General features: G+C 44.5%; 8 protein-coding genes and 1 long non-coding RNA gene across 31 annotated transcripts; 3 read left to right on the top strand and 6 right to left on the bottom strand.

Moving 5' to 3' along the window:
- The first annotated feature begins 29761 nt into the window (after positions 1-29761).
- Positions 29762-36046, top strand: B4GALT3 (beta-1,4-galactosyltransferase 3). 4 transcript variants are annotated; one of them, XM_072643983.1, is made up of 8 exons: positions 29762-29989; positions 31129-31203; positions 31537-31810; positions 32361-32596; positions 33402-33592; positions 33736-33858; positions 35131-35235; positions 35335-36046. In XM_072643983.1, exons 3-8 carry the CDS (start codon positions 31549-31551, stop codon positions 35597-35599), a joined length of 1182 nt encoding a protein of 393 aa, XP_072500084.1. In that variant the 5' UTR covers positions 29762-29989; positions 31129-31203; positions 31537-31548; the 3' UTR covers positions 35600-36046. The 4 variants fall into 4 exon arrangements, with proteins under 4 accessions (XP_072500084.1, XP_072500086.1, XP_072500085.1 ...); XM_072643985.1 differs by having other exon boundaries at positions 29899-29989; positions 31085-31203; XM_072643984.1 differs by having other exon boundaries at positions 29913-30039.
- A 115-nt stretch (positions 36047-36161) lies between these two features.
- On the bottom strand, positions 36162-40136 carry PPOX (protoporphyrinogen oxidase). Its single transcript, XM_072643977.1, has 13 exons — positions 39799-40136; positions 39533-39627; positions 39221-39355; positions 39007-39122; positions 38609-38741; positions 38201-38345; positions 37910-38097; positions 37488-37548; positions 37186-37304; positions 36987-37097; positions 36576-36725; positions 36456-36498; positions 36162-36374 (listed from the first exon to the last, which is right to left on the bottom strand). The coding sequence occupies exons 2-13, from the start codon at positions 39617-39619 to the stop codon at positions 36232-36234; spliced, it is 1431 nt and encodes a 476-aa protein (XP_072500078.1). The 5' UTR covers positions 39620-39627; positions 39799-40136; the 3' UTR covers positions 36162-36231.
- Positions 40137-40459: 323 nt separating this feature from the next.
- On the bottom strand, positions 40460-46889 carry USP21 (ubiquitin specific peptidase 21). Of its 4 annotated transcripts, XM_072643973.1 has the most exons (14): positions 46801-46889; positions 45620-46234; positions 44717-44776; positions 44458-44581; positions 43820-43931; positions 43446-43601; positions 43037-43066; positions 42839-42903; positions 42521-42624; positions 42116-42202; positions 41823-41901; positions 41441-41548; positions 41221-41335; positions 40460-40994 (listed from the first exon to the last, which is right to left on the bottom strand). In XM_072643973.1, exons 2-14 carry the CDS (start codon positions 46211-46213, stop codon positions 40904-40906), a joined length of 1725 nt encoding a protein of 574 aa, XP_072500074.1. In that variant the 5' UTR covers positions 46214-46234; positions 46801-46889; the 3' UTR covers positions 40460-40903. The 4 variants fall into 4 exon arrangements, with proteins under 4 accessions (XP_072500074.1, XP_072500075.1, XP_072500076.1 ...); XM_072643974.1 differs by lacking the exon at positions 43037-43066; XM_072643975.1 differs by lacking the exon at positions 46801-46889 and having other exon boundaries at positions 45620-46461.
- A 2147-nt stretch (positions 46890-49036) lies between these two features.
- UFC1 (ubiquitin-fold modifier conjugating enzyme 1) lies at positions 49037-54693 on the bottom strand. The gene is made up of 6 exons (XM_072644002.1): positions 54076-54693; positions 50645-50712; positions 50291-50354; positions 50003-50079; positions 49668-49758; positions 49037-49455 (listed from the first exon to the last, which is right to left on the bottom strand). The coding sequence occupies exons 1-6, from the start codon at positions 54196-54198 to the stop codon at positions 49384-49386; spliced, it is 495 nt and encodes a 164-aa protein (XP_072500103.1). The 5' UTR covers positions 54199-54693; the 3' UTR covers positions 49037-49383.
- A 743-nt stretch (positions 54694-55436) lies between these two features.
- DEDD (death effector domain containing) lies at positions 55437-92000 on the top strand. 13 transcript variants are annotated; one of them, XM_072643988.1, is made up of 6 exons: positions 83847-83957; positions 84952-85163; positions 89093-89481; positions 89700-89807; positions 90169-90315; positions 90868-92000. In XM_072643988.1, exons 3-6 carry the CDS (start codon positions 89157-89159, stop codon positions 91242-91244), a joined length of 957 nt encoding a protein of 318 aa, XP_072500089.1. In that variant the 5' UTR covers positions 83847-83957; positions 84952-85163; positions 89093-89156; the 3' UTR covers positions 91245-92000. The 13 variants fall into 13 exon arrangements, with proteins under 13 accessions (XP_072500095.1, XP_072500088.1, XP_072500097.1 ...); XM_072643989.1 differs by lacking the exon at positions 83847-83957 and adding an exon at positions 84207-84286; XM_072643994.1 differs by lacking the exons at positions 83847-83957; positions 84952-85163 and adding an exon at positions 55437-55455.
- On the bottom strand, positions 81306-83773 carry LOC140527223 (uncharacterized). The gene is made up of 2 exons (XR_011974723.1): positions 83667-83773; positions 81306-83210 (listed from the first exon to the last, which is right to left on the bottom strand). It is a non-coding gene; the product is annotated as an uncharacterized lncRNA (long non-coding RNA).
- A 264-nt stretch (positions 92001-92264) lies between the features above and the next one.
- Positions 92265-95126, bottom strand: NIT1 (nitrilase 1). Of its 5 annotated transcripts, XM_072643982.1 has the most exons (8): positions 94964-95038; positions 94770-94809; positions 94476-94586; positions 93908-94159; positions 93706-93809; positions 93251-93384; positions 92986-93111; positions 92265-92791 (listed from the first exon to the last, which is right to left on the bottom strand). In XM_072643982.1, exons 4-8 carry the CDS (start codon positions 94147-94149, stop codon positions 92525-92527), a joined length of 873 nt encoding a protein of 290 aa, XP_072500083.1. In that variant the 5' UTR covers positions 94150-94159; positions 94476-94586; positions 94770-94809; positions 94964-95038; the 3' UTR covers positions 92265-92524. The 5 variants fall into 5 exon arrangements, with proteins under 5 accessions (XP_072500083.1, XP_072500079.1, XP_072500080.1 ...); XM_072643978.1 differs by lacking the exon at positions 94770-94809 and having other exon boundaries at positions 92265-92833; positions 94964-95126; XM_072643979.1 differs by lacking the exon at positions 94770-94809 and having other exon boundaries at positions 94964-95126.
- Positions 95084-98845, top strand: PFDN2 (prefoldin subunit 2). Its single transcript, XM_072644003.1, has 4 exons — positions 95084-95313; positions 97919-98007; positions 98104-98227; positions 98553-98845. The coding sequence occupies exons 1-4, from the start codon at positions 95221-95223 to the stop codon at positions 98727-98729; spliced, it is 483 nt and encodes a 160-aa protein (XP_072500104.1). The 5' UTR covers positions 95084-95220; the 3' UTR covers positions 98730-98845.
- A 204-nt stretch (positions 98846-99049) lies between these two features.
- Positions 99050-100720, bottom strand: KLHDC9 (kelch domain containing 9). Its single transcript, XM_072644001.1, has 4 exons — positions 100165-100720; positions 99927-100086; positions 99509-99707; positions 99050-99309 (listed from the first exon to the last, which is right to left on the bottom strand). The coding sequence occupies exons 1-4, from the start codon at positions 100671-100673 to the stop codon at positions 99143-99145; spliced, it is 1035 nt and encodes a 344-aa protein (XP_072500102.1). The 5' UTR covers positions 100674-100720; the 3' UTR covers positions 99050-99142.
- Between the last annotated feature and the right edge of the window lie 2271 nt (positions 100721-102991).

The raw sequence follows: 102991 nt of genomic DNA, 5'->3' as shown, positions 1-102991 counted from the left end.
GCATTAGCCATAACAGCTACCACTCCCTCTGGATGACTGGAAGTAGCTCTGGCCAGCCCATTTCAACTGGTCAGTCAGTTCTACCTGGGTCCCTTCTCTCTGAACAACACCCCACCTTCCCCTGCTATCTGATACAAGTGGAGACAGAAACACAGACAGAAACAGAACAACAGAAGTATATGTAGTTTGAGACCCCTTGATGGTAGTAATACAGACTGGTTGAACATTACTGTGCAAGTGCTATAGCTGGAGTGGTAAAGAGAGAGAGAAAAGGAGAGGGAGAGGAAAAACAAAGAAATTAGGAGACAGTTACTTTGTCCTAAGCAGGGGTGGGGAACCTTAGGCCTTAGGCCCCATGTGGCCTTCTAGGACCTTGGGTATGGTCTTTTCCAGAACAAATCCTTTTATTAAGGGATTTGTTCTGTGAAGTTTGGCATCAGTCAAAGGGCCACACTTGAGGACCTGTGGAGAGGTGATAAAATAATGCATGTATACAAAAAGAAAGACTAATATTGTGATAATCACAACTTACAGTATGAAGTTTGCTTTTCTTCTGATCACACCACAAACCAATGCTGTGGGTAGTAGGGTCGTGTCCTCTTTTCCTTTATCTTTTCATCCTCTTCTACTTCCTCCCTTCCACGCACTCTAGAATCCAGACATGTCTCGGTGACTTTCCACAGCTCTTCCACATGCCTGGAATGCTCGGTCCCACCCCCTCCTCCATCCCCCCCTCCAACTCTTAGTTTGCTGGGCTTCACTCCTCAGCCCAAAGTCCGCCTGCTACAGGAGCTCTTTTCCATTGTCCCTAGCTGTTAACACCTTCCCTCTTCAAATTACCTTTCATCTACTCTCCGTAGATAGTGTGTTTACATATCTATTTACATGTAGTCTCTCCCATGAGAATGTACACTCTCCAAAGGTAGGGACTATTTTTTTTTTTGTCTTTCTTTGTATCCCTGGCACTTAGCCTGATGTCTGGTACGTAGTAAGCACCCAAAAACTTTACCATGGTCCAAATGACTCACTGCTACATGACGGATGATCCTCTTTTCATAGCACTTTGCATGTCTCTCAATCACTTATCACATGATATGTTACATTATATTTGTGCACATGTTTTGTCTGCTCTCCCACATCTATAAATTCCATGAAGGCAGAGACCATATTGTATAACTCTCATGCCTGCCACAGCATCCAGCACGGTCCCTTGCACATAGTAGATCCTCAATAAATGTGAATTAAATAAATATTAGAATTCAGAAAGCAGGGGGAGATCGTTATAAGCTGCTACAGTCAGGAAAAGCTTCTTGGAAGAAATAAATCTTGAACTTGCCTTGAAGATTGGAAGAATTTAAGGAGGAAAAAAAGAGGGTATCCAGGACAGGAGATGAAGGCTGATCCTGGAGAGAACTATGAGGAGAAGGAGTTTCTTTGGATAGAATTCCAGAAGCAGCCAAGTGAAACAAGAGGACAAGGAAAGGATGTCAAGCCATGATACTGGTACCCGATCAAGCAGTAGAAGTTCCCCAAGGAAAGCAGGTCTCTCCTCTGGAAGTATCTTCAGTTTTGTTTCCCATTCCTCTTCCTGGGCCAGAGACAATGTAAAACTTGCCTGTAGCTGGAAGTCTAGTCAGGGCCTCTCTGCCCACAGCTAGGTCTAATCAGGATGACCCTAAGCTGAAACTCAGTGCTACTCACCTCTCAGACTCAGAGGTGATGAACTCTCCTCCTCCCTGATTGACTCTAGTCTCACCTCAAACCCTAGTAGGGTCCCAGGCTTGTGAAGAAGCCTGAGAGAGGCAGCCAAAACACCAACAGCAAGGAGATGGGAGGACTAGGTGGTTCTAGTAATATCATAACCATAGATTCCCAGCTGAGAGGTGGAAAGACAGAAAGGATGGAGATTATTGGGAGTAACTGAAGTGGAACTCCAGAGGAATTTTGTCATCCAATTCGGGGGGCTGGAGGAGAGAAGTGGATAGATGGGAGGGAGTAACTTTATAGGGGATCATCAGAGAAGTTGTTCTAAAGGAGCGCATCCATTTCCACACCATCTCTAGATCCACTCTCATCCCCCTTGGTTTAGATACAAATACAATCTTTTTTTTCTTCCCCCCTATAATACCAGTGTTGTCCATCAATGACATATAGGCTTCCCACTGGTGTGGAGAAAATCTCTAGGATGATATTTGACCGGCTTGGAAATGCTTCCAAACAGATGATTGCAACGTCCTTCTTAGATGTGGTTGGAGAAAGGCCAAGACCTGAGGCAGGACAGGACAATGAGGAATAACCAGCTGAGAGGGCTTAGGGAAACGACTGTTACTAAAACAGAAAAAAAAAAAAAAGATGAACAAACAGTACTGAACAACTTCCCCAGAGAAGACCTTATATGGGGACCGGGGCAGAGAATTTAAGGGAGCTTAGAGAAGGAAGTAAGGATTAAGGAGGGCCTCTTGGCTCTATCGAAAACCAGTAACAGACCACACACCCACCGTGCAATACACACAACACTATGGACACGAATACCACCTCCTCACACATAGAGATACAACATGACATAGTGATGAAAACACTGGATTTGGGGATCAGAAGACCTGTATTACTGGACAAGTCCCAAGTATTCTCTTCTATAAAATTAAAGGGTTGGTTTAGATGAGGGGTTCTTAATTTGTGTGTGTGTCATGAACCCCACTAGTGATCTAGTGAAACTTGTGGGCCCCTTCTCAGAATATTTTTTTTTAAGAAAATTCATAATGAAAGGAAACACTATTTCAGTCAGAAGTTACAGAAAATATACAATTGTTTTCCCCATACAAATTCATAGACCTTCTGAAATCTATCCATGGATCCCTTGGGAAATTTGTGGACCCAGGTTAAGAACACCTAGATGATATGATCGATAAAGCACCTTCCTAAGGCAGGTAGGTAGCGCAATGGATAGAGTGCCAGGCCTGGAGTTAGGAAGACCTGACTTCAAATTTGGCTTCAGACATTTACTAGCTGTGTGACCCTGAGCAAGTCACTTGACTCTGTTTGCCTCGGTTTCCTCATCTGTAAAGTGAGCTGGATAAGGAAATGGCAAAGCACTCTGGTATCTCTACCCAGAAAACCCTAAATGGCGTCACAAGGAGTCAGACATGACTGAAAATGACTGAATAACAATGTTCCTTCCAGATCCAAAACCTATGAGTCCTACATATTGGACACACACAATGAATCTGATGTTATTTAGATATGTAACCGATGTTTAAACAGGGCGCCCAAACCAGACTCCCCAATATTCTCCGGATTGCCAGAGTCTGAGGAATGATGGCAGCTGGGAAACTGAGAGGACAGTGGGAAATTTCTGAATTGTCATTTTGTATATTATGACCTGAAATGTAGAACTACCCCCTAGTCCCTTCTCAGAGGTTGGGAGGAATGTGCGCTTTTAAGAAGCAGGAGGCTGTGTGAGAGGACAAAGCAGTGATAAAGAAGTACATAGCATGCTTGTGGGCATGCCTGACCCTTCCTCCCATTTGCTCTGAAGATGCCAGCTCTTCTTTCCTGAGTCATACATAGTATGGTAGCACTTGGCTACTACTGGGTGAAATCAGGGTAGCTGACTGCCAGCGGGATTGCAGCAACTGACTTTGGGAATTGAAACTGCTAGCTTGAGTGGCCAATGCCACTCAACCGCTGACCCACACACTTCATAAGAAGCTATTTGGGAGAAGAAGATGAGAAACTTTCAGGAGCTGAGATAGGGAAGGTCTCATCCATCAGGCAACTTGGGGTTCCCAGCATCCCTACACCTCAACAATACAACTTCTGGGACCTGCCTTCTTAGAATGGCAGCAAGAGAGATAGATTCAACTGGGAGAACAGTCATTCAGATGACAAAACAATCATTTGGGGGACTGGTGTAAGGGGCACTGAGTCTGGACTGCGTGGAGAACCAGAACAAATTTCAAAAATCTCAGATGCTAGTGATTAAAATGTTCCAGCACAACTCCCTGTCCTTCTTAAGCTCCAACTGTTCCCCTTTTCTCTTGTTTTTTATTGTTCCATTTCAGGACCCAGTGAGGAGCTCTGGGCCCCAGCATTGACCTCCTTATTCCCTTTTCCATGACTTAGAGCAGAGAAGGAAATTCAAGAAGTATGCTAACACAGGCACCTTGAAACTCTTCTGTTTTTGATATGTTAAATAAATTCAATAGTCACTAAATATTTTTTGCCTGAGTCTTATAAACGGAGTTGCTGATCAATAAAGAGCAAGACATTTTCCAGAGACATGGTAGAGGGAAAGAGCCATTGATTCTATATTAATATCCAAAGGTGACATTTTATTTTTCAGATTCTAGTGGAAATTCAGAACCTGATCAGCACAAGTTTATCTTTACCTAGCTCTTTGAAGGGACAGGTTGGCTAGATTGGATATGCCCCTTGTCATGGAGATACAATGGGGGTCTGACACATGACTAGACTACATAAGGTCATTCTCTTCCTATGAAGGACAATCGGGAGATGCTTCTGGGAGAATTGGATGGTGCAGAAGGGAAGTGCCTAGGGAAGACTGGAAGCTGTTTAGATATTCTGTAACTAGTTCCAGTTGGCTAAGCAAGTATTGAAAAGCTTTTTAATTGACTGTGGAGGCATTCAAAAAAACCTATAAATTTTCCTTATGGTCTCTTCGCCTTCTTCATTTCTTCAAGATCTAGCTGATTCCTTCACTTATGGAATCCGATGAATGGAACGAATTTAGGAACTTTAAAATAGCAGAACAAGCCTCAAGAAACTGGGGTCCAAGTTAAGGCTGAGTTTCTCAGCCAGTGTAGCATTGATGCCCCAGGAACACGGAGCCATTATCAGGAACTAATTTCAGGATTCAAATCCAATGGAAGGACTTATCCAGGAGTCATGCTGCATCTGGACAAGAACTTGTTGGGACCAAATCAACAAGTCCACAAACATTTATTAAGAGCTTACTTTGTGCCAAGCACTGTGCTAAGTCCTGGAAATACAAATACAAGCTGAGAGAAAGATAGTCCCGGTCCCCAAGAAGTTTGTTCCAATGGGGGTAGAAAACGTATCAAAGGAAATTGAAAAGGCGGGGAAGGACCAATGCTTTGTAGTTTTGTGAACTAAGTTTTGAGCCCACTCCCACAGAGGTTGTTTGTATATTCATTCTTTCTACATCCTCGAAGTAAATATTCCTTTGTAAAAGCGACCTGATGGTAAATGGAACTGAGAGTGCTGGTCACTGACCCTTTAGCAATGAGGGAGAGAAGAGCGAGTGTGGGTTCAAGATAATGGCAATAAAGAAAAGCTTCTCTCAAACCCCTCAGTGGACCCTAGAACTCTAAGTGCTCCAGGAGAGAGAAAGAACACGCTTGCTACAGCAAGAATCTTCAGCATAGAGCCATCAAATACATAGCTTATATGCCGCATGCAGCCTGTAGCGATCCCAAGTGGGGCAGAAACAGATTAAAATGTAATTGGGAAATATTTAGGAAAACAAATAAAAATAAAGAATAATAATACATAATACAGTATAATATGATATAAATGTATAATTAAAATATACAAAAATGTAATAAAAACATAGCTGATATGACATTTTAAAACTAAGTCAAAATGAGGCTTACAGGGATCCTTATGTCCAGTTTAGCTGTCCTATTAACTTGAACTCTATTTGAGTTTGACATCAAGGCTTTAGCACATGTGTCAAAGGGACCTTGAGGGAACAAGTGGGCTGGTGGATGGAGTACAGCACCACCTAATGAGCAAATTATAAACTGCACCCTCTTGCAGGCTCACTATTGTAGTGTCTGAAGTGTCATCCAGGACACTATTTTATACACGCCCAGCCTGCATCTGCGTCACCAAGATAAATATTAAGGGCTGCTGATCCTCATCGAAGATTAGCCTAGAAATAGACTAATAGGACCTGAATTCAAATCCAAACCCAAATACTTATGTGACCCTGAGCAAGTCACTTAACCCGGATTGTCTCCCCTCTTTCACCCTCCCCCACAAAGAAAAAAACAAATGGAGAACAAATGAATAAAGAAAATTTTAGGCAAAAAGATATAACATGGTAGAGCAGAAGGAAAATCTGAGCTCCTTGAAGAGACTTCTCTTTTTGTCTTTATATGTCTAGACTCGAGCAATGTCTTGTACTGTGCCTAATAAATGACTGTCAAATTGACTTGAATTATTGAATTAAAAGAGCACTGAATTTAGTGCCAGAAAACCTGGGTTTAAGTAATGATTTTTCTGATTTTCTAATCTAATTAAGAAGGCTTTCAAATGAAAATGCAGGTAGAGAGAATAAGGTGCCTACATATAATTGTTAATTGAAGGGATTAGATGTGTTCTGCTTGGTTCCAGAAGAGAAACTAGGAGATGTAAACTAGGAGAAGCAAAAAAATTTGGGGGGGGGGGGGGGGGTGTCACAAAGTGTAGTTTAATTTGACTTATGTTGGCTTTCATGTCAATTTTACTGGTTCATTCCTGGTCCCAGGTGTGCGGAGCTCATGACTCCTGATCCTTAGAAGTGGTGTCTAGGACTTAAGATCCCTCAGAAGTAAGGCCAGAGGCCCTCTGCAATCAATTTCTTCATTCAAAATGGAGATTTTGGTGGTAGTGCTCCTTAACTCATAGAAGTGCCCTTTGTAAGTTGTAAAATGTTATTTCACTGTGAAATATCCAAAGAAAGAAGGTTAGGACATATATAGAATCAGCATTTTTTGTTGTAGCAAAGAACTGGAATGTAAGATGAGGTAAGAAAAAAATTGGGGAGTGGGTGAATAAAACATGGTACAGGAATGTAATGGAATATTATTAATATGGTTTAGGATTGCCAGGAACCCTGAAATGTCAGGGTATATGGCAGCATCTGCCTAGAATGAATTGGAGCATTGAAATGAAACCTTCCAGTCAAATGACAAGGTTTACGGTAACACCAGTGGGTTATAACACCAGCTAATGATTACAAAAAGCACAGTGAAAGATTCTGGATGGAATTAAGCAGTAGTAAGTAGTCTGGGGTAGGCCAGGTGCAACTGAGAAAGCACTATCAAGCCGGCTAATTAGGTGATCTAGATGGAATTAAGGACTGAAGGCATTATGCCAGTAGTCTAGGGTAGGCCAAGAATGACAGTGAAAGGAATGTCAAATAAACTAATTAGTCGATCTAGGTGGGCTGGGGTGGGTCAGTTGCCTCAGGCCTAGGCACCTTTGATCTGTGCTGCTGAAATGCATGGGTTGCTTTCAAAGACATGGTCTTTTCCTTTTAGGGATCCAGGTTCCATCACCCCATCATTATGGAGCTGTAAGAGATTGTTCAGAGCAGACTTGTATGATCTGATAAAGAGTGAACTGAGTAGAATCATGAGAACAATTTGTGTAGTAACCACATTATAAAGAAAAGCAACTCTAAAATACCGAAGAATTCTTATCACTGGAACGACCGGTTATGACTCCAGAGGACTGAAGATGAAGCACTATTCTCACCTTCTGACAGAGAGAAAATGGACTAGAAGTAGAGAATGCTGTATACATTTTCAGATATGGACACTTGTGTAGATTTGTTTTACTTTATAGTAATCTTTGTCATAAGAATTTTAAAAACCAGGTGTGTGAGAATTGAGGAAAGAAGGGCTAATGATTCATTTATTCATCTATTAATCAAGAGTGATTAAAAAAAGAAAGAAAGGAGCAGAAAAGAAAGGAAGTTCAGGGGAGATATAGGCAAGGGTTAACATGTTGGATTTATTAAATACTTGTTTTTAAATCAAGGTCTATGTAGTCGTGATTTGAGATTTCACATACAATCCTCTTTCTCTGTCCCTTGTACGTGGAAACATTCATGTTTGTTGGTGTTTATCAAGCTCAGAATAACAAAAATGAAAATCTAAAAACAAATCTGAATTACCACATATTCATGACCTTGCTTTCATAAGGAATATTAGCGACCTCTAGTGTTGATTTTGTAAATAGACAATGGTGTTGTAAACAAATCAGAAGACCCTGAAATCCTTAAATTGAGAGTTTGGAGGTTAGCTAGTCTAATCCCTGGGTTCCATGAATAAATCCACACTAATCCATTCCTCTGCACAAACATTTCCAGTGATCCAGAACTCTTCAGTTCTTCATGAGGCAAGCCCATTCCTTTGGGGGATGCCTCTAGTTGTCAGAAGTTCTTAAATCTACCTCTCTGTAACTTCTACCTTTGCTCCTAATTTTCCCTTCTGGGACTAAACAGAACAAGTCAATTGAACAGTTTTATCTGGGCAGTTTAATCTCTCACTGCATTTTCAGTTGAAAACCTACTTAATCACATCAGTCAATCAATCAACAAGAATTTATTAAGCATTATTAATTAAGCATAATTTATTAATATTAAGAATATTATTATATATGTGTGTGAGAGGCAGGGGAAATACCAAGGCAAAAATGAACCTGTCCCTGCTCTCAAGGAACTTATATTGTATAGAAGTAGATAAAAAAGTCTATACAAAAGATATACCAAAAGGGTATTTAAAAGTATAGACAATATACATACAAAAAACCTAAGGTAATTTTTAAGGGGGAAGCACTAATAGCTTGGGAGAGCCAGGAAAGGCCTCATGAGAAGGTGACATCTAAATTGAGTTTTGAAGGAGGAGAAGTTTCTAAGAGGAGGAGAGTACATTCCAGGTGTAGGGGATCAATAAAGTGGCATGTGTGAGGAACCTCAATTAAGTTAAGTTGACTAGACTATATATATATAGAGTATGTGAAGTATGTGAGTGTGTATCTGGCTAGGCATGACTCAGACTAGTGGTTCAGGCTCCAGATTAGAACGAAATGAGATAGTCATAAATCATATAACATTTAACAAAAGAATTTCATTTAATAACAGTATGGATTCAGCAAAGGCACAGCATTGATTGAGTCGGGCACAGCCTGCGCTCGTCTCTTCATTTACCACAGTGGCATGTTGTCAAACAGACGTGTGAAGTCTGAAGAGTTCTAGACTCTTAGCTGGCACTGGTCTTTTTCTCTTAAGGGACCAGAATTTCAAGTCCATGGTTCAAGATTTTGTTGCCTAGATCAATTAACTATTGAGGACAGTTTGCCCTTTAGGGGAAAACTAGCCAAGGCTACATGGAGTAAATGTTGCTCACGTATGCTGGAATGGTAGGTCAGAGCTAGGTTGTGAAGTTCTTTCAATGCCAAAAGAAGACAAATGAGACATTTGTGGTTCATGTGGCTGCCTAAACAGAGGCAGACCACTCATTATATACATACTCCAGCAAAAACAAACAAATAAAAAACCCTAAAATTCACTCTAGACCAAGTAATGATAAAAAAACAAAAGTTCGATGAGATAAGTAAGTGATTTCTTCTGCTCCCAGAACTGCACAAAAGAAGTCAGCCAAAAGCCCACAGGCAATAGCAAACGGGATCTACAACAAAACCAGGGCCAGCTGTTGGCTGGCAAATAGCTAGTAGCTGCCCAGCTCAACCAAAGACGAGCCAGAAACAAATGTGGCCTACAAAGGTATGTGTTTGGAGGCATCAGGAAAGAGTCTTCCCACAAGAAAGTCCTAGGGAAATTGAAAACCAACTACTGTAAAGAATTACTATAGATCTAAGGAGGCTTAAAAAAAAATCCAACCTAGGAAAGAATATCAGCTTCAAGCAGAGATTCAAAGCAAAAAAAAAAATGTATTTTTCCACGGGGTCTATTTGAATACCTAGAAGAAATAAAGTAAGAGATAACAAATGAAATCAAGGATCTAGAGAAAATAATTAAAAGAAGTCAAAAGTTGGAATTCTCATGTCAAATAAAAACAAAAAGCATCCAGAAAAGAGTTCAAAAAACCAGGAAGTCACAATCAGGCCCACACAAGACCTGGCAGCTTCCACTATGAATGTGAGGCGAGCTTGGAGTACAACATTCCAAAATGCAAAAGAAGCAGGTATATGACTGAGTATAATTCACCCTGTAAAACTGAATATAGATGAAATGAAAAATAGATAATGCTTTTCCATTTTCCAGGATTTTTCTGAATTTCTGATGAAAAGATTGAAGCTGAGTAGGCATTCTTTGAAATGCAAACAAGAATCAGGAGAAAACTAGAAAGGTAAATGTATTTGAGCTGATAGGGTTGTGTAATAATATAATATTAATATTCTAATAGAGAAAGAAAATTCCAAATCTTGGTATTTTCCAAGTATATTGAGGAAGCTAAAAAAGAAAAACAGATGACCTGGGAATTGATTAGTTCTGTTTTGAGGGTTTTAAGAGGGGAAAGACAAGGAAAGGTAAAAATCAATACACTGGTTTGGAAAGAAGGAAGAAGAGGATGGAATTTGCTATATCTCATAACTGGGTATTTGTGAAAAGAACCAGCTAAGTGTTGAAGTGGATAGAGTACCAGTCCTAAAGTCAGAAAGACTCTTCTTCCTGAGTTCAAATCTGGTCTTGGACACTTACTAGCTGTGTGACCCTGAGCAAGTCACTTAACCCTGTTTGCCTCAGTTTCTTCATCTGTAAAATGATCTGGAGAAGAAAATGGCAAACTACCACCCCCAAATAGGGTTATAAAGAGTTGGACACAAATGAAAAAATGACTGAATAACAAGAGAAGACAATAAAGTACACCAAAAGGGAGGAAGAGATGAGTGAAAGAAGTATCAGATGAACCTCACTCTTATCTGAAACAGACAAAAGATGGTTGAACACATAAAAACACACACATACACACATAGTCAATAGGGAAAGAAGTGAGGTGGGGGGAAAATGGGGTGGAGGAAAAAGGGAATATAAAATTGAAGAGGAAATAGTTAAAAACAACCTTCCCAATCCTAAAGAGGGGATAAAAAGGAAAAAAAGACAAGATAACAAAAAATTAGGACTCAACTGGGATATATGGTATATAAATGTAATGGAATATTGTTGTGCCATAAGAAGTTATGAAAGAGACAATTTCAGAGAATCCTAGGAAGTAGAAACTGATACAGAGTGAAGTGAGCAGAACCAGAAGAACAATTTATATATTAACAACCACTTTGTAAAAAAAAACAATTCTGAAAGACTCAAAAACTCTGATCAAAGAAACAGCCAATCAGGTTGGTCCAGAGGACCTATTACGTGAAGAACATTACCCACAAGAACTGTGGAGGCCACATACACAAAGAATCCTACATCTGAGATAGGAACACTTGGTGTTTTTGTTTTGCTTGACTATACGTTTTTGTTAAAAGGGGCTGTTTTTCTTTGGTTTTTAATTGGAGAGATTTGAGAGGAACAGAAATAATGATGCCTCTCCCTAAAAAGAGAGTTATGGAAATGGGCTAAATGAATAGAAGACAGAAGAAAGTTCTAAAGAAAGCACAGACAAACGGAACAGTTTTGAAAGTAATATTTGGAAATAGATATACACACACACATATGTGTGACTATGTGATATAAAATGGAGACTTAGTTTCATATTCTATCCTCCTTTGGTCTGCTGTGTATATACAGAAATGCACTCTCTTTTTGCTTTAGAATTAAAAAGTTTAGGATTAAATTTAAATTTAAAAAGAGTTATGTCTGAGAATTTTTTTCTTTTTTTTTCTATTTTCAGTTTAAAGCCTTCTTGGATCAGACACATCACGGAATCTTCAAGCAAATATATTTTTTCTAAAATTATTACATGTATTCTGTCCCTGGCAAAGAGACCATCATTCCAATGTCTTAGCCATGGTCCAAAAAAAAATCTAATCACTTCTTCAACACTCTTAGTCAGCTATTCACTTCCCGTATCTTCCTTTCTCTTGAAAAATCCCAACCTTTAATTGGAAGAAATGACAAAACCACAACTGTGCCCCTAAACCCTTGAACTTAATTCCCAGGACTTCTTGGTCCCTAAGGTCCATTTTCAGTTTTCTGATAGCAATATTTTTGTCCCCACATTAATCACCAGAAGTGAGTCATCTAAGGATGACGTAATACTTCTGACCTCCTATACTCTAGTCAAGCACATAATGAGCAAATTAATTCCTCAGGAAATCAGGCTAATGCTTGATGATTCTCAGAATTCTTTTTTCTCTAGAATTGTTCCCACCTCCAACATTGAAAGTGAACCTAGGCCACAGAACTAGTAAGTATTCTTTCATGAATTCATCATCTCTCACCACCTCTAACCAGGTCTCCTCTAATTCCCCATTTCTGTCAGTGGTACTCCAGATTCAGTTCTTTGGAGGTATTTCATTTCTCCCTCCTTGTTATTCCTTATAACTGCCACTAAATCCTGCCAATTTTCCCTTACATATATTATATTCATCTTATCCCAAGCCCTCATCCTTCCATGCTTCTATTACGGCAATTACCTAATTGGGCTTCCTCTCTTAAGGCTTTTTTGGAACTGACAAAATACAACCAGATTAATTGTTCTCATACATCTCTTTTATCCATCTTGGTCAGGAATTTACATTCCAATAGGTCGCCATTGGTTACAGAAACCCTTCATAGTATCATTTATCTATGAATTGCTGTACAAGGATGAGGTCAGAGAACGTAGACCTGAAGCTCTCCTGGAGACACCTGGGGACTCCTTGGACCTGGTAACTCAGCGATTTAAGGATGACAGACTTCCTAGGTTGCTTCCATCTATGTGGTAGCCCAACACTCAAGGACTTTTGATATGATGAAGAAGACTCAGAGGCAGTGGGGCAATGCACTGCATCAATTAAAAGGTGAGAAAACTTCCAACTTCTTTATTCAATCCTCCAACTGACACCATTTAACTCTGGGTCTTCTAGTGTGAAGTGGGGAACAGGAAAACCCTTTCCAATCCCAGCCTCATGGTGATGGTTCTCATGGGGCTTATGCTCATGGCCCTGCCCACATTTTCCACTTTGTTTCCCTTGAGTAGGTGACTGAGCCCTACTTGAGTGGGGCTTGAGGTAGGATAAATCCAGGCTTAGAGGTGGTTTTGTGCATCTGAGAGGTCTGGAGCTCCTGTGTCTTTGGTCTTCATTTGAGAAGATGATCTCCAAGAAGATAAGACTAAGACCGTGGGCTAGGTTTGTCTGAAGATTGTATTTGTCCTTCATTTTTGAAGAGGATCATGATGTCAGGGAAATGATGACATGACTTGCAGTTGATTGGGAGGTCCTCCTGGTTTAGAGTGAATGTCAATGGTAACTGTTTCTCTTTGGAACAGCAATCCTGAGGGTCTGCCCCTCCTGGCTTGATTTTTTTTTTCTTTTTTTCTAATTAAAGGAGCCATTTTTTGACTCACTCCTTAAGGAAATCTATTCACTGAATGGGAGTTACTTCATTTTTCTGTTCCAGAACTAGCTCTGAAAACAGCAACACAAAAAGCATGAAGCTTAGCACAGTGCCAAGTTTAAAATTAAAAAATAGGCTGGAAAAAAGAGCAAACAGCAACAACAAAAAAAACCTGACCATCAAAAGCTACTATAGTAGCAGGGAAGACCAAGACACAAACTCAGAAGAAGACAACAATGTGAAAACAGCTACAAAAAAAGCTTCAAAGAAAAATGCTAATTGGACCCAAATCCAAAAGGAATGGAATTAAAGAGATAATATTGGTAGAGGAAAAATTGGGAAAATAAATGACAGTGGTGCAAGAAAATTATGAAAAGAGAATTAACAGCTTGGTAAAAAAGGCACAAAAAAAGACTAAAGAAAATAAACACACACAAAAATAAACCTCACCAGAAATGATCTAATGGTAAAAAAGGCACAAAAATCCACTAAGAAAAGAACTCCTTAAAAAACAGAGTAGACCAAATGGAAAAGGAGGTACAAAAATTCACAGAAGAAAGGAACTTAATAAACAGAATTGGCCATATGGAAAAAATGGTTCAAAATCCTCTCTCTCATAGACACTAGCCTTGTAGCCCTGGGCAAGTCACTTAATCTCTCTATACCAATTTCCTCAACTGTAAAATAAGGACTTAATGACCATTAAAGTCCTTCCATCTCTAACTATATGATCCTATTGTAGCATTAAGGAATTGCTGTTGGGCTCATAGGAATTGGAATACCACACCAAGTCTCTCTCCTTAAGTGGCTTATCTGTTCCCAACTCAGGCATATGGTCCAAGCTAGGTGGCCTATAATGACAGGGATGCTAGGTTTCCTTTTCTCAAATTCTTTGGCTCATTAGTTCTCTAACCCAAAACATCTCTAACCCAAAACATATTTAAAGCTTAGGTATTGATTCCTGTATAGGACCTCCCGAAAGTGTGGAATAGAAATGTATCATGTGAATCAGGTATAGGACAGGTATTTTATTCTTATGTACAAAAGAAATACTAAACATAAGAGACACAGCATGCACTGACAAAAGAACAAAAAGAGACTCAATAACTCATAATTATGATTACCATCTATTGGAAAGCTAACATTTAAACCTCATTAGACCATAAATCACTTTGCAGGACTGTTGATTAAGCATTTTACATTTCACTTTAGCTCTGTACTGTTTGCCTCAAAGAGGGAGAGAAAAGAGAAAGAGAGAGAGAGAGAAAGAGAGAAAGAAAGAAACAAACAAACAAACAAAAGAAAGAAAGAAAAAGGAAGGAAGGAAAGAAAGAAATAAGAAAAGAAAGAAGAGAAGAAAAGAAATCTAGCTAGTAAATCCCAAGTTAACTGGGCAGCTTCTGGCCCTCAAAATTCACCTTCCTTTGGAGAGGAGAAAGAGAGGGAGAGGCAGAAAAGGAGCAGAGTTACCCAGCTATCTGAGGACCATTCAGGCAGCTCAGTCTACTCACAGGTTGGGTTCATCCTTCATTTTCCAAGAGGACCATGCTATCAGGGAAATGATGACATGACTTGCAGTTGACTTTGCTTTGAGTGAGGGAGGGCAGTGCAAGGTCACCAGCCTCACTTTCTCCTCCAGAGCCGTCTGGATCCAGTGACCAGATAGATATTCATCAGGATGACTGGAGATGGCCCAGGATATACTGGGAGACCCTGGCCCTTTTAGGCTAAGGCCTTTCCAGTCCCTGCACCCACAAGCAGTAGTGCTTCTCTTTGCCTTGGAACTTTGACCAGGGCCTGTGCTCTCTTGTGACTGACCCCCATCACTCCTCTGTGACTTAGAACTGTGACCCAGAATTGTGTTTGGACAAGAGTTGCTGATCAGTATCAACTGTACCCAGTGCCAGCAAAGGATCCCCTATAATCTCTTTCTGACCAGCTGTATGACGCCCTTACTGTCTCTTGACTGAGAACTCACAAAGCTGCTGCTGTAGCCACTATTGCTGCCACTGTGTGTGTGTAGAGGGGACTGAGGGGGGGCTGTCCTCCAGACAAGTCTCCACAAACTTCTCCTGTTGACCTCCTAAGTTTTCCTAGGCTGGAAAAAATGCCTCAACCTGACCTTTTATTAGCCCTGTCACTCCAAAATTTGATTTCAGGCACTATTTCAAAGTTAATTGGAGGGGAATGTTGAGAGAATTCATCTGGGTTGCCTCTAGTTCACCATCTTGGATACCCCTTTGAGTATCTTATTGCCCTTATCAGAGGGTTAATCTCCCCTGCTAGGCTAGATTTTGGGGGCTATGTCGATCTATAATAATTCTGTAGAATGGTTGGTATCCTTGAGTGACTCAAGACTCCAGATTTTTTCATGAACTAGGGCTGTGTGCCAGGGCTAGGCTCCAACCCCTGCTAAGCTTTTGACTAGGGTGGTTGGCCCTGTTTGGTCTTAATTTGATTTACCTGGGTTCTTGCACTGATCTCTACCTCCTGGGGTTACACCCTCCTGACTTTTTGGAGTTCAGAACCTTGGATCTTCAGGACACTCTTTGATGTCTCTGTACACAATGCAAGGCATGTAGTCTAAGTACAGCCATACCATACTGCTACAGAGGATTTCTGAGGTCCCTACTGTGGATTCTAACCATTCAGAGATTTCTTAGAGAGATTTCTACTTTTGTTGCTTATGGATACAGAGCTCTACAGGTTACATGAGTCTCTGGCCTGTCCCTGATCACACTGGGAGACTGCTGGAGTGTTTGCCAATCCTATGACTGATTTTACTTGTGGGTCCAAGTTCCTATTACCACTGGGCTTTTGCCTGACTCTTTTGTGCAGTTTAAGGGTGGAAAAAATCACTTACTACATTTAATTTCTTGATTATTGTTTAGGCTGGTGTGACTTTTAGGTTTTTGCTGCCATAGGTGTGGGGAGCTCATTTATCTGTTTCACTTCAGGCAGATATTAGTTAGCCAGAAGTTCAGATATTACTGTTAAATCACACATTAGATAAAGCAACTGATAATAGAGATGCCTGATAATGTAAACAACCCTCATGGCTTCATCTGTCTACATACTTGTAAAATAAAGTTCCTTTCCTATGTGGCCTTTTACTGAAAGGACACCCCAAAAAAAAAAGCCATTTGTGTGTGAAAAACACTTCAAAAAGCAGCTTGAGGAGAAATGCAGTGATGCAAAGACCCAAGAGAAAAGGAATCTCTAGATAAAAGTTCTTAGAGGGAGACAGAAAATCTAAGAGGATTTGAGTAAAAGTAATGTATAGACTCATGGTTAAGATGATTATGCCACCTTCTCTCCTTGGATACTGCCATCATCTTGACATAGGCCCTCATTATCTCATGACTAGACTATTGCAATAGCCTACTAGTTGATCCCCTGCCACAGATCTTTCCCTATTCCAACCCATCCTCTGTTCATCTATCAAAGAGATCTTCCTAAAGAACAAGTCTGACCACATCATTCCCCCTACTCAATACTCAACTGCCCCTTTAAATTTCCAGTCATCTCATACCTTACTCCCTGCCCCTCCCCAAATCCCATTCCCTTCAAATTAGTGACCCTGGCCTTCTGGTTATTCCCTAGATGGGACACTTCATCTACCAACTCCAGGCATGCCATCTCCCAATTGACTGTCCCCCATACCTGGAATGCTCTCCTTCTTCATGCCTCCTAGCTTCCTTCAAGTACCAGCTAAAATCCTACATGCAATATTGATTACCCTAGCCCCACAATGACTAAAGACCAGGTGGATTACTTTTCACCTCTTTTAGGGTTCTCCAGTACAATTAAGGGAATTTGAGGATGGCTAGGCTTTCTGAAACTGACTCCATCCTCCACTTATGGTGCTCCCCTCCAATGTCAGGTGGGTCTTCTGCAGCCCAGTTCCATTTAGACACTAATAGTCAAACTGGCTTTTACAAGGAATATTTACTTCAAAGGACAAAATCACAAATGTACAAAGTCTCCTATCACGGTGGGAGGTATAAATCTCTACACTCCTCCCCTTCCCTCCAGCCTTGCTTTGTGGCTTAGTTAAGTTCCTATAGTGCACAATCCCAACTTCCAAACCCAAACTCCATCTCTGGCTCAGGCCCCAAATATGTAGGCTTCTCTACAATTCCCTGCCAAGTTAGCCGGTTGCAACACTGCTCCTTTGATCCTAGCTCTAAGGTTGCCATGACTCAAACAACCCAGTCTGGTGAGGATCACTAATCAAGAAGAGAACAGAAGCAAACCCCGCTCCCAGACTCAAAGAGACAGTGAGCAGGAAAAGTCCTTCTCTTCTCATGGACTCAGTTGTGCCCAGGCTGTGGAGAACTGTGATCTTTACCCTCTGTGAGCAATAGCAGAGAGAACGAAAGAAAAGAGACTGTCTCAGTCCCATCTGACTAGCTTAAGAGTGCTGACATGGTTTGGAATCCCCAAACCATGGGTACAGGGTAGCATTGCCTGGAATGAATTCACAAACTCTAATCGTCTTCCTGTCGAGTGGCAAAGTTTATTGTGACACTGAAAGAATTGGGGGGAAGTTCCTTAGGGAACTTGCAACTTAATGGGGGTGAATCAAAGGTTATATAGAAAAAGTGCAGTGAATGGTGTGCCAAGTGTGTTAATTAAATAATTCAGGGAGTGGGATTAAGGAATGGTCAACATATGTAAGTATTCTGAGTGCTGGGTTGCTGGGATGTATGGAAAAACTCAGGGAGTCAAGAGAGATAGTTTTGTTGAAGGGACAAAATAGAAGGGTCACCAGAGATGGTCCTTGGGCAGGTACCCCCTGTACCTACACTCATAGCTTTTATCTGAGGAATTACAGGGTCAACTCTGTGTGTGTGTGTGTGTGTGTGTGTGTGTATGTGTGTGTGTATGTGTGTGTGCACACATGTGTGTGCACAACAGCGAGAGATTTTCTCACAGGAGTGGGGTGGAGCCTTGCTGAGATTCTGGGTTGCTTTCAGACACATGGTCTTTGCCTTTTGGGGTCCAGGTCCTAACACCCCCCCACATCCACATAGTAGGGGAAAAAGAGTGGGCATGATCCAAAGGCCCCTTAGGGCCTCCATGTTAAGAGATCTGGGCATACCCAGATAAGCCTAGTTATATACAGGAAGCCTTTCCTATCCTTCCTATATCTAGTGCCTTTCTTCTGTTAATTACTTCTAACTTATTCTGTAAATAGTTTGTCTGTTCATAAGTTTGCACACCTTATCTCCCCCATTAGAATGTGAGGTCCTTTAGAGCAGGGACTGTCTTTTACTTTTTTATCTCTAGCTCTTAGCACATTGCCTGGAACACAGTAGATACTTAACAAATGTTTATTAACTGACTAATGCATTGTTTCCTAGCATGTAATTACATATGACATGTATTAGTACTTTAAAGTTTAATCCCAGGAAATTCAGACTCCAAGAACAGTTTAGGAACTATGTCACAGTTGTATATCGACTACTTGTGTCAGATCTGACAGAGAAGTGGAACTGGGGTTTCTTAACTTAAATTAAAGGTCCTGACTGAAGGTAGGAGAGATGGAGGACTGTGGAATTAGAAGGTAGTCAGCAGTGTTAGAAGCTGTATACAGAAACCAGAAGACAGAAGCAGACAGAGCTGAGAAGTCAACACAAGCAGACAACAGAGGAGAGACAGGCAAAGTTAGCAGTGACAACAGCCACGTTGGGCTGAGGATACCCTACTAGAGACCCACAGGCCCTGCAATTCATTAGGGTGATTGGATTGTTTGAAAAGACCACTATAGAAAGGCTGCCTTGCTCTTTAGTGCTATCTTGTATTTACTTAATGCTGTGTATTTTTATATTTGTGCTTGCTGTCTCCTCCATTATAACATAAGCTCTTTGTAAGCTGGGTTTGTTTGATTTAAAAAATTTAAAAACTTACTAAAAAATTAGTTCCAAATATTCTCCCTTTCTCCACCTTCCCCCTTTCATCAAGAAGGCAAGAAATACCTTTCCATCATACATATGAAGTCATGCAAAATACATTTCCGCATTAGCCATGTTGCAAACAAACAAAAAAATGAGGTGAAAAAAATACGCTTCATTCTATATTCAGAGTTCATCAGTTTTCTCTCTGGAGGTCAAGAAGCATTTTTCATCATGATTCCTTTGGAATTGTCATGAGTCAGAGTAGCTAATTCTTTCACAGATGATTATCATTAGAATATTGATGTTACCATGTACAATGTAGCTGTGCTCACTTCACTTTGCATCAGTTCATATAAGTCTCAGGTTTTTCTGAAACCATCCCCTTCATTTCTTATAGCATAATACTATCCATCACAATCGTATACCACAGTTGTTTCAATCATTCCCCAACTGTTGGGCATTTCCTTAGTTTCCAATTCTTTGCCACCACAAAAAGAGCTATGTTTTTGTGCTATTGGGTCCTTTTCTTTTTTCTTTGATATCTTTGGGGTATAGACCTAGTAGTGGTATTGCTGGATCAAAGGGTATGAACAGTTTCATAGCCCTTTAGGCATAGTTCCAAATTGTTCTCAAGAACAGTCAAACCAGCCTCCTATTCCACCAACAGTGCATTAGCATACCTATTGTTCCCCCCTCCATCATTTTCCTTTTCTATCGTATTAGCCAATCTGATAGGTATGAGGTGGTACCTCAGAGTTGTTTTCATTTGCATTTCTCTAATCAATAGTGATTTAGAGCATGTTTTCATTTGATTATTGATAGCTTTAACTTCTTCTGAAAACCACCTGTTCATATCCTTTTATCATTATTTCAATAGGGGGATGGCTCTATTTTTAGAAATTAGGCTCACTTACCTATATATTTGAGAAATGATACCTTTATCAGAGAAACTTCCTATAAAAAAAAATCCCTCCCTCCCCAGTTTCCTATTTTTCTTCTAATTTTGGCTTCCCTGGTTTTTGTTTGTGTAAAATTTTTCTAATTTAATGTAAAAAATATTACCCATTTTACCTCCCATGATCCTCTCTAGCTTTTGGTAGGTCATGAACTCTTCCCTTATCCATAGATCTGACAGGTAATTTTTTTCCAGGTTTCTCTAATTTATGATATTACCCTTTATGTCTAAATTATGCACCCATTTTGAGCTCACCTTGGTATACTAAGTGAGATGTTGGTCTTTGCCTGATTTCTGCCATACTGCTTTTCAGTTCTCCCAGCAGTTTTTGTCAAATGGTAAGTTCTTGTCCCAAGACCTTGGATCTTTGGTTTTATCAAACACTAATGGGCAAGTCACTTAGCCCTGTTTGCCTCAGTTTCCTCCTTTCCCCGCCCCCAACATGTCACATTCATCATAGGAGATTGAAATGCCCGAAGAAGGAAGTCAAAAGATAATTGGAATAACAGGCAAGTTTGCCCTTGGAGTACAAAATGAAGCAGTGCAGAGACTAATAGAGTTTTGTCAAGATAACTTGCTGGTCATACAAGCACTCTTTTTCAACAACCCAAAAGTGACTCTACACATGGACATCACCAGATGGTCAATATAGGAATCAGATTGATTATGTACTTTGCAGACAGAGGTGGAGATGTTCTCTACAGTCAGTTAAGACAAGATCTAGAGAACTTCTTATTGCAAAATTCAGACTTAAATTGAGGAAAGTAGGGAAAACCACCAAACCATATAGGTATGACCTACATGGCATCTCCTGTGAATATGAAGTCGTGACAATGAATAGATTTAAGGGATTAGATCTGGTAGACAGAGTGCCTGAAGGACTATGGATAGAGGTTCACAATATTGTATAGGAGATGGCAACAAAAAACATTCGATAAAAAAAGAAGAGCAAGAAAGCAAAGTCTGAAGAGGCTTTACAAATAGCTGAGGAAACAAGGAAAATAAGTGGTAAAAGAGAAAAGGAAATATAAACCCAACTGAATGCAGAATTCCAGAGAATAGCAAGGGAAGGTTTTCTTAAATGAGCAATGGAAATAAATAAAAGAAAACAATTAGAATTTTCTTCAAGAAAATTAGAGATATCAAGGGAAAATTTCAGGCAAAAATGGGCATAAAAAAGTAAAAAATGGTAGGGATGTAACAGAATAGATTAAGAAGAGGTGGCAAGAATACTGAAAAGAACTACATAAGAAAGATCTGAACACCATCAATAACCACAGTGGTGTGGTTATTGATCTAGAGCCAGACATCCTGGAGAATGAAGTCAAGTGGACCTTAGGAGGCATTGCTCACATTAAAGCTAGTGGAGGTCATGGAATTCCAGCTGGACTATTTAAAACCCTAAAAGATCTGTTAGAGAGCTGCACTCAACATGCCAACAAATTTGTGAGACTCATCAGTGGCCAATGGATTGAAAAAGACACTTTATTCCCCAATCCTAAAGAAGAACAATACCAAAGAATGTTCAAATTACAAAACAATTGCCCTCTTTTCACATGCCAGCAATATTATGCTTATAATTCTTCAAGCTAGGCTTTGGCAATGTGTGAATTGAGAATTCCCAGAAAAGTAGGTTGTTTTTAAAAGAGACAGAGGGATTAGAGGCCAAATTGCCAACCTTTGCTAGATTATGGAGAAAACAAGGGAATTCCAGAAAAACATCTAATTCTGCTTCATTGACTGCACTAAAGCCCTTGACTATATGGATCATAAGAAAATATGGCAAATCCTCAAAGAGATGGGAGTACCAGATCATTTTACTAGTCACCTGAGGAAACTGTATGCAGGTCAAGGAGCAACAGTTAGAACTGGACAAAGAACTAATCAGTTTAAGATTAGAAAAGGAGTACAACAAGGCTGTATATTGTCACTTTATTTATTTAACTGATATGCAGAGTACATCATGAGAAATGCCAGGCTGGATGAATAAAAGCTGGGATTAAGGTTGCCCAGGAGAAATATCAACAATCTCAGATATACCACTCTGATACCAGAAACTTAGAAGGAAATAAGAAGCCTCTTGATGAGGGTTAAAGGGAGACAATAAAAGCTAGCTGGAAGCTTAACATTAAAAAAAAAAAAAAAAGCTCTTGGCAACTGGTCCCATCATTTCCTGGCAAACACAGGGAGAAGAAATGGAAGCAGTGTCAGATTTTGTATTCTTGGGCTCAAAGATCATTGCAGATGACAACTGCAGCTATGAAATTAAAAGATGATTGCTCCTTGGAAGAAAAGCTATGGCAAATCTGGTCAGCATACTAAAAAGCAGAGAAGTCACCTTGCCAACAAAAGTTTGTATAGACAAAGCTAGGGTTTTTGCAATAGCAACATATGGCTGTGTGGTTGTGGTTTGTCCTTTGTTCTCGAAGAGGACCATGACGTCAGGGAGATGATGAAATGACTTGCAATTGACTTGGTTTTGAGGGAGGGAAGGCTATGTAAAATCACTAACCTCACTTTCCTCTCAAAGTCATCTAGGGCCAGTGGCCAGATATCAATCAGAATGACTGGAGATGGCCCAGGATGCAGTAAGAGACCTTGGCCCTTTTAAGATAAGGTCTTTCCAGGTTCTTACTTTGAGGGAGGTTATACCCATTCAGTAAATAGGCCTCTTTAAGAAGTGAGTCAAGGGACGGCCCTTTTTATTAAAAAAAAAAAAAATCAAGCAGAAGGGGAAGACCCTCAGGATTTCTGGTCAAAAGAGAAACGATTGCTATGTACATTCACTAGGAGCCAGGAGGGCCCAAAAATAACCATTAAGTGGTGCTTGGGCAAGGACCTGTTGTTCAATCCCTGATATCCAGAGTGGATTGGGTTTAAGGCTTGGTCTTTGACAAAGAAATCTAGCCAATAAATCCAAAATGAACTAGAAAGCTTTTGGTCATCAAAAGGTCATTTTACCCTCCTTTGGGCAGAACACCCTCAAGTAGGGACGGAGGAGAGGAGAGGAGGGGGAGGGGAGGGGCGATGTTGAATTGCCCAAATGCAACTGGTCAGCTGGGTCACCATTCAGGAAGCTCAGACTACTCACAGGTTGTGGTTTGTCCACATTCTTAAAGAGGATCATGACATCAGGAAGACTATGACATCCCCTCTTCTCCCCTCCCTTCTCCTTCTTTTCCTTCCTTTCCACTCCTCTTCCCTCCCCTCTCCTTCCCTCCCTCTCCCAGTTCGATTTTTTTTTTAAAGGAACTATCCCTTGACTCACTTTTAAAAAATTTTTTATTTGTTTATAATGTTCTACAATCACTTCAATATATCTTAGATTTTTCCCCCTCCCTCCCTTCCCCCCTACCTCCTCACTCTCTCCCTGAGATAGCATACAGTTTTATATAGATTCTACACATGCATTCCTATTAAATACATTTTCACCTTAGTCATGTTGCATAGAAGAATTAAAATGAATGGGAGAAATCATAAAGCAAACCAAAACATAATACAAAAAAAAATGATCTGCTTCATTCTGAAATTGAATTCCATAGTTCTTTCTCTGGATGTGGAAGGCATTTTGCCTTAAGAGACCATTGGGAATTTTTTAAGTCCTTGTACTGCAATGGAGTACTAAGTCTACCAGAAAAATTCCTCGCACACTGTGGTAGTTGCTGTGTACAAAGTTCTCCTGGTTCTGCTCCTTTCACTCAGCATCAGTTCATATAAGTCTTTCCAGGTCTCTCTGAAGTTTTCCTGTTCATCATTTCATATAGCACAATAGTATTCCATTACATTCATATGCCACAATTTATTCATCCTTTCCCCAATTGATGAACATGTCCTTGATTTCCAGTTTTTGGCCACCACATAGAGAGGTGTTATAAATATTCTTGTATTTGTGGGACCCTTCCCCATTTTTATGATCTCTTGGGGATACAGTCCTAGAAGCAGTATTGATGGGTCAAAGGGTATGCATATTTTTGTAGCCCTTTGGGCATAGCTCCAAATTATTCTCCAGAATGGCTGGATCAGCTCACAGTTCCACCAACAATGAATTAGTGTTCCAACTCTCCCACATCTTTTCCAACATTTATCATCTTCCTGTTTTGTCATGTTAGCTAATCTGATAGGTGTGATGTGGTATCTCAGAGTTGTTTTGATTTGCATCTTTCTAATCAACAGTGATTTAGAGCATTTTTTCATATGACTATAGATAACTTTAATTTCTTCTTCTGAAAACTGCCTGTTCATATTCTTTGACCATTTATCAACTGGGGAATGACCCTTGACTCACTTCTTAAAGAGGCCTATTTACTGAATGGGTATAACCTCCCTCCAAGTAAGAACCTGGAAAGACCTTATCTTAAAAGGGCCAAGGTCTCTTACTGCATCCTGGGCCATCTCCAGTCATCCTGATCGATATCTGGTCACTGGACCTAGCTGGCTCTGGAGGGGAAAGTGAAGCTCGTGATTCTGCATGGCCCTCCCTCCTTCAAATCAAAGTCAGTTGCAAGGCATGTCATCATTTCCCTGATGTCATGGTCCTCTTTGAACACGAAGGACAAGCCACAATCACACAATCACAACCTGTATGGATGTGAGAGTTGGATTATAAGGAAAGCTGAGTGCCTCAGAATCAATACTTTTGAACTGTGGTGCTGGAGAAGATTTTTGAGAGTCCCTTGGAAAGCAAAGAGATCAAATCGGTCAATACTCAAAGAAATAATTCAGGCTATTCACTGAAAGGTCAGACACTGAAAATGAAGCTTAAATACTTTGGCCACATGAGAAGACATGACTTATTGGAAAAGACCCTGATGTTGGGAAAGATTGAAGGCAAAAGGAGAAGGGAACAGGTGAGGATGAGATGGATAGATAGTATCATGGAAACAACGAACATGTACTTGGACAGACTTAAAGAGATAATGGAGGACAGGAAGGTCTGATGCAGGGGGTAGGGAACCTGTGGCCTTCTATGTCCTCAGGTGCAGCCTTTTAACTGAATCCAAGTTTTACAACAAATCCTTTCCTTAAGGGGATTTGTTCTGTGAAGTTTGGATTCAGTCCAAGGGTCCCACTTGAGAAGCTAGAGGACCATATGTGGCCTTAAGGCCACAAGTTTCCCATGCCTGGCCTGGTGTGTTATAGTCCATGTGGTCATGTTGTCACAACTGAATAACTAAACAATAACAAAATGAGCTGGAGAAGGAAATGGCAAACAATTTCAGTATCTTTGCCAAGAAGACCCCAAATGGAGTCATGAAGGGTCAGGCATGACTGAAAAACAACTGAATCATAAAATTTCTTATAGCATAATAATATTTCATCATATGCATATGGCATGATTTCTTCATCCATTCCCCAGTTAATAAGTACTAGCTTAGTTTCCAGTTGTTTGCCACCACAAAAAGAGCTGCCATAAATATTTTTTGTACATATGGGTCTTTTCCTCTTTTCTTTGATCTCTTTGGAGTATAGGCCTAGAAACAGTGAGTCTGGTCAAAGTCTATTATCTTTTTAGACACAGTTCTAAACTGTTTACCATAATGGCTAGACCAATGCATAGCTTCATCCTCAGTGCAATAACGTGTATATTTTCCCTCAAATATTTGTCTTTTTTATTTTTTATCACCTTTGTCAATCTGTTAGGTAAGAGGTAGAACCTTAAAGTTGTTTTAATTCACTATTTTCTAATTATTAGTTATTTGGAGAATTTTTTATATGGCTTTTGAGAGCTTGGATTTCATCTTTTAAAAACTGCCTGTTGGGGGAGGGGAGATGGACATTCAATGAAATAGGGGATTTTCAAATTTTTCTGATGAAAAAATCAAAGCTGAACAGAAAATTTGATCTTCAAATACAAGACAAGAGAAGCATAAAAAATCAACAGGAAAGAAAAAAACATAAACATGCTAATCAATAAGGTTAAACTGCTTCTATCCCTGTAAGGACAAGCAAAGTAGGATCTTTTGCTGTTTTCACTTTAGTATAATCAAGTGCCTCTGATTGAGTCTTGCCTTTATTAACCAAGAGTCTTTAATAGGAGTAAATTACAGAAACGAGAACTTTCTTGAATTAGAAACAGTATATGCATTTGTATTGTTAATGTGATTAAAGATCTTCCCCACCCATTAATGGGCCTGCCCATTAAAGGGAGTTTGATTAGAAAAAATTTGTAGAAAGACCCATACCTTTTGTTAATGAGGTACTGGTTGTCAAGGGTTGGAATGCCCTCTGCCTCTGAAAAGGGTATAAATACTCTGAAGGTGAGGTTTTATTTTGGGGCTTAGTTTTTGTCCACCTGATGAGGACTCTGGGAAGCCACTAAGGAGTCCCCTATCCGGCTTTGAAAACCCAGATGCTGGTGCCTCACTCTCTGGCAACTATGGTCAGACAGTTGGACTTGTCTCTTTATTTGTGATATATGTATTGCTTATGTCAGACAGTTTGGAAGCGCTGTCTGTTGATTTCCTGAACTAAGTGAATGATATATGTGCTTGATTAAAGGAGATTCTTAACCCCTCAAAAGTAACCTTTCCTTTTAGAAAAGTAGATCAAAGAACCTGTGATAGCAGGCCCCACCCCCATGTATATTGGGGTGCTTATTGATACAATCTCTACATGGAAAGATGATATTGTAACTTATTTATTTAGGAGGGGGGAAAGCAAGACAATTGGGATGAAAGGAGAAAGAGAAAAATATAAACAAAGGGAAAATAGAATGGAGGGAAATACACAGTAAGCATAACTATGAATGTGAATGGGATGAACTCTTCCATAAAATGGAATTTGACAACAGAGTGGATTAAAAAACAAAATCTCACTTTACAAGAAAAACATTTGAAGCACAGACACAGAGTAAAGGTAAAAGGTTGGAGCAAAATATATTATGCTTCATCTGACGTTAAAAAAAGCAGGAGTGACAATCATGATCTCAAAGTAAATGCAAAAACAGATATAATCAAAAGAGACAAGGAAGGAAATTACATCTTGCTAGAAGGTACCATAGATAATGAAGTAATATCAATACTAAATGTATGTGCACTAAAATGCACCAAGTTTCTAAAAGAGAAGTTAAATGAGGTATAGGAGGAAATAGATAGTAAAACTAGACTAGTGGGGGATCTCAACCTCCTCTTCCTCTCAGAATTAGGTATATGTAATCACAAAATAAACAAGAAAGAAGTTAAGAAAGTGAATAGAATTTTTAGAAAGTTAGATATGATAGATTTCTGTAAAAAAGTGAAAAGGGATAGAAAGGAATATACCTTTTACTCAGCACTATATGGCATCTACACAAATATTGGCCACGTATTAGGGCATAAAAACCTCATAATCCAAAACTGCCTGTTCATGTCGTTTGACCATTTATCAACTGGGAAGTGGTTCTTATTCCCATAAATTTTAACAAGTTCTTTATATATCTTGCTAATGAGACCTTTGTCAGAGAAATTACTTGCAAAGATTATTTCCAGTTAGCTGTTTCCTAACACCAAAATCTAGACTGGATTTCAAAACTGCCTTGGCTAGGATACCCTCGAAAAAAAAAAAGCCTTACTTTTCTCCTCCCTTAGCCTCAGATAATCTAATTTCTCTTTTAATAGTGAACTCAACCAAAAAAACCATGAGTCCAAGATATGAGTGGAGAGATGATATTCACCAAAGCAGAAATCAGAGACAGGTGGGACACAAAGAGTTTCATGGGGGTACCTAGTTCTACATATGAAGACTCTGGACAGTCTGAATCACTTGCTCTCATTATATTCCACTGCTGCCACCAATTACCGTTAACCAAATATATATATACATGTACATACACACACAAATATACATATATGTATGTGTGTGTATTATCTATCTATATACATATATGTCAATGACACATGCCTTGCAACTGGATTTATTACAAGAGAAATGATCATGCATGTGGAATGCCTGTACCAAATACAAAGGAGTTCACAATCCAGGCAGAAGCTTGAATATTTATAAGCTACCAAAAGTCTCATGGAATAGTAGAGGGCAATTTTCCCCCAAAAAGGAAGTGGTATGAAAGGAGGAAGGGAGCAGAAAAGGAGGAGGAACTGGAGTAAATAAAATGGTGAAAATATTTTTTTTTCCCTTGGGAACTGCTAGACTATGAAGATATAATGATCTCTTATCTACAAAGGTCTCAAGTGCACAGTTTATCAGTGTGATGTACATTAACTGGTACCTGTTTCCTCACTGGTTTGATCCTCAAGGATCAAACACTTATTGTGCAAATAACAAATTATGTCAGCTCAGGGGAAGTGGGGTGCTTAATCTTTAACTTGTTTGGGGTCTCCTGAGTACTCTGGGTCCAGTGTTTCTGGAAAATATGGCAATTCAAGTAGACAGATTAAGTTGGCTTCAGGGCAACACCTTTCTAACTTTAGTTGCTTTGGTTATGTTTGCGCAAATACTTTAAAAAAATTTATATAATCTAAATTATTTGATCGATCTTCTGTGAACCCCTTTATCTGTTGTTTGGTCATGAACTCTTGCCCTATCCCTAGATCTGAAAGCTAATTTCTTCTTTAATCCTTTAATTATTTTTATGATGTCTTATTATTTTTGTCTAAGTCAGTAGTTCTCAGAGTTGGATCTGGGGAACCCTGGGGACCCTTTCGGAGATCTGAGAGGTCCAAACTATTCATAATAATACTAATGTTATAATTTCTAATATGTAAATATCAATAGATATAACACATATGAACAAAAGCTCTTTAGGGTCCTCGATGATCAAGAGTGTAAAGGCATCCTGAGACCAAGAAGTGTGACAACTGCTAGTCTCAAACAGGTGGGTGGCGCAGTGTTGGCTAGAGCCAGGAAGACCCAGGTTAGAATCTCGCTTCACTTACTAGCTGTGCACCACTTAACTTCTGCTCACTTCAGTTTCCTCACCCGTTAATAACAATGAGGTTAATAATAACGAGGTTAATAACCTCGCAATGCTGTGCCAAGAAACGCTTATTCCCAACTTCCTTTCAAAGACAGAGCTTTCTCAATCTACAATTCTGCCAGTCGTCCACAGACAGAGAATTTGCCCTTCCTGAGAGAGGACCTTTTTGAGTTTTCTCGTGGAATGATGCCCCTCCAAAGCAGTTCTTATTCTTGGATTCCCCTTTCTGGGAACTTGTAAAGGAGGGGACCACTCTGTTTTAACCTAGCAAGGCTCAGTCCCCGTCTCCCGGCCCCGCCCTTTCTCTCTCTGGCTTCTGACCACCTCCCAGGCTCCGCCTCTTCGAGGCCCAGGGCCCGCCCCTCCCGAGGCCCTGCTCTCCCTGGCCCCGCCCCTCCCGAGCCCCTGCTCTCCCTGGCCTCTGTCCATCTCCCAGGCCCCGCCTCTCCCAGGCCCCTCCCGAGGCCCTGCTCTCCCCGGCCAAGCCCCTCTCCCAGGCTCCGCCTCTTCAAAGCCCCGGGCCCACCCCTCCCGAGGCCCTGCTTCCCCAGGCCCCGCCCCTCCCGAGCCCCTGCTCTCCCTGGCCTCTGTCCATCTCCCAGGCCCCGCCTCTCCCAGGCCCCTCCCGAGGCCCTGCTCTCCCCGGCCAAGCCCCTCTCCCAGGCTCCGCCTCTTCAAAGCCCCGGGCCCACCCCTCCCGAGGCCCTGCTTCCCCAGGCCCCGCCCCTCCCGAGCCCCTGCTCTCCCTGGCCTCTGTCCATCTCCCAGGCCCCGCCTCTCCCAGGCCCCTCCCGAGGCCCTGCTCTCCCCGGCCGAGCCCCTCTCCCAGGCTCCGCCCCACCCTGCCTCAGGTCCCCGGAAGGGGAGCTTCCTCCCCTCCACCCCCAGCCCTTTTCCAAGATGGCGGTGGCTGCTCTTTCCTGGCTCTTGGGGCGGTGGTGAAAGGGGATATGAAAGAAGGCCAGGTATCGGGGATTGGTGGTGCCGAGGAAGGGGACCTGGGCCCAGGTTCGAGGTGGGGAGAGGAGGGCAAGGAAGCCCCCGAAGTCGAACGGGCGCGGGGGCGGGGTAGCGTGGGGCTGGGAGATGGAGGGGACGGAGGCGGGGGCGTCCTGAGCTGCTCCCAGTCTGACGGGGGCCCGCAGGGGTCATGGACGGGCGCGTGGGGGAGGGCGGCCGAGGAGAGGGGGCGGGGAGGCTCGCGGTCTCCCCCGGGCGCCGGGTCCGCCCCCTCCAGGTGAGCTGGCGCTTGCTCGCGGATGCTGGGGCGCTGCTCCCCCGTCTTTCTCCCCCGCCTCCTCGGTCCGTGGGGGTCGGGGTGAGAGTCGGCCTCGCTGCTCCGACCTCGAGGGCTCCCGGGGCTGCCGATCGCTCCGGCTCCCGGGTGGCACCTGCCTAGCCGGGGAGGGGGGGGAGGGGAAGCTGCTGCTGCTTCTGCTCGGCTCCTTCGGGCCCTTCCCTGCCAGGCTCTGGCTTTGCCACGTCCCCAACCCCCTTCTTGCAGCTGGGTGCTTTCCCAAGCCCTGGGGCGGTCTGTCCTGTTGGGGATGGGGGTGAGAAGGGATTTGGGAGCTCTTCTCTGGGCCGAGATGTGGCTTCCAGGGCAAGGAGACATTCCTCCCCTACTGGAATTCCCCAGGGCATCCAGAGTGGTCCTGGCCCTCCCCCCCCAGCCTACCTTTCACCACATTCATCTCCTGGAAAACAGACTTGTCTGACGGCAGGCTCTTTCCCCCCACGACTGGGAATCTCATTTCCTTAATCCTAAAGGAAGCCAAGACTTGTGTTTCTCTTCTCCCAGGCAGAATCCAGGTGTCCCTTGGGATCGTAATGTTAATAATAGTTCTCCTTTGTATAGTACTTTCAGGCTTCTGCACAACAACTCTGAAATAGGGAGGGTCACTATTATTATCCCCATATTACAGGTCAGGAAACTGAGGCTCTAGGTAAAGTGACTTACTCAGGGTCATACAGGTAGTAAACATCTGAGCCAGGATTTGAAGTCAGGTCTGAGTCCTAGACCCTTGTTCATTTTAGGACACCAAACTATCTCTCTACAGATGGAGAGAACTTTCCTTTTTCTTTCCAACATTCCCAACTTTAGATGATGCCTCACAGACCTACCCCTCCAGAGCCCCCTGGACCCCCTGGTTCCCTTCAAGCTACAGCCTGAGTCCAGGTGAGTCCTTTGCTCCCCATCAAAGAGTCAGAGATGCTTCTCTCCTAAGCTATCTGGAATTGATTCTGACATACTTATTAGGGATGGAGGTCTGGTTCTGTCCTTACCTGAGTTTTCCCTCACTGTAGCTCCCATCCCTGTTTTTCTGACCACTTCTTTCTGCATGCTGTGTCCTCTTACTTTCCACCCATTTGTTTCTCTGCTTCTTGTCCCCCCAGACACTGACTTTGTCTCTGCTACTTTCACCTTGACCCACCTGGTTTCCCACAGCTTCCCCTGCCTTTACCCTGCTTTACCTCTTCTCAGACTCCATCTCTTTCTGCCCATTTCTAGTCACACTCCAGGATGTTTCGTCGGATTCTAGATCGGCCTTGCACACTGGCCTTGCTTGTGGGCTCCCAGCTGGCTGTCATGATGTACCTGTCCCTTGGTGGTTTCCGTAGCCTTGGTGCCCTGTTTGGTCGAGACCCAGGCCCCACCTTCGATTATTCACGACCCCATGATGTCTATACCAACCTCAGCCGCCTGCCTGGTGCCCCTCCTGCCCCAGGGGCTCCTGTGGCTCCAGAGGCTTTGCCCTACTGCCCTGAGCGCTCTCCCCTCCTAGGTGAGCTGAGAGGGAGGAAGGCACAGGATAGGACAAAGGGCACTGTGGGGTGGGGAGGAAGTGTGTTTGACGAACATGGAGAAATGGGTCTGGGGGCATGACTTAGAAAGATGAGGTCCAGTAGGAGAACTGAAGGTGGTATGGGAAGAAGAAATGGGAAACTGAATTTAGTTCCGGTTGAACTCATTGTGTTCCATTTCCTTCTTCCTTTTCACCTCTTGGGTATACCATGTCTCCAACCCTAGAAAGTTGTTCCCTCACAAGTAATCCTGAGTTTGTCAGTCTCAGTATTCTTGCAATAACATAGTGCTTTCATACTTGATCTCACAATCAGTTGTACCCTTGGTCAAAGAGGAGAGTCTTGTAAGTTGAGAAAATCAGAAATTAGAAGAAACTTCTAGATTTAAAAGCCAAACTCTCAGCTTGATGAATGTCTGTCCTGTTTTTAAGATTCTCCAGGTACCAGAGATTCCAGAACCTTTCTGGAATTTTAGGCCCAAAGCCAGATGGGGTGGCAGCTTCCCTGACCTTACTCTTCCTCTCCTAACAGTGGGTCCTGTGTCAGTGTCCTTTAGCCCTGTGCCATCGATGGCACAGATTTTGGAGAGGAACCCTCGAGTGGAGCTGGGGGGCCGCTACCATCCTGGGGACTGTGAGCCTCGCTCTCGAACTGCCATCATTGTGCCACATCGGGCCCGGGAGCCCCATCTCCGTCTGCTGCTGTACCACCTGCATCCTTTTCTGCAACGTCAGCAGCTGGCCTATGGCATCTATGTCATACATCAGGTACCCTCCATCATCCTTGTTAGAGGCAATATTTAATGCAACATTACAACTTTGTTTCTGTTTTGCATTTACTTTTATCTGTATGTTTGAGAGGTAGTGTCATGTAGTGGATAGAAACCATGCTTTGTTCTTCTGATACATCAATGTCTGGGTGACCCTATGCACATCCCTTAACCTCTCAGGACCCCCAAGAAACTTCTGAAACTCTACACTGACAAATAGTTGTTTTATCTTTATTGGTAGTGCGAGTTGCCTATACTGTCAAATGGTATTGGCCATCCAGGGGCAGCTAGGTGGCACAGTGAATAGAGTGCCAGGCTGAAGACAGGTTTCATCTTGAGTTCAAATCTGACCTCAGACATTTTCTAGATGTGTGACCCAGGGCAAGTCATTTAACCCCTGTTTGCCTCAGTTTCCTCATCTGTAAAATAAACTGCAGAAGAAATGGCAAACCACTCCAGTATCTTTGCCAAGAAAACCCCAAATGAGAGTCAGATATGACTGAAAAGTGACTGACCAATAACAATGTGGTGGGGTATGCCAGTACTTCTTTTCTTTTACCAGATTGTAGTCAGTGAGTATACAGTACCCCTAGTTCTGCTTTGTATTTCATATTAGGACAGTGACATTTAATCAGATAAAACTCCCAGAGGGGAGGATTAAACAGTGCTTCTCAATATCTACTACTGGCCCATTTCATTTCTCCCTCTTCCCAGGGTGATGCTTTCCTTTCATTGGCCCTCCTTTCTTCTGTTTTCACTCCCTCTGAAACCACTCCCAATGAGGCCCTTCTGTTTTTTCTCAGGCTGGAAATGGAACATTCAACAGGGCAAAGCTGCTGAATGTGGGAGTTCGGGAGGCCCTTCGTGATGAAGAGTGGGACTGCCTGTTTCTGCATGATGTGGACTTGCTGCCTGAGAATGATCACAATCTTTATGTCTGTGACCCGGGGGGTCCCAGGCATGTTGCTGTTGCCATGAACAAGTTTGGATATAGGTGTGTGTTTTTAATGATGACTGAGAATTTGGAGGGGAGAGGGTCTTAAAGCAGCAGAGATATCAGAAATCAGTCCCAGATTTGGCTGGACAAAGTTGGGCAAGTTCTCTTAGTGCTGTCTGAGTGTCTCTGTTTTCTTCTAGCCTCCCATACCCCCAGTACTTTGGGGGGGTCTCAGCTCTTACTCCAGATCAGTACCTGAAGATGAATGGCTTCCCCAATGAGTATTGGGGTTGGGGCGGAGAAGATGACGATATTGCCACCAGGTCAGATGGGCTTTGACCCCTGGACATTCCTAAGACCACCATTCCCATCTCCCACCCCCGTTGGCTTGCTTCTAGGCCATCTAGACTCTACCCCACTTGCCTTTCCCCAAGTCATTCCCTGTGACTTCCTCTGGGTCTGGCGTCTCACCAACCATGCATCTTAACCAGCTCTTTCTGCCTCATGTGTTCCCAGTTCTGGCTGGTTTGTGACTGTGATAGAATGAAAACACTCAGAAGCTAGAGAGTGACCTTCAACGTCATTTAGTCTCCTTGCCTTTTGCCAAAATAAGCCCTGTTTTGAAAATTCCAAAGATGGACATTCTAAAGGGGTTTTTCATTCAAAGACACCATAGTGCCTATATTTTAAAATCACATTGCTGTGCTAACCCCTAGCCTTTGCTGGCATCTATGCCCTTCTTGAACATAGTGTTAGTATTAGTGGATTATGTGTTCCCTGCCCTGGATTCATTTCTCCTTCTCCCTCCCACCTGTCAGACCAACAACAAAGATCAGAGTTCAGAATTCTGTCACTGTTTTGCACCCTTCCTGTACCTTGAACTTCCTAAAAATTCCCTTATCTGGGTCACTAATCAGGATATGTTTCACAGCTCCAACCTGTGCTAAAATTTAGGCCCTGTGAATAGTTCTTTAATTCCTGGGCTTTTGCTTTTCTTTTCCTAACACAGGATTCCCAGCTGCCATTTTTCAGGCGTGAAGGGCAACTTCTGGTTTCTGAGAGCTTTTTAGAAATGAGGGCAAGAGGTTGAACAGTAATACCTGCAGGTCCCTAAGGGTGCCTTAGCATCTGTGGAGCTTCAATCATTTTCTTCCCTCTTATTTATTCAGAACACATTCCTTTTTCTAGTTTTCTGGTCATGATCGTAGGCTTATCTTTTTTATTAGGATAAATAAAAACCTTGTAATACTCAATAATTTTATAGTTACCTGTTATAAGCATTCCTTCTTCTTGGCCTGCTCTCCCATTCCCAGACCTATGTAAACTGGCAAGGCAGCTAAGTGGTGCCATGGATAGTATCTTGCCTGGAGTCAGGAAAACCTTAGTTCAAACCCAGCCTCAGACACTTATTAGCTGTGTGACTCTGCGCACGTCTTTTTACCTTGTTTGCCTCTGTTTCCTCATTTGTAAAATGAGATGAAGGAAATGGCAGACCACTTCAGTATCTGCCAAGAAAACCCCAAATGGGGTCATAGAGTAAGACAGGACTGAAAAAAAGAAGCCCTACATCCTCCTAATACCATGTTTTCCACCAGGGTTCGTCTGGCTGGGATGAAGATCTCTCGACCACCCATCTCTGTGGGACACTACAAGATGGTGAAACACCGAGGAGATAAGGGAAATGAAGAAAACCCCCACAGGTAAGGGCTGAGGGTTAGAGAGGTTTGGAGAAGTTCCAGCTTTCTACTTTATTTCCCACTATCCTTCAGGAGTCTTAGGTCTTTACTTCTCACCCCCAGGTTTGACCTCTTGATCCGGACACAACGTTCATGGACACAGGATGGAATGAACTCACTGACTTACCGACTGCTGGCTCGAGAATTGGGCCCACTTTATACCAATATTACAGCAGACATTGGGGTTGATCCCCGTGGCCCCCGGCCTCCCTCAGGTCCCAAATTCCCACCTGGTTCCTCTCAGGCCTTTCGTCATGAAATGCTACAGCGCCGGCCCCCAGCACGGCCTGGTCCTCTGCCTCCTGCCAACCACACTGGTTCCCACTGACAACCCCTCTTTCCATTTGAGATTAGAGGGATGTGTCCTCTCCTGGTCCCCTTTCACTGTTGCCTAAGGGGGTTACCTCTGCTACGCTGTGCTGGAGCTGGGCTCCTGCAGCCCTGGAGGGCCCTACTTCTGAATCCCCCCAAGATAGGGCACAGGACTGATTCACGGATATGTCACACATAATGTTGACTCTCCACCTCTGTGGAGGACCCTGCCACTAGGGTGAGAGTAGGTTAGGACCCTCAGGTTCTCCTGCTCCCTCCTCACTTCCCACCCCCAAGAGGGCTCAGGTCTGACCCTCCTCTCTGGGCCCCTGTGAATATTTATTTTATTTATGGCCCCTGGGGAGGGCGTGATCCCTCCCATCTGGAATTCTCTTCTGGGGTGTCGTCTGGGAACCCTGGGGTTTTTATATATTTTCTAATAAAGGACTCTGTTGTGTCTCTCCTTTGCTCCTATCTTCTCTAACTCATTTACCTGGTCTTGGACTGTCTTTTCCCAAGGCCTGGCCTCTCTTTGGCAGGGACAGGAAGCTTATCACGGGAAAAACAAGCAGCTACTGTCTAATTAGAAGAATTTTATTAGTCCTGACTGGAGCCCCTGGCCTGCAGGGATAAGAAAAAGGCTGTAGGTCAAAGGTCAGAATCATTGCTCAAAACATGAGCTGCAGCCCGGCGCCCACTCTCAATGCAGTCGTTGACAGAAACACCTTCATAAGATGCTCCAGCTAAAGTCAGAGGCAGTTGATGGTTGGCCAGAAACTGGGCAGCTGCCTCTGGAAAAGATACAGAAAACATCAGCTGAATTTTTACTTCCTGACCCTTTATTACTATGTGTCCCACTTCCCACAACTTACCCAGTCTCTGCCAGTGCCCTAAAGTGTATTGGGGGATGCAGCTCTGAAAAGAGAGAAGATCAAGAGGTTAGGGGCGACTTCCTCTCCCCTTTACCCTTTTACCCTTCTCCCCAAACTTACCTTGTGTAGGCCGACCAGGATTTGAGTTGGTTGCTTTTTTATCCCCAACTGTGTGGCAACTGCTTCCTCGGCTTGTTGTTGGAATAGCTCCTGAGGTAACTTATGCCCCCCATCCTCCAGGGCTTGCAGCCAAGCGCCTCCCAGCATCACCTGGCATCAGAAGTAACAGTGAGTAGCCTTTCTCCCCCGTATTCCAACATAAGAAGATGTCTTTAATCACAGAAGGGATGGTAACATCATCTGGGTTAGGCTCATGACCAGGTAAGTGTTTTTAAAAAATCATTCCCTCTGAACTGAATTACCCACAGCAAATAAGCAGCAGAGGTGGAGACTAGTTCAGGTCTTCCATTTCAGGTAACGTTTCAGACACCTTTTGCTGCCTGATAGCCCCCAGTAAGGATACTTTCTCACCGTTACTCTAAGGCTGGAAGGGCTCCCATCCTGTTCGGGGAAGGCAACAGAATCATATACAATTCCCAAGACTCCAGGATCTTCAGAAGATGGCACCAGGTGTCCAAAACCCTGGGGAAGGGGCAAGTATGTCAGTGAGAAGGGGCTCAGACATGCCTGTGTTTTCTTATTCCAAAGTCCCTCCCCTGTTCCCTTTTACCTGGACAGGCAGATGGACCCCTTGATACTGCAGATTCACCACAGCCACAGATACTGCACGAATAGGGGCCAGGGCTTGGGCCAGAGGTGCTGCCTCAGAGGGAAGCAATTCACTTAGTACTGAAGGGAGAGAGACATGGTCATTTGGCACCTTCCTCTAGGGAAGGGCTCCTGGCAACAAGTCCCTGCAGTGGAAGATAAGAGGTAACAAAAGGCTTACTCCTCAATCCCACCCCCAGAGATGGGGAGAACGCTGCTGCCCCACCACCACCCAGGGGGAGTACCCTGTCACCACCCCACTACCTGCAGCAGGGACAGCACTAATGATGTGATCAGCCTCCAGGCTGCTATCTCCCAGAGACACCTGAGAGAGACAGAGACGGGGAAACAGATGGAAGTGGATCAGAGGTATAACTCAGATTCTGGGGGGTGGAGAAAGGCCCATACACTATGGCAGGGTCCTTCCTACACATTCACCTTCTTGCACAAACCTCATGTTTTCATGTTCACAGGCATATCCCTGCACATTGCAAAGAGGATGGATGCTCCTTACTGAAATTCCTGGTGGAGGCATTCATAGTTTAGATCAGGGGTCAGAATCAGGGGAAGAGACGCCTAAGTTGAGGTCAGTAGGGACATACAGTATTCTTTGTACTATACTTAGTCCATTAAGCAAAAAAGCCAGACAGCTCCGAGGGACAGGTTATCTCCAGAACCATTTTTACCTGCCATCGCCCTGACTGGAAGTTGAGTCCACGAACTGCCTGACCCTTTAGAATAGTGACTCCTTGATGAATCAGGTGGGTGCCCAAGGCCTGAGGCAGTGTCTCCAGTCCTCCCCGAAGAGACCACTGGCTCCAACGTTCAGCTCTGGCCTGACTAATGAGAGGTGAATCTAGATGGGGGCTCTGCCCTACAGGAATTAGGGAACACAAGTCAACAGTTTTTCCCAGTCTTCCCTTTAGATCTTAGCTTCCACATCCACTAATCATCCCCTCAGGGCTGTACCTCCTCACCTGCACCCATCAACAACCCCAGCAGAATAGATCGATGAGTCTGCTCAGCCTGAAAGAGACTGGGAAAACAGGAGCGGATACTGAGAACTCTACTGTCTCCTGCAAATACTCCTCGACAAAGACTGTCCATAGCAATGGAAGCCACCTTCATAAAAACACAGGAATGGAGGTGTCAGGCCTTTGGTTCTCCCAGAATTTGCATCCTACCCCTCCCTCAAATGACAGCTTTCTTCCCAAACAGGAGGGCTGAGAAAGTTTTAGGCTTTGGTTCTCCATGGGAAAATGTGCAAGTGAAGGTGAGCAGTGGGGGATATGTTCCCAAAGGAGGACTTGGGTGCTAGACGGTGGGGATGGTGTCCTGGTAGCAGTTTTTGAAGAGAATTTAAGGGAGCTCTATAGTGGAGTCACCTCTGGTCCCAGGCGCCTCTCTGCAAAACTGTGCACAGTCTCATCAGGTTGCATGCCCCGAGGAGTAGTCAGTTCACGAAGCCCAGCCCAGAACAGAGGTTTGGTGAAAGGAGGGGCTGGAAGGAAGAGTCCCCTGTTTTCCAAGGGAAGAAAGAGTCCAGGATGGAGAAGGGTCGGCTGGAAAGGCTCCTCGACCCCAGAGTATTACTTCTACATCTACATGGGATTTTCTATAACCAGGATAAGGGATATGAGAAAAATAAAGGCATCTGAGGTTAAAGAAGCATCCTTGAAACAGGAAATGAGTTTGGGCAGGTGCAGAGGGTGCTAGGGAGAGCAAAAAATAGTTTCTTAATAGAAGAGCCGAGTTAAGGTATTTAAGCTAAGGTAAAACCTACCTGAGGCCAGTAGGCAGAGGGTGCAAGGTTCCCCCGACATACAGGAATCGCTTCTGAGCAGCAGGATGGTTCCCGGGAACCGGCAAAATCGCAGAGTCCAAGCCAAGTTCGGAGACCTGCCCGCCCCCCACCCAAGAATGGAAAATGAGAGACTGCCCCGAGAGAACAGCGTCTGAAAGGGGATCTTCCCTTCACCCTCCCCCTGGCCCCTCACCATCAGCAAAGTCCTAGCTCCCAACTCTCCGGCAGGGCGAATTCCTCGGGGTCCAAGTTCAAAGACGGCTCCATCCTCCCCTCGGACCGACCGTATCCAGCCCCCGAGGCGCTGGCTGGCTTCGATCAGGATTATCTGGGGGAGAGGGGCGAGGGAGGCCCACGGCCACGACACTGCCCTCCCACTCATGGGCAGCACCCCCCAGGGCGCGAGACCCACTCAGGCCAAAGTTGGGGACCCCAAGCTTGCACTTTTCGGGATGAGAGATCGAGGCGGGGAGGTGGGAAAGATGGAGAGGGGCGGGGTACTCACCTTGGGAGGCCAAGCGGCCCGGCTCAAGTGGTAACAGGCGGCCAAGCCGCTGATGCCGCCGCCCAGCACGGCCACGGTCCGGGGCATCAGGGAGCCTGAGGGATCAAGGGGAGGCGGCCGCTGCAGAGAGGGCACGTGGGCAGCGGGCGGCACTCGGGGCCCTCCGGCCGGCGGCGGACACCCGACCCTCTACCCCCGGGCCTCCTGCTGCCTGGCCCGGCCGGGCCCACCCCGGACCCCTGAGGAGCTCGAAGCCCAAGACTCACCGAGAGAAGCCGGGAGACAGAAGGAACAAGGGCTGGGGGAGGCGGGGAACGGAGGGGTCGCAAGGTTCCGGCGGCCCCGCCCCCAGGAGCTGGTCCGGGGAGCAGATAAGGGCCGCGCCCCGCGCTATCTGACCCTACAGGATCCAGGGAGGCCCGAGCGGAGGCTCCGGCCCCAGCAGGGCGCGCCCCGGCCTCCTCTCATGGCCCAGAGGCCCGGGTCACTGGCCCGGCCTCCCTTTTCCGCAGGACCCGGGAGTCCCTTCTGCCTCGCCGTCCACGTACTCTCGGGAGGCTCGCTCCGGACCGAGGTACTTTCGTGGGTTCGGATTGGCGGGGTCAGAAACCCCTCGGTAGGCTGTACCAATAAAAACGCCGAGTCACCGGGCTTCTTCCGCACGGGGCGGGGCCAACTGCCGGCGAGTTTTTTAACCCGTCAGTGCCCAGCCGCCTTAGGAGTGCGGGTCCGGGATGCAGCCCGAGAGAACTAGGGGCCCCTAGGCACAGCCCCCGGGGACAGGGCGTGTGGCAGGGGAGCTGGGGCCGCCGGAGGCCGGGACCGTGGGGAGAGGGCTCCATCAACAGCAGGCTGATGTTAGCAACAGGCCGGGCCTGCGGGAGCCGAGGGCGCCCGGCAACGCAGCCCGTGTTTGTCAACAGGGAGGGGGCAGGCTGGGCCTCGGGCTCGGCCCCCGGCTCTCCTCCCCCAGCCCTCCACGACCCCGCGAGTCTCCGAGGGTCACTGGGGCAGGCCCCAGGCTCCCGCAGGGGCTGCAGGGATCCAGGAGAGGGGCCTTTCCCCCAGGTCTTGACCGTAAACAGACACTTGGCTTCTTTTTTCCTATTAAATTTATTCACAAAAAGTGAGACTGAGGCGGGAATGGGGGCTGTACATGGGCAAGAGGTCGGGCAGCTCTGTACACGGGGCTGGGAGGCTGGGGAAGCCTCCAGGTGTTAAGGGGTAGTTTTTGTTTTAATAAAAAAAATACAGGGGAGACAGCCCCTCCCAGATTAAAAAGACACAAAAATAGACGTCTCTGAGGTAAATGGGAGGTCTGGGATTTATGGGCTTCAAGAGGGCTTCACAGGTCCCGGGCCTTGGAGGGCATCACAGGCACCGCGCTGGCTCCTGCACCAACTGGTAGAACAGCACGTAGCCCTCGCTGGAGGCCACCTGGTTTTCACTGACAGGGGAGACACTGGAGAATGGGGGGGACAGGCCCAGGGAGGTGGTTGGTGATTCAGTCACCTCCCTGTCCAGTTCCCCAGAACCCGGAGGTTAGGAGAATCACAACCACCCCAAAACTGATACCCTCCTCCCCTTTCCCTCCCTTCCCCATACTGACACTCCCATTCTGGACCTGAGCATCAGACAGGTGTTGAGGAAATTCTGGGATAACAATGAGAGAAGGGAGCTGTCCTCACCGAGAGTCATTGTAGACATGCCAACCAGTCTGGCCCCGACACAGGGCTGTGTAGTGACCATAGTGGACACTGCCGGAGTGGTTGCAAAGGGCATACAGCTGGTACACCGGACTCCCTGTAGAGTTGAAGCTATTTAAGTCCTTCCCTGGGCACTAGAGTCCCCTGGTAGTCCATCTCCTTTCCCTCTCCACCTCCCAGGGAGCCACTCAACCAGACTTACCAGCTTTATCACTGGCAAAGTCCCCTAGGCTCAGTCGCTGCAGGGGGAAGTCAACTCCAACAGAACTTTTTTTAATAGAGCCTCGAGATGCAGAAAACCGATTCAGGTCTAAGCCCCAGTTAAGGAACATGGAGTGAGGGGAAACAAGGTGGGAGGTTTGTGAACTAAAGCTATTGACTCTGTGTAGAGCACCTGGTGGGAAGTCATGCACTGCCCCCACCCCAAGGAAGACCAGATCCCCTTCACACCCTACTTCTCTTAGGGCAATCTCTGCAACCTCAGAGTATTGGAAGAAGCTAAGGAGAGTGCTACAGGAGCACTAACAGATGAGCAATGAGTGAGGGGGAAGGGAGGAGTGGAGAGGCCATCAAGAGCAGGATACGGAGCACAAGAATCCGGGGGAACCTTTGCACAGTCAGCTTTTTGGTGCTCCGGGTTCTCTGCCGACATCTGTCACACACCTGCATGGCAAAGTCCCACATCCTTATCGTGTTCAAGCTGTCTATTGTCTATGCCCTCCATTCATTTAGTATCCTGCAATCCGTCCCTTATGCCCACCTGACAGAGGGACATTAATGATTACACCGCCCCCATGAATAGACTTGTGAAGCATCTCCTAATTCTCCCCTCACTAAGTGACTATGGCTCTGCCTCCCTTCCCCGACTGCTACATACCGGGGCATTCTCTGACTCTAATTCTTCCTCCTTGGTGAAGAGGCTGAAACAATCCCGAAGAGACACCTTCCCCCCAGCAAACCCTTTCTGGAGAAAAAGGGAAAGAGTATCCATATATCCATTTGACTACCTCCAACCCAGGACTCACCCAACATGTTTATCACATCACCTTCAGGTACCCTCCCCCTAGGGGGTCAACTCCCTCACTCCTGAACCTAGAGGAATAAGTCTAGTTAGGGTCCAAGTATATATAGCTAAAAAAGCATAGTGTTACAAGTGCAAAGACAGATACATGTTTACTCATCACTAACACAGATGACAGAAAAACAAACAATGAAAATCCAAGATGGCAGGCTGGGAATAGGCTCCATTAAGGTCACAGACCCAATCCCCCTAAACCCTCACCTTAGGGATAGGCAGGGACAGGTCACAAAAAACCTCAAAGGTTGTGGAGCGATACCCACAGGCCTGGCACTTGAGGCAACTTTTCAACTGACCAACAAACAGGTCTAGAAAACAAAAGGTATCAGGGAGATGAGTTTTAGCCCTGAAGTCCCACCTGTCCAAAATGCCCATCCCCATTTCTATTGCTAATATTAGCCCCCAGCTTTTTATACTGCCCATATTTCCTCACCTCTATAGTGTATTTCAGGCTTCCCAGCCCCCCTCCCCATTTCTTCACCTCATCCCTGTTATGTTCTCCCATTCACCCTGCCTTCATACCCACGATTTTGCTGTCCTCTCGATCCAAGTATCTTTTCCACATTAGATTGGCTCGCTCGTCATCACTGTCACAGAGCATGGAAAACAGTCCTGAGGCCCCAGGAAGACAGGGCACCAGCCTCAGGCTGCTCTCTCTCTCACTAGAACAGACCCCACTCTTAAGTGCCCCCAAGTGAGCCTCCTTGCTTCTTCACTAACCTTGTAGGAGGTAAGGGCATTACGGAACGTCTCATAGGTCAAGGAAGATGAAACAAAGATAAAGACATGAACACACAAAGAGAGAGAGAGAAGGCTTTTCTTCTGTTTCTCATTTCTTCTACCCCATTTCTCATGTGTGGGAGTCCCTAGCTCTCCTCTAACCCTTTCTGCTCCCTCTTCCTAAAGGCTTCTGCCAGGCCAACTCCCTATTTTCCCCTCAATCCCTTTCTGTAGCATTCACCTTCTCCCAACTTCATTCCATCCCTGCCTTTGCCCCACCTTGAGAAAGGGTCAATTCTAACCCTTCATTCCTAAGCCTAATGAGCTTATATACAGAAAATATGAATAAACTAATAGATTTGCAAGTAAGGAAGGGGGATCAGGATAAGAAGGAAGGCTCTCCTCTTACCTCAGCTCAGGCTCTTCAAGGAGGGCCCCCCCTCGACGGGGTAGAGAGGGGGCTGGGGTATCAGCCAGGATGGGTGGGGCACGGCGGCCCCTCCGGTTGATCTCTAGATGTAGCCGCTCCATGAGGAGCTTCAGGAACTCCTGGGCATCCTGCTGGCTATAGCCAAACAGTGACTGGTGGACACTGACTCTATCCAACCCATCCCCCTTCCCCAGAGAGCATCCCACACCTGGATAAGGATTATCTACAGATTCATGAGTGACATTTTAAGAATCCTCCTATCTTACCTCTGCTTAGGGCTGCCCTGCCCTGTCCCACCCCTACCCCTCACAGACCTGGCCAGAGGGAAGTTCTTCCTCCTACCAGACCCCCACCTGTATCCGGAGAAGGAAGGGACATATTTCTGGAAGACAGTGCGGAAACGTGTAGGGTTCACAGCTTCACAGGAGTCAGGGTGCCACAGAGCTCCCAGCACATCTGCAAAGGCTGTTATGGGATGATGGACAAAGGTGAACCAACGAAGAGGGAGGTGGAAAGGGGGTACTGAAGGAGAAAAGTTGCCTTTTTAGGATTAGTGGACATTATGGTGAGGGCAGATACATGTATTTGTTGATGGAGGTGGCAGTGGTATCAAGGGTAGTTTTCAAAGATTGGAGAATTTGGGGTGGAATGAGCAAAGGGATCACTGGACTAGGAATGATAAAACCTATATTCTAATGCTGGTTCAGCCACTTACTAGCTGGGTAATCTTGGGAAAGTCATTTAATCTCTTTGAGCCTCAGTTTCCTCATCTGCAAAATGGGGATAATACCTGCTCTACCTACCTCACAGGAATATTGTCAGAATCAAATGAGATAATAGATGTGAATGCAATCTGAAAAACTTAGGCATCACACAAATACAAAATGCTAATTATATTAATCACATATAAAATAATAAATGTAAAGTATGTTACTACTACATAAGGAAAATAACGAGGTTATGGGGAATGAATCAGAATATGTTCCCTTACCTTCAGTAAGTTCTTGATGGGCCCGGCCCCCACCAGGCACCTCTTGCCGAAAGTCTCTCCTAAGACAAAAGTCCCGAAGTGGCCTTGTGCTGCTCAGACACTGTAACACGGCATTCAGGAAGCACTGTGGAACACATCAGGTCCTCTATTCAGGCCCACCTCCAGAAAGAGCAAGCACACTGCTCTTCCTCATCTCAAGTTATCAGTTTTGTCACTTCCCTCCCCCTTGTCTTGTTGCCAGGGATTGGGGGGTACTCACCGTATTACCCAGGTTCCGAAGACCAACATGTCCAGACCCCAAGAGCAGTGTGTGATGAGCCTAGGAAAAGGGCACAAAGCTGAGCTGAAGGCTCCCAGACACCACAACAAAACGCCCAACCTGTCTTCCCCCTCCAAGAGAGCTGACACGTAGTGCCCTTTTCCTGTCCTCTGCCTTACACCCAGCCCCTCCAGAGGTCCCTTTTGTCCCCCTACCTCATTGGCCAGGAGGAGTATCCCCAGCACAGCTGTGTGCATCACTGACTGTGCCATTGCTGTCCCACCTCCTAGCCCACTCCGGTTCTGCCCAGCCAGTCGGCGCTGAAGCTCCCTGGGCAGTTCCCCTAGCACTGGCATGACTCCCCATGTGCCCCCGGCCTCCACCTTCCTACCCCTATGACCCCCTCCTGCCCCCGTGGCAGACTCCCTTGCTGGCCCCAACTATGCTTAGTTCAGCTAGCACAGCAATAGCTTACTCAGCTATCTGAGACGCCTTCAGATATTCCTAGCCCCACCTTAGCCCCAGAGATTAATTAGCCACAAGCCAAGAGATGGAGGGGGGTGGGGGTGGAGAGGGGAGGTCATTGGGGAATGAAGGGCAGAGAGACTTAAAGAAGAATCCCCAATAGCTAAACTGAATCCCCAGGGACTGATGCAGGACCATATGGTAGGAGATTCTGAGGGGCCTCAGGTGTCCCAGAAAAGGGTCTCGAGAGCCCAGGAAGGGGAGGGAGAAGAGAAGGGGGCTATACCAGCCAGCACTGCCTACATATGACATGAAGCCTGATGAAGAAGTGGGGAAGGGCCTGAGAATGAGGCAAAGTCAGGGAACCCAATGGAGTCAGAAGCCCAGGGGTGTGGGGTTTGGGAGGTATGGCGACTTGATCTGCGTAAGAGTCCTCACCATCTTGTCATCAGGGTGGACAGATTCCAGGGGCCGGGCAGATGTGAGAAAGGGGCCGTGGGTGGGAGCGGGTTCTGACTGAATGGTTATTAGGGTAGGGGGGCCGGCGAAGCCGCCAAGGCGACGGAGAGAGGTGCTTCGTCTCAGCACTGGAGGCTCGGGCCGGAGAGTCAGGCGGCTCAGGGCAGCCCCCAGCTCCCCGCAGCCTCGGTGTCCACCTAAAGCCCCTACGGGCCGCAAGTCCCCACTGCTCACGGACTTGGACCGAGCCAGGTTAGTGCGGGACGGCAAAGGCAGCGCCACAGTGGGAGGTGGTGAGCCGGGCAGGGGTACGCCATGATCAGCCCGGAGAGGGCCCCTGGGGCGCGGGGCTGAGTTCCTCCCCCGCCCCAGCTCCAGCTTCTTGAACCTTTCCTCTGGGGGTCCGGGCCGAGGGGGCAGTGGCCTTAGCATGGGGTTCGGCGCAGGCGCTGGGCTCCGGCGCTCCTTGCTCCTGGCCCGGGAGCCGATGGGTAGCTTGGCTCCCACCCGGGGCTGGACACTGATGGGCTGTTCACGGGCCCGGCCCAGTCGGTGCTCCGAGGCCTGGGGCATAGTGGAGACCCGGGGCAGACCCTGGGAGGAGAGGAAAGGATCAGACCGTGGACCTCTCCCGGGGGCGGTGCCCATGCCCATCTGGGCTGCCCTCCGGGAGGCTGGGTGGATGGCTCTAGCTCCTCTCCCCATTCATTGCCCCGGCACACTCGGCTGAGCGCTAGGGGCTACACAGCCACGAGCCCCAGGCTGTGCCCGGCGATGGGGTCCTAGCCCTGCCGGAGGACACGCCCCTGGGGATCCGGGCCCAGGCAAAGGGAGGCCCGGGGAGCCCACCACCCCATTCTCAGACCTCCGGCCCCCTCCCCCCAGGTGCCTCTGCCCAGGGCCAGGGATGTAGTCGCCGCTGATTGGCTGCGGGTGTTGGAGGCTCCCGGGCCGCCGCGGACAGGCCGCCGGCCATCCTCCCACTTCAGCGGCGGCGTCCCGCCCCCAGCCCAGCCGCTGCGAACGCGGCCCTCCCCCGACGCCGCCGCCGCCGCCGGCACACGGGCCCGTGCCCCCAACCCCCGACGGCGCCCCAGCGGCGGGAGGGCAGCATCGGGCCACCCCCTACCCCCCACCCCCCGTGGCGCTTCAGCCTGTACCTGTCCCCAGCGAGGCGGCAGGGGGCCAGGCGGGCCCGGGCCCCAGTTCAGCGCCACCCCCTCCTGCCCCAGAGAACCCCCCCCGCGGGCCCGGCTGCTGGCCCTGCCGCCGCCGAGGCCGCTCCCGCCGCAGGCGCCACCGCCATCTTTGTTCCTCCCGCCCGGCGCCCGGGCCCGAGCTTCACCCGCAACGAGAGCGCCTGCGCAGCGCAGCATTTGCTCGGACTGCCTCCTTCGCGGCAAGGCGTCGCCCCGCCCCTTGCGTCCCGCGGTGGGTGCCATGGAAACGCAGTCAACTGTAGTAGCTGAGCCTAGAGCCGGACGTCTCCAGGGCCTTGGGCCGGAGTTTTCGCCCGCATCGCTCTGCCGGGCCACTGGGCCTAGGTTCTCTGTCAGACAGGAAAGCTCTGGCTGCCAGGCCCTGCTAGGGGAAGCTGTCAGTCACTAGGAGGGGCGGGTCTTGGCCTTCTCTAAGGCCGATGACAGCTCGGCCTTGCAGGCCAGGAGGGGGCTTTCCTGAGAGGTGCAGCAGGAGCCAGTCCTCCAGTCTAAGCGCAGTCTTCCAATTACGCGGTTCCCACCAGTGTGCAAAACGGTGCTCTCCACCAGGATGCAGTGATGGACAAGGACCAAGAAGCCAACGTCCTGTCAGTGGTGGGAAACCCAAGGACCAAGTGACTGGGAAATGCAGAGCAGGGCTGGGCAAGGGCAGAAGAGATTCGGAGCGCTAGGAGCCAGCGGTTTTTACGGAAGCTTTTTCCTACCCCCTTGAACCCAGACCTCTAGCACCCTCCCATGTAACAGAAGTCTGTGTAGGTACCAGGCACTGTAAGTACACTCCTGCCTCACCCGGCACCCATCACCTCCGAGAAGGGGATCAGGAATGGTGACTACATGGGCAGAGATCTGTGCTTGTCTAGAAGGCTGTTCTCTGGCTTCTGGACAATTTGCATTACTTCATACCCCGTCTTCCCAAGTTTCATTCTCTTCAGCCTTTTCCTGATAGGCATCTGCTTTGTCTCCAGTTTCTCAGAGCCACTACAAATGGTTTTTGTCCATATAGGATCTTTCCCTTAGTCTTTGATCTCCTTAGGATACATATGCCTAGTAGTTGAGATGGCTGGGTCAAAGGGTATTTACACGCTATTGATTTTTCTAGTATAGTTTCAAATTGTTTTCTAGAACTGTTATATTGGATAAGATAATGGAGTGCCTGTATCACCACAAAAATAACTACGTTTCCCATTTGCACTACTTGTCATCTTTGCCAATATGATGGATGTGAGGGGAAGCCTTAGTTTAACTGGAATTTGTCTTAAGTTAGTGATTTGGAACACCATCAAATGTTTGTTGATGGGTTGCATTTCTACTGCCTGTCCATTCTGAATAACTGAAAAAATCAATGAAGGTTCTAGAGAGGAACATAAAACATGCCACCCTCTCACCAGAGAAAAGGAGGGGGCTACTGGGACATTTCTCCTCCTCTCTCCACATTAAGGAAAAATACCCTTGTAACTATAATTAATCAAGCAAAACAAATTCTCACATTAGCAACATCCCAAAAAAATTTCAATCTGTAACCTAAATCTATGACCTCTCTGTCAGGAGGTGAATAGCATTCCTCATCACTGATGAGCCCTCTGGTTATTGATCAGAGTTCTTAAGAAGTCTTTCAAAGTTGTATTTACAATGTTGTTGTCAATGTTCTGTTCACTCTCCATGGGTTCATTCATGTCTTGGGTTCATCTGAAACCATCCCCTTTATATGTTTTACACACACACACACACACACACACCCCATAATATGTCAAGCCAATTGACTTTTACTTTCCAGTTGTTTTTCACCACAAGAAAAGCTATATTTTTTGCTTTGGGGTTCTTTTTCTCTGTCAGATATTGAGTCTCATAAGTTTCTCTACAAAAGGATTTTATCAGAGAAAGGAATGCATTTTAGGCATGGGGAAAGGCTTAGACACACATGGAGGCAAAAAGCAGAGCCTAAACAACTAACAGTCTATTGTGCCTGGAATATAGAATATGAGAAAAGCAGCAGTATTAAGTAAGACTGAAGAGTGAAGGATCATAAACACTAGGCTGAAAAATTTGTATTTTATCTTCTGTATCAGAAACAGCCACTGCAACTTGCCCACTTCATGCCCACTGCCAACTGTTAACTGCTGACACCTCTTCCCTCTGCCCCCAATTCTTCCTCAAGCAAAAATGAATGAGACAGGAACCAGGAGAAGCAGCTTTTATTCAAGGAGAACGCAGCTACTGCCTTCAGCAGAGGAGGTGACACAAATTTTCTTGTAGCTTCTCTCTCTCCAGGATCCTCACACCTTTCCAAATAGTGGGGAAGTGGTAGAATCATGGTCCCAATGTCTGCCAGGTGCTCTCAGCCCTGTCCCAAGTGATGCCAGACTATGAGTAGGGGCAAAGCTTATTTAGAACAATGCGACCCAGAGGTCCAGTCACTGCAACTTCAAGGCTAAAGGCAGAGAAGGCCCACTGGATCAGCTGGGTAGATGAAGGTAGTGAAGGAGGAGGCAGGAGCCAAGTACATCAGAAGTTCAGGCAGAGACATTATTTATCTTTGTGGTGGATCACCCCCTTCTGGATCAGATCTGGGATCTCTACTGCCAGCCAAGGGCCCAACTGCAGAATAAAGAAGCCATAGAAATTTCACTGCATACTTTGCCCCAACAGAAATTCCAATCTTGAGAGATTCTTTGGGGGAATCTAGCAACATTTCCGACCCTTTATGACTCTCAGCTGCCTTTCTTACGCCACCTCTGGCCATTACACCTGACGCTTATTTTTATATATGGTATCTATAGATGTAGATCACCATGTACCACCACACTTACCCCTAAAGCCATGAGATGAGCCAGTCCAAACTTTGGTACATTCCTAGCCCACAAAGGTTTGAAGTGTTCAGTCAGGCATATTTTGCCACCCCTGAAGGAGAGAAGGAAAGTGAGAAGACCTGAGGCTCTCAAACTACAGGGTATAACAGCAACGGGAAAGCAAATGGAGAGAAATGTCCCTCCCCTGTCTTGCAAGTTAAGCCAAGATAAGGGCCAATTAACTTTTCCCCATCCCATCCTTTGCAAAGCGTAGGTTAAAAACCCCTCTGACATGAAAGACATTAGATTGAGCTCCCCTGCTCCCAACATTTTCCCATGTCCAATTCAGTCCCAACCTATACATCTTTGCCGTCTTTCCGTCCAGTTCAGGGACAGCAATCTCTGGTGCAGTAGAGGGATATGTAATCGGGATCTAGAAGAATAAAAGAATTACAAACTTCCCCATGCAGGGTTCTATAACCCTGGCTGTTGGTTAGCAATGCTTGCCCCAAAGTACCCATATCTCCTCAAATCCCGGTTTCATCCCTTTATTCAATAGTTTTCCTTAGTCCAAAAGGCTAATTTGCATGTTGAGAGCTCCCCTATTTCCCCCACCACCATATTTTCTATCCCACCACACTCACATCAAACTCGAGGTCAAACTCATACTTAAGTAGGTCATGGATGTACCAGCATTTTCCAAACCATCTGTAATAAATTCCAAGATTTCAGACCCACTTCTCTTCCCCTCTTTTCTACCCATACCACACAGACTCTTTAGCTTGGGTTAGAGGCCTGGAAAGACCACTGTGGGGTAGGAATTAGAAAAAAATGGAAACCTGGGAGTTGTGCTTGAAGCATTACCCAAGCAACTAGGTTGATTAGGAAAGAGAAGGAATACGGGAAAGCAACCCTCCATATGAGATAAGGGGTGCCAGACCCCTAATCCTACCCCCTCTAGCACCTTTACCCCACCCCTCCCCAGAAGCCATGCCTACCGGGTCCCTTCCTTGTTGGACTCCAGCCGAAACCAGTCATTGTCAGCATTCTTATTATTCTCCACGTACTAGAGGTACAGAGGGATTATAGGATCAGACACTTAAAAGCTGGAAAACACTTCAAAGGTCATCTAGTCCAACCCATCCCTGTTGGGATATTTACAAAATTACCAACAAGTAGTCATAAAGCCTTCACTTGAAAATCTCCAGTGATGGGAAACTTGAAAACACCTCTGAAGCAGCTTAGAGGGAAGAAACTTCTCCTTTCACCATGGAGAAATGTGACCATATGGCTGTCTCAGAATAGCCTAACAATCCCTGGGGTCTTGACGTGGGTCACCTTTGACCATGCCAAAGGCTGAGGTCCCAGACTGACATCAGATAGAGCAGATCTCTGGGAATCTGTAACTCAGCCTTGGTATGAGTCCTAGTTCTTCTATTCACTATGTGACCCTGTCATACAATCTTCTGATTCCCAGACTCCATACTTGTACGCTGGGGATAATAATATTTAGACCACTTCATTTTGAAGAACAAATGAGAAAATGTTCAAAAAGCAGTAAAAATTGAGTTATTCTCTCCCTTGCTCTGGCTAGGTACTATCAAAGAGGTACTTCTTGTAGGGCAGAGCAGATGCCCCTTTGAAGAAACCAAGAGGCCTTTCTTCAAAACACCCAGACAAGTATCAGCAGGAAGATTTTGGCTTTGCAAATGACAGATATTTAGTACACTATAATCTTTTTTGCAAAGCACTTTTCTGGCAACCATGTGAGGTAAGTACTCCAAATTGTATGATCTGTTTTTCACAAAATGAGAATACTGAAGATTGGAGAAATTAAGTGATGTGCCTGAGGTAACTATTAAGTAGTAATGCTAGGATTTAAACTTAGGTCTGGTAGGCCAGTTTGGGACCTCCCCAGCCAGTCATAGGCCCAACTACAACACAAGGGATCCACAGAATTTCTACTCCACACTTTTACTGTAACAGAAAATTTCATTGGGGGAGTTGGAGGGGAAAGTGGGGAAAGAATTTAGAGATATCTCTATCTCCTAAAACTCTGAGATTCCTCATAGCAAAAGGCTCTTTTCATGAAACCTATTCTAGGGACCAATTAACATTATGGGCCTACTGTGTGTCAGGCACTATGCTAAGTAAGTATTAGAGAAACAAAAGTAAGAGAGAGTCTCTGCTCTTAAGAAGCCCACAGATGGGAAATGACAGACAAATAACTAAGTTAAAACAAATCATAAAAACATATACGGGATAAGTTGAACATAATCAACAGAGGGAAGGCACTAGAATTAAGAATGATGAGAAAGGTTTCCCTGTAGGAGGAATTTTTGCTGGAGCTTGAAGGAAGCCAAGGAAGTGAGAGGTGGAAGATAAAAAAGGAGAGCATTCCATGCAAGGGAAACAGACAGTTTGGAAATGCCGAGTCAGAAAATGGAGTGTTTTATTTGAAAAACCACAAAGAGGCCACTCCTTAACTAAGGAGTATGTGAAGGGCTGTAAGGTAGAAGACTGGAAAGGGGAAGAGAAGGTTATAAAAGGCTTTAATGCCAAAAAGAGGATTTTATATCTGATCCTAGAGATAAGACAACCACTGAAGTTGATTTCATGGGGGTGGGGTTCAAGAAGTGACATGATCAGATCCGAATTTTAGGAGGATCACTTTGACAGCTGAGTGTAGGGATGATTGGAGTGGGGAGAGATTTGTGGCAGGCAGACCCCCCAGTAAGCTAATGCAAAATTAAGGCCCTGAAAGGTGAAATCACACAGCTGTATACGAACACAGCAAAAACCAAGTTTTCTGATTTCCAGTTTAGTGAGCTACACACAACACCAGTTACCTTCCTGTTTGACTAGTGAAGAACCCAGCTTCAATTTAATTCAACAGATACTTAATATGATTTATGTGTAAGGTACTGAGTTGCTGAGAATAAAAAAGACAAATATGAAACAGTTCCTGCCTTCAAGGAACTTCTAGTTTACTGGGAATATCTTTAAAATATTTATACAGATGAATACGAGATATTTTGGGGAGGAAAACAACCTAATCAGAGACCTTGAATAAGAAGAGGCACTTAAGTTAAGTCTTTTAAGGAAGCTAGGGATTCTAAGTGGGAGTAGTATAGTAGCTTCTAGAAATGGGGAAAGCCTGTGCAAAGCTAGAGAGATAAAGGCTATATAGTAAGTCAAACAATTTAGCTAAAACTTTTAGTTTGAGGTGGCCCAAGGGAAAGAAGGACTAGACCTAGAGTCAAGAAAACATTCGTGACCCTGGATATGTCAACACAACATCGGCTACCTTCCTGTTTTATTAGAGAAGGGCCTAGCTTCAATTTAATTCAATGGACACTTTCCCTCAGTTTCCTAAATTGTAAAATTGAGATAAAAGGACCCATCTCCTAGAGTTACTGGGAGAATTAAAAGAATAGTATTTCTAAAGTGCTTACTTAGTACAGTGCCTGGTACAGAGTGGTTGCTCTGTGAAAATATCATATATTTAAATATGTAAAATAATTTAATGCAAATATTATTACTTAAACACTATCAACATTACAATTGTTAATTATTATAGTGTATAGGGAATAACGTGAAGTTGTAGAGACTTTAAAAGCCAGTCTTAAGAACTCTCTATTTTATTTTTGAGCATTAGTAAATCACCAAAGATTTTGAGGAGGGAAATGATTTGGCTGGATGTATATTTTAGGAATATTAACTGGCTAGCTGGGTGGAGTTACACTGAACTTGGGAGGATGTTACAGTAGTCCAGGCAAGACTCAGTAAGGATCTGAACCGCAGGGGCCGTACTGTGACTGGAGAGGGGAAGAAGGGTCGAGGAGCCCCCCGGCCTGCGCTGTGAGCCTGGGGGGGCAGCGCCCTCAAATACAAACAGGAGAATCTGGAGACGGACTGAGTTTAATGGGGGGCCGAGCTCGGCTTCGGACACGTCCGCTGCCTTTGAGGGGAGCTGGGGGCTGTCAGAACAGCATCTCTCCGGCCAAAGCTCCACGCTCTCCCTTCTCTCCGGGAGCTCCCTGCCCGAGGTGGCCGCATTCCCCGGGGCAGGAAGTCGGAACGGAGCCGAGGGCGCAGGGTCCCACGTAAGGACCCCGGTGCTGGCCTTCCCGAGGCTTCCTCCGGGGCACACTCCTGGGCAGGAGGGACACGTCACGTTCCTGCAAGCACCCCACCAACGCTCTGAGCCTAAGGGGGCGCCGATCAAGGTCCCCGAGGCCCGTGTCTCGGAAGGTGGAAACTTTCTCTCCCACTCTTCCTTCAGAAAGCTGCATCTTGGGGGTCTGGGGGAGAGGGCCCCCCCACAAAAAAAACCGGAAGCAGCTTCCGCCCGGAGCCTATTCCCGAAGAACCCATTTCTCCACATTCCCTCTCCCCCAATCCAGACGACCGAAGAATCATTACCAACCCGGATGAGAGCCTGATATTCTTCTTTGAGTCGCTGCACCCACAGCTCCCGATCCCGAGGCCCGGCGTTCGTTTTCAGCACCGGGATCTCGGACACAACACGCCGGGTGGCCTCGTCCGCCATCTTAGATCAGGGCACACGGCAACCCGGAAGTGTTCTTTCTATGGGTCTACTCAGCCTCCATCGTCCTTACTAAGGAAAGCTAGAACGCCATTGGGCAGGGTGATAGTCATTCGAACACTGTCCTTTGCCGATGCGTACGTGTGTTTGCCCCTTTGCCCGTGAGTGAAACGAGAGACGAAGAAGGTATTTTCACGGCAGCTAGTCATTGAGGTCACCAAAAATGACGCACCATTTCCGCTCATGCTCAGTGAGCTCTTTCTAGAAAACACCCAACACCAAGAGTAAACGTGGCAGCTTCCCGGCTATTCCGTCACCTTAGTTCATCTTCCTATCTCGTGTGAGTGCCAGAGGTTCTCTTGAACCCAAGATCCGCAGGACTCATCACAGAGAAAGGTTACCAAGTAACTTCCCCACCCCCTACAGCGTAAAACGTACATACGCGGCTCCTTGTCCAAACTGAGCATGCCCGACCCGACAACCGCCTCTCTCCTACCGAGCGAGGGCGGGGCGGAGCCAGAGCCCATCAGCCAATCACAGTTAATTGAGCGCTTGCCCTGATTGAGCCCGAGCCGGGCCTGTGAGGTCATAGAATCCCAGAGCCCAAACAAGTACACGTGGTTCCTTTCATGGATGTGTCAAGTCTGCATGCGTTTATTAAAAGCCCACGAAGGGCCAAGTGCTTTGGGCACACGGAAAGGCAAACCCAGCCCCTGCCCTCCGCGATTCACAATTTAGTGGGGGAGGAGACCCGCGGATCCCTCCGTACCCCCAGGACGGGGAATGGGAGGCCCTTGTAGTGCCCAGCACGAAGAGGACCCGGGAAGGGTTTCTCGCAGACGGTCTAGACGTAGGTGCCCCCGCTTTGGTTCAGCTCACCGCCCAGCCGCCCCTTTTCTTCCCGTGGGGGCTTCACGCCCTTGATCTCTGACTTTGGCTCGCCGGAGCTAACCCTCCCACCGTCGTGGCTCGCGGCGCGGTCTCTCTCTTCTGGTCTGCTAATGCACCTCTTTACCCTTTTATTACGTCCCCACTCCTCTGGGGCGTTGCTGCGTGCAGCCCGCGTGCCCACTGCCCTCCCTGCTGTCGCTTGGGTGACTCCAGAGTTTGAGTCCTTCACAGCCATATGTCATCAGGAAAAGATGCAGACAGCATAATGCTTATTGCTCATGGACCAGATACTGAGAAAGAGGCAGCAGGACACAACAAAATGGTAGCGTTAAGATTCTGCAAGATTCCTGGAAAGAGGCAAGAACAGAGGTAACTTCCTTCAGTGGCTCTCAGATATCAGCTCAGTATAAGATAGCTGGAGAAGGGAAGAGGAGGCACAAGCATCACTAAGCACCTACAGTGTGCCAAGCACTGTGCTAGGTGCTTCACAAATATTCCCATTTGATCCTCACAACCAGGTAATGTGTTATGATTATCCTCATTTTACAGCTGAGGAAATTGAGGCACTCAAGGGTCAAGGGATTTGCCTAGAGTCTGAGTAAGTAAAGCTGGATTTCAACTCAGGTCTTCCTGCCTCCAGACCTAGAACCCTCTCCACTCTCTCGCTTCTCACTGGAGAACCAGTGTCATTAGATTTGGCTGGTCACACAGAGAGAGCCTGCGCTTTCATGGGTTGGTATCAGGAAGGCTCCCAGAAATTTGGCACGATCAGTTGTGCGCGTGTGCGTGTGTTTTCGGCCTTCGTTGCTGAAGAAGACCATGCCATCAGGGAAATGATGAAAAATGGACAACCGTCCTACTGGAGGAGGAGGAATATATGGATTGCTATCTTTATCTTTGACGGATGAAATGCTGATGCATTCCCTTCTAGCACCTAGCATATGATGACCCAATCCAATCCAATCAACATTTATTGAACACCTACTGTGTGCCAGGTATTGTGCTGAGTGCTGGGGATACTGTTAATAAAGACAGTGCCTGTCCTTAAGGAGGCAGAAAGGGGCAGGGTAGGTGAAAGGAGCAAGAATCTTGCTCTGTGGAGTTGAAACTAGGCAGAGCAGCAAATACAAAGTAGAGTGACTTGAAAATACAATTTCTGCCCTCTATAAAGGAAGGTAAAGTCCTCCAATCAGAGGGGAGAGGGAGATGGTGTCATCAAGGCTAGAGTTAGTAGCATGATGATGAGATTAGAAGTAATGAGCTTATCCTGGGAAGAATTAAATGGGTGAATTTTGATTTATTGACCCATGAGGTCACAGACTCACTGGAGTATTGGAATATAAAGATTTGGTTGAGATAAAGGCATATAGGTAGTTATTGATATCCTCTTGATCATTTTATGGTGGTAATAATGTCTGATTTTTGCAGTTGTTTGACATCTCTTTTTTCAAATTGTTTAAGAAGGTCTCCCTCAGTTCTCTCATAATTACTGCCTCCAGCATAGCTCTCCCCTGGATAGATTGGATTTTTATCATGCTGTTCTTGTCTATGTTTGCTTGAGGACCATTTTTACTTCTTCATGCAGCACATAGGGGACAGTGATGTTCCCTATTCACTGACATTTATGGAGAAAATAGTGTGTTACAGAAATCTCGACACATCTTCCATTTTTGTCCATTTGATATTCTCTTTTTTGTAGTTTTACCATCAAATGGAAAAGTTTTCAGGATAATATGACTTAATTGGGTCTCTCACCAAGCTATCTGTAAACTGATTTTTTTCCCTTTATGACTTTCCAATGTTTCATGAGGGAATACTGCTCCTAATTTTCTATTATCCTCCCCAAAAGATTTTGCAAAGGAGTTTACATTCTAAATCACTGTTGCTCACTGCTACTTTATCTCTCTGTTTGGCAAGGTTTGCTAGTGGAGGCAAATTTCTAAATATTTCTGGCCCCTTTGTTGTAGTAATTGCTTTATATGGATTAAAAGTCCTTCACAAATAATAAAGACCAAGATTTGCCGCAAAGAAGAGACATGAAAAGGCATTTTCCTACCATTTTTGCAAAGATAGGAGCATTTGGGTATTGAATATTATATCTATATCAGACTTTTTCAATGTGTTGGTTAGCTTTGCTAACTGGTTTTTCTTTTTTAAAAACTGTTTTAAGGAATGCCCTCTGGGAGGTAGCGCTGTCTTAGGAAATGGAAATTATATAAAAATGACACATTAATAAATATCTGTTTTTTAAAGCTTTTCACAAAGTCCTTCGCTGATGCCACATCATGATGTGGTGGTGATCCTGTATTCTGAAAGACTATATAGAAGTTATGATTCTTTCATACTGGAAAGTCTTTCAGTATAGTCTGCCTTCTGAGAATGACCTAAGTTTAGAGAAACTAATGACTGGAAGTCTGGCCAGGTGATAATGAATTCTTTGGCCGTGTCAATCCACAAATAAAAGAAAAATATAAAATGACCTCTTGTGAAACCCCTTTCCACTTCTGGAATATAGTGGCAGAAAAGGATACTGAAGGTACTGAAAATCAGTTTCTAGACTACCATGAAAAATTGTAGCATCTCCCTCTTTCCACTGAAAAGGTGGGGGAATATGGGTGTGTATGTACTGTCAGATGCAGTCAGTGTGTTGGTTGATTTTGCTGAAATGCTTTTGCTTTTCTTTCCTTTCCTTTTATTTATTTTATTTTTTTTTAAACAGGGGATGCTGTGCTTGGTGCGGGAGGTAAGTGGGTTATATTTTGAAATTGACATCTACAAAATATATCATTAAAATATTTTGACATATCTAAAGGAATATAATAGTAGCTAATGCATTAACAAGGGGCAGCTGTGTGGCATAGTGGATAGAGTACTAAGCCTGGAGTCAGGAAGACGCATTTTCCTGAGTTCAAATCTGGTCTCAGACACTTACTAGCTGTGTGACACCCTGGGCAAGTCAGTGAACTCTTTGCCTCAGTTCCTTATCTGTAAAATGACCTGGAGGAGGATATTTTCCAGTTTCCAAGAAAATCTCAGATGGGGTCAGGAAGAGTTGAGTATGATTGAAAGGACTTAACAACAACAATATGTGCATTAGCATCTCTTGCAGAGGATGAAGAGATAAAGATGCTCTGTGAAGAACTAGGCAATATCTTCCAAATTAATTATTATGTACTTTGATGAATACTGGATTGTGACCTTGGGTAATCTCTAAGTGCTCTCTAGACAACATCCTAAGACATTTAGGATGCAGAGCTACAGAGGTATTGACCTGCATGGCTAGATGAAGTTTCCTTATCTCGGTGTTCCCTAAATCAATACAAGCACAATCAACAAGCATTTATTAAGGCTTACTATGTACCAGGAGGCTAGGCACACTGGGGAGACACAGAGAGGCAAAAACATAGACCCCCACCCTCAAGGAGTTCAACACATCAAGGAGATACATGTAAAAAACTTTGTATATACAAAAGTAAATGGAAAGTAATTTTAGCAGCCGGAGGGATTGTGAACCTCCTCTAGCACAAGATAGGATTTGAGTTGTCTTGAAGGTAGCCAGGAAAACTAAAAGGAGAGGAGGCAGAGCATTCCAGGCATGGGGAACAGACAGTGAGGGGAGATAGTGTGTTGTGAGCTTGAGGCCAGTGTATCTGAATCATAAGAGCTCCTGGAAGGAAGAGATGTATAGGAAGACTGGTAGGAAGAGACCCCATTATGAATAGTTTCATTTATTTTTTAATTAAGTTATTATATTTGTTTTCAGTGTTCTACAATCACTTCCATATATCTTAGATTTTTTTCCCTTCCCTCCCCCTCGGTTCCCCCTCCCTCTCCACTTCCTCCCTGAGACAGCATACAATTTTATATAGATTCTACACATAACATTCCTATTAAATACATTTTCACCTTAGTCATGTTGCATAGAAGAATTAAAACGAATGGGAGAAATCATAAAACAAAACAATACAAAACAAAATGGTCTGCTTCATTCTGCTGCTGAATTCCATAGTTCTTTCTCTGGTTATGGAAGACATTTTGCCTCAAGTATATTGGGACTTTTTTAAGTCCTTGCATTGCAATGAAGTTCTAAGTCTACCAAAAAAATTCCTCGAACACTGTGGTTGTTGCTGTGTGCAAAGTTCTCCTGGTTCTGTTTCCTTCATTCAGCATCAGTTCATATAGGTCTTTCCAGGCCTCTCTGAAGTCTTTTTTTTTTTTTATTTTGTAATGTTTAACAATCACTGCCATACAATTGCGATTTTATCCCTCCCCACCTACTCCCCACTACCCCCCTCCCTCCCCACGACTGCATACAATTCTGTATAGATTCTACATATACTTTCCTATTGAGTATATTTTCACTATAGTCATGCTATGTAGTCAGACTAAGATAAATGAAAGAAATCGTATAACAAATCAGAACATGATACACAAACACATACACATACACAAACATGATCTGCTACAATATGTGAGTGACTTCCATATTTCTCTCTCTGAGTGTGGCAGGCATTTTGCCTTGAGATCCTCCATTGGGAATTTTTTTTTTTTTTTTTTTTTTGGTAAGAAGTTCTTGTGTTATTACAAAAATCTAAGTCTACCAGAAAAAACTCTCACACACTGTGGTTGTTGCTGTGCATAAAGTTCTCCTGGTTCTGCTCCTTTCACTCAGCATCAGGTCATATAAGTCCTTCCAAGCCTCTCTGAAGTCTTCTTGTTCATCATTTCTTATGGCACAATAGTACTCCATTACATTCATATACCATAATTTATTCAGCCATTCCCCAATTGATGGACATCCCCTTGACTTCCAGTTTTTGGCAACTACATAGAGTGCTGCTATAAATATTTTTGTACATGTGGGACCCTTTCCCATCTTTATGATCTCTTGGGGATATAGTCCTAGTAGCGATATTGCTGGGTCAAAGGGTATGCACATTTTTGTAGCCCTTTGGGCATAGTTCCAAATTGCTCTCCAGAATGGTTGGATGCGCTCGCAGCTCCACCAACAATGAATTAGTGTTCCAACTTTCCCACATCCTCTCCAGCATTTATCATTTTCTTGTTCTGTCATGTTTGCCAATCTTATAGGTGTGATGTGGTACCTCAGAGTTGTTTTGATTTGCATCTCTCTAACCAATAGTGATTTAGAGCATTTTTTCATATGATTATAGATAGCTTTAATTTCTTCCTCTGAAAATTGCCTGTTCATATCCTTTGACCATTTATCAATTGGGGAATGACTTGTATGATTATACATTTGGATCAGTTCTCTATATATTCTAGAAATGAGGCCTTTATCCCCGAGCTTAGCTGTAAAAATTCTTTCCCAATTTACTACATCCCTCCGGATTTTGGTTGCATTGGGTTTGGTTGTGCTCTCTGAAGTCTTAAGAATAGTTTTAAATTCCAGAGGACTTTATCTTTGATCTTGGAGGTAAGAGAGATCAGATGACCAGATCTACATTTTGGAAAATCACCTTGGTATCTGGGTCAAAGATGGATTAGCATGGGAAGAGACCTAAGAGAGATCCTGTTAGAAAACTCTTGCAGTAAGGTAGGTGAAAAATGATGAGTACCTGAACTAGAGTGATTGATGTATAAATTGAAAAAAGGGAATGTATATGAGAGATGTTGTGGAGGAAGTATTAATAAAATTTAGCTGTGGACTGAACATGTGATGTGAGTGAGAATAAGTTCAGGATGACTCAGACTTGGTTGACTGGGAAGAGGGTGGTGCTCTCATCATTGACAGGAAAGTTGAGAATAAAGAAGGTTTGGGGGGAAGAGACAATGAATTGTGTTTTGGACATATTGAGTTTGAGATATCCAAATGGCAGTTGGTGATGAAGTTCAAGATGGAAGCTGAATATAGAGATCCAGTCACTATACTTGTCCTATATACTTTGATATTTCATTATTTTAATGCAAAGGTGGGAACATCTGAGGATGATAAAAAGTATGTTAGAAAATAGAGCTAAGGATTAAGGAATGAGAGAAGCCAAAGACTAATAGACTACACGGAAGTCTTGTGTCTAAACATTATGAATACTTTGAGAGAAATATGATATGACATATGATATGATGTAATAAATAAATCATTTATTAAGTGTCTCCTATGAGTCAAGCATTGGGTTGTTACAAGAATTTTCCAGTTCCTTACTAGCCACTGCATGAATAAGCGTGCACAGGTTATAGAGAAAAGTACACTGCAGCTCATCTATCCCCTCAAGAGTATGATACATGCCATCGGTAGGTGATGGAAATGGGTATCTGGAAATTCCACAGATGACAGATATGTGTATATATACGTGTACATACACACATATATGTATACATATGCATATATATACACACATACATACATACATACATACATATCTATCTATATATATATAGTCCCTCCTCCTAAGCTACATGACCCAGAGTTTGGATAAAAACAGGTAGGTCACGTAGGCAGACTTACAGAGCAGTCTGGGGTAAGATTGGGTAGGGCAAGTAGACAGGAAAAGGCACATTTTTATCAAATGAAAAAAGGTTGCTTAAATTGTTACCAAAGGAAAAAAAATGTATCCTTTAGCAGAGCTATTACACTGAACCAATGATATAGGATAGCATGATATAATAATTGTAAGTTAATCAACTTTTATTAAGCCCCTTCTACCTGCTTTATTATAGAAGATAACAGGGAAGGAGATGAGTTCCTAGAACTCTTCCAAGTCCTGTGAGTTTTCTTTTGTAATTGTAAAGTGATTGAAGGAATGTAGGTACTGAAGGAGATGTTCAGTACATTTATATAACAACAAATACAGCACAAAATCAAATCAGTTATGTTCTCCTAAAAATCCATTTTCAGTAATTCTAAGTGCTGAAGATGCAATTAAAAGCAAGATAATCTCTACCCTTAAGAAGCTTAAATTCTAATGGGGAAAGGCAATACATTAAAGAGGGGAGCTGGATGAGTAGGGGAGGAGGCATGTTGTACATGTGGGCTCACCTGTCAAACAGGGGTGTAGGGTGTGTTCAGGGAATTGAAGAATGACTAAACAAGCTATAGTATATTATTGTGATGGAATATTATTGTTCTGTAAGAAATAACAAGCCAGATGATATCAGAAAAACTTGGAAAGATTTACATGAAATGATGCAAAGTGAAGTGAGCAGATCTAGGAGAATATTGTACACAGTAAAAGCAATATTATACAATGAAGAACTGTGAATGATTTAGCTATTCTCAGTAATACAATGATCCAAGGCAATCCTAAAGAACTTGTGATGCTCCAGAGAAACAACTGATAATGTCTGAACGCAGATAGAAGCATGCTATTTTTTACTTTCTTTTTTTTTAAATTGAGTCTTCTCATACAAAATTACTAATATGGAAATGTTTTACATGATTGTACAGGTATAAAGTATATCAGATTATTTACTATTTCAGGGAAGGGGGAGAGGAGGGCGGGATAGAATTTGAAACTCAAAACTTAAAAAAAAAAAACCTGATGTTAAAAAATTGTTTTAACATGCAATTGGGGAAAAATAAAATAAATAATAAATAACATAATAATAATTAAAGTTTTTTTAATTAATTAATTTACTTAACTTTTAACATTCATTTTCATAAAATTTTGGGTTTCAAATTTTCTCCCCGTTTGTCCTCTCCCCCCACCCCAAAACACCGAGCATTCTAATTACCCTTATCACCAATCTGCCCTCTTTTCTATCATCCCTCCCTTCCTTTGTCCCCTTCCTCTCTTTCGTCCTGTAGGGCCAGATAACTTTCTATACCTTTACCTGTATTTCTTATTTCCTAGTTGTATACAAGAACAATACTCAACAGTTGTTCCTAAAACTTTGAGTTCCAACTTCTCTTCATCCCTCCCTCCCCACCCATTCCCTTTGAAAGGCAGGCAATTCAATATAGGCCATATCTGTGTAGTTTTGCATATGACTTCCATAATAGTCGTATTGGGTAAGACTAACTATATTTCCCTCCATCCTATCCTGCCCCCCATTGCTTTCATTCTCTTTTGATCCTGTCCCTCCCCAAGAATGTTGACTTCAGATTGCTCCCTCCTCCCATTGTCCTCCCTTCCCTCATCCCCCCCACCCTGTTTATCCCCTTCTTCCCCACTTTCCTGTATTGTAAGATAGGTTTTCATACCAAAATGAGTGTGCATTTTATTCCTTCCTTTAGTGGACTGTGATGAGAGTAAACTTCATGTTTTTCTCTCACCTCCCCTCTTTTTCCCTCCACTAAAAAGTCTTATGCTTGCCTCTTTAATGAGATAATTTGCCCCATTCCATTTCTCCCTTTCTCCTCCCAACATATTTCTCTCTTACTGCTTAATTTCATTTTTTTAAGATATGATTCCATCCTATTCGATTCACTCTGTGCTCTCTGTCTCTGTGTGTGCGCGTGCATGCGTGTGTGTGTGTGTGTGTGTGTGTGTGTGTATGTGTGTATGTATGTAATCCCACCATCTACCCAGATACTGAAAAGTTTCAAGAGTTACAAATATTGTCTTTCCGTGTGGGAATACAAACAGTTCAACTTTAGTAAGTCCCTTATGACTTCTCTTTACTGTTTACCTTTTCATGCTTCTCTTCATTCTTGTGTTTGAAAGTCAAATTTTCTTTTCAGCTCTGGTCTTTTCATCAAGAATGCTTGAAAGTCCTTGATTTCATTGAAAGACCATTTTTTTCCCCTGAAGTATTATACTCAGTTTTTCTGGGTAGGTGATTCTTGGTTTTAGTCCTAGTTCCTTTGACTTTTGGAGTATCATATTCCAAGTCCTTTGATCCTTTAATGTAGAAGCTGCTAGATCTTGTGTTATCCTGATTGTATTCCCACAATACTTGAATTGTTCCTTTCTAGCTGCTTGCAATATTTTCTCCTTGACCTGGGAACTCTGGAATTTGGCCACAATGTTCCTAGGAGTTTTTCTTTTTGGATCTCTTTCAGGAGGTGATCGGTAGATTCCTTGAATACTTATTTTGCCCTCTGGTTCTAGAATCTCAGGGCAGTTTTCCTTGATAATTTCATGAAAGATGATGTCTAGGCTCTTTTTTTGATCATGGCTTTCAGGTAGTCCCATAATTTTTAAATTGTCTCTCCTGGATCTATTTTCCAGGTCAGTTGTTTTTCCAATGAGATATTTCACATTATCTTCCATTTTTTCATTCTTTTGGTTTTGTTTTGTGATTTCTTGGTTTCTCATAAAGTCATTGGCCTCCATCTGTTCCATTCTAATTTTGAAAAAACTATTTTCTTCAGGGAGCTTTTGAACCTCCTTTTCCATTTGGCTAATTCTGCTTTTGAAAGCATTCTTCTCCTCATTGACTTTTTGAACCTCTTTTGCCAGTTGAGTTAGCCTATTTTTCAAGGTGTTATTTTCTTCAGCATTTTTTTGGGTCTCCTTTAGTAGGGTGTTGACCTGCTTTTCATGCTTTTCTTGCATCTGTCTCATTTCTCTTCCCAGTTTTTCCTCCACCTCTCTAACTTGATTTTCAAAATCCTTTTTGAGCTCTTCCATGGCCTGAGCCCATTGAATATTTATTTTGCCTGTTTGGGATATAGAAGCCTTGATTTCTATGTCTTTCCCTAATGGTAAGCATTGTTCTTCCTCATCAGAAAGGAAGGGAGGAGATATCTGTTCACCAAGAAAGTAACCTTCTATGGTCTTATTTTTTTTTCCCCTTTTCTGGGCATTTTTCCAGCCAGTGACTTGACTTTTGAGCTTCCTCTTCACACCCACCTCACCTCCAGATCTGCCCAGCCAGCCAGCGCTTGGGGTCTGAGATTCAAATGCTGCTTCCCAGCCTTAGGGCTTTTGGTGGGGGCAGGGCTGCTATTCAGTGTGAGATTAAGTTCAGGTGCTCGGGTGGGGGCAGGGCCACCACTGGGGCTCAGTTCCCTGAGGGGGTTTATGCTGAGACCTTCAACAATGGATCCGAGCTTCTGCCTGCCCTGGGAGCCCTTGTTCACTGCTTCCTCTGCTGCTGCCTCCCGAGGGGGCCTGAAAATGGGGACACCCCACTCCCCTTTCGGCCACCCAAAAAGACTCTCTCGCTGACCTTTGTCACCTGTGGGTGGAGGGACCTGCTCGGTCACTGGAGAGTCCGTCCCTGAAGCCTGCTCAGATCTTCTCCTCTCGGTGCTGCTTGGCCAAGGCAGGGCTGGGCTCTGCTCCTGGTGTGGTGCATGACGGACCTTTCGGGTCAGTTTTTCAGGTCTCTCTGGAACAGTAATCTCCTCCACTCCGTTGTTCTGTGGCTTCTGCTGCTCCAGAATTTGTTCAATAATTAAAGTTTTTAAAAGCCTGTTTCACTCAATCCTGACCTGCTTACCACAGCAGGCAGGGATCCCACCCTGTGGTCGATACACAAAAAAAGTACAAAAACTTTTGCAAAGATGATTCCACTCACCATCCATACATGGAATGTGCACACAACCCATGGACAACACAAAATCCAGTAGACTTGAAAGACAAACTGCTCTTATGAGAGAACTCAGCAGGTAACACATCCAAATAGAAGCCCTGAGTGAAACAAGGGTGGCAAATAAAGTTTAGCTTAACAAAGATGGAGCTGGATACCCATTTTTCTGGAGTAGCTTCAGTGAAACAGAGCACTAAAGAAGCTGGCATAGGTTGTTCAATCAGAACTCTTCAACAAGCTTGTGTGTGTACCAAGAGTGAATGATAAGACTCATGACAATGTGATTGACATTTGTAGGAAAGTACCATGCCATCAATAGTGAGTGTCTGTGCTCCCACTATGACTAACCCTGCTGAGGTCAAAGAAAAATTTTATAAAGACCTGGAGACCCTCATTATCAGTGTACCAAACCTTATAATTCTGGGGTCTTTAATATAAGAGTAGGCACAGACTACCAGACATGGCAGGGAGTCCTTGGGAGGAATGGAGTCAGAAACAGCAATGGCAGTGGTCACTTACTACTGAAACTTGTGCATCTTATGACCTTCTCATCCCCAACACCGTCTACTGTTTACCTAAATGCAATAAAACTTTGTAGATGCACCTTCACAGCAAACATTGCCATTTAATGGACTATATCATTGTAAGGAGAAAAGACAGAGGATGAGAGAATGCTGGTGATGTGAGATGCAGAGTGCTGGACTGATCATAGATTTATTCACTCTAAGTTAAATACTTTCATTCAACAAAAGCGATAGTCCCAAGCCAAGACAACTACCAGAAGACTTCATTTTTTGTTTGCATATGATTGTCAACACATTAGAGCCCTTCTCCAAGTGGGAACAGTTCTTGTTCTTGTCAGGAAAGCTGAGCCAACATAAGGTTGGCAAAAGTGGAGCAGAAAAGTAGTTTTTCAGAGATTTGGTTTACAGCACATTTATTCATCTTGGCCAGAGTACCCAATAACATCAAGCTTGGTTGGACAAAAATGATGAGGAAGGTCAGAAACTGCCAAATGAAAAATGAGAACTCCACAGGCTTTACCAGCAGGATAGCTAATCTGTCTCTCAGAAGGCAGTATTTAATTCCATCCAAAGTGCAAACAAAGCTTAGAGAGATGCAGGATTCTTAGCTGTCAAATGACAGCATTCTTGCACAGGTTCTGGATAATGGATGAAACTCTTGAGCTTTCCTAGTCACCAATGGAGTGAAGCAAGGCTGTGTGCTTGCTCCCATGCTTTTTAGCATGATATTTTCAGCAATGTTGTCAGGAGCCTTCAATGAAGCTGAAAACAGCATCAAGGTTAGCTACCATGTTGATGATAAATTATTTAACTTGAAAAGTCTATAAGTTAAAATTAAAGTGGAGGGAGAGTTGGTACATGAGTTTTTGTTTGCAGATGATTGTGAACTCAATGCAGCCTCTGAGGCTGAGATGCAACAAAGTATGCACTGAGTCTCTACTGCCTGTGCTAATTTTGGCCTAAAATTAATACCAAGAAAACATAGGTTCTCCACCACCCAGTACCACACAATCCATATGTGCAACTATCACAGCAAATGGAAAAATCTTGAATGCTGTGGATAAGTTCACTTACCTTGGTAGTATCCTTTCCAGGGATGTACACATAGATGATGAGGTTGACACACGAATTGGCACAGCTAGTTTAGTGTTTGAGAGGCTTCGAAGGAAAATGTGAGAAGAGGTATTATACTGAAGATCTACAGAGCCATTGTGCTGACCTCATTGCTGTATGCTTGTGAAACCTAGACTGTATAGCAGCACCATGCCTGGAAACTGAATTACTTCCATTTGAATCATCTTAGAAAGATTATGAAGATCACCTGGCCAGAAAAGGTAGCAGACACTGAGGTCCTTTCTTGAACCAAACTGCCAAGCATTCAAACTCTACTTCAGAAAATGCAACTCTGAAGAGCTGGCCACATTTTTCAAATGCCAAACATATGTTGAATCCACATATGCACCAAGTATTATAATTTTTAAATGTTTTTTTTTACACCGTCATCGTTTTCCACAGTATCCTGCGATGTGCAACACTTGTGGGCCTCCCTCTTCCACAAAGGGATGAGATAGTATCTTCTCCTACCTCTTCTTTTGAGCCTGTTTTTATAATTTGTAACTTTCACTTTTGATTTTTGTTTTGTTCTTCCCATTTTATCTTCTTGTAGTCGTTGTGTATTTTGTTTTCTTGGCTCTACTTACTACAGTCTGCATCAGATCAGATCTTTCTACGCTTCTTTTATTCATCACATGCATCATTTTTTATAATATTCCATCATATTCATGTACCATATTTTATTTAGCCATTATTCAACAATGGGCATCTACCGTGTTTCCAATTCTTAAGTATCACAAAAAGTGCTGCTATTGATATTCTGGTATATATCAGGATTTTCTTATCAATGATTCTATGAGGTATAAACATAGTTATAGAATCTCTGGGTCAAAGGGCATGAACATTTTAGTCACTTTATATAATTTTAAACTAATTTTCAAAATACTCCTGATTCACAGCTGTACCAATAATGCCCCAGTGCGCCTATCTTCCTACAACCCTTCTAACATTGACTATTCCCATATTTTGTCATTTTTGCCAAGTTGCAGAAAATGAGGCAAAACCAGGATTGTTTTAATGTACATTTCTTTTATCGTTAGCCATTTGGAAAAATTCTTTCATATGGCTGTTAATAATTTGCAGGGGTGTCTGGGATATTGAAGGAGGACTAGCATATCTTACTAAGTCCTTTTCAGGGCTGCTTATCCACCACTGGTGTCTACCTGGAACTGAACTCTCACCTGTGACTCCAAGAAGCTGTAGCATAGGCAGATAGGAAGAAAAGAAGAATAGCCTTACAGACCTAGATAAATCATCTCAGGAGAAGGGCTAAACCACTGAGGATAACCTCAAATGAGTCATGAAGACATTCCCCAACAGAACAGGCAGATGGGAAAAATTTGTTCCAACAGCCATGAAGGTGGCTAAAGCAGGTCCTTTGGAGCGCTTACAGCCTGATTAGAGATCAAAGATGCCAGTTATTCACTGCATCCCAGGCCATTGCTGGTCATCTTGACTTTTATCTTGCCATTGGATTTTGATAACTTTGGAACAGAAAGTGAGGCTCACAGCTTTGTGCAACTTTGCCCCATTTATGTCCAGTTGATCCATGAGTAAAGACCAACAACAATAGTTTGCAATCCTTCATTTAAGAACTGCTTATTAATATCCTTTGACCATTATCTATTGGGGATTAGTTTTTAGTCTTAGGTTGATCTATTGTTTATGTATCTTGAATACCAAATCCTTGTCAGAGAAGTTTTTCCCAATTTGTCTTCTATCAGTCACCTGCTTTATCTTTTGTAATTATTTCTAATCTTTGGTTACTCCTACTCATAGCTATCTGCTTCTCTAATTTTTTTAATAGCAGGTTCTTTAGGGACACTCATCTATTTAGAATATGTTGTGAAATGTGTTGTAAAGTGCTGATCTAGGCCTAATTTTTCAGTTTCCTCAATAGTTTTTTTTAATTGAATAGGGAGTTCTTTCCTAAGTAATTTCTGTTTTCAGGTTTATCAAATGCTAGGTTACCAAGTTCTATTACTTCTGATTCTCCCTTGGCTATTCTGTTCCAATGTTTTATCTTTTTAAATTAATACCAGATATTTTAATTATTGCTGCTTTATAATACTTTTAAGGTCTGTAAGGCTATTCTTCTTTTCTTCCTATCTCTTTTCATAATTTCCCATGATATTCTAGATCTTTTGTTTTTTAAAAGAACTTTGTTGTTATTTTGTCAAGTTCTATAAAGCATCCCTTTGACAATTCTATTGGTATAGCATTAAAAGTTTAAATTAATTTTGTTTGAACACTGAATATTCTGCTAGCTATTTAAATTTTTTACTTTTTTAAGTAGCAATTTATAATTGAATCTATTAAGTCTTCTGTGTTTTGGTAGATCAAACCCCAGAACTTATAGGTGTGTAGAATTGGAATCTTCATTCTATTATCGATTTTTGGATTTTGTTATATAGACATGTATTTGGCCTTTCAGGGTTTTTTATAATCTGCAACTTTGCTGAAGCTATTGTATCTTTGATGATTCCTTAGGATTTTCCAACCAAATCATTATATCTTCTGTAAACAGAGTTAGTTTTACTTCCTTTTTTTTTTTTAACCATTCTTTGTCTTTATTTTATTTCTCTTGTTTTATTGTTATTGCTAGCATTTGTAGAACTATACTAGTGGGGAAAGTGGGCATTCTTGCTTTACTCCTAAATTATTGGAAAAAGTTCTAGGGTATCCCCATTGTATACGATGCTTGCTTTTGGTTTTAAACACTTTATGACATTTTAAAATAGGTCACTCTCTGCCTATACTTTGTAGGGTTTTTAGCAAAACTGAGTGTTGTATTTTGTCAAAGGCTTTTTCTGAATATATTGAGATAATCATGTGATTTGGGATGATTTTATTTTTAATATTATTGACAAAATTGATTATTTTCTTAATGTTGAACCATTCTTGGTATAAATCCAAGTTGACCATAATGAATGATTTCTTATATAAATTACTGCATTCTGTTTGCCAGAATTTTAATTAAAAAATTTGAACAGATATTCATTAATTTTATAGCATTATCATTTTTATCTTTAATTCCAATAAAACATTGTGTTACTGAATATAATCATTAAGAACATATTATTTAATGTACTGATCTGTTTTGATCTTTTTCTTCTTTTTAAAAAACTATTTGTTACAAGGGAGAACCACTCTTGGATGGGCAGGGAAGGCAAACAGAGGAAATGTAGGTGATATAAAAACAAAATATATCAATAACAATAAATTAAAAGATCAACTTTCTTTAGACTAAATATCTCACATGAATATTACTGTTTTCAAATGTGATGACTAAAATAACAGTTACTAGGTGAATTAGACTGGGAATTAGGAAGAACTGAGTTTGAATCCTGACTCAGACACTTATTAGTTGTGTGACTGAGCAAGTAACCTGATTTCTCTCAGCCTCATTTTCCTCATTTTTAAAATGAGGATAATGATGGAATCAAGTAAGATAATATATGTAAAACATTTTTGCAAACATTAACCTATATCAGAACTAGTATAATGGGGTTTTTCATTCATTAATTTATTGAATTTTAAGTATTGTTACTATATTACTGAATCTTGTAAAAATAATTTCACCATATCAGATTGCACACCATCTTGTGGGGCAGGGGAGAGAAGAGGAGAATATTTAAAATTCAAAAGCTTGTGGAACTAAGTGTTGAAAAATAAAAATAAATAATTTTTAAAATGTCAAAAAAAATCTCAAAAGGAACTGACTTGGATGAGAAAGACATGCTGGGAAAATAATTGTACAATTATAGCCTAAAACAAAGAAAAAAATTTTTTTTTGCAGTCTCTCTAAGATCCTAGAGTATTCACACACTCAAAAATGTGGAGAATCTTTCCCCTGGTCCCTCAAAATGGAAGGGGATCACTTTTATATCAGACAAGGTCCTATATGTAGCAATTATGTTCTGGTTCACTATTCCAAAATCAAGCTGGCTCCATCTTCTCATCACATTTTTTTGGGTAACATTGAAGGACTTGGTGGGGAGGAGAAATGCTTGTACTTTTGTTCTTTCTATATCTTCAATGTAAATATCCCTTTCTAAAAGGGAGTTGATGATAAATACTTAAATGGAACTGAGGGGACACTACTGGTGGCGGCTTGAGCTGATAACATTAGATGAGACATCCCAATCCCTCAGCATAACCCTAAACCAACAAAGGGACGATGATGTATGCATCATTAAATTCTGGTGCCTAGTTGAAAAATGTTCATATTTTCTTTTTTGCATTTGAGCTGACCTAGATTGATTGCCTTATTATGAGATGCATATGCCTTGCCAGTGGATAAGGTTAGATTTGCCTTTGTATCTAAAAACCCCAAGTAATCAACCCTTAGAGATTAATTCCTTTTCTTACAAGCCTCACTTGTCTTTGGGGTTTATTTGACCTTGTGTGCTATTTTCTTTAAATGAGTCTACTTGTCCTGTTATTGAATGAGTATAGAATTCCAGCACAATTACCTTTATAGTGGCAAAGATTCACTGGTAGAAATTTGGGGTTGCTTTTGGAATAGGGACCCGGAGCAAATCTGTCAGAACCACCAAGGATGACCTTATGCATTGAGGGAATGGTGGAGGATTCCCAGGAGGATGTCCTGGGAATTCTACAGAGGGTATCCCAACCAGGAGAGTTGGTTTCTCCTGAGAGTAAGGGGCTAACTTCCAGTTGATCTCACCCTTTGGGGAGAACCCCATATGGTTTGGGAAGTTCTGTGTAGGGATCAGCTTTACTTTGGAGACCTGAAACCAATTTTCTTTTCTTTATTTCCTTTTTCTTGGGGAATGACATTGAGTACCAAGCCAGGTACTTGTTGAATATTAAGAAAGTAGTAACAACCATTGGTAAACTTGTGAAATATTCTTTTTTGAATCTGCATAAATCTGTTTGGGGACAATTGTGATTTTTAACCAGTACTTTTGAACTGTATAAAATAGTACCACACTCATTGTTTTGAAATTCCTTCCTGGGGCTGGAGAAGCAGGTGAAAGGGCAATGATAATGTCTCACTGGGACCTCAGAGTGATCTTCTGGGTTGGGGATATGAATAATGTACTCAAACCCATGCCTGCCAATTTTCCAAATAAGGGAATTTTTTGAAAAAAGTAATGGCAAATTTTTCAAACCTATTGGGCACATTAGCATGTGTGACTAACACATTATTTCCCACATGCAAATGGGGTAACAATGCTCTGCAGAGAGAAGCTTCTCTATCTAAGGGCAAAGATTAATCTGGAGGTCCTGACTTAAGGAGAGCATGACATTAAGAATCCGGGAATCTGAGAGTTGGCAACCATGCCAGGTTTTGCAGCCAGCTCAGCATCAAAGCCCCAAAGAACAAAGAATGACCTTCAGGACTCAGTCCAGTGGCAGCCAAGACAAGGATTCAACTGGCACCTTTGAGTGGAAACTTGATGGGACTAATGCTATGTAGGAGCTAAACTAAGAGTGAGACCACTCTCCTTGGACCAATGTAGCATAGGGAAGAGTACACCCTTAGGGTGTTAGGGAGAAATGATTGTATATTTGTTCTTGCTACGTCTTCAAAATAAATATCCTTACCTGAAAGCTAACTGATTTTAAATGAAACTGGAATACTAGTCACTGGAAGCTAGCAGTGAGGGAAACAAACCATCAGGGACAAACCAGTAGTATTACAGAAACAACACTCCAAACCTGGTGTAGCCCTAGAACTGAGAGAAGGAGATGTAGCAGGCCTTGACCTGGAAGACTGAGTTCAAAACATACTTATTATGATAGCTACTATTATGTGTGTGTTCGTCCTTTGTTCCCAAAGAAGACCGTGCCATCAGAGACATGATGACATGACTTGCACTTGACTTTGTTTTGAGTGAAGGAGGGCTGTGCAGGTCACCAGCCTCACTTCTCCTCCAGAGCCATCTGAATCCAGTGACCAGATACTCATCAGGATGACTGGAGATGACCCAGGATGAGGCAATTGGGGTTAAGTGACTTGCCCAAGGTCACATAGCTAGTGAGTGTCAAGAGTCTGAGGTGAGATCTGAACTCAGGTCCTCCTGACTCCTGCACTGGTGCTCTATCCACTGCACCACCTAGATGCCCCTGTCAAGTAGGTATGCAAGGAAAGAGATGAGCTTAGGGCCCTATGACAGGCTAAAAAATTGCTGCCCTACTTCTTCCCCTCAAGATCTTAACTCAGATTACAACTAGGAGGGAACTCTCTAGTCAGATTTGCACATAGCAAGCTGAAAAAATTGCTGGAATTTGGAGCCTTGTCAGAAAAGCCAGGATTCTAGTGCAGCCCAGGGAGCAGAAACAAGACCTCCTGAGGTCAAATTCTCAAAATTCTTCAATTCTCCATCCCCCCCAGTGTAGTGATCTATGATTCTGTTACTACAATGTTCAATAGTCTGGTCATCAGTGGGGCACTTCTTGGCAATAATTTTTTTTAACCTTATCTTTATTCCAAACTTAAACTCACCAAAAAGAATATTTCTACATACACAGCAGAACACAAAAAAGAGGTGTGTATATGAAACTGTGAGTTTTCATTTCATACCACTTGCTTTAAAAAAAAAATACATAATTCCATGTTACTTTCAAAACCATCCTGCTAGTCTGTGCTTCCTTCTGTTCCCTTCTATGCATTTTGAAAAATGTTTCAATAGTACTCTTTTTAAGGGGATTGCTGTTGTCCTCTCCTGATCTTCTCTCTTTCAACTAAAATTTGAGTGGGGTAAAAATACAGTTCTGGTAACAAATAAGTACTAGTCAAGCAAAGCAAATCCATATAATGGCCATATTCAAAAATGTATGTTTCTTTTTGCATCTTGGGTCTATCACCTCTCTGTTAGGAGCTGGATAACAAGCTTCATCCTACGCACTCCGCAGACGATTGGCTGCTCCATTAATCTCAGTCTTTCAAAGTTGTTTTTCTTTATAATGTTGTATGTCAGTGGTAGATCAGTGGACTAGATTAGGTGTACAACACACAGCAGTAAATGACCATAGTGTTTGATAAGCCCAAAGATCCAAGTTTGGGGGGCAAAAACACAACGAATGACAAAAATTGAAAACTTGTAAAGCAGTCTGGCAGAACTAGGTATAGGCTAATATCTGATGCAACATACAGTCAAAATGGATAAATTATTTAGACATAAAAGGTGAGACCCTAAGTAAATTATGGGGGCATGGAAAAATTTACTTGTCACATCTATGGATAAAGGAAAAGTTTATAACCAAACAAGAGATAGAGAGGCTCATGGGAGGTAAAACAAATAATTTTGATTATATAAAATTAAAAAGATTTTAAACAAAACCAGTGTAGTCAAAATTAAAAGGAGAAAAGGAAACTGAGAAAAATCACAGGTTTCTCTGATAAAAGTCCTCATTTCTTCAATATATAGGGAACTGAGACAAGTTTATAAATAATACAAGCTAATCCTCAATTGATAAATGGTCAAAAGATATGAACAGGTAGTTTTGAGAAGAAGAAATAAAAACAACTCTGAGATATTACCTTATACCTATCAGGTTGGCTAACATTACAAAAAATGAAAATGACAAATGTTGGAAGGGATATGGAAAAATTGGGACACTAACGTATTAGTGGTAGAGTTGTGAACTGATCTAACCATATTGGAGAACAATTTGGAACTATGTCCAAAGGGCTAAGAAAACTGTGCATATTGTTTGATCTACCAATACCACTACTAGGTCTGTAACCCAAAGAGATCAAAGAAAAGGGAAAAAGACACCTTTCTACAAAAACCTTTATAGCAGCTATTTTTATGGTGGCAAAGACTCAGAAATTAAGAGGATAGGAATGGTTGAACAAATTGTGGCATATGATTGTGATGGAATACTGTGCAGGATAGTTTAAAAAAAACCTGGGAAGACTTATATGAACTGATGTAAAGTGAAATGAACAAAACCAGGAGAACATTGTACATATTTTAATGTACAAAAAGCAACATTTTAATGATGATCAACTGAAAGACTAAGCTACTCTGATAAAGACAATGATCCGAGATAATTTCATAGGACCCATGATGAAAAATGTTATCCACCTTTAGAGAGAGAACTGATGAATTAGAATGTAAATTAAAGCACTTTTTCACCTTTAAAATTTTTCTTGGTGTTTTGTATGTATATATGTATGTATGTATGTGTATGTGTGTGTTTTCTTTTACACCATGGCTAATATGGAAATGCTTTGCATAACCTCACATGTATAATAGCAATCAAATTGCTTGTCTTCTAAAGATTTAGTATTTTAATACTACATAGTAATTGTTTCTCTTTTACCCAGGAACCCTGACCGTCTTCTCCTCCCAGTTTGATTTTTTTTTTTTTTATTAAAGGGGTCATCCCTTGAGCAACTACTTAAAGAAGCCTATTCATCAAATGGGTGTATTTCACTCAAAATGAGAATGCTACAAGACCTTAGCCTGAAATCATCAGGGTCTCACTTTGCATCCTGGGCCATCTCCAGCTGTCCTGATGAATATCAGGTCAGTGGACCCAGAGGGCTCAGAAGAAAGTGAGGTTGGTGACCTTGCACAGCCCTCCGTCACTCAAATCAAAGTCAACTGCAAGTCATGTCATCATCATGATGTCATGGTCCTCTTCCAGAAGGAAGGACAAACACAACCACCTTCTCAAGAGGGAGAGAATTTGGAACTAAATTTTTGTTTTAATTAATGTTTAAAAAAAAATTTAAATGTAATTGGAAAATATTTTATGAAATTAAAAAAAAATCAAAGTTTAAAAAAATTCTATATCCCTGTATAAATTGTTCTCATTCTGTTTATGCTCCACTCAGTTCATACTGTGTAATGATCTCTTCCATCATTTCTTATGACATAATTAGGGGCAGCTAGGTGGTGCAGTGGATAGAGCACCAGTGCAGGAGTCAGGAGGATCTGAGTTCAAATCTCACCTCAGACACTTGACACTCACTAGCTATGAGACCTTGGGCAAGTCACTTAACCCCAATTGCCTCATCCTGGGTCATCTCCAGTCATCCTGATGAATATCTGGTCACTGGATTCAGATGGCTCTGGAGGAGAAGTGAGGCTGGTGACCTGCACAGCCCTCACTCACTCAAAACTAAGTCAAGTGCAAGTCATGTCATTATTTCTCTGATGGCATGGTCTTCTTTGGCAACGAAGGACGAACACATTTGACATGATATTCCATTACATTCATATACCAGCTTGCCATTTCCCAACAGATGAGAACCCCCTTACATGTTAGTTCTTTTTTTCTTTTTCTTCCTTTTAATATGATAATTCTTATTACTCAAATCTTGTAGCAGGTATTAAAAGAAAAATTCTTTGTTCTGGCTTTCACCCTGATTTAATGAGGCAAAATTAAGGAAAGAGAGAATTAAAAGTTTATTTAAGAAAATACATCAAGGTAGCAACATAAAGAAATGAGATTATAGATCAGGGGAATGAGCTTCTAAACTTCCGTTAGCAAATAGTGGACAACCTGCTATGTGCTTGATAGCAGGTAAAACAAAAGCTGCAAACTGGGTAACACCCACCCCAACAGAGCCTCCCTCAACACTGACAAGCAGGACTAGAAACAATGGGGTCACTGAGTCAGCATAACTTTTTTTTCTCCAATTACATGTGTAGAACCCTGCTTGAGCCCCTTTGGAATACTGAGTGAACCCACAGATTAAGCTGACTGGGAGCGTTCTCTTTATGACTCATAAGGACCAGGCACCTTGAACTGGACACTATCTTGATTAATGGCACTTCTCTTATCTTGTTGTTTTATGGACACTATCCTGTTACGATATTATTTTCTTATGACATTTCCTTGTTTATGGCTGACAGAAACCAGACACCCCAGGGGCACTCTCTTATTCCATGGAAACTATCATTTTGATTGACACAGGCATCCTGAGTCACGGGGAAACTTCCTTACTCTATGGGTATATAATCTGTGCTGCCTGACCCCAAAGTGAGCTCATTTTAATTAAGCTCCTTCGCATGCACATCTGCCCACTTTGAGAGAAATAAACAAGCACATATAGCCTAATTTTGTCTTTCTTAGAATAAACTCTGGCAAGTTGACATGTTAAAACAATTTTAAAAGATTTTTTAAAAAAGTTTTGAGTTCCAAATTCTATCCCTCCCTCCCTCCTCTCCCCTTTCCCTGGGATAGTAAGCAATCTGATAGAGTTTAAACATATGCAATCATGTAAAACATTTCCATATTAGTCATTTTGTACAAGAAGACTATTAAAGAAAGAAAATGAAAAATAGCATGCTTCAATCTGTATTCAGATAATTTCAGTTTTTTCTCTGGAGGCAGACAGTATGCTTCATTATTAGTTTTTTGGGATTAACTCGGATCATTGTGCTGCTGAGAACAGCTAAACCATTCACAATTCTTCATTCTACAATATTGCTGTTACTGGTTCTGCTCACTTCACTTTGCATCAGTTCATGGAAGTATCTCTCAGTTTTTCTGAAATCCTCCTGCTTGTCATTTTTTATAGCACAATGATATTCCATCACAATCATATACCATAGCTTGTTTAGTCATTCCCCAACTGATGGGCATCTTGATTTCCAATTCTTAGCTACCACAAAAAGAACTGCTATAAATATTTTTGTACTGGTGGAGCCTTCCCCGCTTCCCCTTCCCCTTTTATTAATGCCTTTGGGAAATAGACCTAGCAGTGTTATTGCTGAATCAAGGGGTATGCATAGTTTAATAGCCCTTTGGGTATAGTTCCAAATTGTTCTCCAGAATGGTTAAATTTAGTCACAACTCCATCAACAATGCATTAGTGTTCCAGTATACCCACATCCACTCCAACACTTACCATTTTCCTTTTTTGTCATATTAGCCACTTTGATGCGTTCAGAATGGTACCTCGGAATTGTTTTAATTTGTATTTCTCTAATCAACTGTGATATAGAGTATTTCTTCATAAGACTATAGATAGGATTGATTTGTCTGAAAACTGCAGCATAACTTTCAATATAAGTTTTGAGGAGTAAGAGAGGTGGAAATTATCAGATGTGCAGTGGGAATTGAGACTGAACTTGCAAGGTGTCAACCAACTCCAGTGCACAGGAGAAAATGAATTTTCTTCCTATGTCTTGGAGATAAGATCTATATATTGAGGGGAGACTGTTGAGGTTTGTTGTTGCTCAGGTTTTAGTCATATCCAACTCATGATTCCCTTTGGGGTTTTCTTAGCAAAGATACTGGAGCAGTTTGCCATTTCCTTTTGCAGCTCATTTTAAAGGTGAGTTAACTAACACAAACAGGGTGGACTGACTCCGAGTCACATGCTAGTGTCAGAGGCCACATATGACTCGAGGCCCAGTGCCCTATCCACTGCATCACTTAGCTGCCCCACTGTTGTGGTTATACACAGACAAGGTATATTTACATAGCTACTTGTCAAAGTCAACTCAGCTCATGTGATTGATGAGGTTTAGGGGTGCCAGCGACCCCAAAATACCAACATGCCAAGTCCTGCTCGAATGAATTCGACTCAAGCCTTCTTAAAGCCAAAGAAAACAAAGTTTATTAAAGATTTGCCTTATTGGGTTGACTCTTAAGGAGCCTAAGCATTTGTAATGCTTGAGCAGGCCAGATAGAATCTAAGCTAAACAGAGTCTGAGCTGGATTGAATCTGAGTACCTTCATGGAGGGAAGATGGATCTTAAATACAGAAAAGACTGTAGGTGGGATCTGGTAGTCTAGGGTGATGGGAGGAGGGGTTTAAGGAGGATCTTGAGGAGAAGTCCAAGGAGGGGGAGACTGGTCAAGTGTTGGAAACAGCTGGAGGCAATCAGATATCAGACAATGGAGGGCTTGGGCCAGAAGCAAGTGTCATCAGGTAGTCTGTGGTCCCAGGGATGGTCTCCATAGGTCAAACCCAGGGAGGATCCTGATGGGAGTGGCTGGTAATAGGATCAAAGGGAGGAATATCAAAAGAATGCTAAATAGAATATAGGAAATATCTGGCTTGGGAGAAATAGAAAGGGAATCCAAGGAGCCCCCCATAGGCCAGACTTTCCAGGGGTCCTTCAGACTAATGGGACAAAAGCCCTCCTGATCCAAAGAGAAAAGATTTTGGCTTGGGCTTGTACCCCATCATGATGACAGCCTCTACAACTCAAGATAGGGCCAAGCTTTTTCTTTGGTCATTGATATCACCACCATACTTTTACTTTACTGAGGCTGGATGTTGGGTGTGTGTGTTCATCCTTCACTGACGAAGAAGACCATGCCATCAGAGAAATGATGACATGACTTGTGCACTTGACTTTGTTTTGAGGGAGGGAGGGCTGTGCAGGTCGCCAGCCTCACTTCTCTTCCAGAGCCATCTGAATCCAGTGACCAGATATTCATCAGGATGACTGGAGCTGACCCAGGATGAGGCAATTGGGGTTAAGTGACTTGCCCAATGTCACACAGCTAGTGAGTATCAAGTGTCTGAGGTGAGATTTGAACTTAGGTCCTCCTGACTCCTGCACTGATGCTCTATCCACTGCACCACCTAGCTGCCCTGGGTTTCCAGGGTAATGAGATAATGGTACCTAACACCTAGCCACACAGCATTTTTTGTTCTACAAGTGAATATCTATGTTCTCAATCTTTTGGGATTCTTCCTATGGGCTAATGTTAGTGTTACATCACTTAGAACTAAGGGTACCAATTAGGGTCTGCTCCCCTCCTAACCTGCCAAACTAGGCCTGATAAAAATTGATCATCAGACTTGTAAAGGGGATGCAAGAGGCTAGGGAAAAGATTACCATCTTTCATCTCTCAGGTTCCCCCTTTCTGTCCTAAAGTCAGGCACCAGCCTTTGAAAAAACATCATCTCTGCTGAATGAAGACTTGTGATTTTCTACTCCCAGGCCCCCAGAGGGAGTGCTGCCACTACCCAAGGTCCAATGTAGGCAGCCTCTAAAGAAATGCAGCCTCAGTCCTGGCAGCTGGAATCCCAGTCAGCTGTTAACTACTTGGTCTAGACTCAAAAGCCTCACATTAACTTTTCAGCCTTAAATCACAGCAATGCTCATTATCTGGATGCTATTGATCACATGGAAGACGGGACAGAAACTCATCAAATACAATGTCACTTAGTTCCTCTACCTCACAAAAGTTATAGGATTTCAGAGCTGAAAGAACTTTGGAAAATCCAGTCGAATTCTCTAATTGTTCTGGATTAGGAAATCATGAGTAGAGGGATAAAAGGGCTGACCCAAACTCACATAGTAGAGAGGAATAACCAGAATTAGTTAACTCTTTTCTATCAGCAGTTCCAGGAAATATCCTGTCTCCCCCAGGACAAGCTGATGAGCACCTGAAATCTCATTACCAGGCAGGTTTTTTGGGGGGTGCGGGGGCAGTACTCAACACCTCAGTTCCCTCAGTCTCTCTCCCCTCTGATTGGAGGGCTGGAGGATGGAGCAATAAACTCTCAAACCTTTCCTTTAGGGAGGGCTCAAAACTTTCAGAACTTTTCAGGTAACTCTGCTTTTCATCAGCAGCTACTTTGGGGAATATCATGCCCCTAAGCCACCCTTGGTGGTGGCCCCTCCCTTTCAGCTTCTTTTTGTGTGTAGTCTTCTCTCATTAGATTATAAGTTCCTTGATGACAGGAACCTTCTTTTTTAAAATTGTATTCCTAATGCTTAGTACAGTGCCCAGCACAAACTAGGCACTTAAATGTCTATTGAATTAAATTGGTCTTCTGCTTGTCACAGGTTCTCCTTTTAAAATAAATGCTATGTTATAGTTACTTTCTTTTTATATGTCTGTCATTTCTCAATGAACCCCTCCCTCCTTCCCACCTCCCCTAATGCCAAAATGAACCCTCCTAGGTAACAAAGAAGTATAATTAACCAATCAACAGTCTCAGCAGCTGCCAGACCTATAATGATAGAGGGAGTTTCCTTAAACCAATTAAATTGCTAGGGAAAGGAATACAAGCTGCATATATAACGCCAAAATAGGGAAATAATCTTTCTACTCAAAAAGATCACAGCTAGGTCCCAATTAGTTCAAATAACAAATTCCTATGAGGTGGTCCCATTTTTTCAAATTTACGCTATGTGAAGTTATAATTATGTTTAAAATATGGTGATTGATTACAACTCTGTGGAATCATGCAATGAAAAAATTTTATACAAGTTTTTTAAAAAAATCTGTTAATATACAGCAAAAAATAAGATAAATGTATTTCTTTTTCAGTTTATGTGTTTTTTAAGAGCAAAGAAGAAAAATGCATTTCTGATTTATTATAAAGTAATAAATTAGAGCAAGCAAAACCTAAAAAAATCACTGAATACTGTATCTAAAGATAAACCTATGTTGTTGTGACAAAGATATTGTAAATGTTAGCATTATAAATTGAACTGTTTTCTCTTTCTTTACATCTTCATACATATCTACATCTCAGTGAATTTACATGCTTGAATTCACACACAATGAACCAAGTGTAGTTGGATAACCTAGGTTAGTATCTAAAATCAGTAATGCTTTCAACATGCTATTGTTGTTCTTGCAATAATTTTCAACAGCTGGGCTAAAATAACTTGAAAACTAGTCTTTGAAAACAGCTTTAGTCATCTATGAGTTCTTATCTGACCAACAAACAATGGGAAATGGTCAATGACTATACGCTTTCAGAGAGAAAGGCTTTCAAGACTGATCAACACGTTTGTTCTTTAGTCATTTCAGCCACATCCAACTCTTTGTAACCCCATTTGGGGTTTTCTTGGCAAAGATTCCTTCTTCAGCTCATTATACAAATGAGGAAACTGAGGCAAACAGGGTCACACAACTAGTAAGTATCTGAGGCCAGATTTGAACTTAGGAAGATGAGACTTCTGATGCAAAGCCCAGTGCTCTATTCACGGGGCCACTTCACTGCCCTGATAAACAAGAATGAGTTTTAATTTAAAATTCCTTTTTGCATTACTTCCCAATAAAAGTACTAGACAACTCTCTGTCACAATAAGTCCGCATTGAGTTTTTTTCTTTCTTAGGAATGTAAGTTCTGGAAGACATTCTTCTCCAGAATAAGACTTTCATACATGTTAAAAATTTCTTCATCAGTGAATCCACATTCTTTGATCATTTTCTCTGAAATATCAGGACATTCGCCTGCCCCATCTTCATTAGCACTGGCTGCTTCTCCAGGTAATTCAACATTAGCTAAGTGAACTTTATTTTTAAAAATGTAGTTTCTTCACCATCAACATCGGTTCCCTTCTCTTCCACGGGAAGTTTTCGACTGCCAGTTCCTCTGCTAAGAGGAAATAGGCGATTGTGAGTGTCAGTTCACGTAACTGAATGACACTGTTTCAATCATTGTCACCATCTATTCCCTAGCTGTTGGCAAACCAGGGAAACTGATGCAACTTTGTTTCTTTTCTTTCATCTGTGTTTCATAATAGTCCGTATCTAAGCCTTCCAACATCGCACATCCTAAGCTGAGTTTTCTGCAACTATGTTCATGTGCGTGTGTGCCAGTGATCAAGGAGAACTAGCCTTTCTTAGGGCTGCTCAAGCGCTTGTACCCTACCCCATGGATGCTTCCAAGAAGCTGCAGCATTCTCAGCTCCACCCCCCCCCCCACCCCCCCAGTAAAACCATCTGGGCCAAGAAGGCTAACCCAGGTTGAGGGCAGCTGAGGGCTTTCAAACCCTTTGGTGAGTTGGGGGGATGGGGTGTCTACCCCAATCATGTGAGGACTTCCCTGGAGAAATGGGCAGATGAGGACAATTTGTTCCAAGGGCCACCAGCTGGGGTACTTAGAGCTTGGTCGGACATGGTGTCCACTTTGGTCTTGCCACTAGACTTCTACAACTGATGACTTTGTGCGGCTCTGCCTCATTTATATCCACTTCTCCTGAGACTGAAGACATCGTTACTCTTTGAAAAATAAAAAGGGAAGGACCAACAGCATTTGAAGAAACCGAGGAAAACAGAGCTTAAGCGACTTGTCCAAGGTCACATAGCTGAATGTCTGAGGTTGGAGAAAGAATCAGTCTTTCTGATTCCAGGCTTAGCGAGTGAGAGAGAGACAGAGAGGGAGACAAGAAACGGACAGAGAATTTTAAACTTTGAACAGTTGTATTTTAAACAGTAGGGGGAGACATGAGTTTCTGCTCTTCATCAAACCACGTGTCCAGATTTGGGGTCCTAAACACAACTCACTTACGAGGAAACTCGTGCCCTGTTCTTGCCAGTTTTCGAACTAATCTTTTCCCTCTATCCCGGGCCTTGCAGCCTCTCGCGCTAGTTCCGCCCTTACTCGCAATGGCTGCCTTTCCCCGTTCTCTCCAAGAAGGGTGAAGCCAGCACGAGCCGGGCACAGAAGATACCCATTTTTCCTCACTCAACATGGCTGCCCTTCCCCATTCCCTTCTATGGTCTTGAAGCCAAAGCCACCAGGAACGCCTAATATTCCCCACCTGCCCCTACCAAAAATGGCCACCGGCCTCTAGTCTTTTTACTTACTCTGAGGCCAGGGCCTCACGGGCGCCCGTCACTGCCAGGCCGCCCTCACTCAACATGGCTGCGTATCTCAATTCTTCTAAATGGGGCCGAAGTCGCCGCACCCGCCCAGGTTACAGGCCGCGGTTTCCCGGATGAAGCCACCCCCGCCCGTCTCCGTGCCCTCCCCCTTCCTCACGCCCGCGGCGGCGGCGGCGGCGGCAGCGGCGAGGGCCCGGATGCTGCTCATCGAGACTGGGCCCGGGAGAGCGGAGCTGATGGACCCAACATGGCGGTGGCGAGTCTGAGCCGAGAGTGAGGCCCGGGAGGGGGAACGGAGAGGGGCGGGGCTGGGAGGTGGTGGGCCCTGGGGGTGGGGAAAGGGAGGTGGCGACTACGGGCCCAACCCGGGGGAGCCGAGGGGAGGGGAGGGGAGGGGCGGAGACGGGTCGGGACGCCGTGAGGTGAGGTGAGGCGAGGGAAGGGGAGGGGAGGGGGGCCACCGTGGGTCCGGGGCGGGGCGGAGGCCGGGAAGAGGTAGGGGAGAAGGCGAAGGGGAAGGGGAGGAGCTGAGCCGAAATAAACGCGAGGGGAGGCCGAGGGGGCTTGTAGGGCAGAGGCTGAGGAGGAGTGAGAGCAGCCAGGTTGGGGAGGGCCCGGGGCGGGGGGGGGGGGGGGGGGGGCGAGTGTAGAGTCGGCCGTAGGGGAGGGAGCAGTCTTCGGCCAGCGTCGGAGGGGGAAAGGGCGAGGCTGGAGGAAAAGTGTGAGCTGGAGAGGGGGAGGGGGAGAGGCCCGGGGCGGGGTGGGGGGTGCGGGGGAACGGGCTCCATGTGGGGAGATCCTGGGCAGCTCGAGCCCCGGCAGTCGCTGAGGAGGGCGGGGAAGAGTTGGGCAGCGTCGGCCGCCCCCGGCCTGGGTGGGGTGGGCGGCTCGGCCCTCCCCCCCCAGACGCGCCCGTGCCTGTTGGGGGATTGCTGAGCGGTGCGGGAGGCGGCGAACAACTCTTGGACTTTGTCAGGAGCTCCCCACTTCAACGTTCTGGGGCTTGTTTTTCCTCGTGGGGGGGGGCGGGGGGGGAGGAATAGGGAGGTGCGGGGGAAGAAGAATACTTTGGTATTTTTTAAGTCAAAAAACAAAAACAAAAACAAAAAGGAGCCGAGCAAGGAAACTGTCATTGCCGGGTTGGAGTTCTGGGTGGAAAGGGAGAGCTGGCGGGGGTGGGGGGGTGGGGACCCAAAAAACAAAACTGGACAGTCATTGTCCAGGACCACGGGGCCCATTAAATGAGTCTCTCCATCTCCCCTTTTAGTGATGATGCTGTGTCAGGGAGGGGATGGGAATAGCCATCTAGCAAATGCGGATTCCCGAGAGCCGAGTGACATTTTGGCATCTGAGTATTGCAGCCCTGATAGAACACTTGTGCGTGTCATGTAAGGGGCAGAAGTTCTAACGAGAGATATCGTGTCCTATATCTCCAACAAGGGAGGTTGGAAACGGCTGGATCTTCAGCTTTGGTTATGTGTATGTAGCCACTTAATCCACCATATTCTTGAGAAGGTGGGGTAGTAGGAAACTGTCAACATTGGTCTTTCCTCGTTTCACATCATACACAGGAACTGAAAGTATGGAAATGGGGGGGGGGGGTAGATTCACTATGTTCAGTTTTCCCAGGAGCCGTTGAACTTGTAACCTCTGTCATGTGTCTGTCAAGGAAGAGACGGACTGAACCCTTGGGGTTTGGTTTTGTTGAGGGGAAATCAGAGTTGGGATGCCTGAGGGCATTTGGCAGGTCAGGTTAACCTTGTCCTTCTTTTGTCTTTAATCTTAGGGTTAGGTTATTTCAGTGAAAAAATTCTTAGGTTGTTTCTGTGGTCTCTGGGATTACATGTGTGGTTGTGACTGTCTGAGTTTCTATGTTAGAAATCGAAAATTGCCTCATGTTCTGTGTTTTGCTGTTGTATTTGAACATAATTGCTAGGGAGAGTGGGAAAGAAAAGTTTCTTGCATAGGTGGTCTAACGCTGTCACTGATTTTTGCTCCCATTCAGGGAAAGGGAACAAGGGAAGGAATAGTAGCTTTTTGGTCTTAATGAGAAATTCATTTGGGATGAACCCCATGCTTCAGATGTTGGGGTAAATGGTACTTTACTTCCTGATTGGTGTATCAGATCTAGGTAAATGAAGATATATTTGAACCAATCCTAAATCATTCTCAGTCCAGAAAACTTTTAAGGTTATTGTCAATTTGTTACATAGGAGACACAGGGAATGTTCACTCTGGGCCAACTCAAAGTATCTGTCATCAGTCTCCATCATCCAGGTATCATGCACAGAGATCCTTATTGGCACCAGCCCAGCCTTTGGATAGGCTACTGGATTATTCACTTTATGCCATTTGATAGTTTGTCATATATCAAGACCCAGAGACTTTCTCTTTGGAATGGAGTATTCTTTCCTTTTTACGTAACAAGAATCTGAGTCTCATTCATTGTTTCTTTCGCTTCGTTGATACAGGCGTCTGAGTGGCACAGAGATTGAGGGGATAAGTTCTGCTAGTGATAAAATTGGGCAAACTCCTGGATCCATATTGTGAGGAAAGTGGTGGAGTATTTCAAGTGTGATTTTAGTCAGGCTGTCTCTGGTCACCCACCATGAAGCAGTGGGCATATCTTTGGGAACCTTGTAAATGCCCTGCCCCAGTTAGGCTCCCTGGAATAAACGAATAATGAAATCACATTATCCCAGTCTGCAGTGAAGATTGAAATGAATGTGAAGAGGCTTGATCTGTGATCCCAGAACAAGGTTCACACTAAGCCTCTTCAGACTTGTCTGGCTAGCTTATAGTATGGTTGAATGGCCATATGATCCTTATCACAAGGCCTCAGTTTCCTCCTCTGTAAAGTGACCTCTAAGGTCTCTTCTAGGTCTAAATCTGTGTGATCTTTTGACCAAGGGCTTAATATGATTGAGTTACTTCCTGGATTTTTGGGAAATTAGCATCAAAATGCCTTGGATCTGGAGAATTCAGACCTCTCTTAGACTTCTCACTGATTGTTACTCTGCTGTGGCTGCAGTACTTTTGGGCCGGGAGGTGGGGGTGTTGCAGAAGGAAGACAGTGTTGTATTTGCTGTCTTATGGAAAAATTCAGGATTCAACCAGGCCATTACCTGAATTGGGGACAGTTGGGGGAAACCCGTTCTGATTGATTGGAAGTGAGGTATTTACCTGTCTAGCTGCCTATCCTCTGACCCTCACAACTAACAGCTGGGAGTAGGGTGGACTACCGTTAAATGGTTGTGCTTTCTGACCAGCTAGAAGCAAGACTGTTCTTGCAGTCCCTGTCTCAGGGACAGTTGGAGGTCTGAAACTGATGTGAAAAAGATCTAGTTTGTGGACAGATAGCTTGACTGTGGAGGCCACAGATAAAAGAATGATGAACTTGAAGTTGTGGCACCTGAGTTTGATTCCAAGCTCTGCTATTTCCTATATGTGACTGGGTAAGACAGTTAACCTCTCTGAGCTTATTTGTATATTTGTCAAATGAGCTCATTCTAAATGACCTTCCATCCCTATGACCACATCTATGATTTTATGGTTCCATGTGGCTGTTCTTTTTTCAGAGGTTCCCCAGGCCCTTTGGATGTTGGGAAGTTGGGGCATCTAAGCTGTCAAATCTTGGTATGGGCCACATTCCTCTCAAAGGTCCTGATGGAGTACCAAATTCTTTTACTACTGGTTTTTCCCCTTCTCTTTTCTGATAGAGACCAGTATTCCCCTCTTTCTTTTTAGACTCCCTGAAACAGTAGTTAAGATCAAGCCAAGTCCTGCTAACCAGTGTCCTAATCATGGTCTTTCCCCTGACTCTTTAGTAAAGCACCTCTGATAGAAGACTACTTTATTTGTTAATTAGGACTTAAAGTATTAATGTAAAGAACAAGTAGAGTGGTCTGTTCTTTTAGTGAGGAAGCAGATTCTGGGCTTTGTTACAACAGATAAGACTATTGATGGTGCTATATCCAGACCATGAGGAGGGTATTAGTGCAGGGGCTGGTTTGATACTCAGAAACTGGAATTATGTGTTGGGACTTGATTTTCAAGTGTGTTATTTGGTTTACTGTGGTCTCCTGGATCATGAACTCACAAAGAGAACTTTACTAGAGGAAGTCTGAAAACTTGAGCACGTCCCCTGCTATTCTTGAAGATTGCTCAGTTTAGACCTGCCTGGAGAAACTCTTTCAAATGTCCTTTACTTTCAAGTTCATCCATTTATCTGTTTTGCTTATATTGTAAGGTAGTTAGAGGCAGAGACTCAATCTTCTTGGGCTTCTGACAGTAGCTTTTGCCACCTGATGTCACTGCTTCAGGAATATCTTTCTCCCAGAAAAAGGCAGGTAAAGCATTACTAACTTATAGTGAATTTCTTGTCCCTGTAATCTTGAAGGCAGCAACTGTGACTGGTATCCTAGCCTTGGTTGTGTACTCCTCTCAAAACTATGATGTAGGTCAGGGGTTCATGATCTAACCAAGCCTGGAGGGAACAGTTAATTCTTTGACCTCTGGACCCACACAAGACACTCAAGTGTCCCAGCTTGGTTCATTTTTACTAGCTGTGTCTCCTGCCTGGAATTCTTTCCTCCCTCATGTCTTCCTTCTCATTAACTTCAAATTGCAGCTAAAATCCAACCTACAAGAAATTTTCTTGATCTCCCTTAATGCCAGTCCTTCCATTTGTTGATTATCTCCAGTTTATCCTGTATGTATCGCTTGTACATGGTTATCATGTTGTCTTTCCCCTTAAAAGCAGAAGTTGTCTTTTGCCTATCTTTGTAGCCTTGCAGTGGTTGTTGACTGACCCTAAGACAAATTGGGTTTCAGTCAGGAGAAAGGATGACTGGACTAGAGAGGTACAGAGTGCTCACGCTGTCATCAGTAGCAGTTGGGTCTTTCTACCAGAGTATAGGTTGTGCTTGAGCTCTGATTCTACTGTGAATTGTTATCCGAGTGAACTTCTACATTTCAGTTCATTTCTCAAAGCCCCAGTTTCCTAATCTCTAAAATGGGATTAGACATGATGACTTCTAAGGTTTCTTCCATAACTGAAGTTCTGTGACTCATTACATCTGGTGTAGTAGCTGGGCATATCTGAGGTGCTAGAGCTAGAACCATGATTTCCTTGTCTTCTTCATGCTGAGCTGAGCTAGTATGAGAAGGAGCCTCTCTGTGGTAGGAGATGCAGTTGAAGATGGGAAGAGTGTTTGGGATGTGAGGGGGGTGGTGGAATAATTAAGGTGATACTTGGCAGCACCTCTTCTAAAAATACAATACTAATGCCAGCTTGGAGAAGGTAAACTTATTTCTTATCCCTAAATGGATTTCAAAGTGGGGAGAACTTGTCCTGGTAAAGATGGGCATTGAATTCCAATTCATTGATGTTCCCCTTGTTCTTACAGCGCAGTGAGGATTGTAGCAAGTGAACAAGGGCTCTGGAGAGCAGTGTGCACCTGAGCCCCCAGCATGGCAGGGCTGAAGCGGCGGGCCAGCCAAGTATGGCCTGAGGAGCGGGGAGAACAGGAACATGGGCTGTACAGCCTGCACCGCATGTTTGACATCGTGGGCACCCACCTGACGCACCGAGATGTGCGTGTCCTCTCCTTCCTTTTTGTTGATGTAATCGACGACCATGAGCGTGGCCTCATTCGAAGTGGACGAGATTTCTTGTTAGCGCTGGAGCGCCAGGGCCGATGTGATGAAAGTAACTTTCGACAGGTGCTGCAGCTGCTACGCATCATCACTCGACATGACCTGCTACCCTATGTCACACTCAAGAGGAGGCGGGCTGGTGAGGGGGTTATTGGGGACTGGGCACATGGGGAGGTCAATGAAGAAGCTCATGAGGGACTAGGGGGGAGTGGCACTGTGGTCCAGGGGGTGTCTTGCCCAATAAAGCATCTGAGTGAGAGTGGCATCTAAAGCCCCTAGTATAGGGTTAGACGGGTATGGGTGTATGTCTCCCATCTTTCCCTGAATGACTTACTTTTCTTCTCTCCCCACACACAGTGTGCCCAGACCTTGTAGACAAATACCTGGAGGAAACGTCAATCCGTTACGTGACCCCCAGAGCCCACAGTAACCCAGAGCCGGGACCTCCCCAAACCCCTAAATCAGGTGAAAAGATGTAGATGTCCTTTAGCTCCTCTAAATAAGAGGATTTTAGCATTATTCTATGCCCAACTTCCAAAACCAGATGAAAGAATATGGACTCTTCCCCCTTTTGGCCCCACACAAAGCTAAGGGGATGCCCCTGAGTGTACTCTGCTGTTCTTGTAGGTTGCGTGGCTTATTTTAAAATGTTTGATGACTGTTCTTTTTTCCTCTTCACTGTCACTTTCCACTAATTCTGCCTCTTCCCCTCCTTCCCAAAGAAAGAGTTAAACAACAATCAACCTATTTGCAGTCCCATAAATTGAGAGTGGAATAAATAGGTGATTATGGGTCTCTACTTCATTTACTCCCCTTTTCCCATCAGTGCCTCCCCACTATCCTGTGGTGTGCTGCCCCAATGCTGGCCAACAGATGTGCATCAAACGGCCAGCTCGAGGGAGAGCGACACTTGTAAGTCAACGAAAGCGCCGGAAGTCCGTGACACCAGACCCCAAGGAGAAACAGACATGCGGTAAGGGAGGCTCTGCTTAGTGCAGCCCAGGCAGGGAGCTAGTGGGAGTGGAATTACTCTCCAAAAGGCAGACTACTTTTTTTCCTGACAGAGGGGAACATGAAAGTGGTTGAGGTACTGCCCCTTTGCCTTGACGTGGTCCTGCTGTCCTTTTGGAATGATTCTCAAGAGGCTCTCCCTGCTAACTTTCTTCTTGTCCAAGGTGGAGAAAAGGAGTTAAATTTATGCAATTGAGGCTAAGTCTGTTTAATATAGAAAAAGCTCACCCCCATGTCCCCAAATGAAGTTTGATTTGGAGGCGATATGTTTTTACTGTGCCCTATTACTAAGAACTCTTTCCCTTCACGACCTTTTCCTCTTGGCCCAAGCATGGGCTCAAACAAATTCAGAGTATGTAAAGGAAATGCCAAGATGAGACAAGTATAGAGAAGTCATAGCGGAACTCTACCCTGGAGAAGGGTAACTACCACCTTACTGTAGTGCCTTGGTCTGCCACCCCTGTCACTTTTCTAACAGGGTATGGCCTAAGCACTCACCTTTTCTTTCCTGTAGACATCAGGCTTCGGGTGAGGGCTGAATACTGCCAGCATGAGACAGCTCTGCAGGGCAACGTCTTCTCAAATAAGCAGGACCCACTTGAACGCCAGTTTGAGCGTTTCAACCAGGCCAATACCATCCTCAAATCCCGGGACCTGGGTTCCATCATCTGTGACATCAAGTTCTCTGAGCTCACCTACCTCGATGCCTTTTGGCGCGACTACATCAACGGCTCCCTCCTGGAGGCGCTCAAAGGTGTCTTCATCACAGACTCACTTAAACAGGCTGTGGGCCATGAGGCTATCAAGCTGCTGGTGAATGTGGATGAGGAGGACTATGAGCTGGGCCGACAGAAACTCCTGAGGAACTTGATGTTGCAGGCACTGCCCTGACCCTCCTCTCACCTTTCACAAATCTGGGTCCTCAGCTCGGCACCCATCTCTGGAGTTCACACACTGTTTGGGGTTTTCTCCACACCCCTCCTGTCACCTTTGCTCCCCCTCCCCTTCTTTTTTAAAGGAAAAGACAAAAAAGTGGAAGTGGTGTGTCTCCCTCCCCCTCTTCCACCCAGACTGCCACAAGCCTGGGCAAGGAAGGAAGCAGCAGTCTGATGTCAGAGCCCTCTGTGGAACCGCTGCTGAAGTTGTTTGGGGGGGGGTCAATAGGAGGCTCTCTCAATTGCCCTCCAGCTTCATGAGGGCTAGTTATGTTTTGTTTTGTCTGAGAAACCAAAGGGCTGTGGTGTGGGAGCTTGCTGAAGAGGTAAGAGCCAGGGTTGTATCATGGGAATTTACCAGCACATTCCCTCCGCCCTTCTGAGAATAACACTTGTAAAGGTATGGCCTCCTCACTTGTTCACTCCTGGCCCTGGTGCTTCCCTTCTTCTCCCCCCATCTCCCAGGGACAGAGATTAGGGGCTCTTCCTAGTCTGGGTCCCTCATTTACCCTGTCTGCTCCTCTTCTAGGAAGCAGTGAGAGGGGAGGCCTGGGGCCACCCAAGAACCCCTTGTCTGTGTGCGCTGTGCACAAGTGCCTGTGTGTATGCAGGATGGGGAGAAGGGTTGCTGGGAGCACACACTCCCTGAGAAAGGGGCGTGTGGCATTTTTCCTTCCATGTTCAAGTGAAAATAAACGTATCCTGCAGCCCATTCCCATCTCATTTGTCGTTTGGCTTGGGGTGGACTCGGAGCTGGGATGTCCCCTTGAGCTTTGTCTGTCTCAGTATAGCCTTTCCCTTCCTGGGCTTCAGTGCTTGAATTGCCACAGTTCCTTCTCAATCCTAGGACCGGGCTGGGATAAAAACTAATTTGTGCATTCATTTTGAAGAGTTATGAACGGGCCCTACTTGTTACTATTGTCTAGTACGTTTGATGCTACATTGTTCCCCTTACCCTCAAAAGAGATGTCGAGACTTGGACTTCAGGACTGTATTTTTTTCATTGTTAGTGCTTAGACCTTGGTGTAGATTTAGTTTTCATAATTGTGATTTAAGAGCCCATCTATATGTAACTAAAGTTTGAGCCCATAAAAGCATTTTTTTGGGGCTTTACAACAGGCTGAACCTGTATGCCGTAAAGGAAAGGGAGTAGAGGCTCATCAGCGGCCTGGGGTCCTGCCTCCAAGCCACAGATCCTCACTGGCCCAGAACAGGACCCAGTTCAGTCAGCAGGTGTCAGGGGTCTGGGCGACCCAAATTACCATACAAGTCAGGTCTTCGGTGCTGGGCCACAGGCATACGCTGGCGTATCTGGTGGAGATAGGCCAGGTCAATGTGGGCAAGGCAGAGGCCTTGCCCCTCAGAACAGCGTGCTATCACGATGCCCCAGGGGTCCACCACCATACTGTGTCCATAACTCCCTCTTTTTTCATGGTGCTGTCCCCACTGTGCTGCTGCAACTACATAGCACTGTGTCTCAATGGCCCGAGCTCGGAGCAGCACCTGGTGGGGGGGAACAAGAGTGGATGAAATCAGCTTCAGCATCTGGAGGAGAGAAATAGGGAGTTAGAGCAGTGACCTTTGGAAGCAAGGATTCCCCCACTCAGTCCTGAGAGACAGTCAGAGGGAGTCAAGAAAGAAATACAGCATTTCTGTTCAGTTGAATACGTAGGTACTAAATATTGGTAGGTCCTTACCTCCCAATGGGCTGGTCCCGTAACTGAGCCAAAGGCTGAAGGGTAGGTGAGAATTTCAGCACCATCCTGGGCCAGTGCAAGGGAAAGCTCTGGAAAACGTAGGTCATAGCAGATTGCCAGACCTACCTGGGATGGAGGAAAGTAGAATACTTAGCTTATCTGGTGCTGGCCACTCTGATATAGTATTCCACTGTCATTTTGCCCCCTTCTACATATTCCCATTCCTTTTCCCCACTTTAACTTCCTCCCCTCCCTCCCTGCCAACCTTGCCAGCTGGTGTACTGACAGGGGACCCCAGAGTGGGCCCTGGTATAGTAGAGGTGCTCTCACACATGGGTCCCTGTCCTGGAAGCTTCACATCACAGAGGTGTGTCTTCCTATACGTGGCCACAATAGAGCCTTGGGAGTAGAAGAGGAATACTCTGCTGATGATTTTATATCCCCCAGACCCCAGAGAGGGAACTTCTTATGAACCAGAGGCACAAACATTATGTCCACAAGGTGTATGTGTTTTGGGGGTGTGGGAGGAAGAGGAGGAGGAACAAGAGGGAGCAGAGGAAATCTAACTGGTAAATGGCCTTGAAGGCTTGGTAAATTGTTTCCAAGCACTCTGGGCAAGGAAGGTGGAGGGAGTGAGGTTGGATGCTGAAAACAGGATTCTAGGAATGCAACTCAAAAGGGCAGGAGAGGACTGAGAGGGAGTTGGGGACAAAGTCTTACCCTCCTTGTCCAAGAGAACGTGACAATTATAAATCCGCTGACTCTGCTCCCAGTGTTGGCCACGTTCGTGAAAACCACCCAGAGATAGCCAGATACCACATTCCCTGTAGAGAAAGCAACAAACAACCCTTCTCGGAACCCCGTCTCCACCACAGTCAGCGGAGCCTACTCACCCACAATGCTCCTTTGCTGCCTTTCATACCTGGCAAGTTGGGCATACCGATTTACAAGATCCCCACCCAATGGCTCCGCCAGCCTAAGTGTCTCCGCTGAGTCCCGACCAATGAAGTCGAAGGCCTCGGGCAGGAAGACCAGGCAGGCACCCAACCTGGCAGCCTCCTGAACCAATCCTGAACAGGCTGCAAATGTCTGTTCCTTATCCGGCGTGGACGTCACCTGGCACACCGCTACCAGGGGCAAACCTCGAGGAGAGGAGCCGGCCATGGTCCCAGGCCTGTGAAGAGCAAGATCCAGGCGTCCCCAAATGGAGAAAGTGAGAGCTCAAAAGAGAACCGGGCATCTTCTCCATACATGATCTCTGGCCTCTGACACACCAGGAAAACCAGCAAACACATTAGACAAGGCTCAACTAGCTCCAGCTCTTGTCCTGACAGTGCCCCTACGTAACCTTAAGCAGTCCCTCATCCTTCCTGGGCCTCCGCGGGCGGGGGGTTAAATGAAGTGCTTGGTAAACTAGGAAGAGCTAGATGTGCAGATAGCGGGTCTTCCCTTTGCCCGCTCCCACCTCGAGGAGAGGCCGTGGGCTTTACCTGCTGCGCCCAGTGCCCGCCTGGTCACTGAGGAGGGAGATGCCAGGCAGCCTGAAGGCAGAGCGCAGCAGGAACGGGCACTTTCTTGGCAGCCCGAGGGTGGAGCTCAGCCTGGAAGAGAAAGGTTCGGGGGTCCTCTCGCCCCTTCGCTGCCCACAAGGCACGTGACCAGTCCCGCCCTCCCGCCCCGCCCCTCTCGTAGCCTCCTAGCCGCGGGCCGCCAAGCCCCGGCAGGTGGGGGCACGGCCCGCTGCTCGCCTTCCGCTCTCTCTTCGGAGGGCATAGGTCACTTACTGACGTAGGACAAGTCTCTCCCTCCCGATGCCGGGAATCCCTGAGGGCAAGATAGCGATGCCCGCCGCGTTCCACGCGTGCACTCACTCTCCGGCCCCCGGCCCCTGCCCCCGCTCCACCTTTCCTTCCTCCCCCATCCTCCCGGGGAGGGACGCCCTGGTGCAAGCAGAGGAAGCCCCAGACCAGGATCCTACATGGAGCTGGAGCCCTGGAGACTGGTGTCCGCAGCTCCTCCTCGCGCCTCGAGCCCAAAGGTCTTGAAGCTTTGAGGCCATAGGGCACCCGGAAATGTCAGGGCCCTCCCCTCCCCCCCCCCCGACGGAAGTGCCCCTAACCAAGATGGCTCTCGAAGCATCAGGATCCGGAGGAGTCTGGGACGGAGACGTCCGGATGTGACGCACCGGGAGGCGAGCCCTGGGCTTCTAGGGCCCAAGCTAGCGGGCGGGTGAAGATGGCGGAGAGTGGCAACCGGGCCAACAAGAGCGGTGGTAGCGGCAGCAGCGGCAGCAGCGGCGCGGGCAAGGGGGCGGTGTCAGCGGAGCAGGTGAGCTTAGCTGCCGGTACGCCGCCCCGGCTCCTGTTGGGGGCCGCGGAGCGGGGCCCGTGGCACGTGCGGTGCCCCCTGCCGCAGCCCGGGCTCGTCTGGGGCCCCCTGTGCGGAGGGGAGACGGGGGGTGAGTGTGGACACGACGGGGAGCTCAGGGTGGGGGAGCCCCTCGTGACGGGAGCTTGGGGGCCCCATCCGTGACTAGGAGCCCGGAAGACGCCGATCGCCGGAGTCTCCCCAGTTTTCTGTGACTGAGCGGGGGAGCAGACCCCTCCCTGTGAAAGAGCCGTATGAGGTCTGAAATCCACCAGCCTGGGGAAGTGCCTTGAGGTGCCCCGGCCCTGGCTAGCCTGAGCTCCAGGCCCGCCCCTCCTGCGGGGCTGCAGGATTGACCTGAGAGCCGAGCCGGAGCGACTTCCACCGCCTGAGCCCTGCAGGGTTGTGTTCCAAGATCCCTGTTCTTGGAGGACCGCGAAATTGTACTGTGCCTGACCACGGGCGCAGTGTAATATGTGACTTGCACTTTCTTCTTTTCCTTTTTAAAAAAGCTTGCAAGTGAATATTCTTAAACACTGGCATGACCATGGCAGTCAAATTCCCTGCTCAGTAAAGTCCATTGGCTTCCTATAATATCAAATATAAAATTTAATATGTTGTCTGTGGCTTTTAAAGTCTTTTGAAACCTGGCCCCCCCTCCTAACTTTTCCATGTAGTCTGGCATTCTGGGACATGGGCCTTCTTGCTGGTCTATCTTCTGCCCCTCACTTAGAATGCTCCACCTCATTACCTCCACTTTCTAACTTTCCTGGCTGCTTCCAAGACTCAGTTCAAATTCCACCTTTTGCTGGAAGTTTTTCCCTGCCTTCCCTCCCCTCTTCCTTCTGGGAGAACTTCCATTTCTCCTGTATGTATATATGTTTCATGTATATACTCATTTGGATCTGGTCATCTCTGGCCATGCCAGAAAACATGAGAACAGTATGGTATAAGGAAAAGAGAAATAGAGAATTATACATAAACATTTGGACAGGAAAAGGAAAAAAAACAATAAGTAATTTGTAGATAGGATTTCTGGGAGCAGTATTTTGCATTCCCATGAGAGCTAGTGTTGGATTATTTTGCTTCTTAACTTTGCAGCTAAGATTTTGGGTAGCTGGTAAAAGTTTTATCTTTCTATACAGAAATGGCAAAATTCTCTAACAGATTTAAATGGATTCACTTTGGTGCGGCATTGGATTCAAAATTCACCTCTAACCTAGAAGCATCGCTGGCCTTCAGTTAACAAGAGTAATTTTGTTTTTTAAATATCTAATTCCCCTTAGTTGTTTTAACCTCAGGGATTCAGGGATTGATTTTATTTCACAAAGTAATACATTTTGAGTGTGTGCTCAGGAAACTTCTATCTTTTCAGGTGAATCTCCTCCTAAGTAGGTTCCATCATTTGCATTCATACAGGAGTCGCTTGGATGTTGTTGGAGTTCAAGTTGATCAGTCATTATTTGTTAAGCATCTACTATGTGTCAGACACTGTGCCAGAAGCTAGAGATTCAACAAAAGTCAAACAATTCAAATTTCTGTTCTAACAAGTTGACAGCATATACTTATATATGTTGATATAAGAAACCTTGGGGAAGTAAGGTACAAGGAATTAAGGGCATAAAGAAAGACATTATGCAGTAGATGATGATTGAGCTGAACCTTCAAGTAAACTTGGATTCCAAAAGTGGGGAGTGAGTAGAGAGTGTTTTCCAGGCATGGGAGACAGCTAGTGCAAAGGCATGGAGAAAGGGAACAGTGTTACGTGATGAGCACCAAGAAGGCCAGTTTGGCTGGATTATAAGAGTATATGGAGGGGAATAATGTACAGTAAGGCTGGAAAGGTAGGATGGGGCCAGATTATGAAGGGCTTTAAATGCTAAAAAGAGGCATTATTGAATGAGGGTAGGAGTGTGCCACGTTGTCACAACTGAACTTTAGAAAATCTCATTGGCAGCTGTGTGAAGGATGAATTTGAATGTTGAGAGACCAGAAGTAGAGTGACCAAGTACAAGGTAATTTTATTGAGCAGCAGAAGCCACTGGAGGAGTTTAAATAGAGGTGAAGCAAATACTGATATACTGTATAGTGAGTGAGGCACCAGAAGTAAGGAATTCTGTACGGCTAAGGTAGTAACTGTTCCATTCTCTGGATGTGAAAGTACAGAAGGAAGGAGGTCTTGTTCAGAAAGATTATAGGGAAGAATAGATTTGGCACTGAATTAATGATTAGGTCGGGATTTGGGCTACTCTTTCTCTTCTAGTTTATAGTCTCAGCCCTAAATAGTAGGTACAAAGAGCAAAAGCCCAGAGAACAGCTATATGTGGAGGGTCCATCTGTATTTGCTCTCCTAACGTGTACCAGTATAAGTACTTGTCCTGGCCATTGCCCTGTATTTTCTTTGGTAGAAATCATCCCTTGAGGGAAGACTACTTTAGACAGGGATAAACAGGGCCAAATTGGGACCCAATTTGTACTTTTCTCAACATTTAGGTGACCACCTAAGGAGCCTGCTCTTGCTATCTTCCGTAGAGTTTTCTCCCTCACTTCATCTCTTCTCCCCTAGGTGGTTGCTGGCTTCAACCGCCTTCGGCAAGAACAGAGAGGCCTGGCATCCAAAGCAGCTGAGCTGGAAATGGAGTTGAATGAGCACAGGTGAGAGGTCTGGGGGAATAAGGAAGAGTTGAGGTTGAGGGGAAGTCTGTACTTTGTTGGGGCTGTACCCTCAGACCGTTCTCCTTCTGACCTTAGCCTAGTGATAGATACTCTGAGAGAAGTGGACCCAACCCGGAAGTGCTATCGAATGGTTGGTGGGGTTCTGGTGGAGCGAACTGTCAATGAGGTGCTACCTGCCTTGGAGGGTAACAAGGAGCAGGTAAGGAGGGAAAGGAGGGGGGGAAAGAGAAGGGAGATTAGAAACTTAAAGTGAGATCACTGAGTAGGAAGGCTGTCTGGTCAAAGCCAGTGTCAGTATCTTTTAAGCCCATTCTGTTTATGGGCTTGTGACCAGGCTGGGCTGTGGGAGGGAGTAGTGCAACAATGGTCTTATTTCTTTCTCTGAACTCACCAGTTGAGCTGCTTAATCTTGATTTAGAGGTGGTCACTGAGGTGACATTTCTCCTTTACTTCCCCTATAAACAGCAAATTATCAAGTAGGAGAAGTATCATATTCTAATTTAACACTAATTCTTACCCACCAGATTCAAAAGATCATTGAGACACTGACCCAACAGCTTCAAGCAAAGGGAAGGGAGTTGAATGACTTCAGGGAGAAACATAATATTCGACTAATGGGTGAGGATGAGAAGCCAGCAGCCAAGGACAATGGGGAGGGGTCTGGGGCCAAGGCCAGCTCAGCTGGTGTGCTGGTCTCCTAAAAATCAAAGCCTCTGTCATGTTTTTTCTCCCATGCCTCTTACACACACCCTTTATTATTATTTTTCTTGGTTGCTGCTCTTGTAATATTTTTGTTAAATAAATGGTTTGGTCTCAATGTCCAGTTCTGTTCTGAGGCTTTCTCCTGTGTTATTGATTAAAAATAAGAAGAGGGACCAGGTCAAAACTCACTCAGATGACTTATACAGATAGCTCGTTGCTCTTATGATAGGCTAAAAACTCAGAATGTCACCAGTAGGACTTTCAGTGTTCCTTCCCCACCCCACCACACCCCCCAGAAGAAACGGAGAGAGTCCGGGTCTGACTTCTAGATTAGCATTTAATGAATAACTGCAAGGGTGTGCTAGGATAATGCTTTGTGTTCGGATGAACTGAGGGAGCAGACTTCCCTGGCTCACAAAGATAGTTCCAGTGTATAAACATCTGGACTAGCTGTCCTGCCATCCTCACCAAAGCCCCCAACTAGATAGAGCTGGTCATTCCAGAGGCAGGTTCGATGGCCTACCCGTTTCATGCTTCGATCTGCACATGGAAAGTGGAACCATCGCTGGGTCGATTTGCCTGTGGGGAGGGAAACACTGTAGCATAAAGAGTTGGGAAAGTTACTTTATTAAGATCTATCCCTAACCCTTCCCCTTGGCCTTTTCCTATATTTAGTAATCCACTAGTGCCTGACTAAACACGTGCAAATTTCCCCACTCTGGCTCTTTGTACTCCCTCCCCAAGCCCAATTTCTCCCAACCATCAGGACAGCTCTCACGAGTATCGTAGATGTAGAGGTCATTGCAGACTGTGTCCCGAGCCCTGGTCAGAGTTTCTCCACCAAACAGCACCGCAAAGGGCCCCACCACGGAGCAGGAATGGTGCCGAAGACCCCGGGGCCCTTCCTGGGACCCCTGCTCCTTGCTCACTAGCTGGGAGAGCCGTTCTGTCAGCCGAGAGGCAATTATGGGCTCCTCCTGGAGGGTGGGGTGGAGAAATGGGAAGGGAAGTAGATGAGAGCTGGCCTTCTAGCCACCTACTACGGGCAAGTTCCCTGAGGGATCCCCTGGACAGGTTCAGGATAAGGGAAAAAATTGACACCCTTATTTCGACATTACGCTATTGTACGTGTCCGGAACCAGTCTTCAGGGGCGGGCTGCCAAAGGGGGCCCCGAGTGCGCCCCCGAAGCACTCACCTGGATGTGCCCTCGGCCCCAGCGCCCGGCCACTTCGGGCTCGGGGGAATTGCAGCCCCCGAAGAGCAGGAGCTGGTGGCCGGAGTGCGGCCCGCCGATGCGGAGCAGCGCGGCGCAGTGGCCGGAGCGCGAGGCCGTGTGGCCGCCCTCTTCGCGGTAGCTGCGGGAACGGACAGCTCAGGCGGGGCTCGGCCCGGCTCGCGGGGCCAGTGGCCGGCTCCCCGCGGGGCCTCCCTACCTGTACGTGCGCGCGGCGGGATCCACGCGCAGGGTGTAGACGCTCCCGTAGCGGCGCTGGGTGCGAGTGCCGCCCTCGCGGCCGGCCACGCGCAACTCACGGTCCGACAGGCGGGTGCAGGTGTGGCTGCTGAGCCCCGCCGGGGCACCGCTGCCCGGGGCCTCGGACCACGCCTCCCAGGTCCCCCGCTCCGCATCCAAGGCCACCACGGCCGCCACGCGGCGGGACCCGTCCCAGCCGCCCACCACGCACACCCAGCGGCCTCCCAGGGCCACGGCGTCGTGGTGGCTGCGTCTGGGCCCCCCTGGGCCGCCGGCCCGCTCGACCTGGCCCGCCCCCGGGTCAAAGGTCACCGCGTCCCCGCGGGGCTCGCGCGCGTCCCCGCACGACAGGCCCCCGACCACATAGAACCGATCCCGCAGCACGGTGCACGAGTGGAACGCCCGCGCCAGGAGCGGGTCACGCGCCACGCGTCGCCAGGCCCACGCAGGGCTCCCGGCCGCGGCCATGGTGGAGGTTTGGGGGGGGGGGTCAGAGGGCCGGGAGGTGCCTGTCACCCGCCTGGTCCGCCCTCCGCCCCACCCCCACGCCGGGCGCCCAGACTCGCGAGAACTCCGCCCTCAACCTTACCCCACCCCTCCCCCCACCCTTGGGCGAGCTCTCGCCCACCTCAAAGCCCCGCCTTTCGCAGTGTTGTCTTGGTAACGACGGCTGTTGGCAACTGCGTACGGGAAAAAAAAAAAGCTTGGTTACCATAGCGACGGGGACGCACATAGGAGCCTGTTACCAGTGTAGCGACCTGGTGGATAGTAAGCTGTCTGTAACTACGGCAACTAGAGCAGGTCCAGTAGGGAGCCACCCTCCGAGGACTAATTGGGAGTCTCAGGGCCCGGGTGGGTAAACTCGAGTAGGGTGCAAAGAAGGGGCGAGCGGCCCCGCTGTGCCATGAATCAGGTCAAGGTAGACAGGCAGGGAATTGGGACAGTGTCTCCCTGCCAGGCAGCTGGGGCCTGCGGTTCTTTCTCTATGACTTCTGAGTTCTTCATCTGTGCCCAGCCGTTAGGGCGTGATATGGACTGGAGATTTGGAGACCTACCACCAGCTTTCTCATAAATCACTCCATCTCAGGGAGTCAGATTCTTCTATTTCTGTACCTCCAGCTTAGCACAATGCTTTGTATATGGTATTCATCCATTCTTTTATTCATTCCTTTTCGATAAATTGAGGGTGTTGGAATAGATGTTTCTCAAATTAATCTGATTATTAGATACTTGAGCTTGAAATACAACTCAAAAATGCTAGTTTGAGTATCTGGAAGCATGAAACCTACTCTCTCTCTCCATCTCCCAAGAAATATTTTGAAGCAAAACAGAGAAAATGTGAAATACCAAGAAATTGTTATATATAATAAATATTTCTGTTATATATTTTCTTAAAAATCCAGAAGGCTGATTTGTTTATATAATGCTTCACTATTTAAGTAGACCTCTTATCCATTGATGCAACTCACAATCTATCCATTTCTTCTTCTCCTGTTCCATTCTTGGCCCTGTTTTCTTATATTCCTCCACAGAAAAGAATTCTCTCAAAATGCTAGGAGTCTTCCTCTAGGCTTTTCTACATTTAAAAACATGTTTTATTCTTATGCTTTTATTATAACATCACTGTCATTTCCTAATAATTTCACGTTACCCCCAACAGAATTTTACCTTTGTAACAAATAAGTACACTTAAACCAATAGATTAGTCACATGTGAAAATGAATGAATCATTCTGCACTTAAAAGTCTACTACATCTCTACCAAAAGACAGTAATCATGTTTTATCATCAGTATGATGAAGATACAATTTGTCATGTCACTGATCAGAGTTCTGGTTTTTAATTTTTAACTTTACTTTTATTATGAATTTAGAAAAATCAGCCAGAAATGAATGTTTCCATATACAAAGAACAGAGAAGGAGACTTATATATGAAATAATTAATCTCTTACAAAACAGCGTGGGTTTTTGATGTATATATTAAATTTAACATGGTAGGATCAACACAGTCCTGCTTTTCTGTGTCCCCTTCCAAACTACCCTCTGTTCTCTTCTGTGTATTTTTAAATGTTTCATGGAAGCTCTTTGCTTGCTTTCCTTCTTTTTTCTTTTTGCATCACTATCACTACTACCCTTCTCCTACTTCTCACAACTCTCCTCGGCAAATAAATTTGTTTCATTGTAAGTATGACCAAGCACACATTGGGAACATCTGAAAATGTGTGACTCATTTTGAACCTAAGGAGGTATGTTTCATCATCAATCTTCTAAAGTTCTGATTGGTTATTGCATTGATAAGGGTTGTTTTCAAAGTTGCTTTCCTTTGCAACATGCAGCGTCTTGAATTGTCCTTCTGGTTCTGCTCATTTGACTCTATCAATTCATCATACAGGTTTCCCAGGTTGTTCTGAGCTGTCTCTTTTATGTTTTATGGCACAGTATTATTCCAGTACAGTCATGCTATACTTTGTTTAACCAGTCCCAACTGGTGACTACTCATTTGGTTTCCGGTTCTTTGCTGCAATAAAAAGTTTTGCTATAAAATTTTTTGTCTATATGGACCCTTTCTGGGCCAAGCCTACTTCAGGCCAGTCCAGTGATTCAGACCAGAGTTTAGAATGCAACAAGATACTCATGGGCTTTCCTCATAAATTGAAATAAAAACAACTTTATCAGTGACAAAGTTAATATGTGTGTGTATACATACATACATATATATGTGTATATATATATGTAATTCCTAATGATGCTCAAATAAAAAATGATTCTCTGTATCCTTACTTAGCA

Source organism: Notamacropus eugenii, chromosome 2 (genome assembly GCF_028372415.1).
Source record: "Notamacropus eugenii isolate mMacEug1 chromosome 2, mMacEug1.pri_v2, whole genome shotgun sequence".
Taxonomy (NCBI): domain Eukaryota; kingdom Metazoa; phylum Chordata; class Mammalia; order Diprotodontia; family Macropodidae; genus Notamacropus; species Notamacropus eugenii.
This window is presented reverse-complemented; position numbering and strand designations above follow the sequence as displayed.

Coding starts and splice junctions, on each gene's coding strand:
- B4GALT3 (XM_072643983.1), top strand. CDS start 31,549: ATGTTTCGTCGGATTCTAGATCGGCCTTGCACACTGGCCTTGCTTGTG. Junction 31,811..32,360: donor TGAGCGCTCTCCCCTCCTAG/GTGAGCTGAGAG, acceptor CTCTCCTAACAG/TGGGTCCTGTGTCAGTGTCC. Junction 32,597..33,401: donor GCATCTATGTCATACATCAG/GTACCCTCCATC, acceptor GTTTTTTCTCAG/GCTGGAAATGGAACATTCAA.
- PPOX (XM_072643977.1), bottom strand. CDS start 39,619: ATGCCCCGGACCGTGGCCGTGCTGGGCGGCGGCATCAGCGGCTTGGCC. Junction 37,305..37,487: donor TAGTGCTGTCCCTGCTGCAG/GTAGTGGGGTGG, acceptor CTCTCCCTTCAG/TACTAAGTGAATTGCTTCCC. Junction 36,499..36,575: donor TCCTGGTCGGCCTACACAAG/GTAAGTTTGGGG, acceptor CTCTCTTTTCAG/AGCTGCATCCCCCAATACAC.
- USP21 (XM_072643975.1), bottom strand. CDS start 46,345: ATGGGGAGAGGAGCTAGAGCCATCCACCCAGCCTCCCGGAGGGCAGCC. Junction 41,902..42,115: donor TAGAGTCAGAGAATGCCCCG/GTATGTAGCAGT, acceptor TTTGCCATGCAG/GTGTGTGACAGATGTCGGCA. Junction 41,549..41,822: donor CCCCCGGATTCTTGTGCTCC/GTATCCTGCTCT, acceptor ACTGGGGCTTAG/ACCTGAATCGGTTTTCTGCA.
- UFC1 (XM_072644002.1), bottom strand. CDS start 54,198: ATGGCGGACGAGGCCACCCGGCGTGTTGTGTCCGAGATCCCGGTGCTG. Junction 50,713..54,075: donor AATATCAGGCTCTCATCCGG/GTTGGTAATGAT, acceptor CTGTACCTCTAG/TACGTGGAGAATAATAAGAA. Junction 49,759..50,002: donor AAGACGGCAAAGATGTATAG/GTTGGGACTGAA, acceptor TCTCTCCTTCAG/GGGTGGCAAAATATGCCTGA.
- DEDD (XM_072643994.1), top strand. CDS start 89,157: ATGGCAGGGCTGAAGCGGCGGGCCAGCCAAGTATGGCCTGAGGAGCGG. Junction 89,482..89,699: donor ACTCAAGAGGAGGCGGGCTG/GTGAGGGGGTTA, acceptor CCCCACACACAG/TGTGCCCAGACCTTGTAGAC. Junction 89,808..90,168: donor TCCCCAAACCCCTAAATCAG/GTGAAAAGATGT, acceptor TTTTCCCATCAG/TGCCTCCCCACTATCCTGTG.
- NIT1 (XM_072643978.1), bottom strand. CDS start 95,124: ATGCTTCGAGAGCCATCTTGGTTAGGGGCACTTCCGTCGGGGGGGGGG. Junction 93,385..93,705: donor CGTTCTCTTGGACAAGGAGG/GTAAGACTTTGT, acceptor TCTACTCCCAAG/GCTCTATTGTGGCCACGTAT. Junction 93,112..93,250: donor TCAGTACACCAGCTGGCAAG/GTTGGCAGGGAG, acceptor CCTCCATCCCAG/GTAGGTCTGGCAATCTGCTA.
- PFDN2 (XM_072644003.1), top strand. CDS start 95,221: ATGGCGGAGAGTGGCAACCGGGCCAACAAGAGCGGTGGTAGCGGCAGC. Junction 95,314..97,918: donor GGGCGGTGTCAGCGGAGCAG/GTGAGCTTAGCT, acceptor CTTCTCCCCTAG/GTGGTTGCTGGCTTCAACCG. Junction 98,008..98,103: donor ATGGAGTTGAATGAGCACAG/GTGAGAGGTCTG, acceptor TTCTGACCTTAG/CCTAGTGATAGATACTCTGA.
- KLHDC9 (XM_072644001.1), bottom strand. CDS start 100,673: ATGGCCGCGGCCGGGAGCCCTGCGTGGGCCTGGCGACGCGTGGCGCGT. Junction 99,708..99,926: donor GGGGCCGAGGGCACATCCAG/GTGAGTGCTTCG, acceptor CCCACCCTCCAG/GAGGAGCCCATAATTGCCTC. Junction 99,310..99,508: donor CCTCTACATCTACGATACTC/GTGAGAGCTGTC, acceptor CCCTCCCCACAG/GCAAATCGACCCAGCGATGG.